This window comes from Solanum verrucosum, unplaced genomic scaffold (genome assembly GCF_900185275.1).
Source record: "Solanum verrucosum unplaced genomic scaffold, falcon-dt-bn FXZP01000196.1, whole genome shotgun sequence".
Lineage (NCBI taxonomy): Eukaryota > Viridiplantae > Streptophyta > Magnoliopsida > Solanales > Solanaceae > Solanum > Solanum verrucosum.
This window is the reverse complement of record NW_026020420.1, coordinates 553,082-666,194: the sequence shown is the minus strand read 5'-3', so window position 1 is coordinate 666,194 and position 113,113 is coordinate 553,082. Positions and strand designations below refer to the sequence as shown.

General features: G+C 32.1%; 11 protein-coding genes and 1 pseudogene across 11 annotated transcripts; 6 read left to right on the top strand and 6 right to left on the bottom strand.

The window, feature by feature from the left end:
- Positions 1-875: 875 nt before the first annotated feature.
- LOC125806782 (cytokinin dehydrogenase 1-like) lies at positions 876-3,292 on the bottom strand. The gene is made up of 5 exons (XM_049486530.1): positions 2,662-3,292; positions 2,286-2,413; positions 1,632-1,892; positions 1,281-1,543; positions 876-1,203 (listed from the first exon to the last, which is right to left on the bottom strand). The coding sequence occupies exons 1-5, from the start codon at positions 3,290-3,292 to the stop codon at positions 876-878; spliced, it is 1,611 nt and encodes a 536-aa protein (XP_049342487.1).
- A 19,444-nt stretch (positions 3,293-22,736) lies between these two features.
- Positions 22,737-24,113, top strand: LOC125806793 (glucan endo-1,3-beta-glucosidase, acidic). Its single transcript, XM_049486545.1, has 2 exons — positions 22,737-22,860; positions 22,975-24,113. The coding sequence occupies exons 1-2, from the start codon at positions 22,776-22,778 to the stop codon at positions 23,925-23,927; spliced, it is 1,038 nt and encodes a 345-aa protein (XP_049342502.1). The 5' UTR covers positions 22,737-22,775; the 3' UTR covers positions 23,928-24,113.
- A 639-nt stretch (positions 24,114-24,752) lies between these two features.
- On the top strand, positions 24,753-29,215 carry LOC125841032 (uncharacterized). Its single transcript, XM_049520025.1, has 3 exons — positions 24,753-26,286; positions 26,887-27,326; positions 27,547-29,215. Exons 1-3 carry the CDS (start codon positions 24,823-24,825, stop codon positions 29,033-29,035), a joined length of 3,393 nt encoding a protein of 1,130 aa, XP_049375982.1. The 5' UTR covers positions 24,753-24,822; the 3' UTR covers positions 29,036-29,215.
- A 604-nt stretch (positions 29,216-29,819) lies between these two features.
- Positions 29,820-35,730, bottom strand: LOC125806865 (peptide chain release factor PrfB3, chloroplastic). The gene is made up of 6 exons (XM_049486621.1): positions 35,472-35,730; positions 33,561-33,778; positions 33,235-33,435; positions 32,379-32,591; positions 31,207-31,378; positions 29,820-30,125 (listed from the first exon to the last, which is right to left on the bottom strand). Exons 1-6 carry the CDS (start codon positions 35,623-35,625, stop codon positions 29,839-29,841), a joined length of 1,245 nt encoding a protein of 414 aa, XP_049342578.1. The 5' UTR covers positions 35,626-35,730; the 3' UTR covers positions 29,820-29,838.
- An 834-nt stretch (positions 35,731-36,564) lies between these two features.
- Positions 36,565-39,133, bottom strand: LOC125841089 (dihydroneopterin aldolase 1-like). The gene is made up of 3 exons (XM_049520098.1): positions 38,861-39,133; positions 37,601-37,793; positions 36,565-36,857 (listed from the first exon to the last, which is right to left on the bottom strand). Exons 2-3 carry the CDS (start codon positions 37,786-37,788, stop codon positions 36,653-36,655), a joined length of 393 nt encoding a protein of 130 aa, XP_049376055.1. The 5' UTR covers positions 37,789-37,793; positions 38,861-39,133; the 3' UTR covers positions 36,565-36,652.
- Positions 39,134-40,348: 1,215 nt separating this feature from the next.
- Positions 40,349-41,708, bottom strand: LOC125841033 (protein EARLY RESPONSIVE TO DEHYDRATION 15-like). Its single transcript, XM_049520026.1, has 2 exons — positions 41,068-41,708; positions 40,349-40,736 (listed from the first exon to the last, which is right to left on the bottom strand). The coding sequence occupies exons 1-2, from the start codon at positions 41,402-41,404 to the stop codon at positions 40,603-40,605; spliced, it is 471 nt and encodes a 156-aa protein (XP_049375983.1). The 5' UTR covers positions 41,405-41,708; the 3' UTR covers positions 40,349-40,602.
- Positions 41,709-52,207: 10,499 nt separating this feature from the next.
- Positions 52,208-55,259, bottom strand: LOC125841116 (calmodulin binding protein PICBP-like). The gene is made up of 2 exons (XM_049520129.1): positions 53,921-55,259; positions 52,208-53,822 (listed from the first exon to the last, which is right to left on the bottom strand). Exons 1-2 carry the CDS (start codon positions 55,257-55,259, stop codon positions 52,264-52,266), a joined length of 2,898 nt encoding a protein of 965 aa, XP_049376086.1. The 3' UTR covers positions 52,208-52,263.
- Positions 55,260-59,080: 3,821 nt separating this feature from the next.
- On the top strand, positions 59,081-63,434 carry LOC125840982 (triacylglycerol lipase SDP1-like). Its single transcript, XM_049519972.1, has 3 exons — positions 59,081-61,233; positions 62,076-62,219; positions 62,391-63,434. Exons 1-3 carry the CDS (start codon positions 59,803-59,805, stop codon positions 63,390-63,392), a joined length of 2,577 nt encoding a protein of 858 aa, XP_049375929.1. The 5' UTR covers positions 59,081-59,802; the 3' UTR covers positions 63,393-63,434.
- Positions 63,435-70,671: 7,237 nt separating this feature from the next.
- LOC125806847 (probable calcium-binding protein CML36) lies at positions 70,672-71,653 on the top strand. The gene has a single exon (XM_049486599.1). It carries the CDS (start codon positions 70,805-70,807, stop codon positions 71,438-71,440), a length of 636 nt encoding a protein of 211 aa, XP_049342556.1. The 5' UTR covers positions 70,672-70,804; the 3' UTR covers positions 71,441-71,653.
- Positions 71,654-87,886: 16,233 nt separating this feature from the next.
- LOC125841080 (regulatory protein NPR5-like) lies at positions 87,887-90,117 on the top strand. Its single transcript, XM_049520089.1, has 2 exons — positions 87,887-88,537; positions 89,093-90,117. The coding sequence occupies exons 1-2, from the start codon at positions 88,061-88,063 to the stop codon at positions 90,080-90,082; spliced, it is 1,467 nt and encodes a 488-aa protein (XP_049376046.1). The 5' UTR covers positions 87,887-88,060; the 3' UTR covers positions 90,083-90,117.
- A 2,971-nt stretch (positions 90,118-93,088) lies between these two features.
- LOC125806908 (AUGMIN subunit 1-like) lies at positions 93,089-95,312 on the bottom strand (annotated as a pseudogene).
- A 14,603-nt stretch (positions 95,313-109,915) lies between these two features.
- LOC125806907 (uncharacterized) lies at positions 109,916-112,054 on the top strand. Its single transcript, XM_049486664.1, has 2 exons — positions 109,916-111,574; positions 111,674-112,054. The coding sequence occupies exons 1-2, from the start codon at positions 109,916-109,918 to the stop codon at positions 112,052-112,054; spliced, it is 2,040 nt and encodes a 679-aa protein (XP_049342621.1).
- Positions 112,055-113,113: the final 1,059 nt, after the last annotated feature.

Sequence of the window (113,113 nt, the reverse complement as noted above, 5' to 3'; positions counted from 1 at the left end):
ATCGAACTGAAAAAAACACTATTGATTTATTGACATTGGGTTTATTGGGCCAACGGTTTTGCAAATTTTTTTATTGGGTTATTGGTTCGGTTTTTGATTTTATGATTTTTGTTAATGGTTAAACCGATAACCCAATAAGACTATACTAAATTTACTAGTCTTAATGTTAATGGTTAAACGATTGTTACTTTCACACTTTTTTGTTAATGGTTAAACGATTGTTACTTTCACACTTTTTCCTTTGAATGTGTCTAGTGTCTAAACTTGCAAGAAAAATGATTGTTACTTTTATGATTATTACTTTCATGCCAAATGCTGGAAAAATCATATGGTTTATATGAAATTTTTCTTATCGGGTATATAATATATATGAGTATTTTCTTATTGGTTAAATCGAAAATTGAACCGTTAAGTACCATAAACCGATTAACCAAAAACCGATAAGAAATATGTTATTGGTTTGGTTATCGGTTTGACGTAGTTACAAATCAAAAACCAATAAATCGAACCAATAACACATAAAACCGAACCAAACCGATTTTTCAGTTGTACCTTTCGAACATAAGCACTCATATTATGACTTAGCAAGAACGGAGGCGATATTTCAGTTGTACCTTGCATGGAATTATTGAAATATCGAAAACAAACTGCTTCTCATTTAGTCATAAAAAATAGAAGTACCACCTGACCACTTAAGAATGTGCATTTGATTATCTAATTCTTCACCTAAAAACCAGTTTTTCATAACATGTAATTTAGGGATGACAATAGGACGTGGCAGAACTTAAAACCTCAAAATTTTAACCCGTCCCGTCCCACTCAAGAATGTACATTTGTGGTCATTCATCTTAAGCTAAAAACTCATATGTACCAAGTCATTGTTGTTCACAGGCTGCTCTCCTTTTGAAAATCCTCTGTCCTGGAGCAAGTATTGCCAAAGGGTCATATGTAGATTTCCTCCTAGTAAATGCTTCCCATTGAGAACCAAAATGATGTTTCCACTCTTCTTGAGTCTTGTGATTTGGTAAATATTGTTTCATTCCAATACGCGTTTTTTCACAAAAACTTAATACCCTTTTGTTCTGATTCATAATATGTTCTATTCCATCCTTTCCTGTTGAAAAAGGCATAGCAGATGACAGGAACGCGATGAGATAGAAAACATCTTCATCAGGTGTAACCATTGATGTTCCTTTTCTCCACCTGTATCATCCAAGATATATAATTGTTAGGAAAACGCGTATTATCAAGAGATTTGTTAGTTGTGAAGAATGTAGTACTTTGATTTGTTGACAGGGTAGATGAGTATAGGACCATTGCTTGTATCAGTAAGAATCTTCCCGAAAACTTCTTGTGCAAATTCAAGAATCCTGCTTTTTGGTATTAGAAGATTTAGCCATGGATGAGGAACATCCCACAACCCCTTTTCTTGTAGCTTCATCTCGGAGACATGAACTCTATCGAGGAACTCAACGTAGGAGACTTCTGATAGGAACAACGTTGATCGAATATAATGCAACTTTGATAAGAGTATATCAATGTCCTGTGGTAATATTTAGCAAACAAGGTCAATATTTTACTGAGTTATCAAAACTTGGAAAAGTTTACTGATTTTAATGTTTTTTTTTTACCTGATCAGGACTGTATGTGTCCTCTGGATTGAAGTATTTGGCAACTTCTAAACAGAATAAAACTCTGCCTTCTGAACTAAAACTGCTAGCTAGAAGTGGATCTTTAGGATTGAAAGTAGACCTCCAGTTATTCAATAATCCAGTGCTGTTTATGATGACGAATCCTTCGATATAGTCAAATGTATTCTGAGATGATATCAAGTTCTCTTGATCATTCGAAAATGTAGCAAAATCTGAATACAACACTCTGATCCACTTGACCTGTGAAGAAAATAGTTATAGCAATGCTGAATGAGCTTGCTTTTCTTTTCATTTGGTCCTCAAAGTTGGCACCAGTTTTCATTTCGGACACTTTAACTAAGGTTAGTACCTATCGAGCACTCACAACCTTAGATAAAGTCACACAGGGGATGAGGTTGAAGTGTTTGATAGGTACTGACGTTAGTTGATATGTCAAAATGAAAATTGGAGCCAACCTCTATTGACGGTGCCTCAAAGTTGGCACCAGTTTTCATTTCGATTAAGGACAGTACATATTGAACGCTCCAACCTCAGAAAGTTACATGACGGATGAGGTTGGAGTGTTCTATAGGTATTGTCCTTATTTGGCCTAAAGTAATGTTACTTCTTTGGTTTTGGGAGTTCAATGTCTACCTGCTTTGGTGCTGTTTCAAGAGCAATTCTTGCCTTGGTTATAATACCAAACTGCCCTAATCCTCCTAGTACACCATGGAACAAGTCTGCATTCTGCTCCTCTGAACAAGTAATCACCTCTCCTTTACCTACAACAAGACAGATGTCAAAGGTGACACACAACGACCAATCTTGAAAGACCATTTTTTCGTCTGAGGATGTCTAACTATTGCACCAATCATTCGGGGGAGGCAAGACACACAAATTAGCTAGAAATCTAAAGAACATAAGATTAGTTTATAAGCACACCAGACGCGTAGATAAGCCAAAAAAAAGGTGTTTATAAGCTAGTTTGATCGACTTATAAGCTTATCCAAACGTTTGTTCACGAACATACCAGTGACAACCTCGAGTTGGTAGACGTTATTGATCTGCGGTCCGTGCTTAAAAGCTTGTCCACTGATTCCAGCATTAGACAAAGTTCCACCAACAGTGAGGTGAAGATAATCAGTCCAAGATTTAGGTGCAAGCCCAAGTTTAAGACTTTCATGCAGGACATTTATCCAAAGCTCTCCAGCAGAAACATCAACATAAGACAATTCCTCAATCTTGAACTTCATTTCTAGTTCTTGAAGTGATTTCATGTTAATAACAAGTCCTTGATAAGCTTGAGCTTGTCCTTCTAAAGAGTGTCCATTGCCTCTAGCAGCAACAGTTAAGTCTGTTCTAGTACCGATTTCGAAGACATGTTTTAAGGTGGATGATATATCAAGAACAGATTTTGGATACAAAATTGCCAATGGAAGGAAATGACATCTATTGCCAAAGTCTTTAGCTGCATGATTTAGTTTTTCAAAACTAAGGTACCCTTCAAGTTTTAGTTGTTTCAATGATAGACTTGAAGTGTTAGTAAAATGATGATTACAACATATGTTACTTTTATTGTTTGAACAAATGAAGAGTATGAATATAAGCAATTTTAGAAGTATATGCTTTTGAATAAAGAAAAATTGGGTTGGTGACTTCATTTTTTTTATCAATATATGTATTGAGAAAAAAAAATGGTAGTTGAGGGAACAAAGAGAAAGATGTTTTTGCCTTCTTTTTTTTGTGATAGTATAGAGAGTTGTTTGAGTGGATTAAGAAATAAGGTGGTGAAGAGAATATATAGAGGAATATTTGAGATGTCATTGTCAATGTTGGGCATTTGTGGTCAAGGATTATCATGTTTTTATTGTTTGCAAATGGAAAATATATGATCAAATATTGGCTTTTTTTTATTTATTGAAGAGGAAAATTTCACCTATTGTTATGAGTTAGATTTGAGATTGAGTTAGGCTCAATGTCGATGTTCTTAACATTGTATCAAAGTTGAACTTATATGTGTTCTTGATTTATCTGATATTTGGGCCCACTCTTTAGATGTCGGGGCTGAGAGTGTTAGATTGTCCTACATTGGTTAAGGTATTGTCTCATTATATGACCTTCTACGATTCTCACCTCATGAGCTATCTAGTTTTTGGAGTTGATTTAATTAACATATACTAATATATTAGTACTTTCCACTATATCAAGCATTGGGTGTGCGGTGCCGAGAGTGTTAGATTGTCCTATATTGGTTGAGGTGGTAAGTTATTGTCTCCTTATATGGCATTGTGTAGTACTCGCCCTATGAGTTATCACTATATCAAGAGTTGGGTGTGTGGGGCAGAGAGTGTTAGATTGTCCTATATTGGTTGAGTTGATAAGCTATTGTCTCCTTTTATGGCCTTGTGCAGTACTCGCCCTATGAGTTATCACTATATCAAAAGTTGGGTGCGTGGGTCCGAGAGTGTTACATTATCCTACATAACATTTGTTCATGTAGTGAATTATTGTCTCCTTATATGACTTTGCACAATTCTCGCCTCATGAACTAATTACCTAGTCCTTGAGGTTGATTTAACACCTATTATTAGTACAAGCACCACAGTGTTCAGTTCTCTTCTTATATGGACTTGCACAATAGTCGCCTCGTGAGCTACCTAGTTCTTAGGGTCTAGTTGACCTCTATTATTAGTACTTTCCATTGTATCAACTACCATTTAACAGTTTACTGTCTTATTTCTCTTTTGAGCAAAATTATATCTGCAACTAAGAATCTTTCCAAATTAGGTGATGATATGACACCATTTCATTTATAGAAAGTCATTTCTATATGAAATTGATAAGTTGTATTTTCCATTAGGCTTAAGTTATCTGCGGTCCCTTAAAGTTGTCTGCATATTTCACTTGAATACTTTAACTGAGACTTGTACCTATTGAACACCTATGTAATATTGAATTGATACCACTTGAGCACTTTTTGCCTACCTGGCACTTTGAGTGTGATTCACCGCTGATGAGCACATGAAAACATATAATCAGACATTTTTTAAATTAAAAAAATCTCTTTCTTCTTCCTTGCGTTGGTTACCACCACTTTCTCCGGCCGTTGCCATCGTCGCCGCCATCATTTCTACAATTAATGTTCCGATCTATGAAGCATTATTTTACTCTCAAAATTTATTTCTTTTTTAATTATTTTTTAATCTAAATCTTTCATAGTTGATTTACAATGTTACTATTAAAGTTTTTTTTTGTTTACTTTTGAATCTCAATATTTTGCCATTGTTCATACAAAAGAAGAAGAAAAAGAAATGGCGGGTGGATTGGTTCTGATGGGGAACAAGGGAAGAGTGTTTGGTGGGTGGGTTTTATAGGGTGTACATAGATCGATTTAGTTTGTTTTTTCATTAAAAAAACTTGAATTAGTTATGTCGGTTTATTAAATCTAAAAATCAAATCAAACAACATAAACTTGGGTTTTTCGGTTTTGGTTTTAAACAGTTCTTTAGGTTTTTTTCGGTTTTTTACAACTATACGGTATTTGAAAAAGAGATCAAATATTTTTTCACTTACATGTGTGATAAGCTAAATTTAAAAAATGTTAAATGAATATAAATTTTTGAAAAGATGGTAAAATTCATATGAGTACAAAATGTTTTTTTTGAAATATTAACGTTCATTATGTTAAATTAATAAGATTAAAGGCTAGAGGCAAACTGAAAACAAAACAAAATATTTACAAAGTAAATTGTTAACTTTGAATTTGAAAAACTATAACAATATAATTGTAACTTCGGATCTTAATATAAAATAAAATATTTACAATTTTTACAATCCCAAATTTGAAATAAAATATATAAACATTGAAAACTATAAACTAACTAAAAATATTAACAAAGTAGATTATAAATAATTTTTTTATCTATAAATAAAATAAAATTATATATAATAATATTTACAAAATTTTACAAGCCCAAATTTGAAATAAAATATATAAACATTGAAAACTATAAACTAACTAAAAATATATCAACAAAGTAGATTATAAATAATATTTTTATCTATAAATATTTTTTTTTTTTATATATATATATATATTATGTCGGTTTGGTTTGGGTTCGATTTGACTTTTTTTCTTTTAATACCAAACCAAACCAAGAGTGGTCGGTTTTTTTTTCAACCGCCAAACCAACCAAAACAAACCACAAATCGATTTTTTTTTTCGGTTTGATTTGGTTCGTTGATTCGATTTGACTTTATGATTGGCTTGTACACCCCTAACCGCAGATGACTTAAGCCTTTACATTATGTTCAATGAATCATACTATGTATCATAGACTTATATATTATGGCTACAGTTATTTTCTCACAAACCTAACCACAAATCAAATTTTTTTTCCGGTTTGATTTGGTTCATCGATTCGGTTTGACTTTACGATTTGACTTGTACACTCCTAGCCGCAGATAACTTAAGCCTTTACATTATGTTCAATGAATCATACTATGTATCATAGACCTATCTATTATGGCTACAGTTATTTTCTCATTCTCAAGTTACTAGATCTAAAATTTTGAAATTTCTCTTCACATGGATGTGTACTACTGTTTAATATATTGTGTCATCTTCAAGATGACCTTTTTTATATATATAGTCATTCATCCACTAGTATTATGTCAGATATATAGAGATGTTTGATGGATTTTAGTGGTTATTTGAGAGCCTAAAAATAGGGAGGCCCCTACTAAGTTCATTTTGATTTTAGAGTTAGTGTAGTGGTGGTCCTGATCATGTCGTTCCGTAAAAAGGCAGTTCGATGCACTAAGTTTTTGATTCAAAAGGGTCTATTGCAAGTAGTGTACATTTCTGTAGAAGACTGTTTTCGTAATTCGAACTCATAATCTCCTAATCACATGACAATGATTAATTTTATCAGTTACGCTAAGACTTCCGCTTTGATCTTGTCATTATGTAAGAAGCATAAACAACTTATGTAAGGTTTTTAGATATAATGGATTTAAAAATTAATATAATTATGATTCTTAGGAAAACATGAAAATGGATTTGACGTTAGTATATATTGTGACATCCAATAGATTATTTTTAACAAAACCATAGTTTATCTATTATTAGGATTTCATGATACTTTTCTTTGAATATGCATGCTATTTTAGTTTTTAAGTCCTTCAAGCATTGATCATTATTGAAATTTATTGGCCTAACTAATCTAAATACACATTATTTGAAATCTATTGACCATCTAATATTTAAATTGAATTCACGATATTGAAAGGGTATATATATAATTAGCTTTCCCTAATACATTATTCCTAGGCTCGAATCTAATGAGACCTCTGATTAGTTAATTTGAACTACATATTTAGTCTAAATTGATCTAATTTTTTGATACGCTGAATTTGAGAAGGGTCATTAACTTACCCGTCCAAACTTAAACGGATTGGACATGACAAATCATATGGACTAATTTTGACAGCCTTATGCTTACAAGGTTAAAGAGCAACCTGTGTTGATACTGTTTATGTGGGGGCCTGGCACCATAAGGAAGCACAGCAATTTGCTTGAAAAAGACTAATGGTGTGTTCGGTTCAGTAATAATTTTCAATTTTTTTATTCCCAGTGAAAATCGGAAAAATAAGTTTTATAAATAAAATTCTACAATAATTATGTGTATCCCCCACCCCATCATCTCATATCGCTACCATTAGCCCACCTTCCATAATATTTATCTATTTGGGAAACACATTATTATTATTATTATTTTGGGATTTTTTTTTTTTAAAAAAAAACTACTCAATAAATAGAACTTTTGATTAATTTTCTAGTCTTTAATAGTTAAGGGATTGATGGGCCTAAATATCAAATAACCAATTCAAAAAAAAAAATTGTATCGAAAAATTCAAATAAATATCAATTTGTTCAAGAGAGAAGTATTAAAAACACCTTCAAACTTGGCGCAGATTATTGGTTTCATCTCCGAAATATTAATAGACTTAAAAATACCTCTATAATATTTGACGAACTAAGCTTAAATACACCCCTCCCATTCCATACACAAAAATGTGTCATTCACACGCTACATGTGGATTTTCTTATACTGATGTAGTATATATATATATAAAATTGAAAAAATAAAAATAAAAGGATTTTTTTATTTCTTTAATTTAATAAAAAATTAACATAAAGAAATAAAAATTAGAGGCGTTTGGTATAGTTCAGCATCTCACCTCTCTTCCCGACCAAAATAGGAAGAAAAAGAGTATTGTAGCCATTGGAAACTAAAAATTGAAGGACAAAATAGAATTAAAAAAACAAAACAAAAAAGTCTGATGTGGCATTTTTCTAACCTTTTTCACGCACTAAAAAAGAAGTGTAATCACTTGCTATGCCATGTAACACGGAAGGCGAGTATTTAAGCCTAATTCATCAAGTATAAAGGTTTTTAAGTTTGTCAGTAGTTCGCTCTGCCCCAAATTTGAGGGTGTTTTTTTATACTTCTCTTTGTTCAATTAATTTCAATCATTTTTTGACTAAACCATAAAAATCATAATTATATGTGCTTGTCAGTCTACCATAAGTGGGACTTCACAATTTTTTTCGAGAGCTATATAAGGAGCCTACAAACTAGACAAGCAACACATTCCATCATTTAGAGCTAAAAGGCCCAACTACCACAATTTACACTAAGCACTTAAATTCTACTCCTTTCATTTCAATTTATTTATGTGGCACACTTCAGATTTTGAGATTCAAACAAATCTATTTTTATTGTAAGTTTTTAATAGATTTTTAAGTATTTTGAATTGTCAATTATTGTGACTTATAGTACTTTTTAATAGTTTATAAATATATAGATTTCATTTCAAAAAAATGAATATTTCATGTGCAAATTTCCGATCAAACTTCAACTGTTTGACTCTCCAAAAATGAAAAGTGTCGCATAAATTGAGACGTAACACTTACTAGTCTATTTTCTTGGAAGCTCAACTTGTACATATAGGAGGAATATATTATATATAGTTTCTTAGTTTCACTTGTTTCATATTTTGAATATATCAAATTGTATAAGATGAACAAAGTTCACTATTGTTTTAAAAATTCAAAAGTAGTCGCGAAGTTAGGATTTTCACTTCGAGGTTCAAAAAACATGAAAAAGTAAATATATGAAAAACTAATTAAAATGAAGAATTCATTATCGATATACTATTTATACATTAAACATAATTTTAACCATATATAAACTATATAATTTTCTATCAAAAAAAATCAAATAAACCCCCTCAATCTTATCTGGATCCAGCCATGCTCAATAGGTTAGGTTTTAGTCACCCTCCATGTGACAACAACAACAAAAAAAAAAGATAGCCGGCCTAAAGTTGTATGAATTGGCAAATGGCCTCAATGATGTAATAAATGGTCTGTTGCGGCTATAACTGTCAAAGCGGAATTAGAATTTTGAGTTTATAAGTGTTAAATTTTAAAAAGATAAAGTTATTAGATTCATGATAAATTAATCATACATATTAAGTGAATTTTTTGAACGTTAATACAAAATCTGCATCAAAACTATTTGAATTTTACTAAATTGTACAATTAGCAAACTAGCTCCGCCACGACTATAAGATAAACACCCAAAGTTATGATAAGTGTTACTCTAAGAGACAATATGATTACATATGTGACATTTTCAGTACAAATCGTGTCCAAAATCCATCACACTCTAAAAGGAAGAATATTAATACTCTACCTTTTTTGGCCTAGATCCTATATATATGTATGTTTAAGAAATTTAATTAATAAATATATATAAATATTAAATTACAAATCAAGTTAATCAAGTGCACTTGATGTCACTATCTAAAATTCTAAACCTATAAAATTTAAATCTTCTATTTGTCTTAGCTTAGAGCTAAGGAGATCGTTGACCTATTGAACTTGATCGGAGTGAGCCAAAAAATATAATGTAAAAAGACTAAGTAGGAGGATCGTATGTTAAAGGAGTAGGATGAGTAAGTAGAGAAATGGGATTCAATAATATAATTGTTTTCAACAAATTTTAAAGTGATAAAAATAAATTGCAATCACAAAAATATATGAAGAAAAAAGAATATTCTATCGATAAATGTTGTTTTTCAAATGTAGGAGGCTACATATGATCTCTTGATGAATATCGCATGAATTTATATTATTTTCGAGATGTCTCTTCAAGGAAATATATATTACTTTATAGGCACACATTTAAATTTAGGGTAAAGTAGCATCCAAGAACCCTAGCTGAAATTGAACTCATCTTGTAGAGTCTTATATAATTTTTGATATATACCATAATGTTAAGAGTAGAGATGAATCCAGAAAGATCAGTAAAAAATTACACGATATATAAATAAGACTGATTTATATTTCTTGGAAGAAATCATTTCCATTTCTTGAATAATGAATATAAAATGGTTGGTTTCTTGATTTGGTTGAATTCTATTTCTAGGTCAGAGGATACTTTTAGAAAAAATTGCCTGTAATCCACTAATTGCCTCATCAGCATAATATATAAAGACCGGTTTATATTTTTTCTCATAGACAACATCATTGTGACTATGATATCTTATTCAGTAATTCGGTTTGATTTTTGATTTTTGTACCACGTGTATCGAATATATAACCAAATTATTTCAGTTCGATTCGATTTTTATTATTTTGATTCGATTTATATTATTTTGGTTCGATTTTTGTTAGTTTGATCGTTATCGCCGGTCGGCTGCTGCGTGCTGCCTGCCTGCTGGGTGTTGCCTGCGTGTTGGCTTGCAGCGTGCTGGTCGGCCCATCGTTGGCTTGTTGCTGATCGGCCGATCGCCGGAAGTGGGAAGTGGAACTGGAAAGTGGGAAAATAAAGTGACTGTTGTGCGGCTATGCGGCTAACTTGCTAAGAAAAGATTGAAAACAAAAATCTGAAAAGTGAAAAGTTTGAAAAGTAAAAGGCTAAAAGCTGAAAAGTGAAAAGTTTGACCTAATTTTGTCTATATTTTTATTATTTAATATTACTAATTAATACAATATTAATAATATTATAAATATAATATAATATATTTTGGTAATCGAAATATCGAATAATACAAAATTACATACTGAAAATCGAATCAAAATATCAAAAAATACAAAATATATACCGAATATCCAATCGAAAACCGAAATAATTCGGTTAGGTTCGGTGTTTCGATTTTCTGGTGTTTATGCCCAAGCCCTATATAGAGAACGTTTAGTACTTTCTCTGTCCCTAATTACTTGTTCACATTTTCTTTTTTAGTTGTCCCTAATTACTTGTCCATTTTGACAAATCAAGAAAAGACAAAATCTTTTTTACCCATTATACCCTTAATTAATTACTTTGAAAATAGTAAAACTAGTTTTTAATTCATCCACTTCATAATTAATAGGGATAAAATGGTAAATTTACTATATCAATTATTATTTTCTTAATAGGTGTGTCAATATAAAAGTGGACAAGTAATTAGGGACAAAAGGAATAATATTTATGCTGGTAGTGGATAGCAAATATCTCGTGCAATCAATTAAAGTTTACCTAAATTGATCTGAACATCACAATTTATTTATTTTTTAAAAAAACTCTACAATCCATTAATGATTGAAGTATTTATTTTCTGTGGCACTAAAGGAAGCAAATGAATTATAATTTTGTAAGAACCTATGGAATTAAGGAGCAAAAACATCAAATATTTTTTTTTAAAAAAAATAGGAAAAAATGTTTAAAAATTACTTCAACTTTGGTCAAAATTGTTGTTATGATACCAAACTTTATGGAGGATCTTTTACCCCCTGCACTATTTAATAGTGTATTTTAAAGGTATATATGTGTCCACGTGGACATCATAAATATTGCATCATTATAAATAGTAACGTATCCACATGGACACATATATAACTTTAAAATACATTATTAAATAGTGCAGGGGGTAAAAGGTTCTTTATAAAGTTTGATATCGTAACAATAATTTCGATCAAAGTTAGGATATTTTTCAGATTTTTTTCCCAAAAAAAAATATGGAGTTACATTATTGCTTATGCTGTTAAAAAGGAGACAATAAATTAAAACAATACTGATTATAAAAAATATATAGGTATTTTTTTTTCTTTTTGACTATTACTAGTATTATATTTTATCAGGTCACTCAAGAATCTCCTTGTCAAGTTAATTTCCACAATATGATATTGTCTGCTTTTAATCCATATGATTTTTTTCCAAAAAAAATAATTAATTCATCTGGAGATTCATTGTGTGTCATCTGCATGATTTCCTCCATCTCCAAACTCATCTTGTTGAATTATTAATTGTTGAATGAAATCAATCGAAAAATACTTTTAATAATATGATTTTTCTTCTTAGATCAAGCGTGTTATTTCTTCAAAGAGCCTCACACACCACTAAAACATTGATTCACCTTATTATATGTATATAGCTTTGTATTCTCTTTAGCTATCAATTTGAGATTTTATTCATACTCCGAACACTATTATATTATGTTATAATTTTGTATATTGATTTTTTCAACTATTAATACGAGATTTTATTCACACTAGCTAAGCAAGTAGCAACACTAATTGGTTCCACTTGTTGAGGTAGTCAACATATGCTGATGGTTGAGATTGAAAGTGTTTTCTAGGGTTTATTTCTGCCTTCCATTCTCTTAGTGTTTGGAAATCAAGTCCACATCGATGTAATGAAAGTGAAGGACCCACGATAATGACAGAACGTCCTGAATAATCGACTCATTTATCAAGCAGAGTCTCACGAAATCTTCCCTCTTTGCCTTCAATTACATTAGAAAATGACTTGTAAACTTTATTATGACCGTCCCTCATTGGTTGTCCCCGGATTCCATTATCAAGAAGTGTATCCACGGTTGGCAATTTGGTCAGAAAGATTCTGAATATATATTTCTATATATGTCGATTGTCACAATTTATTCGCACCAAATATTTATAAATTCTTAAAGAATTAAATTATATCTATCGTTGATATAAATATTTTTCATATCATCTCGCCATCAAAAGAATATCCATAGGTAATCTTGTATTCATTAGTTTGATCGATATAAACATCACATACATATAGTTTTTTTATCGTTCCTACATTAAGATAGGAAAAATATATCGTTTGAAGATGAAGCATAGTATTAATAATTTCATTCTTCTTTTTTTATGTTTTATATTTCTATTAAATGGGGTTAGTATTTCTTGAATGGCCTTAGGCTGATGCAAATTTAAAAAATATTATAATATCACGAATTAAACGTTTTTCTTCATGGTTTTACAACTTGTAAATTATTATAATATAATATATGCCATCATCATCATTAATTCATTTACAATAAATTGGTGGAGGGAACTACTAAGAGATTTATGTACCCCACATAAAAAAGCATATCAAGAAAACTTTTATAGTGAAAGCAACTCAAGATGCTGGCAAACTATATAGGGTTACTAATAATTACCACCACGGGATCACTTATTCAGAAGTTTCGGATTCAAAACTTGAAAATGAAACTGGTTTTTAATAGGGAGAGTTTCTCCATAATGAACTTTATACGATGTGGATCTAAATTAGAGGTGATCTTTAATTCTAAACTTGAAAATGATACTTTTTTTTATATATATAAAGAGCGTTTCTTCCTTAATGAACTTTATACGACATAAAATATGTATTAGTCAGGTCAGTGGATATGGACATATACCAGATAATTATTATACCAAAAAACTAAGGATGCTGTTGATTATAACTTAGTGTTTTCTCACAAGACCTATATGATTGGATTTGATGCCCTCTTTTTGGGTACAATATGCTAGAATTTTGGGTGATTTTTTTGAAGACTTTTGGTGCCATTACCAATTTTCCATCCCCTCTTTTTCTTACCTTTCCTTATCTATAAATGTAAATAGAAATATATGTATTATTGTGTATCAGACAGGATAGGACCCGTAATCAAATTTCACGTGAAGATCATCTAAAAAAGGAGACATTGTTTTTTGCAATATTATCACTCATAGAAATCTTCATGATAGGTCAATTTAGGTTATAGTATCCCTAATAGAGGTCGCAATATATTTTTCTCTAGCGGTATTATTTAAGTTAATGTCGTTATATTCAGAGTTGCTAGAATGTTGGTTTAAATATTCATATTTATTATTATCATAAAAAATAAAATATGATATAGTGACAACTATATTATTGACATTAAATCCTTTATTTGTTATAGTGGTTCTAGCTAAATATTGAGAATTAATTACCACTACTAAAAGATCAATATTTACCCATTGAAATTTCTTGTAGAAAATGTATATCGATTATTATTGTAGATATTTTAATTGAATTAATGAGAAAAGATTAATAGTAGTATTTTCACATGAAAAAATTAGAAAGTTTTTCAATATTTTAATGGAAATATATTTTTCACCATGCGTTTTTTCCAATGAGATCATTCAGTAAAAAATGGATGAAAAAATTCTTGTTTTATAACACAGTTTTTTCACTAATATAATTCATGGTGAGAAAAGTCTCTATTTCTAAGGGATTGTTTGGTAGCTGGATAAGAAACAAGTTATTTGTGTATTAATTTCTACATAACTTGTATGATGTTTGATAGGTATATCGGAAATAAAGTATTCATGTGCATAAAATTAATACGATATTTGGTTAACAATTTAGAAAACCACATAACTAATACATATATAAATTATGAATAACTAACCCTTACATAACTAATATTTGCATAAAATAATACATAAATTAATTCATCACTATATACTATATTATTATTACTTGCATAACTCTAATCAGCTACACAAAACGCTCACTTCATGCTTCATTAGTAGTTGGGATAAAAAAACACAAGCTTCTGCAAAGAGTGTTCTGTGTGGGATGCATCAAATTTTGGCCATTAAGAACATTGAAAAGACTTGTTAAAAGTGGATATCAGATAAGATATTATCCATTTTGAGATATAATAATATCAAAGGTACATATGACTACTTTTAGCAAAAACAAATATAACCATTTAGAGAAGATGAAGAGACATTTTAAAAGTTTTAAATTGGTAGGGCATGCAATCCACTTAGACCATCTCCAACCCAACACCAAATCTTACCCCATATCTTATATTTGATGTAAAATTTGGTGTTTTAAGCTCCAATCCACACTAATTTTTACACCAATTCATTTTTTGAATATCTTAATATTATTTCATTATATAAACTTTTAATTAAACATTATATAAATTGTATGTTTTAATTAAATCTCTTGTATATTTAATTATTTTTTACGTAATATTTTTATAATATTAATTTTAGATATAAAATTTTGCTTTTTTATAAATTTTTTTTTTATATATGACTTTTTAAAAAAAATGAAATTTATGTTAATTCTACTATAAATTACAATTAACCTTCACAAAAATTAAAAATGCAAACATATAAATTTTTAAACAAATAATACAATGTACTTAAAAATAACCGAAAATAATAAACGTTCAACAAAGTAGTAATTGACATACATCAAAATTGAAATATAAAATACATAGTAATTTTAAAAAGAAGTGCTACATGATATATTAACTTCATGTATTATAATGCACAACGTGATAATTGAGGATGAGTGTGATCTTAATGCACCAATTCAAGATGCGTCGGAAAGGTTCAACTCCGACCGTAGAAATGGCAATAGATGAAAATTATCAATTTCAACAATTTCTAGCTCGAAATAAAAAAAATAAAGGACAAATAAGCTCATTTTGAACTACGTAATGCATTAGTAGAACATTTATGGGAGCACCGTAGTGATTTTGAAAGTTGAATATTTATGTAGAATTTAAAATAATTTTTCAATTATGTAATGTTTATTTAATTGTATTTCATTAATGATTTCACTTTTATTTGCATTATCCATTATTATGTTTAATGTATAATATTTTCTAGCAATTTATATTATTTAAAAAAATATGGTACAAAATAATTTTATATTTAACGATTATAAAAAGAAATAATATGAATTATATATGGTGAATGTTTTAGAAAAAAATTGTTCTATGAAATAAGAAAATATAAATGAAATAAGAAATAATAATATAATAATGAAGAGAGAGAGAAATATTCCTTTTTTATGTAAAATTTGGTGCAGTAGGTTGGAGTTGATTACACCAAAAATAGTGCTGACACCAAATTTAATGTAAAATTTGGTGTTTCGGTTGGAGATGCCCTTAGTTAATGGACTTAGGAAAATTTTTATTATGTATGAGGCACGCCATGTCATACTTGTATGAGACATTGTTTGAATGACAAATGGACATGGATGGGACCCATTTGCCAAGCTAATAAAGGGACATCTTTAAGTCCCCTTTGTCATTCTTTTGGTTTTATCCCCCTTGTTCAATTTATTTTGTGTTTTAATATTTTTTCCTTCTTTAAGATTAAGTCGATCAAATCTTTTAAGAATTTTATTTGCTGATCTTATTAGTTTATACTTTTCTTTTTTTACGTACTGAATTTTAATTTTAATTTTAATTTTATGATTATTATATAAGTTTTTAGTTTATTATTTTAATATTATTTTTTCTATTATAATAAATAGTTGTTTGAAATTTATTTTTTAGTTTATAAAATCAAGATATAAGTAATTTTGTTTAATCCTAACAATTAATTTTTTTAAAATTATAAAATAAATTTTGTAAAATTGTAAAAATTATATTAAGGAATAAATTATTAAAATTAGTATTTATATTTATAATTTCTTAAGAAACGTATAAGAAAAGTAGATAAACAATATTTATTAAATTTCACCTAGCTTGAATTTTAAGAATAAAAATATCGTATAAATTGACGGAAATAATATGTATTTATGTTGATGTTATGGATGTTTTTCGTTTTTGAATTTCATGACAATAGTATCAAAACTTATGCAATTGTTTGTCAAGATCACTGATGTTCTTTCCGTTATATTTACTTATTGAAGAGTATTTGTGGATTGAAGTGATTTTGGATTATGAAATAGTTGAGAGAAAAATAAAATAACTTATTAAATTTGTACCTTCTTTATTTTTCATATTAATAATCTACTTTTTCTTTTACAAATTTCTTAAGAAATCATAAATAGAATAATACTTTTACTAATTTATACCTTAATTTTTTTTTTTGGTAAATTTATAAATTTTATTTATACTTTCAAAAATAATTAATTGTTATAATAAAAAAGAAAAATTGAAATTAATTATATCTTTGTAAATAAACAAATAATTTTATATAACTATTTTTAATAATATAAATAATCAATATTGAGATAAAAAATAATATTAAAATGTTAGAAATAGAATGAGTCCGACAAAAATTTTTGGATTTCATATTTTTCATGAATAAAGTTAATTAAGTGGAAGTATAAAATTTGGAAGAATTGTTAAAAATGTGTCAATACCACGTTGCTTGACCCCCACTTTGTGGAACTTCAACCAATGCATGTGTCTTTGACAAGTGGATCTAGTACATAGTACATACCACACATAGAGAGGGGTACTTCAAAATTAATTTTAGAGGAAAAAAAATAAATATATCCTTAAACTGTCGTAAATGGTATACATATATCTTCTGTCATATTTTTGGGATATTGATGCCTCTGCCGTCCAAATACTAGAGCATATATGCCCTTCACTCTAACGAAAAGACTAAATAGGGACACGTGGCACAATTTTATCTGTCGATATGATATTTAATAAACGTCGGGTTGGTGGATAAGATTATAAAACGTGTATGTATGTTAGTATAAAGGGTATATATGCTCTAGATTTTGGACGGTAGGGGCACCAATTTCCCAAAAGTATGATGAAGGGTATCTGCATATCGTTTACGATAGTTCAGGGGTATATTTGTCCTTTTTCCCTTAATTTTATAAGGTAAAAGAAAAAGACTTACATATTATGTTATCGAGTTTTAAGAAAAGACTCATTTATGTCATTTGTTAAAAATTTGATTCATTTATGTCATTTTCGTTTGAGAAAGGGCTTATCCATACCATTATTCAATAACTGAAAATAGTTCGATTGTGATTCCATCATGTCATTAATTAAATTAATTTTTAAAAAGGAAAAAGACTCAAATATGTCTTTGAATTTTGAGAAAAGGTTCATCTATGTCATTACAGTTAACAAATAATTAATGACATGGATGAACCTTTTCTAAAATGAAAAATAACATCGATGGACCGCACTTTAAATGAATAACATAAATAAGCTTTTCTGAAAGTTTGATGGTCTATTTGAGCCTTTTCGTGTTGAATTAATATAGACGCTCGTAAGTCATTCCAAGTTTTTAGGACAATAGTTTTTATTTATTTATTAATCACCAAAATAAGAGTTAGCAAACTAACATATTTTACTTTTCACGAAAATATGTTCCTTCCTACCAAACACACCCCTAGGCTTAATGTATGTTCCAACAAGATCATTTTTAATATAATTGCCTTTGAATACTCTTGGTGGAATTGTGGTTCTTCTTTAAAAACATTTAAGTACATTACTATATGTCATTGTTTCTCTCTCATGAATCTATATATAATACTCCCCAGTCCCGAATCATGTGACATTTTTAGGATTTCAAGATTTAAACAAATTTATTTTTTACTGTAAAATTTTTATATATCTTTTAATTATTTTGAATTGTCAATTATTGTGACTTATAGTAATTTTTACATAGTTTATAAATATATAAATTTCATTTCAAAAAAATTGAAGATCCACGCTCAAATTTCTGGTCAAACTTAAATTGTTTGATTCCCGAAAAATAAAAAGAGTAACATAAATTGAGATAGATGAAGTACACATATAAACACACGAATGAAAAATAGTGTATATGATAATATCAATAGAATGACTTATTGTAAAGACTTTTAGCTATTGATAAGTTGCTTTCCATTCTGCATATAATATAGTACTTTGCATGTGATAGCCATTCTGGAAATGGAACTGGAAATGGTGCAGAGTTCCATGGTGCAGAGCGTGGCGGGACAAGACAGAACAAGATAAATTTTAATCAGGGATGGCTTTAAAGGTTGGCTTAAAAGAACAAAATTGATTTTGTTCATATTATGTCTATATATAGAAATTCATCATATCATATATATATATATATATATATATATATATTATTAAAAGTGGGAAACTTTTAACTTCAAAGTTGGATTACCATTTTATCCCTATTATAAGTTAAAATGTTATAAAATATTTAATTAGTCAAATATTAGAATTCTCAATAAGTTTTCTCTAATAAATATTTGTATTCATAACCGAATTTTTAAGCAACCTATAATTACAATGTTTAATATGTATTAACCTCTCACAATTGAATTATTATTAATAATATATATATATATATATATATATATATATATACATTATCTAATTAAATCAAACATTTAATTAAATATCTAATTAAAAAATAGTATTTTGCACACCTTAAGTAAAAGTTAAATAAAATTCAATTAATTAATTTTTCAATTACATAAATTGAACGGGATTTGGAAGTGGAAAAGTGGTACTCTAATACTTAGACAAACGTATCCAAGGAATTCACATAATACATGATTAATTGCTTTAAATTAACACATCATGTATTACTTTACCTAACTTTACAATTCCTATAATTTGTCTTTTCATTTTCTTTAACTTGACTTATCAAATTCTAACACTTTTAAATTAGTAACCAATCTTTGTTAATATAACAATCAGTAGAATTTGAATAGTTCATTAAGTATTTAAGTGTAGGTTAATAAATACATATTATGTTAAAAGGAATTTCAAAGAACATAAAAAAAAACACTATATAAAGGTAACAAATGATTTTCATTTCCTTAAGTTTTGTTTCTTTAGTTGAGCAGATTTTTTAAAAAAAAATTCTGGCCTTCCTTCTCATTTTCTTTCTTTTCCTTTAAATTTTTCCTTTTGCATGAAATAAAGAAAATGGGAGATGGAGAAACATGTAGAGTTGATACATGTTGGAATTGAATAATTGTCATATCAATTTACATGCAACATTCAACATTCATTGGATGATATATGAAGACCACTATCTCCATATGGAGTGCTAGCAGAAATTCATGAACTATGAAAAGGAAGAAGTTGATTTCTTCGGAAGACTGATTTTAGAATTTTCATTAATTGATTTATTCTTATAATGTACTGTAATTATAATTGTTTACGGCTATAGATAAATGCGACGTTATTTGTGTATTTGGAGGGAGTTATAAAATGATATCTTGTAGTATTTTACTATAAAAGTGGGAACTACCAGTAAAAAATTTGAGAACTACCAAGTTAAAAAGTTTACATTCATCTTAATTTGTTTGTTATTGTTGATATAGTAGTTGGATATCACAGGTTATATGCCTTCATGGCATCATGTGATTGGTATTGAAAAAATTATTTCGTAATTTTTTGTATTCTGTAATGTGTCTTCATATGTATCTTCATATTTGAATTTACTAATTCATTTTACTGAAAGAATTAGGAGTATCCGCGTCATATATAAATATACTATCAAACTTTAAAAGGAAAATTTTCTTTTATTTTAATATGATATCATTGAATAAAAACTAGTTTAGCTACCACAAAATGTAGGTATCTTCACTTAAATAGTCGGATATATTTACTATTACTTTTTCTAGCCGGCATATATATATATTGATTACACATGATCGTACACATTACAAATGAATTATACATATATAATAGTATATACTCACCGATTTTTTTATAGTTTAATCAATTGGATGAACAACTATTTATGTTAATTCTTCAAAAATAATCTTAGTTGCAAATTTTTGCTACATTTATTTTCAAAACTAAATATGTATGTATTTTTTAAAATATTATTAATATGGGAAACAAGCGCAATGTGCGAAAACTAGTTAATTAAATATGTGAGAATCTTGATTAATATTATAACTTAAGTTATATATTTGTTTTTGCCATCTGACTTTTTAAGTCCTTCATGGACTCAACCTAACACATCTAGAATAATTTCTATTGTCAAGTCCTAAACCAATTGGCAAATTTTCAACAATTAAGGTGTGTTTGGTAGGGAGGGAATGATTTTTTGATTAAAAGTTTTTATTTTTTTGTCCAGAAAAATTAGTTTCTTATAGATAAGGAAAAATGACTTTTATAGAGATTGGTCGAGAAAATAAATTTTATGAGTAGCATTCTACACTAATTGTCTTATATCAAACCCTGGTCCAATATACCCCTACTCTGATAGTGTTTGAATAGATTATATATAATACCTTTGAGATAATATTTCTACTTACTTACCAAAACACCAGAAAATAAGTAAGAAAATCACTTCTTTTCCTAAAAAATATTTTCAAATGTACCAAACACACCCTTGGTCAAGGTGTCTAGTGTTCAATATAGTCAATAATATCATGCTAACCATTGCTATAGGTATTATGTATGACTTTTAGAATGGTACCATTTTTTACGTCAAATTAATTTAATTATAGTAACATTTATATTACAAAGATACATTTGACACAAGTACTAGTAACTCTCCAGCGGTAGAAGCAAATGCATTTTTTTTACAAGTTCGGTGTCCAGGTCAGCTTGTTCTCACAACTATTAATATTGTCAGGTACTTGCTATCTCCCATCGACACACGTACTTTATTTGCATCATTTTAAAGGGACGTACGGGCGCGTATAGACACATATATGTATGTATTTCTGAAAAATAGTAAATGACTAAATGCATGCATAGTAGACTCGTACTGTCTGAAAAATGATAAATTTTGGAATAGTATAAGTAAAACTTTTGAATTCCGGACTAAAGTTCATGTACAAATTGAATTGTGATAACAGATCGACACTACTTATGCAAAATCCTTAGTATGCATATTGAATCTAGAAAGTGACATGCTAGTCCAAACTTTGAATTGTCAAAATATTACAGCCATGTTAGTACTAGTGTCTCTCATGCAAGACTTCAATTACCTTGCATCCAAGTAATGGATATTCTTGTTTAAACCTAAGAGAAATAACAACAACATACCCAACGTAATCCCACAACTGAAGTCAAGGGAGGGTAGTTTGTTACGATGCCCTACCCCTTATCTCGAGAAGATAGATAAGTTTTTTTCCCGATAGACTAGTCCTAAGAGAAATAATAACAACATCCCCAGGGTAATTCTACAAGTGAGGTTAGGGGAGCAGAGGCGTATCTAGAGGGGGTGCCGTGGGTTCACGTGAACCCGTGCTCCCCTCTCTAGATTATATATAGTAGTGTTATATTTTTAAAAAAATATTTAAATATAGATGTGTGAACTCATATTCAAAGTATCATATAATAATGCGATGATGATTGGGTGCACTTCTCTAAGTGAGAGATAGAAATTTAAATCTTATATCTATCTTGTCTCTTTGAGTAACATTTTTCCAAGTGATTATCGATCAGTTACACTTTTATCGTTTCAACTAATTTTTCTTTTATTTTTTTCCTTTATTCTTTCAAAAATTTCAAGTGTGTTACATTGAGAATTCCTAAAAATTTTAGCATTGTAAATTTTTATATAATTAAATCAAATGTGTATATTAAAATTTAAAACTAGTAGTATTATATAATTTGGACCTATAATTTTTAAACTTTAATGGTTCATATTACGAACTAAAGGTCAAATCAATCAAATTTATATTTAAGATACATTTTTTCGTAATCGTGCACCCATCTAGGGGAAATTCTGGATACGCCTCTGCTGAGGGGAGGGTTGTGTCTACGTAGCCTTACCCTTACCTTGAAAAGGTAGAGAAGTTGTTTCCGATAGACTTAAATATCTACAAATTTTCCTCAATGGTTAATGCAACAATTAATTGCAAGGCTGCCTAACAAATTCCACATTTCATCTAGTCATTTTCACCAAGGAAATTTAGGGGCTGCAGACTTTTCTGCATCTTGTAACAAGGTGTAACATTTTTTCCATTGATTAATTTGACTTATATGTGGAAATTAGAGTAACATAGTATACAAATTTCACTATAAAATGTGTAAGCTTTTCTGCTATTTCATCCACAAATCAATTTTCTTTTCTTTGCCATGGCTTGTACCAAACTACATTTTCCAATAATTACCGTGACGACTCTGCTGGTGATACTTATATTGGCTACCTTAGATTTCACAGGTACTTCTAGAGTTTTAAAAATCCTTATATTGACAGTGTGTATAACTTATATCTTTCTAGTTGTCGTGATATACATAGATTCATCACGAGCTAATAAATAATATTGTTATACAGGAGCACAAACAGGAGTTTGTTATGGAAGAAATGGGAATGGATTACCATCTCCAGTAGATGTTGTGGCTCTATGCAATCGAAACAATATACGAAGAATGAGAATCTATGATCCTCATCAACCAACTCTCCAAGCCCTTAGAGGCTCGAATATTGAACTCATACTAGGCGTGCCAAATCCTGACCTTCAGAATATCGCGTCTAGCCAAGCTAACGCGAATGCTTGGGTCCAAAACAATGTTAGGAACTATGGTAATGTCAAGTTCAGGTATATAGCTGTTGGAAATGAAGTTAGTCCATTAAATGGTAACGCGCAGTATGTACCTTTCGTGATCAATGCAATGAGAAACATTCAGAACGCGATTTCTGGTGCTGGTCTTGGAAACCAGATCAAAGTTTCTACTGCTATTGAAACCGAACTTACTACAGATACTTACCCTCCATCAAGAGGCAAATTTAAAGACAACGTCCGAGGATATGTTGATCCCATCATCAGATTCTTAGTAGCTAACCGCTCACCTTTACTTGTCAACATATATCCTTACTTTGCAATAGCAAACAATCAAGCTATTCAGCTTGACTATGCGCTGTTTACATCCCCTGGAGTTGTTGTAAATGATAATGGAAGAGAATACCGCAACCTGTTTGATGCACTCTTAGATGCTACATACTCAGCCCTTGAAAAAGCCGGTGGTTCATCTTTGGACATCGTTGTATCAGAGAGCGGTTGGCCTTCAGCTGGAGCAGGGCAATTGACGTCCATTGACAACGCAAGGACTTACAACAACAACTTGATTAGACATGTGAAAGGAGGGAGTCCGAAAAGACCATCAAAGCCAATTGAAGCTTACATTTTCGCGCTGTTGAATGAAGATCTGAAGAGCCCTGAAATTGAGAAACATTTTGGACTGTTTACACCAAACAGGCAGCCAAAATACGCGATCAGTTTCAACTAGCTAGACTATGCTACATAATTAACGGAATAAGAGTTGTCGATCTTCTCTCTTTATAATATGTAGTTGAATAATCGAATCGTTGCTCAACTTGAACGGAGAGCAACCCTTCGCGTGATAACTGATGTGTACTCATCCTACATGCTTATATAAAGCAATTATCTATATCTGAACTTCTTTTCCTCTTAAGTGTGTGTCTACTAACTCGGGTGCGAAACTATTTCTCGAAATGTGATTGAATAGCCTAAAGAACGTAGTAATTAGCATTTGAAGTCGTCATTGAAAAATTTATAACTCATAACATTCAAATCTTGGATCGTTTGCCATACCACCACTTCCTCCAATAGATTCAAATCCTTGTAAGCACAACAAGAAGAGAACAACTCTACTTATACTCATATTAATATTACTTTCTTAAGATACGTATAAAGTTCAAACTAGATAAGTAAAAGTAAATGCAAGGAGTAAAATGATTCGATAATGATTAAAACCGATACATGTCAAAAAAGAAATATACTAAATGCATAAACAATCCCTTAAACTTTATAATAGATTTCATTTGAACGTTAAAACTAATTTGACGGTACATGTCATTTGGGCGCTTGAACTACAACCTGTTCCAATTAAATATTTGAACACGTGATAAAATGTTTCTATTAGATATATTTCCGACTCAAACTTTTGAAACTTTTTGCATATGTTTTCAAGTATCAATTACGTAGATGAAAATATTTAGTTGAAACACGTTATTATGTGTTCAGATGCTCAATTAAAACGTCGTATAGTTCAAGTGTCACCTTGGGACATTGTCTTCTAGCTGACAAAAAAATGAGAACTAAGATCCATTAATCAACCGAGTTTTGAAGACTCGGACTCGGGCCGAGTCATTACCCAACAAATGTCACCGGAACTCAAACCCTTATCGGCGCAAGAATGGGAAAATCTAATCGACGATTACAACCACGGTGGTTCACGGCGGCTCCGGTGGACTTCCATCAACTACGCCGCCGTTCCTCTCCTTGACCTCACACTTTCCTCACTTCTCCGGAAAGATATCCCTCACAATCTCAAACTCCAGCTCCTCATCTTCATCGAAGAACACTTCAGCACAGACGAAAGCGATACCGTATCACCTACTTTCCTCAACCGCTTCCTCGAAGCCCTCCGGTCGGTAATCCAATCACCAAACGACGGCGTTTCAACGTCGTTCGCTCTCAAGGAACAGTTTCTTATCTCTTCAACTTCAATTTTCGTCAATTACGTGAGTTATACATCGAATTGTCTCGATTCTAACTTTGTTACTCCTCTTGAAAGTTTAATTGAGCTTTTGTTGACTATTATTAACCGGCCGAATCATAGCGTTGACCGGCAAACTCGATCAATTGCTTGCGAGTGTTTACGTGAATTAGAAACTGCTTTTCCTTGTTTACTTTCGGAAATTGGATCACATTTGTGGAGTTTGTGCCAAAATGAGCGTACTCATGCTGCCCAAAGCTATGCATTATTGTTATCAACTGTTGTTCATAACATTGCTAGATTAAAACCTACTGTTTCATTCAGTAATTCTTCGACATTGGTTCCGTTTACTGTACCTAGGTTTTTGGTTGATGAAAATGTTAAAAATGGACATTTTCAAGGGGAGTTATCGGATTTGAGTAACAGGGAATTGAGGAGAGTGGTTGCTTTTTTGCTTGAATGTCCACAGAATTTGACTCCTTGGGGGTTATTGGAGTTCATGGATAAGACATTGCCAGTTGCTGCAGTATTGGATTTGCAGCCATCTTTGTTGAAGGTTCAGTTTTCAGGATTGCTTCATACATATGATCCTTTGCTATGGCATGCATATTTAGTCATGTACTTAAGCTATATGGATTCTTTTGAAGGGCAAGAGATGGAAATTGCGAGTCGACTGTTGTTGTTATCCAAAGAATCCCAGCATCATTTGTTTTTTCGATTGTTGGTGCTGCACTGGTTAGTTGGGTTCATAGGGTTGGTATTGAAGAGGGATTTTGAGAAAAGGAAGAATGTTGTTGATATGAGCTTGAGCTTTTACCCATCGGTGTTTGATCCCCTCGCTTTGAAATCGTTGAAGCTTGACTTGCTTGCCTATTGTTCAGTTTTGATTGATAATGTCAATGGAGTAATGAGTTCAAAAGGCAGTCCACAAATGACTCGGGAAAAGTTATTTGAAGATGGCCTTGTTTGTGTATCAGCTTTTAAATGGTTACCTCCTTGGAGTATGGAAACTTCTGTGGCATTCCGTGCAATCCATAAGTTTTTGATCGGTCAGACATCTCACTCAGAAAATGATTCTATCTCCAATAAAAGCCTTTTGGAGCCAGCAATCTACCATACTGTGCAGGTACACATACTTTGAACCTGTTGTTCTATTCTTACTTTGAGTCTGTGGCATTGGTTTGACGCATTTGGTGCTTCACTAAAAGGAAAGAGCTTATACATTCTTTTCACTTTGCGTCTCTATGTGCAAACAGTCGCTAGATATTTTCTTCTTTTCCGTTTTACTTGATCTGTTTGAATTTGAAAGTATAGAGGAAAACATATTATTGATGAAAGAAGGTTAGAAGACTGTAGCATAATAGAGAGATCTAGAAGATGTGCTCCAATGAAAGATAAGAACTTTGGTGAAAAGAATCTGCATACACCGTACCTCTCCAACAATATATAACAAGTTCTTCCTTCAGGCCATCTATAGGTGCCCTGCCACGTGTGTAGCTTTAATGTCTTCAATCTTCTTGTCAAAATACGGATGTTGATTACTTTATCTTGGGAGCTATATCGTAGAGGTGTTACTGGAGTTTGTCTTATAGGAGTTTAGAAATGAATGACAGATGATGCATCTCCTCCTGACTTATCAGTAGTACTGATACTCTACTCTGATTTTGCAATGATGCTCATATATTTTTTGCCTAAATGTTTCTGAAGCTTGACTTATGTTTTGCAGAGAACACTTATAGACTCTTTGTCTGAATATAGAGGATTGGTCCCTGTCATTGTTGGCTTCACAGACCGCTTGTTGACATGTTACAAACATCAATTTTTGGGAGAACGCCTACTTAAGACATTTGATGATAACTTGCTTCCAAAACTCAAGATAGACTACAAATTGGTATCTTACTTCTGTATATTGGAAAGGATTGCTGAAAGTGATAAAGTTTCACCTAGTGGGTTAATAGAGCTCCTTACCAGGTTCATGGTAGTTCTTGTTGAAAAACATGGTCCAGATACAGGATTAAGGTCTTGGAGTCATGGGAGTAAAGTTCTTGGAATTTGTCAAACTATGATCATGCATCACTATAGTTCCAAATTATTTGTTGGGTTGTCTCGTCTTTTATCATTCACTTGTCTTTATTTCCCAGATCTGGAAGTTCGTGATAATGCCAGGTAATACTATGAGAAATATCTCCATCCCATTTCTTACCTCATTCTGTTCGGATGTACACATTGTCTATATCGTCACCTGTTCACCGCAGATGAAAGATGTCAATAACATTGGGAAGCTTGTTCACCATTGAATTTGCACTTTGTAGGATTAACTGGGGAAAATAAACATATTGAGTGTGCAATATACTATTGTTTTCTAACATTTGGTGGTATTTTACAGAATTTACCTGCGGATGCTGATTTGTGTTCCTGGGAAAAAGCTAAGAGACATTCTAAACAGTGGGGACCAGCTTCCTGGAATTTCTCCATCTACCCATTCCAGCTCTTTCTTCAGTGTTCAGTCTCCTAGACTTTCTCACGACCCTAAGAAATCTAGGAATATTTCGTCCTGCATGCATCTTGAGCGCATTGTGCCATTGTTGGTTAAACAATCTTGGTCTTTGTCCCTGCCAGCCCTGGGATTTGATGCCAAGAAACCTAGTTATATAGAACCCATCAAGGACAACGCGTCCCCAAGTGAGCAAATTGAGTTTGACAAAATTACTGATGATACAGTGATCTCTGAAGCCAATCGGCACAATCAGCCTCCGGAGCCATTACGTGTGATGGATTCAAAGATTTCACAGATAGTTGAAATCTTGAGGAAGCATTTTTCATTTATTCCTGACTTTAGACACATGCCGGGTACCAAGATCAAAATATCCTGTACTTTAAGGTTTGAGTCAGAGCCCTTCAGTCGCATTTGGGGAAACAATTTGCCAGCTAATGGAGTCGATACCCTTCCTGCCTTATATGCAACTGTTCTCAAGTTCTCTTCTTCTACGCCATATGGCTCCATTCCATCATGCCATGTTCCTTTTCTTCTAGGTCAACCACCCAAAGGTTTCTACTCTTTTAGCCAGACGAATTCCCTTGATATTATCCCTGTGGAAGATGTTTCTGAAACTCCTGGAGATGACAAAAGCTTCAAAGCTCCTGTTCTGATTGAATTGGAACCACAGGATCCAATACCTGGTTTTGTTGATGTTTTCATTGAAACGAATGCGGATAATGGTCAGATCATTAGAGGACAGCTGCATAACATTACAGTAGGAATTGAAGATATGTTTCTCAAAGCTATTGTTCCAGAAGACATCCCTGAAGATGCAGAACGTGGTTACTACGTGGATCTGTTCAATGCTTTGTGGGAAGCATGTGGCGCTTCAACCAGCACTGGGCGGGAGACATTTGTACTCAAAGGAGGCAAAGGGGTCGTAGCAATCAGTGGTACTCGCTCTGTGAAGTTACTAGAGGTTCCTGTGGCATCTTTGATCCAAGCCGTAGAGCGATCCTTGGCACCTTTTATTGTATGTGTAACCGGTGATTCTCTAACCAACCTCATGAAGGAGGGAGGAGTTACAAGGGACATTACATGGGATGAGATTAACTTGGGTTCCTCTTCCACTGATGATACCATCGCGGAAACCAGTTTAGTTGGGGGACCGCTTTACCTCAAGTACAAGGATGATGAAGATGATGGTGAAGGGGGTTATGTCCAAATTAGTAAGAAAAACCTAGGCATTATTCAGATTTTGATATTCCTTCCACCAAGATTTCATCTCCTTTTTCAGATGGAAGTTTCTAATACTTCTACACTCGTTCGAATTCGAACAGATCACTGGCCATGCCTAGCTTATGTTGATGACTATTTAGAAGCTTTATTTTCCTAAAGAAATTAGTTTTTTTACTCTCCTTATTTCATTGAGAGTCATATTCTTTTTCCCCATTAGTTCACTTTGTGAGCTTGTGATATTTTACTCAATAATAGGTCTGATGTAAATTTGCTCTTCTTTGCAAAAAACTTCTTGGTAAGACTGCAAAGAATGTAAACGCCTTGTATAATGTTTTTGATGAGAGATGAAATGGTGCAACTTTCTGTTTCTTGTGATAGTGCAAAAGTTCCATGCTCGATCGAATTAATTATAAAAAAAAGAATGCTTTCAATTGAATTATTTTACATTTTCATGCTATTGTGCATCCTAGAAGGGGACCCTTGGCGTAATTGATAAAGTCATTGTCACGTGAACAGGAGGTCATGGGGTTTGCTTGTAGAAATGCAGGTAAGGCTGCATAGACCATTGTGGTTTGGTCCTACCCGCACATGGAGAATCAACCTCTTTTGTACTATGATGGCTTGATATATACATGAAAAAGATAAAATTTAGAATTGAAATAAATCTCTTACAACAACATACTGTGTGTAATCCCACTAGTAGGGTCTGGGGACGGTGGTGTATACACAACCTTACCCCTACCTTTGAGAGAGTAGACAGGTTGTTTCCGATAGACGTTGAGCAAAATTTTACAGATTTGTAGAGCACAGCTACTTAATAAGTTACCACCAACTTAAGAATACAAGAACATGGAGGCTGGAGCAGTGACTTCTTTTCTCTCCCACCCTTCACCTTTATCTGCTGCTTTTCTCTCTTTCTTTCTTCTTTTTTTGCATGAGAGGAGTACAAAGCTATATGTATCATGGGATTTCATGTCGTCTGCTGTTGATGTGAGCACCGATAAATGGTTCAATGTTTCCGTTTAACACAGCAGTAAGGTCAGACAATTGGACGCTCGTCTTCATATCTTCTACCAGTTTGTTTGGATGATATACATACCTCCTTATCACTTGGTTCCAACTACTAGATATATCACTACTTCTGATGCTAGCCAAGTTTGAGACTCCTTGCTCCCTCATTACAATGAGAAGTTTTGCCTTTAAGCGATTTAGGGCCTTGAGCTTATTTGCGAAACGACTTCTTTCACCTATAAATAGAAACTCTCATGGTAGAGAGTGGCCCAAAAAAGTTGAGAAAGCAAAAGAGATTTTATATGTGGAAAATAAACATTTATCTTGCACAGGCAAAATGTACTAGTCAGAGCCACAAATTTAGAGCATATATTCTCCTAAGGCGGCAACACATTTGTGTCGGACACAAATATCTTGGACTGTATCTCACAGGCCACAGCTATCAGAAAATCAATGGAATATGAATGAATCTGTCAACCATGTGGTAGTATACGATCTACTGCAGAATCTTGAAACACAACCTTTTTTTCTCTAAAATGTGATGTATCACTTTTATGTGCAGTATGACTTTTGAATGACCAAGGGACAAGAATGCGCCCAACATTCAAGCAACTCTTTTGAGTTCACTTAACGACACACTTAAATATGGTGTCCACGTGATTACAATGATATGTAACAACTTATATGTATTATATAGACTTATTATGTTCTATTGGGTGCCCCATAGACATTTAACTCGTTTGCTTGTTGAAAATGTATCCAATTCTGTAACTGGAGACAAACCATAGAAGAAGTTTCCTTGTCATGCCATATCTCATACCCTTTGAGATATAATTCTTCAGTTCTCATTGTTCTAAGTCTAACCTCAGAGAAAGGAAAATCAAGAGAGTTGCAAGGTAATTTCCTTCAAAGTATTTCTTAAAAAGAACTTCTGCATGCATCAGTATCTATTAGAGTCTCTATAGCAGTCTGTATGACTGCCTAACTTCTCTACGGTCAGCAGGACAGACTGCAAAAGTTTATTTTTCTTTCCTAATCGACTACTTATTATGGTAATGAACATTCGACTTAAAAACTAAAAGACAACTCTCCAGGCGATACTGCCTAACTTCTGCACTCTGCAACAATTGTTGGGACGGACTTTCGTGGATATTCAGATCCATAGACACACCAAATAAAATTTTCTACACACATACAAATATAGAGAAGATTATGTGTGTATGTAGAAACCTTAAACAGATCATTGTGCAAAAACATCAAAGTACTATGAATCACCTATAGAGACAATGATACTCAACTCAAATCACCCATTATTACCTGTTGACCGGACTTGCAATCCTGTTGGAATGTGCTGAATGGTGAGTGAAGGTGAAGTCCTGCCCTGTTCCTCTTCATACAATGTTGTAATTTCTAGATCGTTTTCATCAATTTGGAGGTCAGGGGATGATTCAAGAAAAAGAGGAATAACATTGATCGCAGCAGCTCCATCCTGCACAATCCATTAAGATTAACCTGTAAATTTTATCATTTTGATGAACATCTAAGAGGATACAAGTAGCCAGATAGACCGTTGTGTTAATGTAAGGTACATAATGATTGCTCGACAAAACATGTGTCGAATCATCATCCTTCATTAGTTGGTTAATACTTCAAAAGTTTAAAGTTCTTGTCTTCCCAATAGTTTAAAGGAATTTCAGTATTCATTTTAAAGTTCCCCTCTTTCCTGACATATAAAGTCTCTGTGACATCATCACATAAGGAGCTCTTTCTTCGCAAAAGCAATACCTCATCATGAAAATCGATGGCCGAGTGATTTGAATTCCACGTTCTAGGAAAATGGAAGGGGGTTATTTTATCTTAGTGCAAGTTTGGTAATAGGAAGAGATCAGTGTACTTAGCGTCATCTGTTTGTTTTCACTCCTTATTCTACTGAGTACTGACTATTGTTAACTCTAAGTCACCCCTTATTCTACTGACTATTGAACTGCATCGAAGCATGGTAAATTTAAGATTGTTTCATAAATCATCAAGTTCTATAAGTTCTATACTACTTCCACTCAAAACTTGATGTACTATATTTTATCTATGCAATAATAAACACCATGATAACTATATTATATCTTCTCCTTTTCAGTTAAATGTTGGACAATCACAGTTTCCTTCATAACATTAATAGGTAGTAGTCACATTTTATGACCTGAAATAGATTACAGAGAATTTTTGAACTAACGGTCAGCGGTTGTTATTTATTCACTTCAGATAAACTAAACTCTAAGCAGAATGCATCAGAATACTGAGATTTAAGACGACACATGAAAAATGTTCTCCTCTTAAAAGGCCAACAAGAGTATGTCTAATGACTCTCATAGAACACATAACTCAAAGGATTCAGTAGGAAATAGGAAACTATTGGAATATTATAATTCACATAATCAACTGATAGCGACAGGGGAGAACTAAATTTGAGCTAAGAGTCCTCAGATTCATACCTTTGAAAGATCAAATTTACCTTCAGAACTTCCATTCATGCAATGGATTCCTCTTTCTCCTGAAAGATAGCCGTATGCTGACTTGAATTCTAACTCAATCATCACATATTTGATACCACCACTCTCTGAATCTTGTTTCTCAACTATCCTCGCCTTATGACCTTGTTTTTCTGCCCATTTGATATACATTCTTGTGAGTTTTTCTGCCCAAATCTGGATCAAAGTGGATAAGTCTAACAGTGAGAAACAGTACCAGAGTCTTGCCTAGAATGAAATTTCTAAGGAAATAAAGCTACATCAGCTTGAAGAAAACCCATCTCTTCGACTTTGAATAAGCAGAATAAATAGATGTTCATGAGCAGCTTGAAGACGAGTTGCTAGGAGTAGAAGGCTAGTATACCTACTTCCTAATCTCAACTATAAACCTTATCAGGCATCAGGTCTACAAACTACTACCTCCTCTCTGAAATTCGATGTTTTCCATAAAGAACAAAAAAATTGGAAGTTCAGAATCATTTCCATGTAAAATAAGTTTCTCACAGTCGAAATTTAAATCTTTTTGGGAGAAGAATCTATGGTGCAGATTGACTATTAACTTTATGGTTGAGATGAGTATATAAGTGAACAGTATTAAGGAGCAAGGGCACTGATAATACAAATATAACCCCCTTCCCTCCTTGCAACTTCAAATGCAGGGAACTCATCATGAAAGTTCCACTTCTTATACCTACCTAATAGCATGTTTATATCTCAGAACACTCATTGGCCTACTTTTTTCACCTGAGATGCATATGGACCTTTACTATTGACTCTTCAAGTACATGCGGCAATATAGCAAGAGATCACAGGTGAATACCTGCGAGTAAATGCCCTCGTTTCCAGATTCAATGGTCACACATGCTCCCTCCATATCATATGGCTCCCTAAGAAGCTTGGACATTTCATACTTATCTAATGTCTTATTCACACTCACACAAGCTGTATACGCCTGCTTTAAAAAGTCATAGTTGATAGAATCCATTCCTGCTAGTTCCGTAATCAGCTTAGCTTCTTCAGCCTGCAGAAGCACACTCAATGGAATAAAATTTGAATTTTATGGTTTTCCCTTTTAAGTCTTAAATAACTAGGCAATAAACATATGCTGACAAGTGAGAATTAGCTTTGGGTTATCTTGCATGATACCTTGTATCTAAGGTCTTTGAGGGCATCAACCGCTTTGGTGCTTTCAGCTAATTGCACAAGGTCTTCATTTGACTTGGCTACGTCATCCCACAAATCATATTCACGAATAATTTCTTCCTGCTTGAGGCGTCTTGCTTCTTCAAATTCTAGTGCTGTTGGTGCCAACATTTCAGCACGGAGTACCAAATCTTCAATCTTCCTTTTCAAAGCAAATGTGCCTACATCATGAGACCATCCATACCACAAAAAATTAACAGACTATTACTTACTATACACGCATTCAAATGCCAAGATTTTATGGCAGTATCTTGATGCTGTGTATAATTTTTCTAATGGTGAGTCGGTCTAGGAACATGAATATGTTGAGGATTCTAACTTGATTGAGTTGCATTCACATGCTTCTTGACAAAGATTCTTCTCAGCTATTTAGAGTTTCTTCCCTTTAAATTGTCCACTTTCCCATGCTATCTTCTCTAGACAACACTTAAAAAAGCATTAAGACCTGTTAAGGAAGATCTCCTGGTGTGTGAAAAAGGAAAAATAAATGCATGTCCTTCACTTCCCCTTGTGGGTAAGGGCATTTTCACAAGGGAATTCAAAAATTCCGCACTTATCATCTAAAGCTACTTTTGAACTACCTTGAACTTTTTGCCTCTACAAGTTAAATTCTCCTTATGTCAAGGGGATTCAAATTAACCTTCTCCCAATATATTTCAAGAAATATCTTTCCCTATGCATAATTCTGCACGATTGGTTGTGACTCCGCTGCTGTGTGCACTGCCTACACCCTAGTCACGCCTTTACATTTCCTTCTCATTTCTTTCTTATTTTTGGAAGGGGAGCCTTGGAGCAATGTATGTCACGAGTTTGAGCCATGGAAGCAGCCACTAATACTTGCATTAGGGTAGGTTGTCTACATCACACGCTTGGGGTGCTGGCCCTTTCCCGGACCCTGCTAACGCGGGATGATTTGTGCACCGGGCTGCCCTTTACCCTCATTCTTATTTACAGTTTACTAAGCACTTCGGAAGGTTCCATCTTTCTTTAAGTTAGCCTGCTTAATTGTCCCTCACTATCTCACTGAGCTTTCTCTGTCTCCATTCTCTCAGTCTCAAACACTAGTCTTTGCACACTACTGGTAATACTTCAAATTTATATCTCAACACCTCGCACAAAATAATCCATAACCTAAAAGTAGTTAAATTCATCTAAAAGTTAATAAAGCAAGGGCAAGTAAACTTATTTATTTTAAGTTTACAATCACCTCACTGATGAACCTTCTTAAAAGAATCACGAAGACTGATAATGAAGTTAGAATTTCAGCTTAGCTTAGCAACCACTTCATTCTAAAAACTTAAAGAGTTAATGATCAAAAACACACCCGAATTATCACTTTTTCTCGAGTTTCATAGCTCAACTAACCATTATTCTCTTTACCTATCTAAACTATCATTCCCTTTGTATTAAAACACACCTCAATACTTAGCCAAATCTTTGTTCCCAATCGACAACAGACGCATGTAGACCCACTCAATTCATGAATTTCATACCTCAACTATCCATTATTCTCTTTAGCTGTTTAAATTATCACTCTCTTTGTATTAAAACACACCTCATGAGTTGGGTAAATACTTATTCCCAATTAACAACAGGGCACGCGTAGGCCAACTCTGCATCTAAGTGTGTTTTTTTATACAAATGGAGTGATAATTCAGCTAGGAAACTCGCGAAACATTAACAGTTTAGATAGCTAAATAGAACAATAGATAGTTGAACTACGAGAGTCGTGCGAAAGAGTGATACTTTAGGAGTATTATTAAACTATTAAAGATGGTAGTAACCTTTTTTTTTTGTTGATTTTACTTGATATTTCTGAAACAAGAATACAAGCAGAGAAGAGAAGAAACAAACCAAGCTCTTTGTAGAATCTGTTCTTGTCATCGGTGTGCTGATTATGAGCTCGAATTCGAAAAGAAGCTCTCTTTGAGCTTCGAAGGTTCAATGGAGAAGACGAACAAGTAGCTTCTGTCCGTACAGAAAAAGGTTCAGCAGCCATTTTAGCCATACTGGTAGTAGACTGGTGGTGGATAAAATGTTTCTTGATTTTCCGGCCGCCGCGAAGAACACGGGCTTTGGGAAATGGAGAGTGGTGCAGGGGCTGTGCGCGTGCCACATTCCTGTTTTTATATTTTTCTATGGTCTAATTAGCCTTATTTTGTCCTCTATTTTTTTATGAAAAAGAAAAATATCCCCAATATTATTATAACAACAACTAATCTTACGAGAGTGATCGGAAAAGGATGGTGTATATGCAGAATATTATTGTCTGAAATATGTTATTTTGAGCAAATATTTGAAATATAAGTTCTTCTCTAGATAATTTGAAACTAGTATATCATTTTCCAAAAGCAACGTTATGATTAGTTTTAAATTGGTATAACAAGATGTATTACTAAAAAGTGTCTTTGATAGATAGTAAAATCTTTCTCGAAAATTATTTTTCAGGAAAAATACTTTTTTTTAAAACTAAAGTTTTTCATGCTTTTTTATTTTGGATAGTAAGTAAAATATATTATTTCAATAATGTCTATATATAATCTAAGCAAATAGAATTATGATGGTAGTGATGATTGTGTAAGGAGCAGGCAATCGGGTGAAATGTCGCTTGTGAAACTTGTGTTTCTTATTTCTACTGAGAGAGTTCATTTTTCTTGCCCTAAAGAGCTATCATTATTTTCAGTAAATACAATTTATTTTTTTGTCAACTTTCTTTTCCAGCCAAAAGTATTACCTAGAAGTACTTCAATTCAATTTCTATATTCTTGTTTTGAGCAATGGTAAAGTGTTCGAACTACGAAATCAATGATGCTTGCTCAAGGTAGATTGCACCGAAACCTGTGTGAACGTGGAATGCATCATGCACCGAACTGCCCTTTTATTTTTGGGAACTTTGTTCCCCTGCAGAAGTGTGTAGTAAAGGCATTATTCAATTAAGTATCAAGAGTTTGAGACAATTGATCAAATTGTACTGGCTTGAAAATGATTGTCAAACAGCAGAAAATTGAAGTTGTTAATAATACAAGCATTATGTACTAGTTTTGAACATCAAGATCTCTGTATCTAATGATCTCGACACCCAAGTAGTCAACAGGCCCTTGGACGGCCACATGAGGCTTTCCAACTTGAACGCGAACAGCAGATACCTGTGGATACTTGGTGAGGGTTGTCGATGCTATAAGCTGAGCCACAGATTCTAGCAGATTTTTAGGTGACCCCTCCATAACCTCTTTCACTATTCTGCCAATCCATAGATTTAAAAGATAGAATCAATGAATGATCACACCAAAGCAAGCATACGTGCCTAGCTAGAAAATTGATCCGCGAAATGTTTATTCTTAAAGACTGCTAAGACAAGAAAAGCAACTGTAACTTACAAGCAAACACAGTCCAGGAGATCAGTTAGCGCCAATAGGAAAATTCCCTTGTATCAGTGATTAAACTATTGGAATTTCAGGTGTTTCTTATTACCACACACTGACATGAGATTTACTTGAGTAATCAGGATCCAGACCACTAGATCCCGCCTTTAGGTGCAAAGTGAACTCCTCTAAGATAAATAATAGTAAGGCAATAGTCCATTTTTCCTCAAGAAAGTAGAACATTACGAGAGCCTCTAGCGGTGGCATCAAAATTCCAATGTATGATGGAATATCCAAAAAACAACATAGCATCAAGAATCTGCTTCAGTATGATCTAGAAAATGTTTCAAATGAGTCAAGTTCTTACTACGAGAACTTATAAAATCATTACACCTTTTACAGCTGTTTATAACCCAATTTAACTTTGGTGAAACTGCTCAATCCTCGTATATTTTCTATCCGGTGAAAAGAGTATTATTTAAACGGACCTCTGAGCTAAAGAACCTTGTTACAGAAATATTCAAGATGTTTCATTTATTAAGCTATGAAATAAAGTTCTTTCTGTTCGTTCATCTCAACTATCAAAAATGCAAAATGAACAAACTCGAAAGCATCACTCACCGGTATATATCAGTATAACTTAGAGTATCGGACAAGCAGTCAGATTCACCAGCAGGTCGAAGATCCATCCAAGCATCAACATCTACCAGGAACTTCTGACCAAGCTTCCTTTCCTCTTGCTTCACCCCATGGTATCCATGAAACTTTAAACCCCTCAGCACAAGTTTGTCTCCTTTTGGCATGTCCATGTGACCTGTCATCGGATACTCATAAAAGAAGTCATTACAGGGGATTCTTCATTCACAGGGGCCCGAACCGGATACCAGATGGTTATACAAAAAAAAATCCTCATAAATATTGCAAACTAAAGCAGGTCATGTGATCAATTAAGTCCTAGCAATTTGATCCTATGGAGGTAACAAAATGACTAAACAAGGACACATTCCTCACTCTTCTATTACTTCTGAACGCAGGTTATTGATGCAAACACTGAGGAATACAGACATCAAGCATAACTACGGAGAGCAAAATAGGTTAGCAGACCTTCTTGCTAAGGAGGAGCAAAGAAGAAACTTTTTGATAAGCTAAGTATTTTGGTAGTTCCTTAGGTGTTTGCAAATGACTCAATATGTGTAGACATTCTAGGAACTACTTTCAAAAGACTAATTTGGTTTACATCAATGAACTATCAAGGATCTATAGCGCTACCCTTAACTTGTAAATTTTGTCGAGTACATATATCTATCCAATTAACCAAAAAAAATATGGTTCTTTAAACATCTTTCAACAGCTTTGCCTTCATGAAGTTGAAATAGATAAGTCTTGCAAATAATTGGTCCCCTCATGAGATCCCGCAAACAGTAGTGGAGCCAGGATTTTCACTAAGGTCTTTCAAACTCTGAAGAAGTAAACACATGAACTAGCTGAAGGTGATTCAACATCTACATGTAGATAAAAAATATTAACACCACCTACCTATAAGAGGTAGAGAGACTATTTTCATAGACCCTCCGTTCAACCAAACTCTAGCAATAGTACATTCTGGAAAAAAAAAACCATAACTTCTGTTTGGTCCTTAAATTTTAACCACTACATCTAACAGAAAATTCCTTTTTTGCTGCTCTACATCAAATTCTTATTATGCAGTCATAAAGATTCTACCTTTACATGCTTATATATCAAAATCAATTGAATATTTCAAACCCCAAACTTTTTTTTGAACAATTAAATGATTTCAGAGACCCAAATTAGTTTAGAATAAGATCAAATCAGCTCAAGAAAGAACAACTACTAATAAAAGGCATAAGCTTTAGCACTTACTGGAGCTGGGTTTTACGACGACTGGTTAATGGTCGGCGAACAGCCGGAAAGCCGCCGGAATCTGAATAATAATTTTGATTGGAAGTTTTCCGGGCTTCTGAATATGGAAAATGAGTATAAATATCTTTTGTGTGTTTTATTTTGCATATTTTGTAGTGTTATCTTTTAATAATAAAATCTCATAATTAAATTTACACTTTTCAAATCACTATCTTTAAAATATTGTATCAAAATATAGAAAGAAAATAAATAAATTTACTCATTTACTTTCAAATAGGTAAATTTTGAAATTACACTTTCAAGTTATTAATTTAATATCCTTACTATTAGAATTAGACTTGAGAAATAATAAAAAAGAACTTATTTCGAAGATACACTTAGATAAACATAATATATATTCAAATTTTGTATTCAATCATTTTCATAAAAAAATTAGCTACATCATGACCGACTAATAATTTGTTTGCAAATTTGTTTTGATTTTTTAAACACAAATATTAAGGTCTGTATTCTACCCATGAAATACTTTGAGAAAAGATATAAACTTACTTATTCTAATACTCCATTGATCACGTTTTAATTACCATGCCACTATAGGGAACCAAATAATTAAGGTGTAAATCATTTAAAATTGGTTTGTAAACACTAGCATACAAATTCCACTAATCAAATCCTAATATATGTCCCTTTCTCATCCTGTTTTAATACACTGAATTCAGACCCAAATTGCCAATTTTTAAATTGTCCACTAGCTCTTGGGTCCAGCACACAAGTGGCTTAATCATACTGTATCAAACACTAACCCAGCTTTCCATCTTTTATTATACCCTCACCGTTTTAATTTGTCTATCTTGTTACATACTTAAGATCATAAGATTAAAAAGTGTTTTCGTACCTTCTATATATTTTTAATTTAAAAGTCGTTTTTACTTTCTTGTGAATTGAAGGGAGAATATGTCATTTGATTAGGAATGGAATTGACCGTTTGCATGAAAACATACTACTTTTTCTAGTGCCATCTTTTTTTCTACTTTTATGGTGCTGATAACTTGGCCACACAAGTAATGCATCTTTTAAACGAATATATAGGCAGGATAAAGCATCATATTCCACTAATTTTTGGCCGTTCATGTCAACATTTAACAAAATAACATTATTGTGAATGCCTACGAGTTTAAATCTTGAATTTGCCTTTATATCCAAACCATATACCGGGATCATAAAGGATGTGAGGGACATGTTCTTGCAAACATGGGCAAAGCCACTTAAAGGCGAAGGTTGATCCAACGCACACCCTACACTGAAAAATTATATTGTAACACACCCTTCATCAAAGTTTCGGACTCCATTACTACTTGCAAATAGCACAATTATGCTACACGAGTAAAATCTTGGGTCCAAATTTATATTATGGAAAAAAAAAAGTAGAGGAAGGTTAGGAGCAAACTAAATGACCACCATAATTCACATCATTGCTATTTGGAGAAATGAAACTTAATAGCTGCTCTTTTTTTCACTTTTGTTCAACTGGTTTTTACAAATTTTTTTCACTTTTACAGTTCTGTTGTTTACAAGAAGTTAAGCTAAAGAAAGGATATCAGACTATGAACAAGGCTAGATACAAGAGTGCCACCTACCTTGCTCTATACAAAGGTTTACATGAAACTAAAACTTAAAGAGACTTTCTAAACTGCTGCAAACTAACAACTGACTTCCTGAAAGTAAACCAAGAGACTGGATCTTCAACGAGGCTGCTGGATGCTGCGGAAACTGTTCCTCGGGCTCACGATCTTGGATGCCTTCTCAAAGTATTTGGGTGGCCCAATGGGGGATCTTGGTGAACTCAATGTTCTTATCAGTGCATCAGATGGTAAACCTGTTCATCAAGTGGGTAGAGTTTACAAGGAAATCATCATTTAAGAAAAACAGTAATAACCATAGTGAACACCAAAAATAATCACAACTAAGACCAGTAATGAAGGAATTTTCCCATCTTGTTTCAACATGCTCACACAAATTCCGACACCGGCAGGGATCCCCGGACTTGTAGAGTTTATAGTATAAAGATTTAATTGACTAAAGGTTCCTCACTTTTTTTGGTTTTTCCAGACAGGTTCTGCACTAAAACTTCAGTAAACCATGCAAACCGAACAATATCTTTGTGCTAACTGTAGGTTAATTACAAGACAGAGACAGATTGTGCATACCATATTGTGGCATCGCATTGACACCATAGAGAGATGACTTAATTCCTTGTTGCCCATTTTCGGAAGATTGAAGAAATTCCTCAAACTGAGCTTCCATGTTCAAGATGTCCTCATCAACATTGAGATCAATATTTTCAGGAAGCAAATCAGCAACATCATTACCAGCACCATATTCCTCTCCCTGGTTCTGGCTCATCCAATAGTCATGGAACCATGTTGAGGTTGTCACCAAATTCCACCATTCTGGTGAAAAATCCTCTACCTGGCGCACGAATGAAGGAACAAAGAGAGGCGCATTTGGATTCAATGTTGATCTTCCTCCAGAAACTAGTGCCATATTGCTTTTTCAAAATTGATGCCTGAAGTTGTTCGATGAAACAAAAAACACATTAGTGCATGACATACCGAATATGACCATATTTAGTACGTCAAGTTTCAACTTCAATGTTAAAATCACCCACAGAACTAAAGTAGAAGTTTTTCCTGGCCTAATAAACCAAATTCATGAGCAAATTTATCAAAGTATGGTAACTGAACACTACAGAAAAGGAAAATTAACATTCTCGAGGAACATACGATTTAGAAAACCCAAATTATCAGGTCTCGCATGGATAAAGCTCTAACCAAACTTCAACAATATCCTTTCTAATCTCTCAGCAATGATTCTATCTAGCACCTGTTACTACACAGTCAAAACCATAGCGCCACAGACATGAGGTAAACACTTCATACCTATGTTGCTCGGACTCTCCAAAAATGATGGCACATCGTGTTGGATCCTTCAAAAAACCCAAACACTACTTCTGAACGATCAGACACGCAGCCATCAACATTTTTGAAGAGTCCAAGCAACATAACCTCATACCACAATTACTAGCCTTCTTCTACTGCAATTTCAACTCGCTACTCCAAACCCTAACTCATACAACTCAAAAATCTCATATTTCCATAGCCAAACATGCTCCTCCATCAATCTTTCAGATAAACTAACAATAATTAACCTCACTTTCTCGAAAAACACCTGGATCCTTCACAGATCTACTCAAAACCATAGTCTTCACTATTTCATCAACAAAAAAGTACACGATATTGACTCAAATTGACTTCAAAAATCAATCTAAAACTACTCAACAAACAACACATATCACAATTAATCACAATTTTCAAACATATTCATCTATCAGCATATATAATTCATCAAAACAAAAGCTAACAACATATTCATTAAAAAATGTTTTAAAAAAAAAAAACTAGATATGATTCAACAGATCGAAGAATTAGAAGCGAGAAAAATACTTGAAAGCTTGAAAGAAGCTTTAATGGCGAATTTACAGTACCTTTTTACAGATTTTTTGTTCTTCAGCTACGGAGACGATCTCGTACACGTATGAAATCTTATCTGCACTTGAGGTCTTATATTTATAGGCAGGAATACCGAGCCTATTAGGTTTGGAACCGAACTTGAGGTTAGATAGACCGAACCAGTCCACTGATTGACCTTGGAGGATACTTAAATAATTCTAATTAAAGTATTCCAGATATTCTTTTATAGCCAAACAGATATTAGTAATAGCAAACCGGGACCTCCGGTCAATTTTCCATAAACCGGTTAATTTCCCAACTAGTAAATATACCTTCTTCTTTTTTTTTCGAATTCGTATTGGAGCTCAACTAATTCGGATTTACGTCTCGTAGAGCCTCATTTAGGCGAAACCTTTCTATTAGAATTTTTTTCATATCCAAACTCAAACTTGAAATCTCTAATTAAGAAAGAAGCAATATATTACGTCATTTTGAGCGATATATATTACCCATCAATTTTTGTCATTTGAGAAAACTATAGAAAATCCTCCTAAATTTGACGTGAATGGTTGGCAAATTCAAACAAAAACTTCTTTCTAGTTAACTAATTGAACTTTAATACATCTTCATCTTGATATATGGGTGAAATACATCCTTAAATTCTCGTCAAAGTTCAAGGTGTTTTCAATTTATATTAAGAGTTTTACGCTCGTAGCCTCGTACAAGAGTTTAAAGAATGTTTTTATGACTATCAATAGTTCAAAGACAAAACTAACAATTTACATCAAGTTTAGAGGTGTTTTTAATATTTTTCTCTCGAATCGTATTAATCTACCGACTACAAACAAGCAGACAAAACAAGCAGCCGGTAAAAAAAAAGTGTGTATACAGGTGTTAGAAATTGACTTGATATGAAACTTCTTGTAGGGACCATTTAACGGTGATTGATCCTTTTCATAATTGTGTGTAGGCCCAATATTGTATTATAATGAACGGTTGATTGATGAGAGTGTTTTGATCGACGGTGGAGAATTATTGGAGTAGTTATGATGATGTATTCAAATGAATGGTTTAGTGGGACCCATTGTTTAGCTAAAATCCCCTGTAATACGCGTCGTGCACATGGATGAGTAGGTCGGTGCGCCCACCCACCCACCCACCTAAATATTCATAGAAATTCCAAATGAATGAATAATTTAGGTCGAAGATAGTTAAATCTTTCTATAACGGTATTGTTTATTTAAATATATTTTATTTTTTAAAATATATCGTGATATGAAGTTTTGTACATTGTTATAAAGAATAGATGTTATTGAGAGATCTAATTATATTGTTAGCAAAAGAAAAGTATGAGATTGTACAAAAATTCTTGTTATTATGATGAGATCATTGTATCAAAAGAAACTTATGGGAATAGATTGTTTGAATTTTTTTGTTTTTAATATCACAATTGCTAAATGCTTTGTAAAGTTGAGTGTCATATGTTCACTTTATTTTCGATTTGAGGAAGAAAGAAAGCTAAAGAAATAAAAGAATCGTCAAAAATATCAGACTAAGGAATTCATGGTGATGAGAGTTAAAGAAACAATAATAATATATCTAGTATAATATCATAATTGAGTTTTGATGAAAATAGAGCATATACCAATTTTACTCCTAATTTATTAGAATAGAGAGGTTGTTTACGATGGTCGAGGATACGAAAAGAAATGAAAAAGGTGAAAGTTAGTGAGAAAAAGACTATATTGTTTGTTTCTTTGGATGGGCTTTGTGATTAGTTATGGGCCAGGAGGCCCAGGACCAATGAGCTAGTTAGGAACTGGGCCAAGAACTAAGTCCAATGAATCAGTTGGGCCAAGTCCAGGCTTAGCTCAATATTAGATGTTTATATGTCCTTTTTTTTCAAAAGTATTTAACTTATAGTCAGTGTTAACGAACTTCAAACTTGCGATGCTACCCCAATTTCTTCAAAGTATTTAACTTGAATGTCGTGGACGTTAAATTTTATCGGATTTAAAATAGGAATTTATCAACAACAACAAAAACGAATCTAATCCATCTTCAAACTCCATATATAAGATCAAATTTTCATTTGGCTTGGGTTGTTCTTTATCATTTGGTTGATTTACACACAAAAATTTTTTAAAGAAAATCGTTTAGAATTTGTTCCTCTTTTAAAAAGTCGTTCAAATATATTTATTGAGAAATTATCCTTCTGCAACATGTTAGGTTCGAATCTAATATTTACTCCTATATAAATGGAGTTGAGATTCAAATTTTATGAGTTAAATTTTTGGACAACTACATCAAGTATTAGTAAATTAATCTTTATACATATTTAACTAATCTTTGACCACACATATTGAACTTAAACTAAAAGCTATTCAGTTAGACTAAATTGGTTACATATATTTATCGATCTTACAAATAAAATATTAATAATAGTCGAATACCAAAAGAGTCTTAAAGTTCCTCCACATGTTAACTTGATAAAGCATATGCTAAACGTGAGTACCCAAAAATATTAAAGTAGACAGCACAAAAGGTGCATAATTGAGAAAAGGAAGTTGGTTTCAAAGTAAAATTGGTTGTTGAAGTCTTCAAAGGACAACAAAGAGCATGTGGAAATCAATTAAATCCAGTATTTATTTTTTCTTTCGAAGCCACTAACTTAAAGTCGTACTTAAGTTGTACTTACTCTCTCGTACTTAGGAGTGAGCTCTTATTCTTTTTACTTTTTTGATAACTTGAACTTACTATTTTCGAATTGAAACTTAAAAGTGAATGATACTTACCATATGAACAACTCCCTTTCATCATCTTTTTATTTATAATTAATTAAAAAGCGTGTAATAGAAAAAATAATCTGCTAAAACCTTTAAAGTCAATTAACATAATATAAGCAAACCTTCTTACCATATGTCTAGGTTCACCAACCTCTCTCAATTTTAGATATATATTTAATGATATACTTTAATTTCCTTATTGACATTTATATAATTTTAAAATAATATATTAAATAAATTTATTGTAATTTCAAAATTCAGTCAAACTAATTCTCATAAAATATAACAACTAATATGATTCAAAATATACGGCATGTGCTTAGCTAGCTGCACTTGACTCTATTTTTTAAAAATATTGTTGTTTGTTTTCATCACAAAGCCACCATAATTGACCAAAAACATGTTAAATTAGAAAATAAAAGTCAAATTTGACTGAAGACCCTCTAAAATTGAGCAATTTTGTTAATTTCTAGTCTAAAATATCATGCCATCACTAGGAAGAAAAAAAAAACCTTTTTCATATTTTTAATAGTGTTTAAATTTGAGTTTTTTTTTTTTTTTTAACTATAAGAATTTGAAATAGTAAAATAATAGGCCTAACAAAAAAAAACTAGATGGACTTATTTAACAAATACGAAACGCTTTGTTAACCACGAGAATATATGTAAATAAAACGATAACAAACAAAAGTGATTTCAAATACTATAAGTTAGTGATCTTATAATTGAGTCGATTGATAATTAGAATCTCCATTTTCTTAATCATTCATGCCATTGTTATTTTCTTCTCGATAATATTTTCACATGAGTGAACATCCAATAATTCTACTAAATGAGCAAAAAAAAAAATTGACAAGACATGAAAAAATAGATATGATCATAGAAACAATGTTTCCTGTATTATTCGATTGCAAACTTAAATAATACATATTATATATATAATACTCAAAAAAAGAAAAAAGAAAAAAGAAAACAGAAATTGAAGAAAAACTGAGAGAAAACAGAACAAGATTATTCTTAATCATACAATTAATTACTATATGATTAAAAGAATAATCAGATCTTTATTCTTAATTAATCTTGATCTTTCTTCTGTTTTGGCACAGGAACCAAAGCTAATGAAGATGAAGAAATAGCTTTGAGATTCTTCTTGTTGTTGTTAATGACAATTTTGCCCTTTGAATCCTCAATTAAAGATTCATCATTATTTCTAATCTTGATTAAGAGATTTTGCTTTGATATGTTGTCTCCACTAACTGTTTTTTGAATTGGGAAGAAAAAATCTGTTGGAAAAAATTTGTATTGAAGACCAGCCATCAAAGTGCTAATTAAAAATTTGTTTGGAGTTTTTTTGTTGTGTTAAAAATTATGATGTGTATTTCACTTATTTATAGAAAAAAACTAGACACCCTCAAAGGGTATTGAAAAGTCATTGCTTTTGAGTTGGATTCTTCTTATTTATTTTTCTTTTTTTTGTTAAAAATGCTTTTTTTATTCCTAGAATATTCCAAGCAAAGGATCTAACTTTACACACTACTAGGGTTTAGGGTCTTCACCTATGAAATTACACTGGATTGTTGTTGTTGTAGGTATAACTATCTGGTATTAGATTTTACTGACTCGTCTAATTTGTGAAATTTTCGACAGTTATCTTTTTTTCTTTATTTTGTAAATTATGAACTTTTTAAAGTTTAGAACTTGTAGACACACCAACCTAATGTTTTGCTAGTTTTAACAATTATATTTACACGTCTTTAAAAATAGAGATAAAATCTAAATGATGATTTATTAAGAAGATATTTGAATAAATCAATCAAAGAATTTAGGTTTGTGGTGTATATAGGCTATTTACAGGAGTAACACTCTTAGTAAAAAAAGTTTTACGACTTAAATATATAATATTTGATTAAAAATAAAGAATCGATCCGTCGTAGCACCTTGGTAGGTTGTACTATTGATCTACCTACTTGTTAGAAAGAAGAAAAATTCAAACTTGCTTTTGTTGAAATAAAATAAAATACTCCACTAGTCCAATTCACGAGTTTAATTGACTTTATTAGTGACACCATGCGCAAACAATACATGTCCAAGTAAGCAACTACTAACTCTCTTTTAAATATTAACAATAATCTTTTTAATAAATTAAATATATTCAAAATATAGAGGTCATCTATTATTAAATTTTTATTTATTAGTGTGCAAATACTTTAAAATATAGATAATACTTTCGGTTCTGTGCAAAAATTTGCAAATCACACGAGAAGATGCAAACCGTATTAGACAAGTCTAGTATGAGAACTCGACTAAAAAGACATTAATAAAAGAAATCAATTCCGACCTTAATTCCTTATAAGATACTACCTACTTCATTAATTCATCATAAAGGGTAATACAAATAATAATTATGAAATATAATACTCTCTCCGTTTCATTTTAGTTGTCATGTTGCATTTTTTGAAAGTTAATTTGACTAATTTTTAACTTTAAATAAATTACATTTATTTGATATTTTAAACTAAAAATTTATAAATTTAAAAACTATACGAAAAATACTATAAATTGTAATTTTTTGCATATCAATATGATGAATAATACATTGTAAAATGTTAGTCAAAGTTATTATGTCTTAACTCTGAAAAAAGAAAATCGTGACAACTGAAAGGAAACAAATGGAGTATTATATTCTAGGGTTGGTAACCCACAAAGATGAGCCTAAAATGATAGTGACTTGCAATTTCATGATAGCCTTTGACAAGGAAAAAACGGTTTTTTTCTCTTTCACAAAAAATTAAATAAGATTAATTTAACTAATTATTCATTTATTATTTTATGTTAATTTTAAATTTGTTGTAGTAGTAGTATCTATGCCGACCACTTTGATATATCACCTGAACAATGATCTTCCACGTTCGTATTTTATGTCACCATCTAAATAAATAATAATATCTTGCTATCGTAATCAAAAATATTAATCAGACAAATGATGCTATTATAGCGAATTATTGAGAATGAATTTCATTAGGCAGTTAGGCATGTGGTTAGTGGGATTATTAAAATCATATTCTGTTTTTGATTCTTTGAGAGATACTTTAAACGACCTTTGGTTTATTATAAGAGCTAATATATAAATATTATAGATTCGTATTTGGACCAAAATAAAGATTCTCTTTCCACTAAACAATATTGTTCTTTGCTGGCCAAGTAAATTTTGATAATTGTCTACGTCAAAAATAGAATAGAATTTTTTTAAAAAGGGTAAACGGTATTTCCCCACTTAAAAAAATCAAATCATGTTCATCAATTATATGTATTTAGTCATCAAATCATGTTCATCAATTATATGTATTTAGTCCATTGAATAAAACTATCATAATAATATATTTAGTGTAGTCTCATTGGGAGAGTGGTAGAATATGTAGACTTGCCTTCTAATAGACCCTAGATTCGAGTAAAATATTTCAAAGCAAGTCTGGAAAAAAAAATCAGTAGTGAAGAGGTCATGTTAACGAGAAAAGAAAAATAACAATATGAACAAAATAATAATATTATTGATGTGGAAAAGATGGAGTAAGTAAGGTGTTCCGAACGACTATTACTATGTCTTTTCCACAAAAAAGTGACACAACACTCAATTACTACCTGCTAAACTTCTACCTAATTCTCGATTTGTATAACTTTTTATCTAGAGTCATATCATTTGTAAACTAAAGATGTATCATGTCCTGTTGTCTAAACACTTTTTCCTAATATATTTTCAGTCTATCTCTACCTCTCCTTAGATCCACCATAGCCGATCTTTCACACCTACTTATCGGAACATATGTACATCTCCTCTTCATAGCACAAACCATCTTAGTTAACAATAATTATACTAAGTAAAGTTTTTAGTCTTATTCTAATAGCTCGTTAAACAGTAATTACATCTAATTAATTAAAAGAAGAACAACAATTTTGAAAGGGCAGCAATTCAATGTATGTGGTCAATTAACTATAGCTGATTAATTTACTCCATTATTTAATTTGCATTATTGCATGCTTTTATTAGAAGAGATAAGTGGAATAAAATATGTACTAGTAACGTCAAAAGTTGGCCACAATATGAAAGTTCCAACTACTTATCACCACAAAATAGTCAATGAAAACACACATACATAGGCCTAAATCATTATCAACCATTCGACTTGTATTATTGTATGTATGAAATAATTCATGTGGAAGTTGTTGCTCCATACATTATATGATACCTTTTTATGTTTAGACTATTTGATATCATTTTTACACATTTAGATAACTCATATATATAATATTGGAAAATTCTCTTTAAAACGTGAAATTTATAATCTTAAATCCACCTATTATTATAGGTCAATTCTACACAAGCATTTGCCCAAAATAAATCATTTGCATTTACTTGAGAATTGAGCAACAATGAAATTGAATTGGATAGTAGAAAGGGCTAAATATAGACAAAAAGTGGTGGTTTAATTAGACAGCCCATTAGGTGTTTATTGAACTTGGAAAGCACTAGCCCGTTATCCTTCCAAAGATCTTTCCATAACTAGGGCTCAAACACGAGATCTTTAGTTAACGAGCAACCTCATCCACTGCATCACATCCTTTTGATGATTTTATCATTCATTTCATGTAATAATTCAAATATACATGGTCAGTATAAAATATCGTTTTACACATTTAGATAACTCATATATATAATATTGGAAAATTCTCTTTAAAACGTGAAATTTATAATCTTAAATCCACCTATTATATACATCAATTCTACACAAGCATTTGCCCAAAATAAATCATTTGCATTTACTTGAGAATTGAGCAACAATGAAATTGAATTGGATAGTAGAAAGGGCTAAATAAGACACACAAGCATTTGCCCAAAATAAATCATTTGCATTTACTTGAGAATTGAGCAACAATGAAATTGAATTGGATAGTAGAAAGGGCTAAATAAGACAAAAAGTGGTGGTTTAATTAGACAGCCCCTTAGGTGTTTATTGAACTTGGAAAGCACTGGCCCGTTATCCTTCCACTACATAGAGCGGAGACTATTCGTTGCTCTGTGAAACCAGCCTCACGCAGTCCGCCCCACTCTAAAGGCAAAGCAACCCATACTTTCGCATAGACCACTTGGCCCAACTCCATGCTTGGATAGGGCAGTCCAGAGATTAGCCTGCCAAGCCCAGCCTTCAAGATCAGTTTAACATTCCACCACACTGTTGCCCCAACTTAGGTTACAAGCCCACGTTACAAGGCTCGGCGATGTTGAGTCTTGTCATTTAAAATATAAACACAAATAAGTCATTGTTCAAAAACGATGTGGGAGAATATGACACAATGTGTACCTAACTTTACCTTTATTTTATGGGTGAAAAACTGAAAGTCAATCAAGTCTAGATCTATGACATTATTTCATTAGACGTTTATAGATTTTATACAAAAGGTACTACAAGAAAGTGCAAAACTATACTATTTCTCGATTTCATCGCTTGACTGCTTTCTTTAATGGAGGACTTTCCTTCTTACGATAGAAACGTTGGAAAGAGTGTTAATTTTTTGACATAACCAAATCTTCCTGCGCCTAAAGGGATTGATTCTAGAGCAAAAGAGTCTTGAATCAATTTGAATTAACCAAAATCATAGAACAAAAGAGATCACAAAAGGTGCTATATGTGAATTTATTACAAATTTCAAGCATTTAATCATAGTCAATGAACACATATTTTCACCTTGTTAAAGTAAGTTCACATGATTTGATATAAATATTTTCAACGTAGGCAGATCCAAGATTTGAATCTTATAATTTCGAGATTCTAGCCCTTCTATGTTATTGAATTCCAAATTAATAATTCATACATATTAAATAAATCATATTTCGGGCAAAAAAAAGTGGTGGTTTAATTAAGTAGCCCATCAAGTTTTTGTTGGACTCGGAGAGCACTAGCCCGTTATCCTTCCACTGCATAGAGCGAGGACTATTCGTTGCTCTGTAAAACCAGCCTCACGCAGTCCGCCCCACTCTAAAGGCCAAGCAGCCTATACTTCCGCAAAGACCACTTGACCCAACTCTGTGCTTGGATAGGGCAGGCCAGAACATTAGCCCTTCAAAGTCCAGCCATCAAGAACAACCCAACATTCCACCACATTGTTGCCCCCACTCGGGTCACAAGCCCACGTTACAAGGCTCGGCTATTGTATCTGTCTTGTTTCTCATTTATGAAGTCACAAAAGCTTCTATTCATAAACGATGTGGGAGAAAGATACCTTTATTTTACTGAGATTTTCAAACAGTTTTTCTACCTGTAGAGAAAATATAGAATCAAGTCAATCTATGATATGTCATCAGGGATGTGGTTCTTTCCGGATCCTGCCTAAACGCGAGATGCTTAGTGTACCAGGATCAAGGCCTACGATTTTCGGAACCTTAATATAATAACTGTCATATATGAGTACTCAACAAAATTGAACTTTGTTGTAACAATCCAAAATATAGTTAGTATGATCATTCTACATTTAGCTTGTTCTATTTGATGATGAATTAATAAGCTGAATATAAACAGGTAGGAAATGTACATCAGATAACATTTTCATTGATCATATACTCATGAGTCAAAGTTTCTTTCATTCATAAATCCAAAAACAAAAATCATATTGTTGTTTTATTATTTATGTGCTGAAGCAATGATCAAGCTTCTGAAATTACTTTTCATTTACCTGTCCAATAGTCGATTTTTTGATCATGTATCATGATAAAAAAGCTGTCCTTTCATCCTCAGTTAACCTCTAATGATAGGTGCAAACTCTTGTCCGCGTCCTTGCTGTGGAGTAAAAGTACTATCAAACGAGTGCATAAGCTTGTTTCGATCCCTTAGTTAACCTCTAATGATAGGTGCAAACTCTTATTCAAGGAACAGAATGAAAAGGGAAAGAAAAACAGATCCTCTATTTCAGTTCATTCTAAGGTTTTTTTTTTTTGAGTTAACTACCTTTAGCTATTTCTAGGAAGTGTAGGTAGTTAATTTGTTTACCTTCATAATTCGCGTAAAAAGGTTCTCAAAGAATTGGCTTGACTAAGTTTATTCCAACTCCAATTGAATTCATACTTCTGGGAGTGGAACAACTGCTTCGAAAGCTTCCACAAGCATCGCCACTCTTGTTTTTCGTGCTGGAGTTAGCTTACTGACCATGTGCTGCACTGCATTATCAAGCATCCATTGTTCAGCTTTGTTCCTCTCATTTGACATTTGGTTTCTCAAATCCACTTTTTCTTGTTCTTGATCAGGTGTAGGGGGCAAAAGTTGAGGGGGTTGTGGATTGACTTTTCGAGCTCTTTCCAATACCTTTATTGATCTCTTAAGGAGGATCATTTTCTTCAGCTTGCTCCAGTTCTTGGACTTTGGTGGCTCAAATTTACTCTCAGTGATAGTATTATTACCAGCAAGTTCCTTTGTTTCTAATTGACTGTCACCATGTTTCAAGCTTTCGTAGAGTGACTTTGTACTATTTTGCTCTCCGCAATCTGTATGATCAGTTTTTGGTGGCTGTTCATCTTGAACAATGTTACTAGTGACACTCTGTGTATTGGACGAATCATCTTGAGTTGGTGTTGTTAGGATCTGACTAACTGCTTCTCTTATGAGATTGACAGCATCATTTCTGCTGAAACTTCTCCCATTGTGGCTCATATCATCTTTTTCTTCAGAGAAATCGTGAAGAGAGTTGTCCCTATTCGTTTCAGCTAGTGTTTTGTTGTTGTTTACCTCATTGAGTTGTTCATTCCCTATTTTTGATACAACATCTGAAAGTATGTGCTGTGATATCAAATGCCACATGCTGATGTGCTTCTGTTTGCTCACTGTGGCCTCACATTCAGAGAGATTCATATTATTTTCATGTGTTTTATCACCGTCGTTGCCTAAGTTTGAGATAGTAGAAGATGTTCCGCTTAGAGAATCATCAAACTTCTCTATTTCAACCGATCCCTTGTCACTCAAAGTGCTTGTTACTTCATCCAACTTCTTGCAGAGGACAATGGCCTTTTGAGTATCATCATTTTTTAACATCGACCTGTCATCTTCTGCATTCCTTTTGTCTACGTGTTTACGAACATTGTCTGCATTGGAGACTGATGCATTTCCCTTGCCTGCAGTCTGCAAATTATCTTCATTTCTAGTTTTCAGTGTAGGAAATGTAACCTGGATATTACTGCCTCGGGGAGGAACCACATTTTCGAAAGCTGTTACAAGTAATCCTACTTTTCTTTTCTGAGTCAAAGCAAGCTGACTTATCGCCTTTTGTAGAGCATAGTCAAGCATCCATTCTTCTGCACTTTTTCTCTCATCCTCTATCTGATGTTTCAGATTAACCTTTTCTGCCTCAGGATCAGGCTCCAGCTGCAGGTACCGCGGCTTCCTTGGGTTGAATTTTCTCAACTTTTCCAATTCTTTGATGAATCGTTGGAGAATAATCCATCTTTTAAGATTGCTCCAGTGTGTTGGCACTTTCTTCTCAGCTTTGTTCGTGACTAGTTCTTCGTTTTCCTGTTTCTCAGGGCAGCCAGTGTTATCTCTGGTAACATTTCCTTCATCTGACTTAGATGCCTTATCACATTCCTCATTCTTGGTGTCTGACTTGTTGGAGTTTTCTTCGGTACACACTGTTGTATAGTGAATACTTATATCAATAATTCGCAGAAAATTTAATACACAAGGAGAGGAGAGTAAGCAATCACATGTAGAAGTTTTCATGTCTTACCTTCACTTGTTACTGATTGATTATCTGATGACTGATCTTGAACTTCTGGAAGAAGAATTCTCTTGATTGCTTCTCGTACTAGCTTAACTGCTAAAAGCTTACGCGTTTCAATCTCCTGGTTATTTGCATCCTGATTTGTAGTCATTGACTCTCTTTCCGAAAAACTCAAAAATGAATCAGAACTTTCTGCTGCACAAGATTTCTTGCCACTATCCTTGTAATTATCTTCTTCAGCTCCACGGATCACTTTGCTGTCCAATTCTGTAGATTCATCCAAAAGCATATGTCTATGAATCAGGCTCCACATGCTCCTATGCTTCTCTTTCGAAAACTGGGCTATGTTCAACTTCTTGGCTGAGGCATTGGGATCAACATCTTCAGTTGGATTCGCTTTGTCATCCGTCTCTTGCAAATTGTCTACGAGTTTCATTGTATCGTTGCTAGCTGAAGCAGAGGAAAACTCAGTGCTACATTTTGCTTCAACGAGATCATATGTCAACGATGGTTCATTCTTAGACAGTTCTCTGTTGATATCCTCATCCTCCTCACCTGTGGTGACATCATTGTCAACTGGCTTTATCAGAAGTGGCAGTGCAACCGTATGACAGAAATCAGCATCTCTGTCCTCATTATTGCAAAAAACTGATGTTGTTACACTCTGATCATTTGATTCTACATCAGAAGTAACCAGTTGTGTGGAATATTTCCTCATTATGTCGATCGTCTCCTGATAACTTCTCTCTGGAAATGAAGTTTCACCAAACACAATCTCAACAAGATCAGCATACTGATCAATAGCCTCATTTACTCCGAAAACTCCAACATCTTGTATAAGGTTGCTATCCTCAATAGAAAAGTTATCTGCATTAGTGGACTCACTTTCTAGTCTAATGCTTTTATGTGATTTTAAGAGTTTTCTCCTTCTATATACGCGTTTTATTGGGGGTGACGGATCATCAGAGCGTTTATTGAGTGAACAGTGATGGTATGAACAAACTTTCACTTTTGAAACTCTGTCTGATTCATTTAGTCCAGGATGAAGTTCCACTTGTTGAGGGAACTTTGAATCCTTGAGAATGGATGAACAAGTTGACTTAGAACTACTAGATAAAGTACTCGACGATTTCCTACTAGATGGACTATGAGGACTTGCCTGAATATGACTTTGTTTCCCTTCAGAACATGAACTTGTTACCTTCATACAATGAGTGGACAATTCAGATACTTCAAGTGAAGATGGATGTTGAGGGGTTGTTGCATAATCAGAGGGAGATAATTGCTTGATTCTTGATTTTGATCTTCTCCAAGATGACTTTCTGTTGCCAAAATTTGTTATCATTTTGCAAAAAATGGAAAAAAAATATGATCTTTTTTTCCTTCTTTGATAAGAAAGAAAGTGCACAAAATTCTATCTTAATTAGTCTATTTTTGGTTTCTTAAAATCTTCTTGGTGATGGCTTTTGAAATTGGACTTGTTGGTTTCTCTTGTTTTGGGATTTTTTGTTGATTGAGCAATGAAAAAGGCAAGGAAAGAACCTAAGTTTGTTTGGTTTCTTAATGGTGTCTTGTCCCTTCTAGATGTCAAGTTTTGAGCTAGTACTTCTTTATTTGGTTAAAGCATCCGGTACGCGAAATTCACTGGCCTAACAAATCCGAATTTGTGTTAGGTGGGTCCATTAAGGGGACAAAATGGCTCGCTTCCAACTTCTAGCAGGTCCTTTATTCTCATGACTCAAACTCGAGACTCTGGTGTACATCTCTTGGTGGTCAAGGTAGTGTTCATTCAATGCTATTTGTCTATCCAAGATTTGACTTTTTTTAAAAAATAAAATGAAATAAGGTTTCTTTATTTTATTTTATTTTAAGTGTCGTTTTTACTAGTTAATTGTTTTCTGGAAGGTAGTTGAAATGTTTTTTCTGATGTGTTGGAGTTGAGATTTTTTTCATTTAATATTACATGAATGGTAGTGATTATATTCCCTAATTTATATTATTATTATTATAAGGTAGTTGACTAGTTGTCAAGAAATTAAAGTTAGGTTATCTTGTTAGTGTGTTTATTTTAAGTTATGGCTGACAAAAATGACAATAGATTGCAAATATAGATATTGGTTCAAAGTGATTGGTCCTTTATTTCTTTATTCACATAAACAAATTTCATCGTTACTGAAAAGATCTGCGTACACACCTTCACCTCTAAATTCTATTTATAAAATTACATTGAACATGTCATTGCAAACACTTCAAATCTTAACAATCAAGCATGAACTTTTATTTCTCAACAAAGTGATACTTTCTTTTCCGTTAATTTTTATTAGATTGATTTGTCAATTCTTACTAGTGACCGGGGAGACGAGGGGAGATCAAACTCAAAATATAAAAAAATGAAAACTCGAATTAACTAAGAAATTCAACATATAGTATATAAGTTTAAGTAATACACACCGTAAAAAAAATTTACACTATCAAATCATTCTAAAAATGTGTCTATAGATAAACCTTATTAAAATAAAATTTTGGAATTTAAAAACATGAAAATTCAAATAAAGATGATCTAATAGTTCAAAAGATTTTAATTATCATAAATATTTGAAGGCTATTTTGGAAATTCTAGTTGGAAGATCACTATAACAATAAAGTCGGCACCGACGCAAAATAGAGCTTTTTTTTTCTATTAGAAAATAACTTTAATTTATTTAAGAAAATTTGGGATATATAAAACAGTCCTATTTTCAAACTTATAAATTTTAAATTTTAACAAAGAAATATATTATTTAGCTTTTGATTAATTGTGATTTGTGGGTTATGCGCCTATATTAGTGAATGCTTTGGGCCTAATATATTGTGTCTGTGATTCCTATATATATTGGGCTAAAAGATGGGATCATTCATAAAAGAAAAATTATGTGATCTAAATTCTAATTGATAAATTAGCCCCTAATTGATAAATTAGCAATTAAGTCATAATACCTAACATAATTAGTCAAAATAACAACACTTTAAAGTATTTATTTAAAATGGCAGAATGACAATATTTTTATAAAATAATATGTATTCAAATTTTAGTATTTTAAATTAATTTTATTTATGGAAAGAGTCTTATATTGGACCAAATTATATACCAATAACCGTTTAAAGTGACAAAAAAAATTAAACCAATATCATTAACCTTTTTTCATCACCATTCACATTTCTTCCCCAACTTTCACGTTTCTTCCCCACCTTTCACGTTTCAAGTTTATCTTTCTTCAAGGTGCTAAATTGTTGTTCATCAAGAAATTTTCTTTATTGTTAAACGAAATCTCTTTATTAATTCAAACGGATTTCTCGATTGGCAAGGTAATTTCCATTATCCATTTCGATTAGTTATTTAGATTTCTTTTGATTTGTTTTTAATATCACCGTTTATGGTTTATATTTCGCATTGTACATATTACGGATTTTCCGTTAATTTTTTTTTTTTTATGCAAGTGTGTTTACACATTCTTCCCTATTCTCTCTCTCCATCTTTTAATTGGGGTCGGAGGTTACAAGGTGGGAAATTGAATTCTCACTAACAAAATGCAATTTCAAATAGCCAATTAGCAGAGCTATTAAGATTTTCATTTTTTTTGTCTCCCTTCCTCTTTCTCATTAGTGTCATTGACTTCGGCTTCTTCTTCTTATGGTGGTGGTGGAATAATTGTATATATGTAGGGTGTATATATGTCAGACATATATTATTGTACAATACATATACATTGACTTATACACAAGATGTTTTGTGTGTATGTATCTTTTGTATAAGTCATTTTATAATATCACGCATATCATTATACATATAGTGGAATACATATGACACACAAGTGATATAATACTGTGTATTTTTTGCGTATGATACATTCCTATATATGTTTGTGAGTATGCCTTGCATGTCAATGTATGTCAAACGTATTTTAAATATGTAAACTGTCAGTGAATATATGTATGTATATATGTATGACAACTAGATATGTATGTGTATATGTATGCATGACAAGAAAGATATTTGGAAACTATTACTATTAGTTGTTGAAAACTAAATAGTTTTGGTAAAATCTCTTTGTTAGGAGCTTCATAAAAACTAAACATTTTCAAGTAGACAAGAATATTAATTATAGTACTATGAACACATTACACACGCAACAAATAAGATCATAAAAAAGTTGTAACACTAATTCTAAATTGATTTACTTGAAAGGTATTCCAAATGCCATTTTCTCAATATGTACACACAACAAAATATATATTTGAGTATTATTACTCATTAATTACTTTTGTTTTACAATTTACAAAGAGCTTAAAATAGTAAAGAAAAGGAATACACGATTAGTCTTAATCTTAAGTGTCACTTTCCTCTTAATCAAAATATCCAAACTTTTAATATTTTTTTAATGCACGTGTCTTATATCCCCTTCATACTTCATCATCTCAAATTATTATCGCGTTTCTGTTTTACTCTCTGAAAAAAATAATTAAAAGAATTTGTTTTGACTATTTTATCTTCAATTATGTTGATATAATTTTTCTTAATATAAACAACATGACACAATTATCCATGACCAAGCCAAAATAACTAAAATTATTATACTAATTTAATTTTGGTTTTTATTAGAAATCAAATCAAATCAAATCGAACCATAAATACATACCTAATTACCACCAACCTACAAATAATCTCACCACTAAAAAATGTGGTGAATTAAATCAGACGGCTCCTTCCTTAATCATATATCTCAATTTCGAGTCCTTGACAGAATGCACCACCCTTGGATTTGCCCTACCCTACACAAATTCCGATTAGGCGAATTCTAATCTAAATATCAAACACCAAATGAAAATCGAAAAAAAAAAAAAACTTCACCAACCTCCAAATTTAACTCATATAATTACTTGCAAGCAACAACCTCATATCTTGACAATTTGCCCTTTTCTCCTTTCTCTCACATAATCAAAACGATTTTCATATTGAGAAAGGAGAAAAGGACAAATTCAAACTTTTTAAAAAAAATAAATTAAAACGATTTACAGATTTCTGCAGAATCAGAAAATTGTTGAAATATTTTATTTATATTTATAGAATTGAATTGAATTTTAGTAATAATAATATTCAATCATGTCTATCCATACTTCCTTAAGCTGATACAGATCATACGTCAGTTTTTTAACCATATACCCAAATCGTTATCTGATCCAAATTTCTGACTTTTTTTCCTTTTTCGAATCCCTATATGATCTATTAAATCCAATCTGTGCCAAATTGCAGTGCTATTAAATTTATTATTTTTCATATTTTCTCTGTATTTTTTTAGAAAGAAGTATTAGCCTGTTCTTGAGTTCTTTTCCCTTTTCTGAGTTTTTTTTTTTGAGAAATTTTAGTTTTTTTGGTTGATTCCTAGAACCCCTTTTGATTTTGGTTTGTGGGGTTGCATAAAAATTGAATCTTGATTTCTGGGTGTGTTGGGTTTTGTGCTTTTGTCAAGTTCTTGTTGGTGTTTGAGCTGAATTGACAAGATTTTGTACAAAGGGAAATGTTGAAACAGGAAAAGATTGGGAATTTATCTCTTTGACTTTCCTAAATTTGAGGTATTTTCTTTGATCTAGTAGTTCTATTCTTGAACTTTAACTTAGCTTTGTTAATTTCTGGTTCAATCTGATTCCTTTGAATCTTGTGAATAACCTTTGTCAAAGTATCATTAGTTTTTGTGTTACTTTGATATTCAGAGCTTGTACAAACCTTTGTTGTGCTAATCTTGTTCAATTGGTATAAGTTTAGAGCCTTTAGATTATTAGGTATTTGTGTATTGGTTGTCTTAACATTTTGCTGAGCAACCTATAGGAACCAGTTCCTTTGTCCATTTGAGATGGATATAAGTAATGAGGCTACTATTGACTTCTTTGCTATTGGACCTTCTACGATATTGGGTCGAACAATTGCCTTTAGAGTCTTGTTTTGCAAGTCGATTACGCAGTTGAGGCATCGTTTGTTTCATTTCTTGGTGTATTACTTGTACAAGTTTAAGAATGGATTTTCGTACTATGTGACACCTTTGATTTCGTGGTTGCACCCTCGCAATCCACAAGGGATATTGGCATTAGTAACGCTTCTCGCCTTCTTGTTGAGGCGGTATACTAATGTAAAAGTTAAGGCTGAGATGGCTTATAGGAGGAAGTTTTGGAGGAATATGATGAGATCTGCCTTGACTTATGAGGAGTGGGCTCATGCTGCTAAGATGTTGGATAAAGAGACACCTAAATTGAATGAGGCAGATCTTTATGATGAAGAATTAGTTCGAAATAAACTTCAAGAGCTTCGACATCGTAGGCAAGAGGGTTCTCTAAGAGATATCATTTTCTGTATGAGAGCTGACCTTGTAAGGAATCTTGGTAATATGTGCAATTCAGAACTTCACAAGGGAAGGCTTCATGTGCCTAGACTTATTAAGGAATATATTGATGAGGTTTCAACTCAGTTGAAAATGGTATGTGACTCTGATTCAGAGGAGCTTCTGTTGGAAGAGAAGCTTGCTTTCATGCATGAAACAAGACATGCATTTGGTAGGACGGCTTTGCTTTTAAGTGGAGGTGCCTCTCTAGGAGCTTTCCATGTTGGTGTGGTGAAAACGCTTGTAGAACACAAGCTTCTGCCACGGATAATTGCTGGTTCAAGTGTTGGATCGATTATGTGCTCCATAGTTGCGACTCGATCTTGGCCTGAGCTCCAGAGTTTTTTCGAAGACTCCTGGCACTCCTTGCAATTTTTCGATCAGTTGGGTGGAATTTTTACTATTTTCAGGAGGGTCATGACCCAGGGTGCTGTACATGAGATCAGACAGCTGCAGGTGCTTTTACGCAATCTCACGAATAATCTTACTTTCCAAGAAGCCTATGACATGACTGGTAGAGTTCTGGGGATTACCGTTTGCTCCCCCAGGAAACATGAACCTCCTAGATGCTTGAATTACTTGACTTCACCTCATATTGTTATATGGAGTGCTGTGACTGCTTCTTGTGCCTTCCCTGGTCTCTTCGAAGCTCAAGAACTGATGGCAAAGGATAGAAGTGGAGATCTTGTTCCATATCACCCACCATTTCATTTGGGACCTGATGACACTTCTGATGCATCTTCTCGTCGATGGAGGGATGGTAGCTTGGAGGTAGATTTGCCAATGATGCAGCTAAAGGAGCTCTTCAATGTCAATCACTTCATTGTGAGCCAGGCGAATCCGCATATCGCTCCTTTACTGAGGATCAAGGAGTTTGTAAGAGCTTATGGAGGCAACTTTGCTGCCAAGGTATGTTCTATGGATTTTTATTTTCTTTATTATAGATGGTCTTGGTCTCTTTACTTTCAGTTGATGTAAATGTTCACTGCTGATGCTTAATCTAACTCTTGTACATGTATTTGTGTATCTTGAGTTAGTTTTCAAGTAACTATTCTGTATCTATAGGTAGATGTGTATACCATAGACTTCAACCATATGGTGATAAGGAGCTATTTGATTCCCTCATTTAACTTATTCAAGAATCTTCACTTGTTTGAACATTTAAAATAAGCTCTTTAGTTCAACCGAAGTCACTAACTTGAAGGAATCATATGCAGAATAATTTTTGTAGTTAACATGCACCGCCAAGTAGCAGTGTGAACATCTCTATGGGATTTTCTCCTTTGTAGAGATGGGGTTCTTGTAAGTCACTGGTGATCAGTTTCTGAGCAACAATCTTTTGTTGGAAAATTAATGAGCAGTTTGCAGCTCAAAGTGGTTTTGAAATATATAATCAAGCAAGATTCACTTGTTGATATTCTTCTGCTATCCTTTAGGTGCTAGAGTAACGGAATGAGTCTGTCAAACCTATAGAATAATCTTGAATATAATATAAATCTAGCCAACCAAATTGCCTTTATTCCATTGGATCAACTGATCACATCTTCACAAGGTATACTCGGTTTTAGTTCTATGGTTTCGACATCCAAATGTGTAGGCTCTATATAGACCTTGTTGGTGGTTGTTAACTCGTAACTAAGAATTGCTACTTCATGGCTCATATCCTTGCATGCTCCTAGCGTTGTTGCTATCTTTTGTTGAGACTGAGATTTAAGCAGAACCATTGTAACATAAAGTATTTCGCCGTGCAGCTTGCCCAGCTTGCTGAAATGGAGGTGAAGCACAGATGCCATCAGGTGTTAGAACTTGGTTTTCCCTTGGGAGGAATAGCAAAGCTTTTTGCTCAAGATTGGGAGGGTGACGTAACTGTTGTGATGCCTGCCACTCTAGCTCAGGTATGTCCACTACGAGCAATTTCTCTTTTTGCAAATAAGAAAAAAGTGTTGTTTCGTCAAATCATGTCAAGTTTATACGAAATTGTCTTAATTTTCAAAATAAGTCTACGATAAAGAACTGCAGGTTGGCTTGACAACTGATCTTTTCTCCAATTTTTGTTTATGATACAGTACTCGAAAATCATACAGAACCCTTCTACTCTGGAGCTGCAAAAGGCAGCAAATCAAGGAAGAAGGTGCACTTGGGAAAAACTCTCGGCCATGAAAGCAAACTGTGGAATTGAGCTTGCACTTGATGAGTGTGTTGCTATTCTGAATCACATGCGTAGACTGAAAAGGAGTGCCGAGAGAGCGGCTGCTGCTTCTCAGGGCTTGTCAAGCACTGTCAGATTTAATGCTTCCAGAAGAATTCCTTCTTGGAACTGCATTGCACGAGAGAATTCAACAGGCTCCCTTGAAGATTTTCTTGCGGATGTTGCTGCTTCACATCATCAAGGAGGCGGGGCACATGCCACCCGAAATTGGAGAACACATCGTAGCACGCATGATGGCAGTGACAGTGAGCCCGAAAATGTGGACCTTAACTCTTGGACAAGATCTGGTGGTCCTCTGATGAGGACAACATCTGCTGATAAGTTTATCGACTTTGTCCAGAACTTGGAACTTGGTTCACGATTGAACAAAGGATTGACTATTGACCTCAACAATCTCGTTCCTCAGATGGCTGGTAGGGACCTGTTCTCCCCAAGCCCAAGGGTAACAACACCAGATAGAACTTCAGACACCGAATTTGATCAAAGAGATTTCAGTATTAGAGTCTCCGCGAGTAGTTCAAGCATTATGGTAGGTGAAGGTGACCTTCTACAGCCTGAAAGGACTAACAACGGTATTGTCTTCAACGTGGTAAGAAAAGGAGACTTAACCCCATCGAATAAAAGCCTCGATTCAGAAAATAACAGTTCTGTGCAGGACACAGTTGCTGAGTGCGTGCAACTTGACAGTCCAGAAAGGGAGATGGATATTAGCTCAGTATCTGAGGATGGTGAGGACTACGTTGAGCAAGAAAGTGGTAAGAATAATGAAGTTGATTCCGTTCACTCTAGTGAAAATCGTTCAACCATTGATGATGGTGAAGATAAACAAGTTATCGACAAGCAAGTTATCGATCATTGAGAAAACAAGGTTCGTTTAGCTTTGATTATTCTGCACAGGACAGGACACTCAAATTCTTTTATATTACTCAATGGATTATATAGTCAGAGCTAACACACTCAGAATTGGTATTTGTAAATAGAAGAGGTACTAATTTTATGTGTAATAATTGTTTAGTGTACTGATCATCACTCTTTTACTAGTTCATAGTACTTTTAGTTCTCAATGAAAATTTAGAACTTTGATAATTCTATGTTATTTTTGCATACTTCTCCTTTCTTTCCTTTATATCTTTCGAGTTACTCATAAGAGTATTAGAACGAAAAGATTCATTAGATAATGAACTATTCGTTCTAAGTCATTTCTGACGATTAGTCAACAATGTGAATAGTGCTTTTCTTGTGTATTCAATCATGAAACAAAGACTCAATCAACATTTATATATAGATGTAGGACGATCTGCTTGGGAAGTAAAAAAACCCCTATGACATCATTTTTTCTATAAATAATTCTCGACGCGAAAACACAGAATTTCGATGTGTGGATTCAACTCATGGAGTTCAGGTATACTATGAAGAATGCATGGATCGATAGGAAATACCATTCTGGCATGAGAAGTGCTTAATGTTAATATCAACCCATAATCTCTATGTTATGTGTTATATTCATAAATATCAAAGATTAATAATTGGTCCGATATGTGTTATTATTGCTTATATACAGTAATAATGTAGAAAATTAAAACAGTTGATTATATTTGTTTGCGATTGTGTTTATTAATGACATCTTGAGGGTACTCGAGGAGTGGAGGTCAACACGTATGTCACCTCAGATTAATCAAATTATATCATATAAATTAAAATGAATAAAAATATTATTTTGGTTGGTGGTGTTGCTTAGGAAAATCAGCCTTGTGTTTTTGTCAGCACAGCCAACAATAGTTATTAGTTAATTAAGGAGTATATTATTTCCAGAACGAACTTTATATACGCACAAAAAATAAACATTATTATAGCAGAATATAACTACTCATTAACAACGTCTAAATTCCGAATCTGTGTTTATAATTTTGTTTTGGCAAAACAGTTGCCAGTGTTTCTGCATTTGGAAGAGTTGCATGTGCAAATTGTCTGCCACTGAAGTGTGTTGCCAGGAGGTTTTCCAGTTGTCATATGTCTTTAAATATGCCTTAAATTCTGATAGTATAAGGTTCCACTTTACTTGTCATAATACAGTATAGCATATTTAATAGAGTACTTGTTTCATCGTAATTTATGTGACTTGATACAAAATTAAACGAAAAATAGAAGATTTTTAAAATTTATGGTTTAATACGAATCTTAGACATTTGTGTGACTAAAAATCATTTCATTAACAGTAAAATAAGATTTTTAAAAGCTTAGTTATTTCTAATTATATAAAAATGACATTTTTTTTGAATGAATTTATGTAAATTAAGATGAAGGAAATAGAAAGTACTGTTGATTAGTTTTTTAGAGCCAATAGTTCAAGCTTTTTTTTTTTTTTTTTGAGATTTTTTTTACATCACACCTCGAAACACACTCGCTTTTACATTTTCTTAACCTGAAATGGTTGGGGAGAGTAAAGATTCTTAATCCGAACATATAGTTCAAAGCACGTGGTTATGAACCATGGTATCAGGAGTTTGAATTTTTCCTCGCTCAAAACCGGCCCAAAAAGGAAGTACCTTCCCTCGAGGGGTAGGAAGATCATATTTTTGCATACAAATAATCCTAACCTGTGAGAAATGAAGATATTGCTGTAGCAATATTGTAATTTTGTCGAGAATTTATCGAAACTCGAAAACAATCTCTCTATTTCTCAAGATAGAGATATTGGGTACGTATGTTATTGTTGTTGTAATATTATTGTAAATCTATCGAAAGCTACTGTTGAAAACAACTTCTTTACCTTTCAAAATAGATATATATACCATTCTTTTTTAGACTTATAAAATTACAATAAATATATTATTACTAATATATATTCGGTATTATTACAATTTTAATTTTTGTGGTCCAAAAGCAAATAATTGCATGTTGACTGTTAGGCCATAAAGTCTAATTAAAAGAGGTTTGAATGGGCTGTCAATATCTTGTTGGGAGGGCCACCCCCGAATGGGCCCTGCAGAGCACGATTCGGATATAGTCGGAGCTCCAAATGATCAACCTACTCTCTCTCCTAATCCTTCCACTCCCATCACATCCCAAAAGACTCTCGGTACAATGATGACTCCTCCACTGGAGCAAAAGAATGCATCAATGGGCGTGTCTTCTCTAAGACTATCAACATGCGAAAGTCTAATATCTAATTAATTATAACTTTTGTATGATATTGGACTCATTTGACAGCAAAATACTTATTATTTTCTTACAAGTGGCATCAATGTTTACTTTTTCTATTGCCAAAGATGAGAAAGACGAAGGGGAAAAGGAAGAGAGATGGTGGTAAAAATATGTATCTAGTTAGTTGTATGTGTATATACATGTATCTAATTAAAAATTTGTGTATCTCATAAAGTGTACACGTATCTGAATTAAGATTATGTACCTATAAGAAAAAAATTATGATGCTCAAAAAAATGAGAAGAAATTTATTTTTTTTTTGAAAATTTTGGGAGAGGAAATTCATGGAAGAATTGGAGAAGAAATTAATAGGAAAACGCGTGATTTCCTCCTAAATTGATGTGTTTACGTTACTTTTCATATTTAGATACATATAATTAGATGTATCTGCTTAGCATGTATCCGAGATACATGTATCTAAACTACCTTTTATATTTAGATACATATAATTAGATGTATCTGCATAGCATGTATCCGAGATACATGTATCTAAACGTGTTATGTACATGTATCTGAAACCAAAATATGGTAGAAATTGTAATATCGAAAACTCACGGGAAGAGAGGTAATTAGCTCCTAAACTAGTGGGATTTATGTTGTTTGCCCAAAAAAGAATGGGCTGTCAGTTAGTGTTATTAACTGTATTTAGACAAGTGAAGATCAAACGAGACAAATTTATAATCTATAAATATTGCTTTTAACAAAGTCCAATCGATTCATATCGATCAATCGAATTAAAAATCTATCTTGATTTGTCAAAATGAAAAAGTTAATATGAAAATTCATTTTTATTAATATAAAAGAATTGAATTAAAGTGTTTTTATATATATGTATATTCTTTTGAGACCAAAGAGGACCTACTGTTTAAGGCTTTAATGGGTGACTTGTCACCATCCAACTCTATACTACAAATTTATTTCTAGGGTTATGTTATTATCAACCTCAAAAACACATATATCATATGAATTTATATTATAATTTTATTAAAAAAAATCAGTTTTCTTTCATTTTAATGTGAAATTCGCTTAAAAGTGTCATAGTGTATCGTTTTTTTTAATAATTGTTAATTTTGAAGTTTGTCTGTCGATCGATCTTTCTTTTCAATGTACACTTGTAATCAACTCATCGTCCGTTGTAAACATCACATACATTTCCTTACAGCTAGGTAGTGTATTCATCGAGGCTATATATTATACTATCGTAGTGAGAGAGAGTCCGATTAGAATGTGACTTTTTGCTAGTAAAATAATATGGTAATCTAACTTGGCGTGCCAATATAAAAGCCAAAAGGTACACAATTTTTAAGCTTTAATTCCAAAATTGCAGAAGCATGCTCCCATAACACCACTCATGACTTGTCCTTTTTCTTTAATTTAAACGTATTTTAATTAATTTTACGAGACATTTGTCACTTTTCGATCACCAGTAATAGACAAAGGTTTGAATTACTTTGTCTATCGAAACAATTTGAACTCAAAATCTCGTGATTCTCAATTTACTTCATTGAATTTTTTGATTAACAACTGAACTAAGACGCCTAGACGGACATCCTAAGCCCTCACCCTTGTCTTTTTCACAAAACTGAAGTTGTCTAATTCTTATGTTGATATTTAAGATCGTAAATTCAAAGGAACTTGAGTACGAAAATTATTGTATCTTAGGGTAAGTGTAGCCTCAAGTAGGACGGATTCAACTTTTATATATATATATATATATATATTAGTAAAATGACCCGTGCTTCGCGCGGAAATTTAACATCACAAAATTTATACAATAATTCTTAAAATCTATCAATCATTAAAACTAAAACACTATATTATCTTACATACAAGATTACGTAGCAACAAACGTTAATAATGTAAAGGAAAATACATTCCAGGATCTGTAACATAAGCAATGGTGTTAGTGAACCACTCAACAGGAGCAAAATACATAAATATTTATATTTAATTGTGAAGAAGAAGAAGAGGTTCATAATTTTCGTTATTTTAAAATGAGAGGAATTTCCTCTATTTATAGACAACAAAGGGTAGTGTGAACAAATGTTAATTGTGCCTTATTGGAAAGGTTACAAGAATTTGAAAAAGTTGCAACCCTTCGGAAAGGTCATAACCTTTCATAAAAGTCACAACTTTTCAGAAAAGTAGCAACTCTTCATAAAAGTTACAACTTTTCATAAAAGTCGCAATTCTTCATTAAAGTCGCAACTCACCATTAAGTCGTAACTTTTCATGAAAGGGGAAGGCTATTTTTGTAAATAAAATATATTAAAAGGAATCCTTGTTTGTGGTGGCGCCACGTAGGCGGACCTAAGGTTCTCTTTTATATATATATATATATATGACAATAAGTAGTATACTGAGATTCGATAGACTTGCAATATCAATTCTTACCAATAATCTTGGTGATCATGATCTATATATGCAGCAATTTCATTATAGTAATTAATGTGAATCCAACACCAAGTTTTGGTGCAATGAATGAATAGGAAATCATAGTTAAAATATATACATAAGATGATTCTCTTATATAATTAAAATGTACCTAATTAAAACTAACTTATGTCCAATCATTTACTAAATGATTATCAATCATAAATACCTACCAAATTAATTAAATCTTGTAACGTATATTTGCCATGTTATCGTTGATATCTGCTAACCCATCACTTGTTGCAAGAATTACTTACTCGTTATAATGATAAATCAGTTTGATGTAAAAAGCATTTCGTAATCACATAAAATTTTGGAAAAACGTTGTATATAGGAGTGTTCACGGTTTGGTTTGGATCGGTTATTGGTCAAAACCAAAACTAAACCAACTTAATCGGTTTTAAAACTATCAAAATCAAACCAAACCAAATATAATATACATTTATCGGTTTGGTTGTTTTCGGTTTTGGTTCAGTTATTCGGTTATTAACCATACATAAAAATAAAAGAAACAATTCATTCAAAACGTGAAAAAAGTGACAACAATCCATTCAAACAAAAAAATAGTTAGAATGACTAGTATTACAGAACTTTCGATCATTGAATTTACTGAATAAAACCTCAAAATTCACTATTTTGGCATAGAAGGAAGAGACAATGACATTTTCAGTCCCCCAAAGAATTTCCATAGTCACTCATATACATGAACCAATAAGAAAAATGTTCTCACCTTGGACATTTTTTCTTTCATAAGTAAATTATAAATAAATTTTGATGAAACATATATAAGATCTTTAAAATTGTTTATGAATATAATATATTATGTATGTATAATAATAAAATTTATGTATATAACTTGTTGGTTCGGTTCGGTTATTTCTTCGAACAAAACCATAATCAAACCAAATACTATCGGTTTTTAACAACCTAAAACCAAACCAAACCAAAACCCAAATTAAATCGGTTCATTTAATCGGTTTGGATCAATTTTTATTCAAACCATGAACACCCCTAGTTGTATATATCTAAGGAATGTTGTATAAGCAACTTATACCTTGATGTAAACGTAAATGCCCACAACTCATATATGTAATCTATATAAACCATACAAAAACAATTTTATAGCACTACGACAGTTGACTCCCTCTCTAAATCTTTACTCGCACTTGATATTTATATCAAAATCGATATATAGGTTGATTTGCCTTTCCTTTTACATTATTTTTTCACTAAAAACTTTTATGTTCTTTAATTTTCGTCCAATAATCTTTTTTCTTTTCTTTACATTATTTGAAAGATAAAACATTATATTATAATTTATAATTATGCTAAACACGTAACCTCCCTCGACCACTCATCTTTTCACAAACACATTCTGAAAGAGATAATTTGACTCTTTGAATGCAGAATACTTCTAGTAGTTAGAGATTAAATTAAAGCCCCACAAATTTAAATAATGAAAGTGACTTTCGTATTGTCCGTTTTGATACAATAAATCTTACGATTTTTTTTGAATTATATTATCATTGAGTTTAATAGTACACGTACCATATAAACTTAATTTTCTATCTATATAATAGTATTTATGTGATTCTATTTTCTAATTAATCTTTTCAAAAAAAAGAAAACATTTCTAAGCTTATGAACATTAACTTTAAAACTTTTTAATGTATCTTTTAATGTAAAGTTTTTGCAATCACATAGTGTTATAATACGTATAAAATCAAAAGAAATATATTTTGACTTAATATAAGATTCGACAATAATGAAAATTGAAATTTATAAATCTAGAGTTAAAAAGGTTAATATCACGGTATTTTCTGCCTAAAAAGATTAATGAAGAGTAGTATTGTATCAAAATCACAGTTTATAGTGTAGTTTTTACAAAAATGTACTTCCTCCATGACACTTTTCGAATTTTGAGATTCAAACAAGTTTATTTTTACCGTAAATTCTTTATAGATCTTTTAAACATTTTAAATTATCAATTATTGTCACTTATAATATTTTTTACGTAGTTTACAATTATATAAATTTCATTTCAAAAAATTGAAGATTTCATGCGTAAATTCTGGTTAAATTTAAACTGTTTGACTCTCAAAAAACGAAAAGTATCATATAAATTGAAACAAAAAAAAAAGTAATTCAATTAACCCAGTATGACAATATGAGTCTGTTACTCCGCACTTGAATCAAATATCAAATATCAAACAAGTAGATTGAGTTTATAAATTGTAACTTTGCAGTTGAATACAAATATCGAATATCAAACAAACACTTGACTCAAATATCTTATAAGTAGATTGAGTCTATAACTCTGCACTTGAATACAAATATTGAATATCAAATAAGTTGGTCGGAGTATATTGCAATCTGATCAGCTCATACTACAGGTTTTTCCGTAAGCCCAATTAAATTCGAATTCGTAAAAAATAAAAAAAACTATAGTTACGAACAAATATACACTATATATACTCTTCTCTCTTTCTCTCTTCAAATCAATTTCTCTCACTACGAAGCTTCCTGGAAATTCACCATGGCATCCTCCCATTTAACCTCCATCTTCTTCCTCTCTCTCCTTACACTTATCTCTTCTTCTTCATTCTCCATTTCACTTTCTCATCCTCCATAACAATGAAGCTCCTCAAAAACTTCCCCAAAAAGCTCTTCAACTACAAAAAAACTCGATCCATTTCCAGATCTCAAACCTCATCCTTCGGATCCTCCTCCGATTCCGATTCCCATCCCCATCCCCATCGCGGGTTTAGAAAACCCACCGGATCATCCACTCCAACCAGCGTCTTACCCAACGAAATCTCCGCTGCGGAAGTAGGTTACGCTGAGCTAATCCATGCGTTTCACATGATGGACACTGATGGCGACGGTAAGATAAGGAAGGAAGAGCTGGAAGCGATTTTAAGCAGAGTCGGAACTGTACCGCCGAGTAAGGAGGAACTCATGTTGTTGCTTGAAGAAGTTGATGTAAACGGAGATGGATGTATTAGTTTACAGGAATTCGGAGCTATTAGCTCGGCGTTTGGACCGCCGGCGTGTGATTCCGAGCTGAGAGATGCTTTTGATTTCTTCGACGCCGATCACGACGGGAAGATCACGGCGGATGAGCTATTTAGCGTGTTTAGACAGATCGGAGATTCACGGTGCACGTTAGACGAGTGCCGGCGTATGATAAAAGGTGTGGATAAAAATGGTGATGGGTTTGTATGTTTTGAGGACTTTTGTGTTATGATGGAACAGCAGCAGAGATGTTGATAAGTAATTGGTGATCGTTTGATTCTCCTCTTTTTTTTTTCAATTTCGGTGAGAAGTGTGTTTATTTTAAGGGTGGGGATTTAATTAGGATCTAATCAACGGTTAGGATTGATCCATTTTGGAGGTTGTACCAAAGTTAGTAATCTCGTAAATACATGTGAGAACAAATTCCTCCCCTTTTTACCCCTGAAACCGAAATGGAATTGGCTTATTATACATATCAATTTCAAACATATATGTAATTTAAGTTTTATGTTCCGTGGAGAATCTATCAAAAATAATTTCATCTGTATATATAATATCTTTTTTTTAAATAGCATAATTTATTATTGTTATTGATGTTCGTCTTGTAATTTTATGGAGCTATAAGCATATGGAACAAGGGATCATTAAAACAAATACTATATTTTTCCTATATTAATTTGCACTTGTCACGAAAGAGAGTAAAATTACTTATAGTGAAGGATCTAATATAAGTACTTTATAATATCAAATTAAATTACTTTTTTCACCAAATTAGTGAAATTTACTTGAACTTTACTCTATGGATAAGAGAAATACATTGAATAAAATTGAAAGATTCCGTTGAAATTGTTTGTTTGATAATTTTCTAAAAAATTAATTCATAAATTCTTCTCTCACTCGAAACAATAGTCTGTTATGTTCATACTCGATAAGTCCGTTAGGTTCACACGTCTCCAAGTGATAAATGATGTTAATTTTTCGATGATAGGTAAGTCCAACATGTGCTATATAGTCGAGCATAATATTGTTTCATTCATTTTTTGTTTTATATAATGCCAAAATCATTTGTGGAAATGATTGAACTAAATTATACTAATTGATTGTGTATATAAAAACTAAAGGTCGTTTGGATTGACTTAAAAAAAGTAACTTTTAAGTCAAAAAATAAAAAGTAGGAGAAAACCTACTTTTGATTTTTTTTTTTACTCATTTTAAGTTATTCTTGACCTTGTCAAACACTTCTCAACTTATTTTAAGTCATCTTTGACTTATTGTAAGTTATTTGTTATATTTATCAAACACTTCAAGAAATAAAAAACTGACTTAAAAGTAGGTTTGACCAACTTTTAAGCCAATCCAAACACCCTCTAAATAATTAGTATTGCATTTTATTCTATATAGCAAGTTCGTTCTCCATTAGCACATATCACATAAATTTACTTATTATTATTACTACCTTATGGGTGAAATTGATAATATTTCTTCATCTTAAACATAGACCTTATTGTAAGAGTGAAGAAAACTCAAAAGAATGATAAAACAATTAAGTACATCCACCAAAAGTCTAGTGGAATTTTGGTATAAAGCATTTCCATTGTGTCATTTTCTAAATATTTCTTCATTTCGAGTCGAGGGTCTATAAGAATCAGTTTTTCTGTCCCACCAAAATAGGCCTCCTCATATTTGATTCGTAAAATTATACTGTATATGTTGTTGTTACTATCTTAAATTAGTGATTTTTTTAATTTTTATTCTTAAATTGTAATATTATCTCATAATTATTATGTTTAAAGCATGATTAATTAAGCACGAGGCTAATTCTATTAATTTAATTATGGTTTAGTAATTGGATTCTAACCAAACTCTTAAATACAAATCAATTACTAACTCAAGACTGATGCAATATTCCATTATGACTTCAATAATTCATTTGTTTTCTTACTTCTAGCAAAACATACTTTTAAGGATCAAATCTATTACATCATCATTGAGTTATAATTAATTAAGATTGCATCTTAAATTGTAATACTACGCTTATTCGCTTCTTTCAAAAAATTTGCTTTAGTGTTCATAACATCAAAATTTTAGTTCGTAAGATGAATCAGATTTATATTCATCATTCATACTTTGATAACTCAATTATCTTTCTTATCGATAAATATCATGAAATAAACAATAATTTGATTCTATATTTGTCATCTTTATCCCCCATCACTTTAATAATTATAGAAAGTTCCTTTTTTTTTCGTTGGACCCCATCTCTCACTATCAATATCATCATCCAACCGTCCATTAGCCCTAAAAAATCTACTTGCTTTCACTTTTAATATGTGTTTTTTTTTATTGGTAATAAAAGGATCCAAAGAAAGAGCTGACTTATTTCTCTAAGAATAAAAAATAATAATTATACTTACTCTATGATTAACTATAGGGGTGCACTATTCGGATTAAACCGAATAATCAAATCAAATTTTTATTTGGATAGGTTTTTTGATTTTTTGGATTGGTTTTGGATTAATAAATTACTTTGTTTGGTTTTTTGGTTTGGTTTCAGATTTTTAAAAATAAAAACCGAAAAATCAAATTATATATATAATGTTTAGGCTTAGAATTAAGTTGGAGTTAACCACTTTTGTCCCTTTTTGGTTATTGTCTTTCATGATGATTACGTTTATATTTTATGTTTGAATTACATCTATAATAGGTATACTTATAAGTATTGTGTTTTAAGTTTTACTTATGATTTATATTAGAAAGCATATTTAAGGGATTTAAATATTATTACTTTGGTTATATATGTTACTCCCCCTGTCCCAATTTATATGATTTACTTTCCTTTTTAGTCAGTCCCAAAAAGAATGACACATTTCTATATAAAGTACTCCCTCCGTCCCATTTTATATGAGCTAGTTTGACTCGACACGGAGTTTAAGAAAGAAAAGAAGACTTTTAAAACTTGTGGTCCGAATGATAAAAATTTGTGTGGTTGTAAATCATTTCATTAAGAGTAAAATATACATTTTATAGTCAAATTGTTACTTAATATAGAAATATGTCATTCTTTTTGGGATTGATTAAAAAGGAAAGTAAGTCACATAAATTGGGACAGAGGGAGTAACAATTTTACTGTAAAATGTCTATTTTACCCTTAATGAAATGATTTACAGCCACATAAATTTCTATCATTCATTTTAGACCACAAGTTTTAAAAGTCTTCCTTCCTTTCTTAAACTTCGTGCCGAGTCAAAGTACCTCACACAAAATGAGACAGAGGGAGTATTAATTATTGACATAACCGAATAACCAAACCGAAAAAAGTCGAACCGAATAGAGGAAAACCAAACCAAACCAAATTTATTTTGGATCGGATTGGGTTATACTTTTACAAAACCAAAAACCGAAAATCCAAACCGAAAAATCGAAGGCACAACCCTAATTAACTAAGGTATAAGAAATCAACATGGGTTTGTGGTGCACTGGTGGATCGAGTTCTGAGTATAGAGAAAATCATGTTAGAAGCATCACTTTTAAATGAACTCTGTTATGCGTGATCCAAATTTAATTAGAGCTCCAATGCAACACCGAATGAGAAACAAGAAGAAAAAAACTAGGATATAAGGAAAAAACTAATGCAACAAATTATAGTGATTAGGTTCAATAATTGATTTAAATGTCAAACGTTAGGTCATAAAAAGGCAAAATTAGATTCGATAACTTAAGGCCATAAATTGATAAATACCGATGCACCTTGTTACTTCTGCTATTTGTTTATGGTTCTTTCCTCAATGTGACCAGCACTCCATACTGTTAGATAATGAAACTTATATTTGTTTACTTATTATGATAGTTTATGCGTAAAATCAAGTTGTTGAATTCTCGATATTTATAGAGTGAAATTGAAAGTGAATTCAAGTATATAGTACTTATTCGATACTCTCACTTTAGATGTCTTGCTTTTTTTTTTTTTTGGTCTACCTCAAAAAATAAATCGTTCCTATATTAAATATAAGTTTTTCAATTTCAATATGTTATATAACGTGACAAGTTTAAGATCACAAATACAATTAATTTAATATTATAAGATTCAAAAATCTCCTATTTATTTCTTGAAATCCGTACCCGATCAAAAGAGCTCCTCTCTTGCTAGGAGTAACAAGTTTTAAATTAGTTAAACCTAATTAATACAAACAGATCCTCTATAATAATATTTCAATTTAATCACCAAAAAAAAAGATTCAAAATCATTTTTCATATTATATATATATATGCTAAATAATAATATTAATCAGACAAAGTTATTATATATATATAAAAAAAAATTAACTGTCAATTAGATGGCCATACTAATTTTTAATAGTTATTTTAATTTAGCTAATAAACATTTTTGTCGTTTCTTTAATTTACTATAAAAAGTCACCAGACATGGGCGGTTTGGAGTGAAGTGATAGTAAACATAGTTTTGTTCCATTTTGATCTTTGGACCATATGAAATTATAACTAAAGACTGACATGTGTACCATTATTAAAATATCTAGATATTATAAAAAGAATGTTTTTTTTAAAAAGAAATATTTGATATTTGTCATTTAGTACTAGAATATAAATAAATAGTGTTCACGGTTATTTTATAAGTTGTCTTTTGATAAATAGTTATCCTTATCGTGCTAAATACAAGTAGGTAATTACCTTTAGCTTTAAACTTTATATTGCGTTAAAAATTTATTTATTCTGTACAAATTATCTATTTTGACGTTGTAAGTAATTCTATCCTAAGAATCAGAAATTATAAATTTAAAATCTTGAATTCGACATGAAATGACTATATTTATTGGCAAAAAGTCACATACTGTGATCTATTTCTTGTGGAATTTTTTGGCTGTGAGGGTTAGATTAAGTTTTCTGGACTTAAATTAATTATGTTTGGAGAGGGAAGTCAAGTATTAAATTGTTAAATATTAATTAGACAAGTTATGATGCTTATCTTAAATATAATTAGAGAGTTGAATAAAATAACAAATAATTTGTAATTGGAAAATGAAAAAGCTTTCTTATTCTGCAACTTGATGGAGAAATTAAACAAGTAAGAAAATTTTCAGAAATTGCCTTCTTTGTCTCATTACATTACAAAATTAATATTATCAACTTTGAAAAGGATATATTTGAAATAATTCAATGATCTTCTCATAAATGTAGATTTTTTCCTAAGGTGTTGATAAAATGTCTCTCTCAAATTACACACGATTTAAAGAAATTAAACATTTTATTTGAATTTAAGCCAGTAGCAAGAATTTCAGACAAAATATTACAAGTTGGTGTTTTTTATATGAAAATGAAAGTGAACCTTTATGCTTTGTTCTTTGTGTAGTGATCTTTAATAATTCAACATAAGATAATAAGTTAACATGTTTATCCACGTCAATAAAAAAATTAAATTATTTGAGTTGTAATTAATTCAAAAAATTCAAGGAAGTGATCAATGTTGAATTTTCTTCAAGCTAGTATTATTGAGATGTTCCATCTACTTTAAAACATTTTTTTTCATATTAGGGTATTTAGAAATAGGTTTTTTTTTTTTTACGAAAATCAATATGATCAGTGATTGAATCTCAGTGGATCGTAACAGCAAGATCATGTGTATTTAACTAGTAGTCTACAGAGATTCTACATGATGACAAGTTGCAAAACATGTGTGAACTAGAATCCAATTAAGGTACCTACTTACCTACCACTTTGGGTGGACTAGCTAAGTTGCTTCAACTTGGCAACTAGGTTAACATGATGACACAATTCTAAAGTAGTTGATAGATTGCTATGTCTTTATATATGTCAAAATAAGTATTTGGAAGGAAGGAAAATGTTTTTCACGGAAAAAAATTTCTTGGAAAACAAGTATGTGTTTTTTAATATATTTGATTAATTAACAAAACATAGTATCGCGAACGCGAATATATATAAAATTTTGATAAACACTACTGACATGGGATAAAGGCGGAGTTGGGGGTGGAGCAAGTGTGGTAGACAGGAGTAAGGGGGTTGGATGAGATGCAAGGGGGTGAAGAGCAGAGGCGGAGCCAGTATTAGAAGTTTAGGGGTTCTAAATTTATTTCCCCTTTCTTATCATTGGGTTGTCAATCAATTTTGTCAAGGGTTCTCAAGTTATTACTTAATTTTCTAGTATTATGGAAAAGTTATTGGGTTTGTCCCAACCTACGAACCCACACCTAACTCCGCCCCTGATGGAGAGCAAGGAGACAAGTTTAAATTCTAAGCACTATATTTTTATTTTTCGACCACGTTAATGAAGATCATGAATCTATCGGTGTCTAAACCTATGATAAAGTGTTTCAAGTAGACACTTTCGCTTCAAACTACTTTAGAAAACTTATGCGCTTGCTCTCTAGCGTTTATTAGGTTATTAAGTAAACCACATAAAATTTGTCATCTGCTCTAATTATACACATCAACCTTAATTAGAACAATTAGAGGTTTTACGAGTTATTGAGATTAATGCGTATAATTAAAAATGTTGACATAGTTTATATGATTAAACATATTTTTGAACTTATCACTTGAGATTTGAGAAGACAATTTAAGGAGTTATCGATATATTAAGCCTTATAAAGTTAAAGCCCATCAGTGAAAGACTTTAAGATAAAGTTCAGTTATTTAAAGGACCAAATACACCACACATAAAACTAGTGGGCTTTTTCTTCATCACAATGAGAGTTTTCTCCCGGCCCACATAAATTGTTTTCAGCTTTTGAAATTCTTGTTTCCAGATAACCTTAATTAAATGATTAATAGTCACACAAATATGAATAATTTATTTTAAATTATTCATTTTAAAGAAATTCCTTTTTTTTTATTAAATTCGGTTTCAGTCATATATCATAGCATAAAATGAATGAAGGAAATACTTAAAAGTTAGCTTCTGCTATTTCAAGAGTTTGCTGAGCTTCTTGTGGATTAAAGTCACTACCAAATAGAATATGTTTCTTTCCATTCCTCGTGAGCCACTTGTTTCTCCGAAACAAGAGATTAAAGTCATCTTTCTCCTTTTTCCCAAAAAGTCGACAACATTTTATTTTAGGTGTTATGATTTCCTTATTAGTTCAATCTAAGAAGAATGACACGTTTATGTATTTGAAAGTACTTTGATTCAAAATTTTATATTTTACCTTTAATTAGATATTTTCAGAGTCAAGAAATCTTCTAACATATTAATTAAGAGTACATTTTTTCCCCATAAAATTTCATGTCCAACAAGATTATGTGACACAAATTGAAATTGGGGGAGTACTAAAGGTAGCACCATGGCAAGATCTCGAATCATTCAAAGGTATGACTTAGTGATCAATGAAGTGAGTCGACAATCAAGAGATTTCATATTTATATTAAAGTCTAGACAATATCACTAGGTGAGTTCTTTCTACTTGTATTGATGAAAACTAGCAGATATCTCGTAGAATCACGCTAAAATTGTCTAGTGGGACGACCCTGATATTCCGCTCATCCCATAACATAAGCTTAGTGGGATGGGATGAGACTAGTGTTTCATGTCCCACTTCCATCCCGGTCCCCCTCTCCCCCCCCCCCCCCTCTTAAGTCCATACTTACTCCACCCCCACTTAAATTGTTCTACCCCGTTAGACAGTCTTTAGATGCACACAAGCAGATTCAAACACTCCGCTAACGAAAAAATAAATGAAAGATATCATAAGAAAATAAATGAAGTTTAATGTATTGACATGACTATTCAACACCACACTTGTACATTTATTGCTCAAAATTAGTCTTCTTCAAACCTACTGCCATTACGTCTTTGTCCCATGGTAGTACTGCACCTACAAATCCTGGAAACTTTTTGACTATTTTGTTTACCTAATTAATTTTTACCATATACGTATATTATTCTAGTCGATTATCGTCTACTCTCCTATTAGCGTATGATTAAAATTCATATATATACGTAAGTACAAATTTTTGTAGATATAGAATAACCAATATTGTCGAGTGTATATATATATATCTCATACATAAATACAATGAGACACGAACGTTTCCATATTGATAATAGTATACACACACATTCCTTTTTTTTATCCAAATATCTTACTAGCAATACTACTCGATGTTTACATCAAATTATTCACTAGATTAGAACTTAATTATCTACATGACTTTTATTTTTATTATATATATAAAAAAAGGTTGTTCAATTAATTAACTAGCATATTACATAGGCGTTTGCCCATGAAATATTTTCCCCTAAAAAAGTCAAAATTCAGTTTTGGTTATATCATTGGACTGATTATTTAAATAAATTATTTATTTGTGAGTGAATGGAAAGTGGTCAATAACCACTTAAGAATATGACGCAGGGGATGAGACTGTTCCTCTTTTAACTAGATGTCTCGAGTTTAAATTTTGAATATGAAAAATTCTTAGTAAAAAATGTGTCTCTTCGAATGAGGCGCTACACGACACAAAACTCCAATATAAATATCAAATACCGATGAGAAATTTAAAAAGAGAAAAAGAAAAAGGTGGTCAATGAAGAATAGAGAAAAAGGAGACTGAATAGTACTGTAAGGAAACTACAAGTTCAGTTAGCTAAAGCTGCTTTAAAGAGAGGCAAAAAGAATTTTATTTTATTTTTTTAAAAAAAAAAAACAGATTGAAAGAGACGCTAAATATGAAATCATAAGGAATCAGTTCTTTTCGACCAAAAGCCAAAAGGATCGTTTTTGTTCCGTTGATTTCTCGTATGGTCATTCAATTAATAGTTACTATTATTTAAATATTTTTTCTTGATTCTATTTAATGACTTTCTATGATTATATATAGTAATTACTAATTGAATGACCAAGTAAGAAATCAACTCTCGTTCTGAGCTCATATCTCTATAAGTAAAAATAAAAGATAGCGTTGGAGCAATAGCGACCTATAAGTTTCGCATCTTATTTTTTTGCGTTAGAGTCATTCAATGTAAAAAATGTATACTATTAGGAAAATAATTGTTGGTGCGTGAGTTATGCCAAATACCTAATTCGTGTCTATTTTGTTAGGGTTTTGCCCTGATTTTCTTACCTTATTTGAAGTTTATTTTTTCCTAAAAGAAAAGACAAAACATTACCATAAATGTTTTTACTTTTTCTGAAAGGAAAATATAATTTTCTTCCATATTTGGTTTATTCTTTCCTTAGCGGAAAAATTTGGAGATCTATAAATTGAAGATTCATATTCTCAAAGCTGAACACAATAGCATCCACAATGTAGTTCTTTAAGAGTTTAGTTTATGGGAGATTTTCTCTTAAACATATTTATGTTTTTTTAGTATAGTTTTCAATATGTAGGTTGATTGACCGAACTATAATAATATTATATCTTTAGTATGTTTTTATTTGTCATCTGATTTGTAATTAACCATATGATTTGCAATTGTATCTAATTTGTCAACCATATGATTTGCAATTGTAAGCTTTCGCATGACGTCTTATTCACTTTCATAACCCAACATATTTTTACTTGTAGTGGGGTTGAAAATACCTCGGTCCATGAATAAGCACGCAACAGACCTGTAAGTCAAATCCTGAATAAAGAATGTTTAGATCTGAGCGTGAAAGAGGTAATGAATGGAATGAATCTCATTGCGATCAACTTGGACAATTCAACTCTTTTGAGTTAAGTCCAAAACCTAATTTACACTAACATATTTCATATATAGTACATACACGAATTTAAATTAATCGTATCATTGAATAAGGTGAGTGGAACATTGAAGTTAGTGCCACACTGCACCTCTTTACCTGAATCATAACTGGAGTTATAAATCTTCCAAAATAGAGACTGATGGAAAGATGGAGTAGTTCATTGTATATATGTGTGGTTGCCGTTTTCAAAAAGTAAGAAGAAAATATATAGAGAGGTCACTCAAAATTATATTGTCATTAGCAATTGTCACATTTGCATTGGCTTGTCACATCAAAGTTGGTATCTTAATGAGAAGTGACCACCTAATAATGTTTCATGCATTGGCTTGGGCTGACCCGTTTTTGGATTTTATGATTATTGAGTATAGTGGTGAAACCAAGATTTAAAAACGGTATAATTAAATTTATATACGTGGTTCAAGAACATGTTGAATTAGATGATCAAAATACGTGAGTCTGAGATTTGGTGTTAGTAGATGGGAGCGTCATCGAGTCTAGCTTGATCTTATTAATATGATTTAGAACAATAAATTGTAGAACACAAGAGCTTAAGAATATAAAAGAGTGGTGTATTGCTTAGTGAGTGATCGAACCAAACATTTAACTAGCTACAAGGAAAATTTGGATATCGTCCATATCTAAGACATTTAATTTTTACAAAAGGGTGCTACGTTATATATATAAGTTACCATGACCTGATCAATTCGATCAACACACTCATTTATTTTCATCCTTCAAATATTTAGGTGTATGAACAAGAAGATAGGAATATTTTTGTTAGATGGTTTCTCCTTTTAAATTGAGAAATTAAGTTCAATTAAATTACTTGTCTAGATTTTGGGTATATTTTCACTGTGAACTCCACTTGATAATTTTCTCTTTTAAATGCTTTTCTATAATGAATTGTGTCTTCAACAACACATATGACTTATTTTATTGGGTAATGAGTAATGACCAATAGTTAATTTACACTAAGTTTGAGATATTTTAATTTTTTTTTGGTTCACACGCAATCATAATGCAATTTTTGGTGATACTACAAGTGAGTGTGCAGAAAGACAAAAAAGACTAGTCATAAAAGTAGTAGAAAACTTTTCCTATTTGTCACTATACTATTCTTCATTTTTGAAGTCCAAAATATTCTGTCTTAACAAAAATGTAAATACTATGATACATTTTCATCACTTGGCTCCATGTAATGTTAGTCATAGACCTACCATGCATGTTCCTAGTCAGAACGTGAAGTCAGTATTTGAAGTTTATTAGTTATTACTCATAGTTCTGAACTTGTCATTATATTTAGGAGGCGTCTATAACAATCTATATTTAGTATTTTTTGAGTTTGAATTATTATCTTAATTCCACTCAAATTGAAAGATGGGAATTTGGAGGTCATCATCTTAATGCCACTCAAAAAAATTGAAGTATTGTGGACTTGGTTATGATTAAAAGTTAGTCTAAAAAAGGAAGAAGTCAAAGGGGTTAATAAGAAAGTGGATTTTCCAATTGGGTGGCCTTTGCTTTAACATAACATACTCTTATGGGTTATGTTCCCTCAAAAGTAAGTATGATCAACAAATAAGGTCATAAAGCAATTTGGTGGCCTTTGCTTGAAATGGATAGTTGTTAGCTATGTGGATAAATTATGATAGTGATATTGTTCGTTATGAGTGTAGTCTCATCGTACTATTTTCTCTAAGAGGCTTATAGTTTTTGTTTTTTTGAACTATTAATTTGAAACTTTGTTTGAACATTTAATATTTCGCCATCAAACTCAGTTTCACGTAGCTCATACTATGACACTTACGAATCGTCTCCTCGAAGTAAATTCCAATGGCCTATTATCACAATTCACGAGTCAATTTTTGAGATTCACTGTATATCACCCATATGCCTGAGCACTTATGGCCACAGAAGCCTAGAGCTACTCATCTTGTACGTGTGCATATCCAAGCTATCTTTGGCATAATAACCGATCGAGCCACAACACTCTCATATCAGTATGTCCATATTCTTCTAGTTGAATCACGCGATTTCATACAATTGTTGAATTAAATTAGATAAAAAACACTCTTGACATGATCGTATGATATTGTCCGCTTCATCATAGAATTTGATTTTCCCCCAAAAAATCTCACATCATATAAATATAATTCTACATCGTGTATGTATTTTGCAATCTTTTCAACAATCAATATAATTCTTTATTTACACATTCAATAATAATTAACATTCTATCGTAAGTTAAACTTTGATCATTTAAAAAATATTTATACTTAATATTCCAGATTTATTTCAAGAAAATTAATCAGTGCCTAGCCCACTTTAAATATCTTTATTGTCCCCATTTTCATTACTTTTTATGGCTCTTCTCAAAACTTATTTCTCATTAATTAAATCTAAAGTACATTTTTATCATATAATTACTCATAAAGCCAATATAAATTGTATAAAATTACTCACAAGCTAGTTTAAGTCTCTAGAATTAAAATCAATTTTAGGAATCTTTGGAATCATTATTTTTAAGTTGTAATCATTATATTCTTTAAATGTCACGTAGTAAAAGATCATGAAAATAACAGTAAATATTTTTACCACTTCTTTTTCCCTATTAGGAAATTCTGTTCGAGTCAAAGATGAATCCAAAAAAATACTTAATCTTTTTGTATAGTTGAAGATAATAATAACTTGAATATAAAAATTAATTGATTCCTGTCCCACTTGGTTTACCACTTGTCATTTTTAAAAAAAAAAAAATTCACTCGATGTTTGGAGTCTTCATTGGAGCTCTGAGTAAATTCGGATTGCGCACTGATTTAAGGCTCATTTAGGGGTTGTGCTCCCAATAAAATTTCCTCTATACCCAAAGCTCAAAATCAAAGCTCTGATTAAGGATCGAACAGTTCCACCACTGTATCACAAGTCACAACACATGTTGGGCACTTGGCATCTTTTATTTCTTACTTGATCAACCTCAGCTAGAATTTGTGATACATACAATGAAAAAAATTTGAAACAATTAACTAGAATTTAATGTATATCAAATTAATTATTGCATAATGAAAAAAATATATATATGCAAAGTGAGTTGCTCTCTAGTCGTGATTAGAAATTTCACTAAAAATATTCAAAATTTTTGTAATACGCCTCTAAAAAGTTATTTTGATCTATATATACACAATATTGTCTTATATGCATAATATAATTTTTCTAACAAACTTTTAAGATAAACTAAAAAAAAAAGATATCTTAATTGAAACGAAGAAATTATTAAAATTTAAGATAAAAATAGAAAAATTTAATGTGAAGGGGTAGTTGATGACTTGTTTTGTCAAACCCTAATTTAATTTGTCAGATTTTTGGTCTATACTCTATAGTGTCAATTAGCCAAGTCAAAATTGGCCGACCCTTTCTAACTAGGAAATACAATGTGTCTTCTCCAAATTCTAAAGGTTGAGAAACAAATATAAATTTTATTATATCTTAATTACTCTTCCATTTTATACGATATATTTTTCTTTTTAGTATGTTTGTAAAAAGAATCGTACAAAGTTAACAACACATTATGTGAAGCGATGTCATAAAGAAAAAAATGCTTCTTGATCCGGCAAAACTATTTAAAATTAGTTTCTAGATTATATCTTTACATGACATGATTTGTACCATTATATGCTTTAATAAAAGTTTGTTCTTTTATCGCGAGATAAGAGATAAGATAGGAAAATTGAACTTTCGCTAATGATATAGCTATCTAATAAACTGAACTTAAAATGAAATTCACCCGATGGTTAATATTTTTTGGAGTTTGATTAAATTGAATTCTTTTTTAAAAATTTCACTTTTGAATAGATACAATTTAGAATTTAAAGTTTATAACTTCTTATAGTGACCTTAATATTAATGTCACAAGTATAATTGGAATTTTAATTAACAATTTATTATAAATATATGAAGTTTGAACAAAAATCATAGAATTCATGTTTAAGTGAATCCTTAATCAACCTTTTGAATCTGTTCTTACTTTTAAAGGTATCTCACTTTCTATTCAAAACTCGAATACGAAATCTCATGTTAATATTATATTATGTTGATTTATAAATTATTACAACATTTTAGAAATATATAGTTTTAAAATATTTAATACGTTTAATAAAATTTCTAGTTCCGCCATTTCGAACGAAGAGGGGAGATGTGTGATGAAATGACAATTCAAACGTCAAATCGGAGGATGTCAAATCATTAGACAGTATGTGATATGTTGTCAATCACTGCCCTTCCATTTCTTCCCTTTTGTTTTTATTTCTCTTATTTTCCCTCTATTCATTGCCCTAAACAATTTATACAATATATTTTTTTCATCTTTTTCGAGATTTTAGATTCAAGTGTTCTTAGGTACAAAATTGCTTTTATTAGAAAGCATTTTACATTTTAATGTGAGATTTTTTTGATGTAAATTTGAATTTAGTCAAACTTCAATATATATATATCAAACACAGATGAGAAAAAAAGTTCTATGTTGAGTGCAAATCGTGAATATGAATCAACCGATCTTAATAACCTTTTGTCATCAAATGATATTCGAATACAAAATAGGTTTTGTTAATTGTTAAATATATGTAGATATTAATCAAAATTTATAAAATAAAAATTCTGATTCCGCCGATCCTTTTATTCAGGAAGGTTTGATTTGGAAGTGCCAACTTATCCAAAGCTACTATGATATAGTGGTTATTAAATAAAATTGTGTGTAGTAGTAGTAAACATTATTTAAGCACTTGATGTAATTTAGTCGCTTTGAACAATAAGTAGGTGTTTGGCCATGTGATATCATATTACGATATGGTATCGTGAGATGGAATCAACGTTTGGACATACGATTTTACGCTGATTCCATCTCATGAGATGTGATTTCATATTCTTCAAAAATAATGATATGAAATTATATGGTAATTTCATATCATGATTTGAAATATTTTAATACAAAAATTGATCCACCAGTTTATATTTTGTTAAAACAACCCCATATGTATATCTACTAACCATTTATTTCATATGTAAATAAAATTTATAATCACATCATTACTTTTAAAATTTATTATTCTCACCGACATAAAATTTATTATTCTCACCAACATATAGTCACTTTAACTCACACCAACTGATTGTTAAAGTGATGAAATATTTATAATCTATGAGCATGAAAATATAGTTGCGGATGATATTGACCAACAAATGGCTCAAAGTAACAATGTTGGTTCGTCTTCTCGGTCACATGATCGAGAAATGCAAGTTCAACTTGAGGAAATTGTCCGTACTATGTGAGAGGATTATATTAAAGACTAGTACCCTACAATTTATGTTCATTTTTTTTATTATTAAATTAAAGTTAGATGGAACAATTACTTAAGTGGAGAACAAATAGCTTTGTAATAATTTATTATGCGGTTTTATAATTTTTTGTTTATTTGATAATATTGAATAACCAATTGGGGCTATTTTAATAGTTTTACAACTTATGTGATTTTTATGTTTATGAGAAAATATACAACACAAAAATTTCATATCGCATGTCCAAACAAAACTTCAATTTCATCTCATGATTCCATATCCTGATACTACATCGCATGGCCAAACGGGTCCTAAGTTTCATCATTTTATGAGTTACTACTAATTTTTTTAGGGTGTGAACAAAGGTAAAATATAGTAAGTATTATTTTTTCTGTTTTAATTTATTTTTATTTTTTTTAGTTCGTTTAAAAATAATGACACTTATATTAATATAAAATCATGTCGTTAATAAAGATGAAATAAAAAATTTAAAGTTAAATTTATTTGTAAATATCAAAAGAAATCATTCATTTTTTATAGATTAAAAAAATGAAACAAAAATAAGTTCATAAATCAGGTTTTTAACTGTTCGCTCTTCTTCAAAGAGTGCAGGAGCAAACGAGAATAATGACATTGTACCGTATAACATATATATATATATATAATATTATGAATTCATACCTATAGTACTATTTAACCTTTTAATATAAATTTATATTTTATATCACAAATTTAAATTTAAATGAACTTGATATTATAACCGTTCATCTGTCCTTGAATCCGGACGAGTCTACATACAACTAATTACAAGTAGACAAAAGGAAAAAGAAAGAAAAATTACACATAAAATTATAGGCTTATAGCACCTATTAATATTAATTAATGCAAGAAAAACTTAGTAGCTAGATAGGCTAACAGTAAGTAAATTTAATTAAATTATACTACATTTTCCAAGAACCTTTAATTCACAAGATCACTAAATTAAATACTTTCCCAAGAAAGATATGCATGTTTAATTAGGCATAAATTGACCATCTCCCTATCCTACCCTCCCACATTAATTTACTAAATTGACTAATTCAAATTTGTATCAGATACTATCGATGTTGTTAGAGTCAAACTTTTCATTAAGGAGTACTTAGTTAACCATTAGTTAATTTTCACTTAAATTTTAACTAATTTCTAAACAATATACCATTTTGATAGTAGCGGAATTAAAATCTTTATTAAGAGGTAAAAAACATGAATGATAAGTACAATATCTATCCTTCTCATGACACTTAACGATTCTATATGAATCCCTACTACAATCAAAAAGTGAAAAAAGATTGATATCTTAGGCACGTCCACACCTTGCTAGAATTATGAATATAAGTTAGAGCATAAAGTCTCAACACATTTCAACAAACTACTACAGTCAGAAAGTGAAAAAAAGATTACTAACTTAGGCACGTCCACATCTAAAATTATGAGGATGATTTAGAGTGTAAAGTCTTAACATTTCAAAACAGATAAAGTAAATAAACAAATTTTAAAAATCCATATATTTTTTTAATTATTATTATTTTTAATACCTCAGCCGTCCATAATAGCCACCCACCCACCCTCTCACAAAAAAAATATCTATCCACATAGCAAAACAGAAACTACATCACTAAAGAGAGAATCTCACAAGAAATAACAATAATAATAGCCTACTTCTTTCATCATCTTATACTAGAAAAAAAAAACAACTAACACAAAATCATCTTCCACTATGTGAATTAAAATCCACCAAATTTATTTTTTTTCCTCTCTACCTTTTTTTTTCCTCATCTATACAATTTATAACAATATGAGTAATACTCTTGAAGATTCCTTAAAAACTCTCTCTTTAGATTATCTAAATCTCCTCATCAATGGTCAAGCTTTTAGTGATGTTACTTTTAGTGTTGAAGGCCGTTTAGTACATGCTCATAGATGTATCTTAGCAGCTAGGAGTCTTGTGTTCAGAAAATTCTTCTGCGGGCCTGAGTCGCCTGGTGGCGGCTCAGACCCTTCCGCGGGCTTTGGAAGCCCGCGGACTAGTACTACCAGTAGTTCACAGGTAGTAATACCTGTGAACTCAGTAGGATATGAGGTGTTTTTGTTGATGTTGCAATTTTTGTATAGTGGACAAGTTTCAATTGTGCCACAAAAACATGAACCAAGGCCTAATTGTGGAGAGAGAAGCTGTTGGCATACACATTGCACATCAGCCGTTGATCTTGCACTTGATATACTCTCAGCCGCTAGATCTTTTGGAGTTGAACAACTTGCTTTGCTTACTCAGGTTTATTTTAACTTTATCGGATTTACTGTTGTGTTGTTCTGATTCTTCGAAAATATTGTTGAACAAATATGGATCCTTTGAATTTAACATGGTTTTAGAGGATTTAATACATGCGCGGCAATATTTTTGAAGCGTTCGAGAAAATATACAGTGGAATTTTGTTCTTAGTTGTGTCATTTCATTAGATGTTTATTTGATTTCATGTAAAAGATTTTGAGTTTCTTGAAATGTTCCTCTTGTCTATATGTTTTTTCTAAATTTGGTTCTTGATTTTTGCAGTGGTCATGCCTTTCAATAGTGATTTATTTACCCCCAATCAAATCTACTTTCCTAATTTGGTTTCATGAACCAATATTAAAAAATGGAATTATTTGGTGTTACCCTACATATAATCAAGATTTTGCATAAAAAACTCAATTGTTTGATGGTCTTTGATAAGAAACATTACTTTCTAAATATGTCAAATAATCACATTAGTGACATTTGTGTTTTTTTTTTAAAATTTTGTTTGATTTGTTTGAGATTGAGACGTAGTTATTGTGTTTGATTCTGCAGAAGCAATTGACAAGCATGGTCGAAAAAACTTCAATTGAGGATGTGATGAAAGTTTTAATTGCTTCAAGAAAACAAGACATGCCTCAACTTTGGACTACTTGTTCCCATTTGGTTGCAAAATCAGGTCTTCCACCTGAAATCTTAGCGAAACACCTTCCTATTGATGTTGTCGCGAAAATCGAGGAAATTCGCCTTAAAACTTCGTTAGCGAGAAGATCCTTGATCTCTCACCATCACCAGCACCAGCACGACCTAAGTTCGGCCTCAGAGCTCGAGGACCAAAAAATTCGACGAATGAGACGAGCCCTTGACTCATCCGACGTTGAATTAGTCAAACTTATGGTAATGGGAGAAGGACTAAATCTCGATGAATCGATCGCGTTACATTATGCGGTCGAGAATTGTAGCCGGGAGGTTGTGAAAGCATTACTTGAGCTCGGTGCAGCCAACGTGAACCACCCGGCCGGTCCAGCTGGCAAAACCCCCCTCCACATTGCATCTGAAATGGTGTCACCCGACATGGTGGCAGTCCTACTAGACCACCACGCGGATCCAAATGTTAGAACGATGGATGGGATCACTCCACTCGATATTCTACGAACCCTAACTTCCGATTTCCTATTCAAAGGTGCTGTCCCGGGGCTCAATCACATTGAACCTAACAAATTAAGACTTTGCCTCGAGCTAGTTCAATCGGCCGCGATGGTAATTTCTCGAGAGGAAGAAAATACAAACAACGTTCCATCTTCCACCGCGATATTCCAACCTATAAACAACGAAGATCATGGTTCTAGCGCGACCAATGTGGGAGGTAATAACCTCAATCTAGACTCGAGGATGGTGTATTTGAATCTAGGTGCTGGTACTTCGATTTCACAACAGATGGGGTGCAACAGAATGACAAACGAGGATGATCATGATAATAGTCACAATAAACAAAATAGGCATAGTGGATTCGACCCATCGTCGATGTATCGTCCATATTCATGATGAGTATTTTCTATCTTTTGCTTATCTATCTAATTTCTCTTTTACTATATAGATAACAAAATTGTCTATGATCATTATGAAACAAAAATGGGAATGATAAATTAAAGTATAATATATGATGGTCAAGAAATCTCATGGGATATTATTAATTACTCGATTTTTCATTAGTACTATGTTTCTTCTCTATCTTTCATTTTTTTTTATTTTTTACCATCTAATCTATGTGTTGGATGACAATAATTAAATACTCTCTTCGTCTTTATTTATGTGGCAATATCCTTCTCAAGTTTTGAATTTTATGAATCCTTCTATTCTATTCCATAATCAAATTTCTCTTATAAACATCTTGTTTATGAATCGATTTTAACATATGATTTAGAATCTTAGTGTGCGTTTTCCCCTAACTTATTTGCGTACAGAGTCTCACGAAGTTAGCAAGATATTATACTTTTTGTGTTTGAATTCATGATCAAAATTTAAAAGTTTGAATCTTGCAATTTCAATCGTGCTATATAAATTAGGGCAAAGAAATTAAACAAAGTTGTGTTCTCTTTAATTAATGGTTATTTGGCTTGATTAAAACGGGGATAATCTAATATTACAATGGGGAGATTAAATTAGAATTTATAACCTAGATAACTTATTCTATATTCTATATAGGATTAAGTTATATCAAGATTTTGATATAAAAATAATATACTATATTATCTGTTAATATATATATATATATAGGCTCGTCCAATCAAAACATAAGATAAATTTAATCTCATAATACTATGGGCGTTTAGCGGTGGAATTGAAATTAAACTAATAGACAAAAAGAATCTAAGTTTTTAATTTGCGTTTGATCATAATCAAGGGACGCAGGCCAAATTTTCCACCAATTAATGTCCTGTCAACTCTTTTAGTTTTATATTAAATTAATTATTTTGAATGTTTATATTAAATAAATTAATTATTTTTTAAATATTTATGTCATGGACTATTTTCTGCAACCAATAATTTTCTTGTCTCCACATCCTACCGCCTGATTTCCATCTTGCAGTTTATGTCCCAAATTAAATATTATATAATTGAATTCATAGCATTTAATATATAGACACAAAATATATTGAAAGAAAAGTACATGTCTTTTTTTGGTGTGTGCATTTATGCCTTTTAATTTAGAAGTTTCAAAAAATAAATTTAATAGGAAATAACTGATTAAACAATGAAAATTTTAAAGCTTTTTGGATCCATCAAAGACTAAAGTTTTGTAACAGGTTGATGTTCGAGTTATGGAACTTTATTTATTCTCGAGACAAAATTATAGAGATTCGAAATGTAGTGATAGCTTGTTGAGCAATTCCTTCTTTTAAACTGGTGATAAGAAAAATAACTGTACTCTCAAATTATGAAACTTTCTCCTAATCACGATCTAGTTGAGAAGCTAACGAGTCTGTTAAGAAGTCAAATTACAACTATTCATAAAGAAATTAATATTGTTCGATTTGAACTTTCACCTTCTAAGTAGATAATCCATTTGTCTGAATAATGACTTTGTAGCTCCTTAAAGGGAATGTGACACTACTATTGTAAAAGAGTATTTTGAAACTATTTATTAAGATTTTTTCGAATTTCTACTTCACAAATCCTTATCATCAATCGATCAATAGCGAAAATTTTATTCTCAATGTAATCAAGGCATTTTCACAAACATTTTCAAGAATATGATGTTTTTTGATTTCTTGTGAATTGTGTGAGTGGGGGTGGGGGGTGGGGGGGGGGGTTGCTTATAATATAGCCATTTTTTTATTCTAACTAATGAAAGGGGTGAGCTCTCACCCCACCCCCACCCTTTTCTAAAGAAGAATTTTCTAATCACAATATGATTTGGCTATGAAAAATTTGATTGGCTTGTCTTGCATGAATGCAACATTGAGTGTGACTGCACAAATAATGGCTATTATTGATATAATAATTTATTCTGGATTCATCTTTGCAAAATATATCCTCTTTTTTGTCTCTTGTTCCCCTTTTTTTAAATACTCTTTTAACCGACAAAACATACTAACGTGTAAAGGAAGCATTGGTGAATTATTTTGCATATAAGTTTTCATGAATTTGTTATCTAACTATCTACATTCAATGATTACAAAGAAGAGCAATGAAGAAAGGGAAAATACAGCTTTTCTAATACTCAGTATAATCTCACGTGTGGGATCTGTAGAGGTACGTAGACATTATCACTACCTGTAGAGATAGAGAGTTGTTTCTGAAAGACCCCCGTGTTGAGTAAAGCAGTTTGAAGATACTATAGAGAGCATGACAAAGAAAAAAGCTACAATAAAATAGTGTGATAATTGACATACAAGAGATAATAGAAAGTAAACCTAATTAATTAAGGACAAGAAGCTACAAGAGAAATACTAAAAACTAGTACTAGTACGGAAGGATATAAGCGAGATAACGCTAAACTATCTACTATCCTTCTATGCTAATCTGTGTTCTCCACAACCTCTATCTAAGGTCATGTCCTCGGAAGACTTAGACTACTAATTTTCTTATATCCAGGGCACGTTTCGAGTCTTTTTTTATCAAAATCTCCAGGTGAACCATCAGGATATGATTCAGATTCCACTGTCAATGCATTAATCCTTTACGTTAGTTTCATATCCAAAAGATGTCTTCCACACATTGAAAATAAAAGATAACTTGCCAACCCCTAGACACATATGAGAAATGTTCCTCCTTTTATCACATTTGTTGAAGACAGAACTTTACGTAAATAAAAGTGTATTTTCTCTAACGGCTTAAGCTTTTAGATGAGATGGTCATACACTTCAACATATTATTATCAGGTGGCGTGTTGAAAACATAATTAAGTATAAGTTGATCATAGCCTTATCAGGCAACATGAGGGGTGTGTTAAAGATAACTAAAAGTGTCACCTCTCTCAGGCTCTCAAAGAAGTAAAAAGATTGGAATTTGAAGGAGAAAACAAATCTCTCTACAAAGGAAACAGGCTTTACCAACAACTTTTTCCTATTCAAATTACACAAATCATTATGAGTCCATTTCAAGAGTTTTTTGCAGTGTTGAGAATACACCATCATGGCACATACAAAAAGTGAAAGATAAAATAGAACAAGAGTCGAAAGAAAATCAATCCCAATCTCATTTCCCAAATGTTTGACAGGCGAGGCACTACGAGCTGAAGTGAAGGCAAAATAGATGTTCGAAGAAAAGAATTCTACGTCACTCTGAGGAGGCAAGAGCAGACTGCAACACATCTTCAAGATACTTCTCAGCAGCAGCATACTGCCTTTTCTTGTCCTCAATTGCCAATGCCGCCAAGGCTTTATCCTGCAAATGGAAGTCTCAAAAAGTCAACAACATATATAATTTAAGAGAGCAGAACAATGGAACTCTAGTCATGTTTAGAAATAGTTACAGGAGGCAAGTCTTGGTAGCTTCTCAGAGTATCAAGAATTGGTTTTGTTTTCTTCTCCAAGTCTTTCTTATGCTCTGCCATCTCAACCAATACCCCGTGACTTATCTCTGGGGTGTAACCAACACGATTAAGTACAGCCTGCATCCAAAGACCTTTTAACATCCACTTCACGGTTTCAGGTATACGAAAATACAGATTTATGATCAGGTGCAAGTAATACATTCAGATCACAAAGTTTCCAATCTTTTCAGAAGAAATTGCCTGCTGAAGGGTAGATCATCAAATAAAATATGTTTCACAGCAGAAGTAGCTTTTATGACAGATTATATAGATAAGTTACTGCTTCATAAAACGATAATTTGGGCCTGCTAAGCAATTTATCTGGTCCTAGAGGTGTTGCCTTCTGACTCATCCAGTCATCGTATATGTGCATGCTTTAACCAGGCCTCCAGAGGTGACCTTACTATAAGCCCTTACCAGTCATCGCACATCTGGTCCTAGAGGTGCTGCCTTGTGCCTTCTGACTCGAGGTTTGCGACAACTTACAATGATTAAACCACTATTTAGCTCACCTTTCGTCCACTAGTAGGGAGAAAAGGAGGATTAGATATTTACAGATAGCAGAGCTCTCTGGAGGCCTTCATCAATCTCATATCCAGCCAACTCATGACTGTTTACCTTGCACAAGATCATCCATTTAGCATTAAACGTGAAGAGAGACACTGCAGGGCGACTTTTTCATCTTTACAAAATTGGTACTAACAAATCTCCCATCTCTTTTGGCACAGAGGAAGAGAAATAAAATAAAACACTCACTCAAAAAGTTGCAGACTATCATCTTGAGGATATTGAATCTTCTCTATACTATAAAGACTTTTGCAACAAGCTTTCTTCTTCACAAAAGTAAAGGCAACTCAGAGATGTGAAATTCATACACATATACATGAACATGAGCACGTATATACATACATATTCCATGGAAACTAGCTGAATGTTAAAATAGGGCACGTCATGAAAACTAATAAACTTGAAGCCCACATTTGTAGGATATACTACATAAAACGATGTCTCATAACCGCCCATACATAATTAAATATTGTAACAGCATCTTGACTTTTAACTGGGAAAAGAAAATGAAATCCATAAATTTGCAGCAAATTATTTAAGACAAAAGTAAAGTTACCTTATAATAACCATACTGCTGTTTTGATTCCTGCTGCACTTTACCTCTCTTCTCTTCAACTGCTGTTTTCCGTAGAGAAAGATCTGCCACTGCAACAAGAAAACTACAATGTTTCTCCTAGTAAGACAACGAAACTAAAGGGGGTGAGAACTAAAAAAAGGTGACCTACCTACTTAATTCAGTATCTCTAACATCCAACAACTTTGCAACCTTGGCAAGAACATGTGCAGATGAAACCACATTAGATGGTAAACTCTCTTGGGCCAATCCCACACTCTACAGTATCTCTCTTATCCTAGCAGCTGCAATCAAAATCACATAATCAGCTCAATGGGACAACAACCTCAATTTTGAACCAAATGCCGGCTCGAGTAGTTTACATGTAAAATTCAAAGTTAAACATTTGCTAAGTAGTGAGATTCAATAGTGTGATTAAGTTGCAACATTGCATGGTTTCTCAGGGGAATTTCATTGACACTTAAATTGACTCATTCATATAGATTAGATTGAGATCAGTTGATTCCAGATAATGTGTTAAACAAAAGATGAAGATTAGCTTCAACATCTTATAAGCTGCACCGTACAGTACAGTTTTTAGGATCATATTTCTTCATTTTCTATCATTTAACAACGGAAATGTTAAAGAAATCTCCCTTGAAAAGTCAGTTAAAACAGTTTTTAATTTCCGGTAGTCTTTCTCAAATTTAAGAGTATTATTAAATTCTTTCCTTAGGCTTAATTTAAGGTTCTTGAGGAAGGAACTGGTAGGTAAAGCACTAGAGTTTTGTTCTTTTCTGTTAAACCTTTCCTCTTGCTATATTTGGTAATGTCAGTTGGAATATTGTTGCTTGTGAGTTTTGATGGACATGAAAAGCTTGTTAGTGAATTCAACCAGTCAAACAGTTCCGCTACACCAACTCAACTATGGTGGAAGCCTGTCGAAATCCCAGAAACACCGGCTTATTTCATCGATGGTTTGTATACTATATGTGGGGATGCCAACTCATATCTCCGACATGGTTTTGCAATTCACATGTAATTGGTATTTCAAACTTGCTCTATATTGTCGTCATTATGTCCTTCTGATGGAGTTCGGAACATAATTATTACTTTCTTCTTATGTTTTATTTTTGTTAAATTATAATTTGGATTGAGATATAGTTGATTGCCTCAACCTATCGATTGTTATGCTCTGGATATAACATTGGCTGCAAGTACTGTTAATTACTATATGCTTTCAAGCCGAGAGTATATCGTATCTCCTTAACATAATGGACTATAAATCTGCTAAAATGAATTTCTCTTGTGAATAGACAATGATGTGTATGGAATATTGGAATATCAACTCGGCACAACACCTATTACAAAGTTCAGTAGATCAGGTGATAATGTGCGTCTTGTTGAAAATGCAGGTATTTGTATGTATTCAACGGTGTAGGGCTGTGGATTACTACTGAATGCGGAAGATTGCAGGTTTGCCCTGGTGAAATTGTCATTTTGCCTCAAGAATATTGGTTTGCTATTGATCTCCCGGATGGACCTTCACGTGGTTATGTCGCTGAAACTTTTGGAACTCATCTTCAACTTCCTGATCTGGGGCCAATAGGTGCTTTAGAAAGTGCAAAACTACTTGCAATTTAAACAACTGATGTTATTTGCTGATGATATGCATTTGAATATGTATTTAGGCGCAAATGGCTTGGCTGCTCCGAGGGATTTTCTTGTTCCTGTTGCCTGGTACGAAGATGGCTCCCATCTTGGTCACACTATTGTGTAGAGGTATGATGGTGAACATTTCACTGCGAAGCAGGACTTCTCTCCTATTAATGTAGTCACTTGGCATAGCAATTATGTGCATGAAGTGCTGAAGCTATCCTCCGACAATCCATGAGCTCTTGACGTTAGACCACCATAGCTCATCCCGTGCTTCTTCCATTTTCTGCATTCTGTTGTTCTTAATTAGGACTACTTTTCTTTCTTTTGAACAATAGTCTAGAGTCTTTTAGTTAAATCAAAACTTAGAGTAGTAGAAAAAAGATTGATGGCAGTAGTGTACACCTGTATTTCAAAAACTGTTAGTTATGTCAACTTTGTGCCCGGACAAAGGGGCTTCTGAAAAGAGGAAATTAACCATGAACTTGCTGACTGCACCTTGTGGAGTTCTAAGTTGTGACTAACATAAACTGTTGTTATCTTAATAGGTAATGCAATTTGAACTAAAGAAGATACTTGAAAATGTTAAAGCCATCCATGATGAAAGGTGAGTTTATCATTTGTTAATATTTTAAGTTCCAGACTCTTCAAAAATGTTGTCAATGCATGTCAAATCATCCATGATTAGTACTCCCTCCTATTCAATTTGTTTGTCCTATTTTGACTTGACAAAGAGTTTAAGGAAGTAAAGAAGACTTTTGAATCTTATGGTCATATCTTAAAATATGTCAAATGTCATTTAATCTTATGGTCTTAAATATGTCATGTGGAAAGTTGTAATTACAGAGGGAGTACTATTTTTGGAGGATCAAACACGAGTGCTGCAACATTTTTTGAAGAGTCAGAGCTACGTAGTTAATAATCATCATGAACATAAGCTTGATCATTTTTCGGCACGATGCAGAGAAGCTGAAATGCAGGAACTGAACAGATCTACCAACTCCAAAATCGCTAGGATAACTGGCTTGTCAATCTTCTTATGTTTAGGTGTGCCAGGATTGCAGTTGTGGCATTTGAAGACCTTCTTTGAAAAGAAAAAGCTTATCTAATGTTGTTTCTGATAGCTTAATAATGCAACACGCATGTGTAGAATTTTCCATAGATTGCAGTTGAAGAGGGAAGGCAATGTCTATCATCAAATTGTGCAAGTCCCTTTATCATTCTTGAAGCTGCTTTCCCCCCTTAGTTACAGAGGAACTTTCTGATTGTTGTACATATTTGCGCCACATATGCTCATGTTGGGCCCGGGCAATGCTCGGGCTGCCTTTACTAGTATATAGAGAAAGAGAAAGAGAAAATATACATGTGACCTAATAGACGCATAAATTTAATTTCACAATGTTGTGATTTAAGAAGTTCATAATGATACAAGTTATAATTTTATGAGATATAATTTAGAAGACGTTTGATCATGCGATATCATATGTAAAAATAATTTCATATTTATATCTACTAACCATTTATTTCATATGTAAATAAAATTTATAATTCTTGTCATTACTTTGTTGACACTCAATTTTGACCCTCCCCGGTAGAAATTAATTTTCGAGCTTCTTAGATTGCAAATGATTTAGAATAATTAGTTTATAAAACATTTTTCAAGTTTTGAAGTGATTTTAGTCATTTTATAATATTTAAATAACACGTAGTTCTTATATATTTATTAATATATTTCATAAATATTTGGAAATCGTATCAAAAAGATTTTATTTCGTTTAGCTAAGTATTTTATTAATTTAGTTTAGTTCAAATCATAATTACGATTTTGAATTGGTTAATTCATATTCAAACTAATTACGTTATAATTAAGTTAATTATTTTCTTTTCATTGAAATTGAGAAGCTCATTAATTAATTCGTCTTGTTTAAGTTTGAACCTAATTCATCGATTAAATTCGATTTGGGTTGCATTTTGAAATTCATTTGGGCATTGTTGATTACATTTCCTTAGCCAAATCTTCAATTTATCTAAACCATTTAAAGAAGCCAATTTTGGGCCTTTTTCTTCACAAATCTCAGCAGGCCCATTCTTCAAATTCCTACAATAGCATTCCCAGCAGCCTTCTTCCAATTCCCTTTCGCCTTTCCAGCCCGACTTCAATTGCTCTCACGCCAAAGACCACCCTCCAAGCATCTGCAGCAGCCCAATTCCAGAGACTCAGCCATTCCTCTCTTAATTCCCTCGACCCGGCCCATTTACCTATTCCAAAAAGAAACCCAGCTACACGCCAACACACCCAGCCCCAACATTCATAGCAGCAAATACCAAAACAACCCTCTTATACGCGTTCTTCTTCACGCGAGGAGCGCGTACAATACCCGGCCCTATGCGTTTCTCTTTTCTTCTTCTCCGCGAGCCAACAGTCTAGCGATTCCAGCCCAATCGCGCGTCCTAGACGATCCAAATCCATCACTGTGTCGTCTTCCTCGCTGCAACGGCAGAAAAAAGCATCTGCCAGTCGAATTTCAAATGTACCCTATCCCTACCAGATTTTTGATCGGTTTCCCCCCAATTTCGGCCCTAGTTTCGTTCTATAAATGCTGCCCTCTTTTCATATGCCAAGGGGGACGAGATTTTGGGAGAAAATATAGAGGAACCGGCCAATCTTTAAGACAGAAATACACGCTGAAATTTCGGGTTACACTGTTTGTTTAGGACTCCTTGGAATCAGGATTTTGGTTTCAGTCCTTGCTCTTGTTGTTCATCGGAAATTTGGGAATCATATTTCGGTGGTGGAAGGCCGTTTCTGCCCAGCTCGCTGTTGTTCCGTTCGCTGCCTCGAACAAGGTAAACGACTCATAATCCTTTGTCTGTTTTGAGGTCATTGTTTGGTTTGATGTGTAGTTCTTCGTGAATTTTAGAATGAGCTTAAGCGATATGTTCAGTTTGATGTTATTCCTTTCACCTTATTCCTTGAAATGAGTGATATGTGTTCGTTTTTTCAAGATGGCTGAATGATTGCTTGAGCTCATGTATTTGTCTGTGCTCTTCTTAAACTCGCGTTTGTTATGCTCGTCTTACGTCCGTGTTGTTCTTCATTATTTGTTCTTCTCTATTTGTGCTCATGCTCATGTTATGATAAATGTTCTGAGCGTATCAAAAGATTACCCCATTGCTTTTTTGCTTTCATTTTCTGAAGCTTGCCGTAATTAGTTTTCATCCATATCGGTATATATATAGAGTTTTCTTGTGATAACAAGTTTCCTTTTCGATATAGGACTCATGTCCCGATTCTTTCATATCTCTGCTTATTTTATATGTTTTCCACTCTTAGATGTTTTCCATGTTTAGTTAAAAGGTGTAGTCTATGCTTACTGTTTCATTGTTTAAGAACCAGACATTGTTAGCCAGTGATTTTGTTTATTTTCTCCTTCTTTTTCAGCATGCTTTTTTTTTAGAATTTGTTGAGCATATCATATGCTTTATTCGTTTACTGTAACAATTCCAAGCCATTTTCTTTTTTTAGGTTTGGTTTAAAACGCTTTTAGTACTAAATCTGTTTTAGAAAAATGACAAATCGTTATGATTAAGATCATTTATTGTGAGTATCTTGTTGTCTCAAGTTGTTGACATAGGCTTGGCCTTGGGTTGCGTTTTCGATTCGGTTTACTAGCTTATATTGCCATAGAGGGTGTTGCTTTCGATTTGAGTTAAGATTGCCACTTGCTATTGAGTATTTGTTTTCTTTAAATGGTCTCTTTTCCTTTAATCGATTGGAAATCATTTAACTTAGTTTTTTTTTTTTTTCTTTCGGCAATTCATCTATGTCCAATTCCTTAGAAATTGTATTTTTGATCAATTAGTTCATAATATGAAAAGCATGACTATAGGTCACTGTTAAGTTGTTTTATTTCAATACCATTAGTATGTTTGGTTTGTCTTTATTGATGCTCATAGTATAGTCTATTCTTGTCCTCTTCCCCTTTGAATGGCCCCCTAATTTTATTTGTTCAAGTACGTATGTTTATTACTGTTGGGTGTTGAAAGGGGTCCAAATTATTGGAATATTGTTTAATCCATTGTTCCAGCATCTCATTTATGCCACGAAAGGTTTCGGCTAATTTGTTTTGAGTTAGTGGAATGGTTTCGTTTTAAATAAGTATGCAATAAGGTTGTGATTAATTGCCAAGTTGTATCATTGCTACGCCATCAATGTGATTGACTTCCTTATGGATTTAAATTTTATTTCTAAATTCCTTTGTTAGGAATGATATTAATTCTTTTTTTTTCTTCTTGTTTTCATGTAATTTCGAGTGAGTTCATCGAACTCCATTACCTTCCTCTCTTCATTCCGAGTGGGCCATGGAGGCCCAATCGCATCTTCCTCGAGTCGGCTTTGCATTATATTTCTCCTCTTTTGAAAATGACTGATGAACAAGTTTTGGAAAGCATAATAAGAGTTCCAAAATGGGCAGAATGCATGCCGAATACACTGATGCACACAGTGAGAACATTGGCATACAAAGAAAAATGCGAAAATACAGCTCAAAAATGCAGATATAGGTTACATACTGATATACCGGTCCAAAACGCGAAAATGTGGGTTAAAATGCAGCAGCTACAGGTTAAAATAAAAGACGGGATCGGAGATGAAATATGTATCCCGTATACATTGTATACTTGATGTGTGCAAGGCTCACTTTGGCATGAAATTGGGTCAAAGCCCCATTTTACTTGATTTTGCCTTGGCTCCAGCACGTCCTAACAGGAATGGGCCGAAAAGGTCCAAAAGTATGGGCCAGAGTTTGATTGAATAGGCCCAAAATGGTGTTGGGAATTTTTAGTACTAGGACAGGATATCAAACTTTGGAATTTGAGCCGAAGACCCAAATTCAATATTCCTTGCCTTTACTTTTATCTATTTGTTATTATATTTGACTAACGTTTATTTGGATTATGGTATAATTTAATTAAATTCTCATAGATAGCCATTTCAATTTTTTTATATAAAAATTAAAATATTTATATTCCATACTTAATTTTATTTTTATTATTGGCCTTGCAACTTGAATTATCCCATTAGAATAATCCCCCTTGGTTTATGTTCCCTTAAAGATAATTAATTAGAAGAATAATAGTAATAAATAAATAAGTTAAAATAAATTAGTTCTTTTACTAAGTTAAAATTTCAAAACAAAATAAAGATAGTTAAGATAAATGAGTTCTTTTATTTAATTAAAATTTCAAAATCAGTCAAAGTCATTTTTAGTCAAATCGCCGGTCAACCGCAAGTTAGCGGGCATTCCGAGGACCTAACACCTTCTCGGAATGTACATTGAACTTCGAACCCTATTATTTTCAATTGATTTTATCTGTTTAAATCTTTTGATAACCTCAATTTTTTTCTTGATTTTTATTAAAAAAATAAGTGGTGACTCTGTTTTTTTGGAAATTCGATTTCTCTTAAACTATAAGTTTAATTGATTTTTTGAAAACTAAGTCATTTTTATTTTATTTATATTTTTTGAATAAAACATACTTTTTAAACCATTTACATCTCATGTAATGATTATCCTCACTAACATAAAATTTATTATTACTTCAAATTAATTTATGCTTTACCATTTATATACACCAAATTCATTATTTTTTTTATCAAATTTATTTACCAACCAAATTGACCAACAAATGGTTCAAAGTAACAATGTTGGTTCATCTTCTTAGTCATATGTACGAGAAATGCAGGTTTAATGTGAGAAAATTGTCAGTACTATGTGGGAGGACTATATTAAATACTCCCTTGGTTCATCTTCTTAGTCATATGTACGAGAAATGCAGGTTTAATGTGAGAAAATTGTCAGTACTATGTGGGAGGACTATATTAAATACTCCCTTTGTCCCTAATTACTTGTCCACTGTTGCATTGACACACCTATTAAGAAAACAATAATTGACATAGTGAGTTTACCATTTTACCCCTATTAATTATGAAATGAATGAATTAAAAACTTAAGATTTTCGAGAAGTCTACATTTTTTTAAAGTAATTAATTGAGGGTATAATGGGTAAAAAAAAATTCTTTCTTGATTTGTCAAAATGGACAAGTAATTAGGGACAATTAAAAAAGGAAATGTGGACAAATAATTAGGGACAGAGGGAGTACTAGTACACCACAACTTACATATGTTTAATTTTTTTTTAATTGAATTAAAGTTTGATCATTATATATTGTATTTTTAAGAATATCTTTGTAATAGTGTATTATGGGACTTTATAAACTTTTGTTTATTTGGTAAGAATGTATAAAAAAATTGAGACAATTTTAATAGTTATACAACTTATGATGTTTTTATGTTTATGAGAAAATATACAACATAAAAAGTTTAAATCGCATGTCCAAACAAAACATCAACTTCATTTCATGATCTCATCTCATCTTATAATTTCATATTGTATGACCAAACTGACCCTTAGTTGATATGTCATGTTTTTGATATGTGGCATAATTTATTGACCTTTTCAATTAATTTCATATATCATGCCACTTTGATATTAGACACAAGTTTAGTTTAGAGAAACATAATAGGCATAATAAGGTTCCACAACTATAGTTTCGATAATTTCACTCCATAGCTATAGTTTCGTTTGTTATGGAGGTTGTGGTTTGTATATTTCTTCTCAGCCCGTTTGTATATTTCGTTTGCGAATATACAAATAGGGTAAGTATATACAAATTCTGTAAGTATACATTTAAAAAAAATTCAGAATTCTATTTGTATATTTCGCTTTCCAATATACAAACAGGGTAATTAATTCTGAATTTTTCATAAATTGTATACAAATAGTTAGGGTAAGCATATACAAAATTCTGGATTTATACAATCATAAACCGAATTATAAAAATTCTGAATTATACAAATCAGACGAATTATACAAATCAAACGATTAACAAGAATTGGGGAAACTATAGTCTGGAATTACAATTTTCTTAAACTGTTGCTATATTACCTAATATAGGCTAAATGTTTGTAATTTTGCATAATTTTCCCTTTAGTTGGTTTAGTTTACGATAAACATCTAATGGAGCTTGGACTAATATAGTGGACTCATTATTTGAAGCCCAATCAAATAGACTAGCTTGGTAAAATTAGACTTTTTAATTAAAGGGTACCCATAAAAGTAAAATAATCACAAATATATACCCCTTTATATTCATACGCCTATATCTATATAATATAAAACTGAATGAAAGGGCTGCTGATGTGGCATGCCTTATTGATCAATATTACTATTTATCTATTTTTCTCTTAATTTTGATTTTTTTTATTCATGTATTTATTAATATTTTTTTAAAAAATAACTTCCTTCCTCATAATTAGCATAATGGGCAATTAAATTAGGAAAATAATTAATGCTCCACCTCACGTAGCATCAGTTACTTTTATGCTTTTAATCACCAATAATTAATTGGCTTCATTCCTTTGCTTATTCCTACTCTATTTTCGGATATATATACTCCTTATACCTTTTCTTTTGAGGTCTCAGGTAAGTGTTTTTCTCTGTTCTTTTATTTTTTTTCTTTTTATTTTATTCTTGATCCTTCATTTTTAATCTATATATCTTATCATCATCTTATAACAGGCTAACTAATATGGAGTTCTTTTTTTACTTGAAGAGGTAAATTTTTAATCAGTGTCATTGTTATTCAAGTTTTTACAAGATTTTATTGTAATTTTTGTGATTTAAGTGTAATTTTTTTGAAGTCATCAATATATATGAACACGTCTTTCTTTTTCACTCTCTATATGAAGTCGTCAATATATATATGAATACATCTCTCTCTTTCTCACTCTCTATATGAAGTCGTCAATATATATATGAATACGTCTCTCTCTATATATATAGTATTATATTTAAATTTTTGCAATATTTTGTTGCAATTTTTGTGATTTAAGTGTACTTTTTTTTAAAAAAATTGTTAATATATATGAATATGTCTCTCTGTTTACGTAACTATAATTTCGTATTCATATTTTTTTTATTACGTCACAATTATATATATAAAAGAAGTGAAATGTCACAATCTTTTTCTCAATTTTTTTAGACATTTTTCTAGATATTTTAGAAAACGTAAAAAAACCGTCTGTTTCTTAGATTTGCAGGAAACGGGTCATTTAATGCTCATTATTGCTATCTATTATTTTGTCACATTATTACTTTTTCTACCTCTAACATCTCCTTATTTCTCTCTTAATTTTATGTTTTAGTTATTTTTAATTGATTGTAGTAATTACCTTAATAAATGTCAAGAAATATTTCAAGACTTGTACATCCACATTTCAACCACAAATCACAATTGCAAGATTTAAATTTTTACTTTTATCTCTTGATTATCAATAGACATAATGTAAAATATTAGTATCATTATATATGATTCGTATTTAATAAAGTTTGTATGATTTTTTAACGTTTTCGATTGATAAAAAAACATTGTTTCAATGCCTTTTTAAAAAAATAGCATTTCGATTGATACCGCTCAAAACTAATTGATAATGAGATCGATATTACATGCGACTAAAGATGAAAACGGCACAATAATGAATATTATAAGAAGAGAGAATTAAGAATTGACGGTTAGATGAAATTAGTAGGAGATTAGAGAGACAAATTTGAAGAAAAAAAAAAGGAAAAAAGAAAGATATATTTGATTTGTAATATTATTCTTTTTTATTTTTTTTTCAATTTCAATTTTGTAAAAGAAAGGTAAATGAAATGGCAAAGGAAGGTAGAATGTAGACGAGATTGTTAGACAAGTTCAGATATTTATATTGTAACCAATTTTTTAGATTTAAATTTAAAATATGAACATATGCATGTTAAGAGATCATTTTTTCTTCAAATTCTACTACAATTTTAAAATGATGATTATTTTTTAAAAGAAAGTATTACATATAAATTAGATCAAAACTCAAAATTTAATGTATATAGATATATAAGGTTTAAAATATTTTAATCATTCGCATGTTATAAATAAATTATTTAAAAATTTTATTACCGTGCGAAGCGCGGCTCAATTCACTAGTTACAATATATTCCCCAACCAATTTCGCTTAATTGATACTAAATCAGTATCCTATATTGTAGGAAAAAAGGACAAATATACCCCCAAACTATTATAAATGGTATGTCAATATCCTCTGTTATACTTAGGGTTATTCATGCCCTTACCGTTAATATTTTAGGTTGTTTTTACCTTTAAGGTTAACAAAGGGACACATGGCTTCATCTAAGCGTATCAACTACATTTATTTTAATTTTTATCTATAAATTAAAAATCCACCCATACGAAGGGTATAGACATGCCATTTATAATAGTTTGGGGGTATCATTAAGACTGATAATTTCGCTTAACTGATACTAAATCAATATCGTATATTGTATATGTATCATTAAGGTTGATAATTTTGCTTACTTGATACTAAACCAATATATATATATATATATCAATCATTGACTAATGATTAATTTCTGAACAAGAAAACCAGTACAATATATGATACTGATTTAGTATCAGTTAAGTGAAAATTATCAGCCTTAATGAATGTGGGGTATGAGCTGTAATTATTTATGAGAGAATGAGTATTTTAGAATTACTTTGAATTTGAGTATGAACCTGTAATTATTTTGAATTTTATGTCCCATTTATGTAGTTTCCCCTTAATTAAATCTATTTACATTGGACCTAATAATAAATAAATCACATTACAACAATATTTATTTGAATTTTGGACTAATATTTTGAATTGAAGACAAATTTCAAATTTCTTGTAGATTTTAAAATATAATAATCTAAATGCCTACAACATGTTAATCAGGGTTTAGACCATAATTATGAACAATTTGGGCATGAACCCTGAATTAATATTTTTAAAATAGTTTTGTTTATTGATAATGGAAGTAGTTCTTTATGGGCTCATGATAATTCAATTGGGCTAGATGCTGAAAAGGTAAATGGGCCGACAGTTAAAATGAGGAAAAGCTGAAGCAACCCATTGCTTAGTGCAAAGTTTGTATCTTCATTCTTCTCATCCCAAGCCAACCTTTGAAACAAGCCTAGTACTTTTAGCGGGCGTTTGATGATGTTTCATCGTAAAATTTAAAAGCAATAGCTTTTATTTTTAAAGTAAAAATGATATTTGAAAATTAGAGTTTTTTTTGTGAGTAAATTGGAGTGAAAAAAAAGAAGTGAAAACACCTTATGGTTATTTTTCAAATTTTTGAAAATTTCTAGAATTGAACTTCAAATTGAATTTCGAAATTTTATGGTCAAGCATGTTTTCGGAGTTCAACTCCCTAAAAAGTGAAAAAATTTAATGGCTAAACACCTCCTAAACTTTCTTCATTTTGTTTTCACTCCGTGTTCAATACTTATATTGTTTAACTATACTCGTGTCGTGAAGTCCCACATTGAAGAATAAAGCGTTTTCTGACAAATGTGACTATGTTTAGGTGCTAGGGTTGAGAAAAGGCCCAAAATAGTCCTTCATCTTTGGGCTAAGACTCAAAGTTATCCTTGAGTTTTCACATGGAGCATTAATAGTCCCTCATGTTTGCAATATTAGTGCACTTTTGGTCCTCCTTCAAAATTTTGCCTATTTTTTAACATTGATTTTATTCATAATTTATGTATTGAATGTTTAATCGTCATTTTATATATTTAGTAGAAATGATAACTCCATTTGTGAGATTGAGAGAAGAAAACCACCTTATTTTGTTTAGTAGAAATCGTATTGCAGGTAATATTTATACTAAATAGAACAAGGTGTTCTTCTCACCTTCTCTCACATATAATTATTATTTCTACTAAATATATAAAAAAGACGATGGGACATTCCTTACATAAAATTATGAACAAAATTAATGTTAAAAAATAGGCAAAAGTTTAGGGGAGGACCAAAAGTGCACCAATATTGCAAACATGAGGGACTATTAGTGCTCCATGTGAAAACTCAAGGATGACTTTGAGTCTTAACCCAAAGACGAGGGACTATTTTGGGCCTTCCCTGCATTCAATAAACGTATTGGATTTGACTATTCTAAATTTGTGTCGAAAAATCCCACATTAGAGATGAAGCGTTTTCTAGCATAGATGATTGTATAGCACATGTTCAAACTTGAGATATCTGTAATGTGTTTTACTTTTATTCGTTGTGTGATATCCTCCTCAAGGTCCGACAAATATTCCGAATTCGCGTCAAGAAGCCCCATATTAAAAGGTAAATTACTCTTGATAAAAAGTCTCATATTAAAAGATAAATTACTCCATGATATAAATAACTAATTCATGTCCAAAACTCAAATCTGGAACCTCTAATTATGGAGGAAAAGTTACTTCACACTACCAACAACCCAATACTTGTTGTAAAGTTAATATATAATCTGTCAATCCCAGTTCTTTTGTTCTTCTCATTGCCATTCCCTAGCTTGGTTATCCCTACTTACACAATATCAAAAATGATTTTTAGTGTCAATTAATTAATGATAATAACTTAATTACTGCTAAATATGTTTTTTTAGAGGCAATTAGAGCTCTTTGTAAATGTCCCTAAAACCTATAGCGGCATTGCATCAAATGACAAGTAACTTATTACAGTATATACTTTAGCACTCTTTATTAATATATATATTATTTTTTTTTAAATATTTTTTTATTATTATTATTATTATTTTTTAATTATTATTATTATTATTATTATTATTTTTTTTTAATTGTTTTTTACCCTCCCTAGGAGCTCTCAGCCCTTTTGCTCCCTTGGTGACTTGAACTCCGCAACTTTCAGGTTGGAAGTGAGGGGTGCTTACCATTCGAGCAACTCCCTCTCGTCAATATGCATATTTATTATCGCTAAAAGTTGATTTTGTTGTAGTGATATAATTATTCATATTTTATAGTTGAAATATGATTACTTACTGATTTAATAAAATTAATTATATATCAATTAAAGTTAAAAACAACATTAGATTATTAAAAAATCAATGACCAAGACTTTATATTATAATAAAGTCTTTATATATAGATTAGTAAATACGGGAAGGATAACGAAGATCAAATTAAACAATGATCAAGACTTTATATATAGATTATTTGATAACAATGACCAAGACTTATTATTATTATTATTATTATTATTATTATTATTATTATAAGGAAAAAAAACAATGACCAAGACTTTATTAAAGTTTAAACAAAGACCATAGACTATAAATAATTGCAAATGATCATTAAAGATGTGGAAAAGCATTATTAAAATTTGAAGAAAGACAATAGACTATAAAGAATTGCAAATGATCATTCAAGATGTGGAAAAGCATTATTAAAGTTTAAAGAAAGGCAATAGACTATAAAGAATTGCAAATGACCAAGAACACTATAGGCCATGTTCTCACGTTATTGAGGAAATATTATAATCCTCACTATGGTAACATCGATAACTTAATAAATAAACAAAGACCAAGACTATTTAGTGACTAAAAATAAATCAGTAAAGGAAAACCAAGACCTTAAAAGAAATATTTCTTTAAGAAAGTAGAGAACTTTTAAATCTTGTACTTCTAAACTAAAATTACGTAGAATGTATTAAAATGATGTTTAATCTTGTGATCTTAAACATGTCATGTCGAAACTAATTTGAATTAAAAAGTTGTTAAAAAGAAAAGAAACATACTTTTTGAAACAGACTAAAAAGTAAGGTCTAACTCATCGGTGGCCTCTTAAAGTTGGTATGAAGTTTCAATTAGACACCTCAACTGAGCAATGTTCATCTTAGATACCTCATGTAGGGTACCGTTGTATCATTTTGACACTCTTTTTTCAATTAACAAAAATATATGAGGTGTGTGTTACTTTGACGAATGACGTGTAAAGTGACAAACTACACGACGACATTTGTCATTTGTGTAAAAACAATTCTTAAACAATAAATTTTGAGTAAAAATAAAAAGTAACCAATGAATATATGAATTTATGCCCAAATAATAAAAAATAATTTAAACCAACAAAATCCCCAGGACCCTCACCCCCACAGTCCTATTTCCATTTGCAGAAATACCCCATCCGCGCGTACCTATCCATGCTCCTTTATTAGTGTTTTCTTCTTTTTATTTCCTTTTTATCCTAATTAGTAGGTTTAGAATTCACAAACAATTAAATTTACTCATATGTAAATATTAAATTCTTTCAATATTTAATATTTGAAATGAGGATGAAATGATTGATCGCACTAGCTCCTTACAGTGATAGACCCAATGCTTGGATGAGCCTTTTTTTGCCAAATGAAAAATTACCTAAACTTTTAACATATGACATGAATGAACTTTTTCTCAAAGTTGGAAGGCATAGTTAAGCTTTTTTCCTTGAATAAAATATCCTACCTTCAATATAAAAATTGACTACAATAACGAATGAGGCATTATGCCCGTCTAGATTTTGGTGAAGTCATTTTCTAGTAAGCAACTTATTTACCAAGATAAGATGCATTTGTAAAAAGTAGACAGTGAGTGAATTATGAATTTCAATTTGAAGAAGATCTGGGACGCATGGGATATTCGTGCTGTGATTCTTTTCAGCCTCACTCTCCAAATAATCCTCATTTTTTTCGCTCCCCTTAGAAAGCGCATTTCAACTGTCTACCTGACACTGCCCCTCTGGTCCGGCTACTTGCTCGTAGAATGGGCTGCTAATTTTGCAGTTGGGCACATCTCTCACAGCAAAGGGGATGATGACCGCTTTGCTGCCGAGAACAAACTTCAAGATGTTCTTGTATTCTGGTCCCCCTTTCTGTTAGTACACCTCGGGGGCCCTGACACTATTAGTGCCTTTGCCCTCGAGGATAATGCCCTGTGGCACCGGCATTTCCTGGGTCTCGTGACCCAGGGCAGCTCTGTGGCCTATGTTTTTTTCCGAACAATTTCCAAAAACAAGCTGTTGATCCCAACGGTGCTGATATTTGTGGTTGGAGTTATCAAGTATGGTGAGCGTATTCGAGCTCTGTATCTTGCAAGTTTAGATCGATTTCGAGAGTCCATTATGAAAGATCCGGATCCCGGACCAAACTATGCCAAGCTGATGGATGAATACTCTTCGAAGAAAGCAGCTAACCTACCGACGAACATAGAGATGATCCACGAGTTCTATGGCGATTTGGAAGAGGAAAAGCCCGTTAAAAAAGGGCTATCTGATCTTGAGGTAGTGGAAGAAGCTCATTACTTCTTTGAGAAATTTAAAGGACTAATTGTTGATCTCATATTTGACTTCCGCCAACGGAATGAAAGTCGAAATTTCTTCCTCAGCTTAAAAGCGATTGATGCTTTTCGAGTTATTGAGGTTGAACTCAATTTCATTTATGATGTTCTTTTCACCAAAATGATTGTGGCTAACTCTTACTGCGGTTATGTATTTCGATTCATCTGTTTCTTTCTCGAAGTTGCTGCCGCGATCCTCTTCTACCGTTGGGATAAAAAGGGACTTCCAAGGTGGGAGATAGGAGTCAGTTACACCCTTGTCCTTGGTGCTCTTATTTTGGATTTCTCTTCCTTTTTTATGCTCCTTTTCTCGGACTGGACGACTGTTGCCCTGAAGAAAAAGGGGTATGTGTTATGGCGTTTGCGTATACCAGCTTGTGGATGGTTGAGCCGCAGGTGGTCTGAATCCATTTCACAATTCAACCTGATTAACTATTGTGTGCGTGGGCGCTCCAAGCGTAAGGAAAGCATATATCAATGGCTTGGGATTGTTGATGTATTGAATGGAATCATGTATGAGAAGTCTGAGAAATTCACTGACCATATGAGGGACTTCATCTATGAGGAAATAAAGAATAAATCTTCACTCGCGGAGGATCTAGAAACAGCAAAGGAAATATGGTTAGCCAAAGGAGATTGGACACTTCGTGCCAATCGCTCTAGTCATCTGCTGCCTTATATTACTGAGTCTAATTTCGACGAGATCCTTCTGGTATGGCACATTGCTACTGAACTCTGTTATAGTAAAGATAATATTGGTAGTGACAAACCAACGAGTTCCCCTGTCAATTACCGTGAGATATCAAAGATTCTTTCAGATTATATGCTCTATCTCCTTGTGATGCAGCCTTCAATGATGTCGGCTGTGGCAGGCATCGGACAGATTAGATACAGAGACACTTGTGCTGAAGCCGAAAAGTTCGTCCTCAGCAGAAACATAATGAAGAGTACTAATAAGGATAATCAAGGCTGCAATAATTTCTTTACTTGTAGCAGTCTAAAGAGAACAACGAATGATAAGGAAGGCGAGCAAGTCCATAAACGTAGAGAGGAAAAACATGTAAGAGCTTGTAAAGCGATCCTTGCAGTGAACGCGGTGGTGAAGCCAGTGCAAGTGAAAGGGGATAGAAGTAAATCAGCCTTGTTTGATGGATGTCGTCTAGCCAAAGAGCTGGAAGAGCTTGATCATGGCATCGATAAATGGGAGCTAATAAGCAAAGTATGGGTTGAAATGCTGTCCCATGCTGCAATTAACTGCAACCCCAATGAACATTGCCAACAGCTTAGCAAAGGAGGACAGCTTATCACTTTGGTCTGGTTGTTGATGACTCATTTTGGTTTGGGAAACAATTTCCAAATTAGTGAAGGTCATGCTAGGGCAAAACTCATTGTGGGCAAGTAGCTTTTTTTCTTTTTCAACTTGTGTAGGTTGTTTTGTGTTTCATTATGATGTTGCTTATTGTGATCTTCTTGATTATTTACATGTCATTTGTTATATAAATAAGTCTTTTCTTAAAGTTTGATGACATATTAGATGTTCTATTACATATATTTTCATTTATAGTAGGGCCGAAGTTGTAATATAATTTTGAAGGTAGAAGCTTTCCACTATCATAAAGTTGCTATACATCCTTGAGGGGAGCTTGTGTTTGAAAACTATATGCACCGCAGAAGCATACCAAAATCTTATTCCTTACATAAATAATAGATAACCAATACCGTTTATGCTAGAACACATAAGCATGCTAGAACACATAAACTTGTTGAAATTTAATTCGATAAATACCTCTTGAAGCGTGAGCAGATATCTTCAAGCAAATCAGACAGACCTTCAAGTGAATCCACAAGATAGACAACAACTATGGTCTTCTATAGTGATTCCAAGTTCACATCCGAACTCTCTCAATACTTGGGTGGGCAAGTATAGTATAGAAAACTGATTGTCTTTCTAGGTTAGGAGAAACCTATTTATAGAGATTTCTTCCCAGTCCAAAAATGAGTTATTTTCCTTCATGAAAAAGAAACACACGTTTCTTCTCCAAAAAATACACTCCTTTTTTCTTTTCCCTAAAAAATAAGATTCTGAGTTCTAGTTAAATATGGGCACTGTAGGACCACATAATTAATTATTGAGGCTTCATATTATGGAAATAATTCCAAATAATTAATTTGAATTATTCTTACTATAATAAATGACAAATCATTCCACTAGAAATTCGTAATTGCACTTCTCTATTTATATTTCGTAGTTCCCCATTAAACACTTATGTAATTCCTCATGTTAAGATTACAGATACTAATCAATAAATTAAATTACTGACGAATTTAATTCAATGATTAATTTCCTTCAGAGCACTGCTTAACTTATTTCATGTGTCGAATTCATAAATCCACTTGCAAGGTTTGGCACGATGAAAACTTATAAGTTTCTCCAAAAGACATATCAATCAATCTCTATAAC

Excerpts from the sequence above, each read along its gene's own strand:
- LOC125806782 (XM_049486530.1), bottom strand. The coding sequence starts at position 3,292 with ATGAAGTCACCAACCCAATTTTTCTTTATTCAAAAGCATATACTTCTA. Across the intron at positions 1,544-1,631 it reads ACACATACAGTCCTGATCAG|GACATTGATATACTCTTATC; the intron begins GTAAAAAAAAAA and ends ATATTACCACAG. Across the intron at positions 1,204-1,280 it reads TACCCTGTCAACAAATCAAA|GTGGAGAAAAGGAACATCAA; the intron begins GTACTACATTCT and ends TGGATGATACAG.
- LOC125806793 (XM_049486545.1), top strand. The coding sequence starts at position 22,776 with ATGGCTTGTACCAAACTACATTTTCCAATAATTACCGTGACGACTCTG. Across the intron at positions 22,861-22,974 it reads GGCTACCTTAGATTTCACAG|GAGCACAAACAGGAGTTTGT; the intron begins GTACTTCTAGAG and ends ATTGTTATACAG.
- LOC125841032 (XM_049520025.1), top strand. The coding sequence starts at position 24,823 with ATGTCACCGGAACTCAAACCCTTATCGGCGCAAGAATGGGAAAATCTA. Across the intron at positions 26,287-26,886 it reads CAATCTACCATACTGTGCAG|AGAACACTTATAGACTCTTT; the intron begins GTACACATACTT and ends TATGTTTTGCAG. Across the intron at positions 27,327-27,546 it reads GAAGTTCGTGATAATGCCAG|AATTTACCTGCGGATGCTGA; the intron begins GTAATACTATGA and ends GGTATTTTACAG.
- LOC125806865 (XM_049486621.1), bottom strand. The coding sequence starts at position 35,625 with ATGGCTAAAATGGCTGCTGAACCTTTTTCTGTACGGACAGAAGCTACT. Across the intron at positions 32,592-33,234 it reads ACGAGGGCATTTACTCGCAG|ATTTGGGCAGAAAAACTCAC; the intron begins GTATTCACCTGT and ends ACTTTGATCCAG. Across the intron at positions 31,379-32,378 it reads GTAAATTTGATCTTTCAAAG|GATGGAGCTGCTGCGATCAA; the intron begins GTATGAATCTGA and ends TGGATTGTGCAG.
- LOC125841089 (XM_049520098.1), bottom strand. The coding sequence starts at position 37,788 with ATGGACATGCCAAAAGGAGACAAACTTGTGCTGAGGGGTTTAAAGTTT. Across the intron at positions 36,858-37,600 it reads AGTTATACTGATATATACCG|AATAGTGAAAGAGGTTATGG; the intron begins GTGAGTGATGCT and ends ATGGATTGGCAG.
- LOC125841033 (XM_049520026.1), bottom strand. The coding sequence starts at position 41,404 with ATGGCACTAGTTTCTGGAGGAAGATCAACATTGAATCCAAATGCGCCT. Across the intron at positions 40,737-41,067 it reads CAATGCGATGCCACAATATG|GTTTACCATCTGATGCACTG; the intron begins GTATGCACAATC and ends CTTGATGAACAG.
- LOC125841116 (XM_049520129.1), bottom strand. The coding sequence starts at position 55,259 with ATGATAACAAATTTTGGCAACAGAAAGTCATCTTGGAGAAGATCAAAA. Across the intron at positions 53,823-53,920 it reads TCAATCAGTAACAAGTGAAG|TGTGTACCGAAGAAAACTCC; the intron begins GTAAGACATGAA and ends ACTATACAACAG.
- LOC125840982 (XM_049519972.1), top strand. The coding sequence starts at position 59,803 with ATGGATATAAGTAATGAGGCTACTATTGACTTCTTTGCTATTGGACCT. Across the intron at positions 61,234-62,075 it reads GAGGCAACTTTGCTGCCAAG|CTTGCCCAGCTTGCTGAAAT; the intron begins GTATGTTCTATG and ends TTCGCCGTGCAG. Across the intron at positions 62,220-62,390 it reads TGCCTGCCACTCTAGCTCAG|TACTCGAAAATCATACAGAA; the intron begins GTATGTCCACTA and ends TTTATGATACAG.
- LOC125806847 (XM_049486599.1), top strand. The coding sequence starts at position 70,805 with ATGAAGCTCCTCAAAAACTTCCCCAAAAAGCTCTTCAACTACAAAAAA.
- LOC125841080 (XM_049520089.1), top strand. The coding sequence starts at position 88,061 with ATGAGTAATACTCTTGAAGATTCCTTAAAAACTCTCTCTTTAGATTAT. Across the intron at positions 88,538-89,092 it reads AACTTGCTTTGCTTACTCAG|AAGCAATTGACAAGCATGGT; the intron begins GTTTATTTTAAC and ends TTGATTCTGCAG.
- LOC125806907 (XM_049486664.1), top strand. The coding sequence starts at position 109,916 with ATGAATTTCAATTTGAAGAAGATCTGGGACGCATGGGATATTCGTGCT. Across the intron at positions 111,575-111,673 it reads GTGCTGAAGCCGAAAAGTTC|GAAGGCGAGCAAGTCCATAA; the intron begins GTCCTCAGCAGA and ends ACGAATGATAAG.